Source organism: Acipenser ruthenus, chromosome 3, assembly GCF_902713425.1.
Source record: "Acipenser ruthenus chromosome 3, fAciRut3.2 maternal haplotype, whole genome shotgun sequence".
Classification (NCBI taxonomy): domain Eukaryota; kingdom Metazoa; phylum Chordata; class Actinopteri; order Acipenseriformes; family Acipenseridae; genus Acipenser; species Acipenser ruthenus.
This window is the reverse complement of record NC_081191.1, coordinates 68,885,092-69,029,270: the sequence shown is the minus strand read 5'-3', so window position 1 is coordinate 69,029,270 and position 144,179 is coordinate 68,885,092. Positions and strand designations below refer to the sequence as shown.

At 38.1% G+C, this 144,179-nt stretch overlaps 4 protein-coding genes across 10 annotated transcripts in view; all 4 read right to left on the bottom strand.

Moving 5' to 3' along the window:
• The window catches only part of LOC117435563 (ralA-binding protein 1-like), a 25,498-nt gene extending 390 nt beyond the window's left edge, over positions 1-25,108 (bottom strand). The window contains exons 1-10 of one of the 4 annotated variants that reach the window (XM_034058854.3): positions 24,977-25,108; positions 13,477-13,809; positions 11,873-12,346; positions 11,152-11,501; positions 6,235-6,396; positions 5,479-5,610; positions 5,016-5,126; positions 4,477-4,598; positions 4,180-4,306; positions 1-987 (exon numbers count right to left, since the gene is read on the bottom strand). The exon at positions 1-987 is cut by the window's left edge and continues 390 nt beyond it. In XM_034058854.3, the coding sequence (XP_033914745.1) occupies positions 721-987; positions 4,180-4,306; positions 4,477-4,598; positions 5,016-5,126; positions 5,479-5,610; positions 6,235-6,396; positions 11,152-11,501; positions 11,873-12,346; positions 13,477-13,720 (1,989 nt within the window). In that variant the 5' untranslated portion in view covers positions 13,721-13,809; positions 24,977-25,108 and the 3' untranslated portion in view covers positions 1-720. Of the gene's footprint in view, positions 988-4,179; positions 4,307-4,476; positions 4,599-5,015; positions 5,127-5,478; positions 5,611-6,234; positions 6,397-11,151; positions 11,502-11,872; positions 12,347-13,476; positions 13,810-14,551; positions 14,573-23,958; positions 23,983-24,976 lie in introns of those variants that run through there. The other 3 variants (XM_034058853.3, XM_059015644.1, XM_059015645.1) reach the window with 3 other exon arrangements.
• A 6,624-nt stretch (positions 25,109-31,732) lies between these two features.
• LOC117435693 (twisted gastrulation protein homolog 1) lies at positions 31,733-54,690 on the bottom strand. The gene is made up of 5 exons (XM_034059050.3): positions 53,830-54,690; positions 51,167-51,333; positions 40,220-40,319; positions 36,881-37,147; positions 31,733-32,276 (listed from the first exon to the last, which is right to left on the bottom strand). The coding sequence occupies exons 2-5, from the start codon at positions 51,290-51,292 to the stop codon at positions 32,095-32,097; spliced, it is 675 nt and encodes a 224-aa protein (XP_033914941.1). The 5' UTR covers positions 51,293-51,333; positions 53,830-54,690; the 3' UTR covers positions 31,733-32,094.
• Positions 54,691-62,119: 7,429 nt separating this feature from the next.
• LOC117394183 (ankyrin repeat domain-containing protein 12-like) lies at positions 62,120-125,812 on the bottom strand. 4 transcript variants are annotated; one of them, XM_059015638.1, is made up of 14 exons: positions 125,562-125,812; positions 94,375-94,464; positions 90,085-90,198; positions 87,190-87,340; positions 81,577-81,645; positions 81,049-81,195; positions 78,208-78,408; positions 76,889-77,031; positions 75,870-76,017; positions 69,011-73,737; positions 68,429-68,527; positions 64,938-65,081; positions 64,719-64,814; positions 62,120-63,526 (listed from the first exon to the last, which is right to left on the bottom strand). In XM_059015638.1, exons 3-14 carry the CDS (start codon positions 90,154-90,156, stop codon positions 63,341-63,343), a joined length of 6,183 nt encoding a protein of 2,060 aa, XP_058871621.1. In that variant the 5' UTR covers positions 90,157-90,198; positions 94,375-94,464; positions 125,562-125,812; the 3' UTR covers positions 62,120-63,340. The 4 variants fall into 4 exon arrangements, with proteins under 4 accessions (XP_058871621.1, XP_033848133.3, XP_033848134.3 ...); XM_033992242.3 differs by lacking the exon at positions 94,375-94,464; XM_033992243.3 differs by lacking the exons at positions 94,375-94,464; positions 125,562-125,812 and adding an exon at positions 97,936-97,957.
• A 4,055-nt stretch (positions 125,813-129,867) lies between these two features.
• Positions 129,868-144,179, bottom strand: part of LOC117435575 (NADH dehydrogenase [ubiquinone] flavoprotein 2, mitochondrial-like) — a 16,931-nt gene continuing 2,619 nt past the window's right edge. The window contains exons 3-8 of the mRNA XM_034058879.3: positions 140,340-140,402; positions 138,280-138,399; positions 136,154-136,322; positions 131,803-131,912; positions 131,255-131,331; positions 129,868-130,759 (exon numbers count right to left, since the gene is read on the bottom strand). Coding sequence (XP_033914770.2) covers positions 130,666-130,759; positions 131,255-131,331; positions 131,803-131,912; positions 136,154-136,322; positions 138,280-138,399; positions 140,340-140,402 — 633 coding nt within the window. The 3' untranslated portion in view covers positions 129,868-130,665. The remainder of the gene's footprint in view (positions 130,760-131,254; positions 131,332-131,802; positions 131,913-136,153; positions 136,323-138,279; positions 138,400-140,339; positions 140,403-144,179) is intronic.

Sequence of the window (144,179 nt, the reverse complement as noted above, 5' to 3'; positions counted from 1 at the left end):
TTTGCTGCATAATTGATAAGGACACAAAGGATTCAGTGCTAAAAGACAGACAAATAGGTGTATTGGATAAAAACCAATGTCCCCCAAACAATACATACAATTAGTATTTAAAATGGCGTGGAATTGATCTTGCCAGTAGAAAATTATTCAGTTCTCCACTAAATTGGTGTAAAATTTAACTACAGAAAAATAATCATATATGGAAATTTATGTTCCAGCTGAAAAAACATTTATGGGGACAGAAGGGAAGAATAACAGATCAGATCTTCATAATAATACAAGGCTTAGCCACATTCTAATCATCAACCATTTTTTTTACATTAATTAAACCAGTGACAGACATCAGGCAAAAATCCAGTGTAAAGAAGAAGGAATTATGGACCTATGACCTGTCATTCAGCACACTTGATAAATCAAAACAATTAGATTTGCACACCTCTAATATTAACCTAGACAAGGGAAATGCTGTATGATAAGCACTTAAGTAAATATATTGAATCACATACAGTTCAAAGTTTACATGCATCTCACCATCATACATCACCTTAACTTCTATCATCACAATAGTAGTCTGCAGTGCAGAGTAGAGTCCCATGGCATAACCATGAAGTCTGTTTAAAAGAACACACCCTTAACTTTTGCACGCAGGGCAAGATTGCATGCATCTGACATTCAGTGCACCTGCTCCAAGCCATCCTGCTGTTACTCCCACTTGGCTCGTCAGATGGGAGTCTCTCTGCGGTCCTTGCTGGGAGATGGTTTAAGGGGATCCTTGCCAGCTTTGGTCTCAGTCCCCATGGGGTCCTTCTGTAGCTGGACACTGGTGATGCTGGCAGTGCGCTTCCCTAGCTCCTCCCCCCCGTTCTCCTGGCCTTGCTGCTGCTCCTGCTTCACTTTCTCGGTCTGCAACAGCCGCAACTGTACCCGCAGCTCAATGATCGCCTCTCGCTCCTCATGGATGGCCTGGTTGAGGTGGGTGTTTTTAATCTGCAGGGCGAAAAAAAATATTATAAGAAATAAAATGCATCCCCCCACCACCACCCTGTCTTTTCTTTTTTTCTGGTCTAGTTTAAGGTTTCAAATAACTGCCATTTCATCATTTAAAAGCTTTTAGCAGCGCTGAGGCCCAAGTGACATGGCAAGAGTCCCCCTTGTTTCCACACAGTACCTTCTATTTAAAAAGATATTTTTATGTTTTTACACAAATGGATTGGAAAAATACTGCAAAATAAGAGGATCCGAGTTAGGCTACATTCACACTGGGTCCGTTTCAAACACACACTCTGGTTTGTTTAGTTTGAAACAATCAGTACACGTTTACATGACAAAGTGTTTTCCGAAAACAAATTCCGAAAACTGAATCAGAAAATGGATTTTCTTAAAACACCACTTTCCTGTGTTTACATGATTAATGATAGAGAATCTAATTAAAATTCAACTGTATACATGGATTGAAGTTTTCGGAAAATGCAGGATATTTTCACATGCAAAGTACTGTAGTAGCCCAAGTACGATTTGAACAGACCGGACATTTCTGCGACCGAACGGAGACCAATCCAATAACTCAAAGTGCTTTATCGAAGTGTCAGGTCTTAAATTCAAAGATTACTATCCTATACCTCTATTCAGATTCCCCAAAATTTGCAATCAACCTTTCCAACAGCTCATCCTGTTCTATATACCAGTTTGTTTTGCAGACATTATTTTAAATTATCATGTCATTTTAAAACTGGAAAACATTTGCTGCTTCAGTATGGGCTATTAAAAAATACATACGGACTTTAACAAATGTATTACTTTATCCCTAACTAGACAAATGGATGCATGCAGACTGACTACAGATTATTATTATTTTCTTTGTTTTCTAAAACCACGTGCAGGAGAAGAGGGTCAAAGTGTGCACATGCGCAGTATGCTATTTCAATACGTTTTCCGAAAGGTGTGTTTACATGATATATATTTTGTTCGTTTTCGGAATTTAAATCGGAAATTTCTAGGTGCTGTTTTCCAAAAACTGACTTTCGGAATATTCCGATACATTTTCCGAAAAAACTGTGTTTACATGACTTGATATCGGAATTAGTTTTCTGAAAACTTAGTTTTCCGAAAAATATCGAAATTCTTATGCTCATGTAAACGCACTGAATGTACCAATGTGCTTGCTGTTCACACTTATCTGCGAGTAAAGGGACCGAGTTTGTTTGGATGCAAGCTAAAGTTCCATTTTTTGTTTTCACAATGCAGTTTGCAAGTGCACTTGGTTCTTTATATGGTGTGTGAACCAGATGTCGAGAATATCTTGCAAGGCATATTGAAGAATGGCAGTTATTGATGTTTTGCTCCGGTTTTTAATACCATGCAGCATGTTTTAGATTCTTACATATTGCTGTGGACTGTTCTACTGTAGGCATTCATTTGAGAAAAGACTGGGTATTTTACTATTTTTGTGAGTTTTGTCCAGTTGTTCGGCTTGGATTTTGGTGCCTGACCAGACTTATTTTCAGCTTTAGTTTCCAGCTTTAGTTTCTCTCACTCCATGTTATTAGGGTTACCAGATTTGCAGAGTGAAAAACTGGGATTTTTTTTTTCTTCAATTCACTGATGCCGTACCAACTGAACTTAAAATAACAGTATATAATAACACGATAATAGTTTAGAAATTAAACATCTGGTGTATTTATTGCAGATCACAACAACTCATTATTTTCTTTATATTGTCAACTAGTCAACACGTCAAAACGTACAAAAATACAGATTTAAAAAGTATTAAAAGTACTGCTTGCATCAATTAAAAAAGCAAAAAAATTATAAACTAAACAGTGCACCATCAGTAAACAAAACATCTTATTGTTGCATACAGTGCAGTACAATTGTATTAAATTTCCAGCTGTACAAATACATTCATTTTGTTAAATCAGATTAAGTATAACCATACACATACTTTACAAGTGTACCACTGCATTGCACTGACATGTAGAACAAGTTACAGTATGTATTAAAGTCATTCAAAGTACTCCATTCAAACTAAATGTTTTCTACATCGGGCCATAAACACTTTCCTCCTTTATCAGCTCGTTTTTCTTTCGCCATTTTAAGTTTGTCTTTGTTTTGTCTCGTCATGTACTGTTTTTTCACCATTGCGATTGCCATGCATTTTGGTAAATTCAACAACGGGCAATTTAGTTTTTTGTCTGACTGTCCTACTTTATCCAGTCTCAAAGTCACCTGCATTATTATAGCATTGCAGTTACAATGAACGGAAGACTTGATAAGTTTACTCAGCTTTCTAACCAATAGCTGTTTGCTACGGATTCCAGTGGCGGGTTCAGTCTGAATGTTGACAAGTCAATGGCTCAGGAGGGTGGGAATAAGGAAATTCATAGAGACTGACAGCTATTGTGTTAACAGTGAAGCAGTATAGCCACGTACACACGTGTCTGGGTCAAGAGGAGGTCATTCAAGAGTCTGAAAGCTTGCGTTCTGAAAAAAGAATCGGGTTGTTGACAGTTAAGTTTGTGTGAGCCATAACTGTGGTTGTAGTAATCCCATTGTGGCACTGGTACAGTAGTTTAATATTAAGACACACCGGCGCATATGTTGCTCCCTCCTTTTAAGGGCCCTGCAAAATGCCTACAAAATCGACTTATACAACGTTTTTTATGGTACCATTTAAGCGTGAGAAATACAGAAGATTGTTTATTTTATTTTTTAATGCTGCTAACACAACCTAATAAATGACTGTGCTATTATCTTGCTGAGTACATCGACGCAGTTTTGTATTTAAAAAAAAAAAAAAAAAAAGTGATACAAATCGCAAAACAGGACCAATTTAACATACTGTTTCCAACCGGGACAAAAACTGAAGGCTGTTTTTGCTCTACTTGTTTCCTTAGAATATGAACTAAACTATGCATGAAATGTTTACTTCCAAGTGGCGTTACCTTGTATAGTTTGTTTCCTGTGTGCAAAAGGACCGAGTCCAGCAGCTGTTCACATTGAGGTTTAGTAAGCGAACCAGACTTGTTTGCAAAGTGGACTTTGTACACGTCACACCAAACGTACCGAACCGTACCGAGTGTGGAGACAAGGCACCACACTCGGGGACACTGAGACAGGGGACAAGGCTTGAATTTCTCACTGAAAGATCACCAGAAGGCTTCCCCACTCAGACATGCTCACCTCCAGCTCCTGGTTCTGTTTCTGCAGGTCCTCCAGAATGAGCTGCAGCTCCTCCTCGTCCTCGCTCTCACTCTCGCTGTCTGAGGAGTACTCCTCTGTCTCGCTGCGCCCATGCTGCTGCTGACGGCTGTACAATAAAAAATAAAAACGTCTGAAAAAGTGCTGGAAATTAAAGGTGCATACCTTGTGTGTTTAGTGTTGGTTTAAAGTTGGTAACAGGTTGGTAACTTGATTTTTCTTTTTAAATAAGTGAACAGAAGTATACTGTAAATACATCAATATAGATTAACACCCCACCTTTGAATTTCAGCGATTTCAGCTCGGAGACGCTCAATTTCTTCATTCTCAGAAGCGATCTGTCTCCTCAAGAACTGCTCCATAGACACCAGCTCTTCTTGCTCTGTGAGGATCTCATTCTCCTGGATAATTGAACACATATTCAGGTTAATAAACTCTTAAGGACCTATAACGGAAGCAAGATGTTGCATCTTGTGTAATTACACAATAATTACCATGTTTTATTCTTTTACTTAAGAGAAATGTCCTAATGTCCTGGTAATGAGTGAAGTCACCAGGTATAAAAGTAAGTACGTGCGCCTGAATGACCTTGAGAACTTGGATTTGGTACCTCCAGCATATCATAAATATTAACTCCTTTGAAAGAACTGTGAATAAAAGAATTATACATTCAAGCTGAATATTTAATGAAGGATGTTCCAAATAGGTCTTTAATTGAACTCAGGGAGCAATTGTTATCCAGGATGTTTCCAATTGCACTTGTAAATGGCCACACTGAAGCACGTTGTAATAATTGTATGTAAGGCATATATATATACTTGGGACAACAGGATATTGAGGACCTCCTCTTCATTTTCATTCATTTCTTCCTTGGAAACATCTTCCTTGGAAAGGCTTGCAATCTCTTGGGCAATCTTAGTTTCACACTCCTAAATTTAAGATATATGTATTCAAAAATTTAAATAAAACAAATTAAATTAAAAAAAAACAAACACAGAATATTTCTCAGAACAGAAAACCATAACATTGTACGGAAACCATTACTGTAGTGTATATCACGTAACAAATAAATTAATAAGCCATTCTTAAAAATGAATATCCAATATTCTCTTTGGGGCATCTTTGGCTGTGAAAGGCGTTACATAAGTCCAAGATGATTGTTGTTATTCTGAAAATCACATACTTTGAACAATATTCATTTGAATAAAGAAAGCAGTATGGTGCAAAAGGGAAGAGATTTGAATATGAGGGGTTCCATACTTGCTGTCTGTTGGTACTTGCCTGTCTTTTAGCCTCTCTCAGCTTCCGTTTTAGTGCTGTCAGTATGCGCTGGACCTCCCACAACCTCTCCTCCTTCGATAGGTCTTTAATTCCTGCCTGCAAGTCTCGATGTAGGCAGTTCAGAAGAAACTCCTTGAGGAGGACAAGTATAGAATGAAAAGCCAGCAACCAAAGCTTATGAAGAGGTTAATTCCAGGTAACAACAGCACAATAGTGGTAGTGTTGCAACAATATACAACTTTTGACTCCAAGTTCTTATAACTTAAATCACCCTCCAGGTCTGGCTAAGTCTAAGTCACAAAATCTGCCAGATATAAACTAGCCTGCCTCGAACTTAAGACTTATAGGAATGCATTATTTAAGCATTAATGTCCGACGCAGCTGTCATTACCTGCTAGATAACTTACCACAAAGTCAACTATCTACAAGTAACAACCGCTGCAGAAGATATTAATGCTATTCTTAACCATTTTTAAATGGTTATATTTTGTAAATTTTTTGGTTATATTTTGGTCTGGATTGCTTAGGCAGCTTGAAGTTTAAGCCGCTGTTTAAATCAATCTTAAAATTGCATTACCCTTCAGAGGGCATCTACCTGTGGGATAATGACCTCTATTCAGAACCGGGTCGCCTGAGACAAACCGTGAGGTTATTATATAATAACTGTTCACTGTACAAACTTGGACTATCAAAACCAAACTACACTACAGCAGCATGCTGTTGAGTTAGCCCTGCCCTTTCTTGCCTTTGACCTACCTGCCTGCGTATCTCCTCCTTGACACTCTCCTGTGTCTCTGGCAGGGCAGGCATGGTGGCCATGTTCGACCAACGAAGGGGTTTCACTGCCGGCTTCAGCTTCACATCCCCAAAGAGCTCCTTGATGTGGGTAAAGAACACATATAGCACCCGGTTGCTGATCTGCAGGGGGAGACACAGAACAGCTCACTTAACAGAAACACAAGACAAGTAATCTCTGTGCAGCCTAGACCAGTGGCACTCACATGTGACTCTTTCGGTCCATTCCAATCCAGGACCTGGTCTTTAATTACTTAATTGAACACCTGGGATCAATTAAATACCTAACTGGAACAAGACTCTGGGCTGCTTCATTCAATAATTTAACAAGGTCCTGGACTGAAATGGATTAAAAGAGCCACAAGTCAGTACTGCTGTTCCAAGACACTTCAGACAGAAGTAGCAGAAAACAATTATGAAACTTTTAATAAACACAGTAGCATTTAATGCAAAGCAAAACAGATCACTTAATATAAATCAGGTGGTATTTAAAGAGTAAGTAATAGGGTTCTGAAAAATATAGCATTATATTTTCTTTGTCCCTTTTCTTTTCATTGTTAACATCCTGACAACTTTCTACACTTATAACTTTAAAGTCTGTTTCAAATCTCTTTTCAAAATGGCCACTCTTGTGCACTGGGGTTTGAGATCTGTCCTCTAAATTAGTAGTGCGCAAAGTGTGGGGCATGCCCTCCTGGGGGGAGTGGAGAGTCAGTAAGGGGGGTGCGACTATGACTAAAGGGGCAGTTCTGTAAAACAATAAAACTATTTTTTTTATATATATTTTTTAAAGGATAGAAAATTTTAAATAAATACATAACAGCTAATTAGTCCAAATTCTTACCCTTTTAAATAGGCTGGTGACGATCACTCTAGGACTTGTAGAATGAGAGAAATTATGTTTGAAGTGGCGAGTTTCACTGAAACGGCATTGAATGGAGCCAAAATCGGGCACCAAGTCTAAGCAAACGCTTCAATGGACGGGGGCTCATTTGCATGTTCGCTTAAGATTTATATTTATTTATAATATTTATTTTGTGAAAACACAGATTTAGTTTTTCAGATTTAATTGTTAGGTAAATGTTGAATCGCCAAGTGTAAAAAAAAAAAAAAGATTTAAATTCACATATTTATTTGTTAGAAACCCAGATTTAACGTGTCAGCTAAATGTTGACTCGCCAAGTGTAAAAACAACAACAAAAAAAAAGATTTATAGACTGATTTTATATGTTGAATTTGTGATACGTGTTTTCAATATTTATAAATTATATCTGAAAGTACAAATTCAAAACTTTTATGAATGTGTTTGTTAACGGGTGGGTACAAAATGTATGCTAAGAAAAGGGGGTGGCATAGAAAAAGTTTGAGCACCACTGCTCTAAATCACTGCAGGAAAAATGATAATAAAATAAAAAAATAAAAACATAACAAGCGCCGTGGCTTTTCTGTTCCGTACCACATCGTGGATCGTTATTTCAGTGTTACCTGTTTGACAATGTGGGCCATAATCCTTATTATTATTATTATTATTATTATTTATTTATTTAGCAGACGCCTTTATCCAAGGCGACTTACAGAGACTAGGGTGTGTGAACTATGCATCAGCTGCAGAGTCACTTACAACTACGTCTCACCCGAAAGACGGAGCACAAGGAGGAATACAGGTGCAGTCCACTTATAACGGACTCCAAGGGATAATGGAAATCAGTACTATATAAACGAAATACATTGTAAACACAATTCAAAATGCTGTATGTAACTGCGAACATAAGAACCTTAAATATTTACTCTCTGTAGATATGTCATAAATGTTAAAAAAAAAATAATTCTATCCCTGTCAAATAAATACATAAATACCAGTCAATATAAACACTACAAATTGTCAAATAACGGGAGTTTATTATTTTCCGAAGTAGTACCATTTTCCGAATTTATATTTTCGCTAAATGCAAATAAAATTGTATACGTTATACGTTTTAACTGCACAACGACTGTGCCAACAAAAACATAGAAGAATAAAAATAAACAGCAACTGTTTTCCTGCCTGACTACACAAACGCCACCATGACTGTCATTTACTGTCCTGGATGCACCTTATTTGAGCAAAATATCTACTGTGGAACAGGAAAACTGTACGTATTAAATGGTACTGTATGTATTAACACTAGAACTGCCGGATTTTCGAACCGCCACGTGAGTCACTGTGACCCGTACATTTTTAAACTGCTTCGTTATAAAAACTAAAGACATACTATCGGGTACAACTGAAAAGTTTTATTCATGAACATCATATCTAACATTCGCATCACAGAAACACCGTATTTAAATGGAAAATTAAACATAAAGGCTTTATTTTTAAAATGAGCGCATATACAGCATAACTGCAAAGAGTGAAAAAATATAATAAAATATACATTTCAAAAGAAACGGGTATGTACATATACCTGTGTACAGGTGTAAACGGGTACATGTACACACAAAACTATAAAACCAAAATCATTGTTTCTAATACTACATAAAAAGAAAATATAACACTACTTCCGGTATGACGGCTGCATTGCTCTATGGAGGAGAGTCTGCGTCTGCCAGCTGACTGTGCCTGCATCCAGAAGCTGTGTTGTAAACACAGACGCAGTTCCATCGAACACTATTGTGTAAACTGGTACATACAAACCTGTAAAACCAAAATGTTTTTTTTTTTCTCATAGTAATATATAGAAAAAAATATATATAACATACGTTTCATATTAGGCACATAAGCTGTTATCCTACCTGTCATTTCAGTTTGCTGTATGCATCTGAGTGCAGCTTGCTGTATTCCAATCAAAATGACTACTTTCAAGATTTAAATATTTCCTTCTGATATATTCCCAGTTACATTTGTGGAACAAAACAAAGGATTGTTTTCTCCAGGTACATTGAAAAATAAGCAACTAGGCTTTCACTGAGTTTGCATCTTTACAAATCCACAATCATAGCAATCTCTGTCTAGTAGTCAATCTACAAACAAAGAAAGGCTTGAAATAAAAAAAAAAAAACGTGCACTAGGAGGAGGGGGCATCTTGTTTGCTGCATTTACGAAAAAAAAACCTGTTTATAACTTTATAATTTTTGTAATTCTGGCTATCAAACGCCGTCTGGATATTTAATTAATATATTCAGGAAAAGTCAAAAATGGACACACACATACGATTTACAACAGAAGAGTAATTCACATTTTAAATCCAAAATGGGTCAAATTGACCCGCATTGCGGTTCTAGTGTTAAACTGTACGTATTAACACAAAAGACCTGTCTGTGGAACTGAAAAAAACCGTACCTATTAAACGATATATACGTTATAAGCGAGTCAGTTTTAACCAGAGTAATTCCCCATTAAAGCCCATGTTGTTTGGCAGGGACATGCCTCTTCAATGCGTTATAACACAGCCTATTAGAACAGAGTTCTGTTTACAAGTGCACCTATATCACCAAAAAAGAACAATACAATATTACTTGGTGATGTCTAGACATGAGTTATTTTATAGGCAAAATGTTATGGAATAGTATTTAACAGATTTTATGCTTTGCTAAACCTGTTTAAACTGTAAAAGAAAAAGCACAGTGGCATCTCCAGAAGATGCAGGGAGCTGCTAGTTTCAAAAGAATTATGTGCTGGACTTTTGTCTAGATGGTAAAATCGCTAATAATTTCATTAAAACCTAGGCACACTGTTATAACAAAGAAATAAAGTTAAATCTGAACATTAAAAACCCTAGACTGGAACACAATTATAAATGAGATGCATGTATTGTATAGAACAGGAGTGTCAAAGCAGCAGTTTCAACCTCCTGCTCTGTACAATACAATGAGTCTTATTTAATTAATTGGTCTAACTAGTTTATAAATTGGACAAATGTAACAGGCCTGAAAATGTTTCATAGGTAGTGTACCTTGAATCGGATGCATTTTTTAATTCATCAACTGTAAATATTAAATATGTCAATTTGAACAAACAATTAGATAAATTATGTTAATTGAGAGCTTAAGTTGGAATGAAAACCATAAGACCCTGCAGCCCTCGAGGACACACCTGGTTGTACTTTCAAACCCTGCCATTCAGTATAGAGATTTCCAGTTTTACATCTATGAGCAACAGGAAATGTGTCAAGGGTTTTGAAATTAGGTTTATACCACTTGTATTAGAAAACATTATTCAGTTTTCAGGAATTATTCACATGATGCCAGGTCTGCAGGACAACATCCACAGGAGTGCAGTTTACAAAAATATTTCACTGGCTCTTCACAAGGAGACTCAATATTTTCTGCAGTAAATGTTCCTCCTCTCAAACCAGGGTGTACTTAATACAGCACATAAATCAATCTGTTACAAAGTAGACAGTCACATTATGGGATGCTAGACGTGGGTTGTGCTCAACTCCCTTAGAAGCACAACTTGTGACTTTTAAGCTTCCAAACTGGTCACAAACTGTTACCCATTTTGTGTTTGCAATTACTCTGTAAACCCACAAACTATTCATTATTTTCTTCAATGATGTATTTCAACAACAGGTATCTCATTTCTGGTAAGGTCTACCTGAACATAAATCTTAAATGGAATGGAACACAAAATGTGAGTCAGTGTGCAAAGCTGATGACGCAGGTCATCCTTCTAGCACCTCCTAGGATCGGAAGACACCCATTGCACAGCAGTTTGATCCATTCCAGATTTTACAATAGGCTGGATTAACAATTGTGCATTGGTAATATGATCAGGTGTCTAAATAAACCCATTAAAAAAATGGAATGTCTTGCACTGTTCTGCTATGGGGGTCTTATACACAGCCCTAAGGGATACACATGATTATAATCCTTGTCGTAGCTAAATGTCTTGTTCACCTGGATCGTGGGGCTCAGGACAATGGAGATGTTTTGGATGTTCATCTTGGTGTCGGCCTCCTTGGCAATGACATGGTCCATGTGGACCAAGAGCCAGGCCAGCATCAGGTGGTTGCAGGGAGGCATGTCGGCCAGGCACCGCTGGAACTCCTGCACCTTTTCAGCGTCAGAGGGGCAACTGCAGGCCTCCTCAAAGTGGACTGTCAAGTCCCGGCCCAGCAGGTTCTCTGGCAGCTCTCGCAGGTACTGCTTCAGCAGGCTGGCCACCGCGTGGGGGTCGTAATCATCAAGACAAGGGGACTCCTCCCGGTCATAGGCAGCTTTCAGCTCGTCCACCTTCGACTTCATCCCTACAGCATAGGAAAGGGGGGCAAATCAAGAGTTAATTATCTGGCAAATTCAATTATCATAAATCATAAAATAACATAATGAAATAAAAGCAAATATACATCAGACCGGGTTAAAAAATATATATATATAGCAACTTAAAAGTAATGAGTAAATTTGAGCACACACAATCACAGTAATGTTGAATAATTTGTGCTAAGGAATGCCCATACCAAGTTGATCTCAAAATACAGCTAACAATGTGACTGTGACATATATACAAACCTATATGCCCCTTTGCTGTACTCCGAGGCTCAGGTAGATGGGACATTAAATTTTAATAAATAAAACAAATAATAAAAAGGGAGGGTAGAGAAAATCCAAGTACAAATACCTGATACTCGATAGATGCCTTCGCACTTCATGCCACAGTTCTCAATATAGTCAATGCACTCTCGGAAGATGGCAGGCAGGCGGACCCCATCGTACATTATTGTCCGTTCGACAGCCTCTGCCAGGGGGATTCCAAAGACTGGCCGCAGACAGGGGGCTTCTTGTGGGACCACCTCTGGTTCAGCACTGGGCTGCTTCTTCTTCTTCTTCTCTTTCCACTGCTTGACCACGTCAGCGGGAGTTAGGTCTTTAGATTTCTTCTCCTTGTGTTTTTCCTCTTTGTGCTTCTCTTCCTTGTGCTTCTCCTCTTTGTGCTTCTCCTCTTTAGGCTTCTCCTTTACCTTGAAGTCCTTCTCCTTCTTCTTGGAGAAGCTGGGCTTCTTGAACACATGGATCCCCTTGGAACGCTTCATCTTGGAGGGGCTTTCCGCTTCATCCCCCGAGCTGTCTTCCTGGAAAGCTGCGTAGCCCTCGGCTGTTAGGAAAACATATGGCGTGAAAAACACACTGAATTCTCTGTCTCTAACTCACAACAGATAAAAGGAGGTCACACTTCAATTAAATTATTATACCCACTGAAACCTGCTTCTATTTTTTTAAACTGCCTTTCAATATAGAGATGAATGTCTGTTTTAAACAGAACTTTAGTTAACTACTTTTATACCCAGCACAGAAATTTATAAAAGTACACATCATGGAATGTAAAGAATATACAGTTTAACAGTAAATGAAATAACATTACAACTGTATTTTGGTTTTGTTGCACCAATATCACATCAGAATTATAACATCACAAAGGAATCTTAGTGATGTCATACAGCCACCAGAGAAAAACAAAACACTTTTCTGAGGAAAATGCAAACAGTTGGGGAAGAACCAAATCAGATTAAGGTGAGACTATGATAAGAAATTATTACAACAATATCAATAATTGAATAATCCAGTTTAAACAAGTTTGTTTAACAATTGTTACTAAATGTGATTAGCCATTAAGTAACGGCAAAAATAAAAAGGTTTTTAGAATGGCTTTTGATACACTCTCCAGTTCCTTCTTCTCTGGGGAAATGTTAGTGGTTCCTGTGGAATGATTACGAAGTTAATGAGATAAAGTTCATGGGATAAAAGAACATTGTGGAAATAAGTTTTCTCCAATATGGTGAATAACAACTGCAACCTTTTGACACCAGTATCTAGAAGCCCCCCTCAATTTAAGATTATCCTCTAGTGGAACCTGAGGACAAATCTAATTTAAATCTTGCTTTAATTGTTTTAATATTTTAATTCCTGGGCTGAGGCAAGACATGGATCATCTGGTATTGTAACAACATGCTGAGCCAAGGATACAGGCATGCACTGTAGTTGTTAATATCCAAATTTGATTCTTACATATATTATATTTGGATATTTTGTATATCAAAATTAGCTTATTTCCATTATTGCTGTCTATTTGTCATTGCTTTAAATAATTTAGACATTTTTTTCAGAGATTGAAAGCATACAGAACCACCCATCTGACAACATTGCATTACACACAAACTTTCACATACACCAGACCTCCAAAATGGACCCCATTATAATTCATTTTCCTTGCTGCCTGCTACTTACTCCTCTTCTCCTTCTTCTTGAACTTGCCCTTCTTCTTGCCGTGGTCCTTCTCCTCGTCAGAGGCCACATCCGCAGGTTCGTGCAGCCCATCGTGAGGTGGGGAGGGCTCGCCAGTTCGGTACAGCCCCGGGAACTTGATGGGGCTAATCTCCTCGGAGCTGGGGGTGCGGGCCATTCCCCCAGGGTGCTCCACCCGGCGGTGCTCGCTGGGGCTGCTGGTGGGGGGCAGGAAGCACTCGGTCATGGTGACAGCGGTAGTGGCACCGGCACCCTGCTCTCCTCTGTGTCCGTGCCTCAATCTGCGTTACCTCTCCATTTCACCTGCAACACAAACTAGAAGGTTTCACTCTATTTTAAATCATGCGTCAACTACATTTGTGAAAAATAATAAACGTTTATTCTCAGGATCTTTTTTTTTTCTTCTTTTTTAGAATCTCCAATTATTATTATTTTTCTCCTTCACCGCGGCGATTCCCCACACAGCTCAGGGACCGGAGGCTCAGTGGGCATCCTCTGATCCCACAAGCCAATCGACATCTTTTTATACCCAGGAACTTGAGAGTGGATGTCCACAGGCTAGCGGCCTCTGGAGGACAAAGACCAGCCCATCAAATATCCACCCCCAAGCTCACTTGGCCTGTAGGGGTCACCGCAGAGTGGTGAGGAGAAACAGTCTAAGGGAGTGTTTTTTATAGTGTTTACCCGGTCAAGGGCCCAGAAAGATACTTGAGTATGATCGTGTTTACACGATCACGGTCCTTAAAGGGTTAAAATAAAGCTTTGTTCTGCCTAAGACAGCTGTAGTTATTTTAATTGGCAGCAATAAGGTGCTGCTGCAATGCAAGCTTACTGTATACAGTCAGCACCGCTTTATCAGGTGTCCTCGGGAGAAGGAAAAATATCCTGAATAAGCGGCTGTCCCAATTAAACGAGAGGCAGTTGAGATGACCTTAGTCACACTTTTGATTTTTAAGGAAAAGAAAAATAAATCACATCACATTATGATTAAATGTTAAATAATAATTTAAAATACAAGTGTTTTTTTTATTTTATTCCTAAACAAAATTAATCGCACCTGCGATGTTGACACGCCAACCTTCTTTGCAACAGTAGCCTCAGAAACCACAGGACACTCATCCTTCTTCAAGAGTTTGGTTCACGCAATTTACAGCGTAATCACGTACTCACTGCACTGTGCTACGCAACCTGTCTTGCTCTGAAAAGCGATCTCCGTTTATCATTTGAAAATACTGTATCCCAATTAAACAAAGTGATGTCCCAGTTAAACCATAGCATTGGGAAGAACCGTCTCCCAGAGTTGTGTCCCATTTAAGCAGAAATCCCGATTATCTTTCAGTTGCTTTCAGTTTCACTGCCGATCAACAAATTCATAACAACAAAAAAAAAAAATACAGTAGCCGACGTTTATTAATACTGCATCCAAGAGAGGGAGAGGAGTATTAAACAAATCAAAGCAGGAATCATCGTGTTAAGTAAAGACGGTATTGACCTTTTGCAAACACGTCACCAAATCACGTGACCCAATGTGTGGTCGGCCATTATGGACGGCAATATATAGATCATCTAAGTGTTAATAAAAAAGCAATCATGTTGCCTATAAACGTGTTGTCTTTTTTTTCTTTATTAATACAGTATGACCCCAATGCACGCTCAGGATCGACTCATGTGACATGTGCATGTCACTGTTTATGCCAGTGGTTCTCAACTCCAGTCCTGGAGGACCCCTGTGTCTGTTGGTTTTTGTTCTAGCTGTGCTCTCAATTTCAAATAAAGCCCTTAAATAAACTAATAATTGGCTTTTTTAGACCTTTTCAATTATTTTAAGCTCTTAAACAGGTGGAGACAGTTCGGAAAAGTGTTCAATTGAAGTTTGTTATTCAGTGTTCTAAAAATAAACAACAGTTCAGCGCCATTTACAGAAAAGTTTCGAAATCTGTATAACTCAATGCAAATACACCCAGGAACAAAGGAAAACAATTTAAACTGATTGTATTGTTTTATTACTTTTTTTAACTTTGGTACAAGGGACCCGTTCTTAACTCTGTGTGATGGAGTACAGTAACCCCAGCCAGTGCTGCAGCTCTAGCTGCTATATGCAGGTTTCCGCTCACACATTCATTAACATGGAACCCAGACCAGGTTTTACGAGGAGCAGCAGCACATTCATTTATTTATTTTCCCTTATACTGCAAGTATACTTTGGTCAAAATAGTACAACATATTGTACTAACAGCATACTAAACCATACTATTTTGACCCAAGTATACTTTCCGTATACTTCTTTTTATAAGAGTTCAAGAGCTAAACCACTTATATACTCACTTTTTGACCTAAATACCACAGATCGCTTGATTGCAAAGTGTATAGTATTTGTATAAATAAAATTAACGCTAGAAAATATTTTGACTCAAACACAAACACGAATTCGCGCCTGTGTTGTGTAAATTTGTGAAATCTTCCTACCACATTCCAAATTAACCCGCAGCTAGCTGGCAGTTGCTAATTCCGAACCCTTAACAAAACATTCAAATTACCAGATTTTCCAGTGACAAAAACATATTTTGATCATGAATATGACAAATATAATGCTGAATTGGAATAATAACATAATAAACTCTTATATGATATCGGAAAAATCTTACCTACCACAAAGTGTTCGATACATAAACGGCTGTAAGTTGTTTGCTCCCAACCTTTCCTATTTACCGCAGAAATCCACTTTTTTCATCTTTCAAGATCCTTCGGGAAATGATAAAAAGAAAGACTTGGCTTTTGGCCTTGTCTGTTGGTGCATCCAACAGCACAACACAAAATAACCACCTTCAAAACTTACACCGGCAAGCACTGTGTGAATATGCTGTCAAAGGCTTCTTGCCGTCCAAAATGGCCGACAAGCGCGGTCAGTTGATCTGTGACGTCACATGCAAAAGCGCAATACAGCCCATTAAATTCCTAAAAGCTCTCTGGCGCACCCTGCTGGAAAAGAGTAAGTACTGGTTTTACACTTCAAGCTGTACCACATGATTCAACTGCTGCATACTGTGCCGTGGCTCAAGGTACTGCAGATTTACTGTAGTGCGGGTGAAGTTTTCCATGGAAATCACAGGGTCACAATATTGCTAAAGTGTTTTCCTTTGCTGTAGTAGACCTACTACTTGAATGTGTTTGAAAAAAAGTAAAGAGCAGTGAACACAACCAAGGGTAATACCACACACTATTAAAAAAATAAATAAATAAAAACTACTTAGGGTTTCTCTGCTTACATCGCCTAAATATAATTTTACATCACATTCAACACAGCCTCCTGAAGTACATACAGTACCAAAAAAATATTTCCCTAAGTTATGGACATACATGCTAAAACTTGATATAAAAAGTTACTTTTGCATCAGATAGGCAGAGCAGACGCCACATACAGTAAAGGACAAGATAAAGTTAATTTCTCACATTCAAATTTGCCCTCAGGAAAAGTACACCCCTCTCTTCCCCTTCTTCATAAATGTAATTAAATACACACCCACAATTGAGCTGACCCGAGAGAATTACCTTTCGAAGCTATACACAGACTGGATTGGCAGATTCTGCAGGTACCTTAACTTGCCTGGAATGGAACTGCCTCCAAACATTTTGTTACTAAATTTGAAATGCTCAACCTAACTGGAATGGTGTGCCTTACCACTGTAATCTACTTGCTGAACATCTGAAAACAATGAAAAGGTCTTCTAGTCAAATCATTTTGTCTTTATTCAGTTTCTTTGAGTATTTATAAATTCTGCACTATTGAGTGGTTAATAGTTGTGGATGAAATGTAGGGTTGTAAATTTGTAGTGACACCGACAATACGCTCCATTAAGGGTATGTTTAAGACAAACAGAACAATTGTGTGAAGAAACTTAAAATGACAAATCTGAATTGAAAGTGAAGTCTGCAGAAACAGAATCATGGAATGACCCCATTAAAAAAAAAATAATAATAGTAATAATTAGAATAACAACTTCTTAAACAGTGAAAGCTTGCTAATGCAGTTTTTTTTTTTGGTTACAAAACAAGCTAGTTAATGGTATCATTTATACCATATGTGGAAATGTTTTCAGTACACTTATTCATCTACAAAGTATTTGTGTTGTTTTAAAGAACCACATGAAACAGAGATGCTCTCTACAGTATGCCAAAGCTGGCATGGTTAATACAGGTTTTAAGTATACCACAGCAAATTAGAAAACTATCTTTCTGTGGTCATTTTAAACTAACTTGCTATCTACTAACAGAAAAATAAGACAAATCTGCTTTGATAGTTTCCCTACAGTTTAGGCAAACAGGTCAGCAACAAAAGCATTTTCAAGAATGGCGTGTCACTTGACTGCATAAACACAATAATGTTATCCCTCAGTATTTCAGTTTCATAAAGATTGCTCACATGCCCGAGTCTTGTAAGCAAGTATAACACATTTACTAGTATAGTATGTGGACAAAGTTGGTAGGGATGGGAAGTTTAAACGTTTAAACTCTAAAGAAGTGGTTAAACGTTTAATATGCTAGACCTATAACCGGTCATGTGACAAATGTCACCAAACGCACATTTTTTTATGCATTCATTTTAGTAATTTATCATCAGTAGTCCGTCACATATTAGACTGCTCTAGTGCCACAGTAAGGGCGGATATTATAAAAAGGAAAGGGTTTGTTAATTGCCTCCAAGTAGCTTTTCTAATTGGTGCAACAGAAAGATTGACACTGGGGCGGGTTTTATTCTTGGTCGATCTGGCGCTTCATTGGTGCACTGTGTGTGTTCATGCCTGTAGTATGCGTGGTATGGTATCAATTCCATGACAAGGCAATAACGTTAATGACAAGTGTTTTTTCTGAGTTTGTCATACATCTAAAATGGCATCTCTAAACAAAGGAAGCCACATTTGGAAGTATTTTGAGGAACCAGACGAGAAAACCGTGGTATGTAAATAATTATGCCAAACAAATTGCCGTACCACAAAAACACAAATTCAATGCTTCACAATTTGAAATGAAAACATTCAGAATTATCGTGGATGGAGCTACTGATGGCAATAAAAAGCAAACATCCATAACAACATTTGCTATAGATTTGGCCGAACAGGGCGTGATCACGTTATCCCCTATGAGGGCAATGAGTGTGAATTGTGAATGCTGCAGTTTTGAAATAGATGTAAGATTATCCCACTAGTGTACCGACCCATAAAACAATAACAGTGAGGCTGGAAAAACTTAAATAAAATCGTGCTGCAGCTGTTCATACAAAACCTTCAAGGGGAGAAAAAGTTGCAATTACCACAAACTCGTGGACCCCATTCCCAAATCTTCCCATAGGTGGAAGGCTTTTTTCACTTGAAATTGTTCTGTAAGCTTTTGAACTGAACGGCCATTTATGTTTAGTACAATTTTTATTTGTATGTTACTGCACTAAAGTAAGGGACCTCTGAGACACACTTCAAACAGGTAGGCCAGGCATCTCTTTTTACAATTTAATGTAAAAGGTGTGTGGATACGTGAATTTGAATACTTTACGTTATTTAGTAATACTTGACCATATACAATTAACTGCACAAGAAGGCAAACATTATATGAATTACTTAATATATTACTTAACTGTGTGTTAGTTTGGCATTTAAAATAGGACTTGGCAATGTTTGGGAGGTTTATCTACACTAGTACAGCATGTAGAGGAGAGTTGCGTTCGAGTACTCAGAAATTGTAATGCTCAAGTACTTGTCTCGAGCAAAAATAGATCTAAAAAATTCCACCCCTACTATCAAAGACCGCAAACTTTTAAGTCTCTGAGGCAGACTTTTTAATATCAGTCACAGTGCTCTTTACAATTCCAAAATATTGTGCTATTCTATCGCTGGTAAATTACCTTTTCCAGAAGTGAAAGTATTTCCAACCTTTTTTTCAATTGTAAGCACAACTCGCTTTCCTGTAGCCATTTTGCACTAGCGCTGTACAGTAGGTGACGTTCTTCTTTTTTTTTTATTTATTTATTTTTTAAGCCATATAATTTTGGGCAAAGTTACTTGTATATATAACAAAAAACAAAGGAACAGGTTCCTGTTTTGTTGTTGTTAAATGAACCTTTAAGAAACACACTATTCTAAAAACATTATACTAACCGGAAATGTGTTTAATAATAATATGTATGTATATATATCTCCACTAGCAACTTCAATTACAACCATAAATATAAACATTTCAGTATACTTTGATGTGTGTGTGTGTTTTTTTTTTTGTACTTTGTAGTTAAGTCTTTGCGATGTTAAAACATAATTTGCTTATTTAGGGTTTATTTGCTTATAAAATACTAACCAGGGCTGTCAGTATCAGAATGTAATATAAAGAGAGTGTGTGTTTATGTAGATATGGTTTAAACGCTGACATTGCAAAGCATTTAAATGTTCATAAAAAATTACCAAAAGCACATCCCTAAAAGCTGGACCTTTCATTCAGTGGCTGCTGCGCAAACAAAGTTTCCAAATTATAGCCAATCAGTGACATACCTAAATACACCTAAATACAGAGTCTCAATCAGTGACATACCTAAATACAGAGTCTCAATCAGTGACATACCTAAATACACCTAAATACAGAGTCTCAATCAGTGACATACCTAAATACAGAGTCTCAATCAGTGACATACCTAAATACACCTAAATACAGAGTCTCAATCAGTGACATACCTAAATACACCTAAATACAGAGTCTCAATCAGTGACATACCTAAATACACCTAAATACAGAGTCTCAATCAGTGACATACCTAAATACACCTAAATACAGAGTCTCAATCAGTGACATACCTAAATACAGAGTCTCAATCAGTGACATACCTAAATACACCTAAATACAGAGTCTCAATCAGTGACATACCTAAATACACCTAAATACAGAGTCTCAATCAGTGACATACCTAAATACAGCTTTGTTTTAATCATAAAGTAAAACCGTTCCCTTACATATTTGTACACTATACTGCAAGTATAGTATACACGGGGCCTCCAGGTGTCCTCCACTGTTTAGGTTACTTGGATTGACCCTTTTGGTCTGCTCTCCGTTTGCTGCTATAGTGCCATCCTCAGCCAGCAGATGGCTCTGACTCACTACACTACCAAGCAGGGTTGCCAGAGTTCTGCAGGGTTTATAGCCCAAAGTCACTTCAAAAATAGCCCAAAAGCAGCCCAATTACTTGTTTTAACTGAAAGCAAGCTTATTATTAACACGTAGGCCTATGCATAAAATAAACAATCAAAAGCTTTCGTAAGAAAAGATACCTAGTATAAATTTGATAAAAACTACAAGCCCCAGTACAGCTCATCCACACGTCACTATCAACAAATTCATACGGAAGCTCTGAAGGGACAAATCAACATTCATACCAGGCCAGCAACCGAATTACAGCGTGATCCCTTTATTGAAATACTAATGCTGGTACTGTATCCCAAACAATATTGCAAACATGAAAACAGTTCAATCTTTTAAAGTTATACCACCAATCTAATTACATTATCAACCCACAACTCCTTAATATTTCTCGCGGCTGTGTTTATGAAGTAGCCCAATTCCGCGGGAAAACTGCAGACCTGGCAACACTGCTACTAACCAAACACTTTATTGAAGCCAAACACTTGTAGCTTGAACAAAATCCTAGATCTGCTTCTTTGGTTAACATACCTGTTTTTCGGGTTTTATTAATTGTATTTTTCAGCGCTTATTTTTAGCTATTTTAGAGTTTTATGTAAATTGTTTTTTTCAGTGCTTTCGTTTTTGATATACTGTATGAAATTAGTGTTTTCGGTTACTTTCCAAAATGCTTGAGCATTTATTTTTTTTTCTGTCAAAATATGTATAGTAGTAACTCGACAGTACTTGCACACTTAAGTTGTAACTTCTACGTCTTTCACAACAAAATCCCTATGGTCACGGGCGCATTCTTCTGGGGTTTTTGTGTGTAGGCATTTTTGTACATTCCGTCGCAGTTCTGTATTAAATCCTCCGTATCAACTGTAATACAGCTTGAAATCCCGCTAACAAGCCGCCATCCTGATTGTAATCTCGTTTTAAATATCGCAAGCTGAGTCTCCAATAGAAATGTAGGAATGTGCTGTCATTCAGTAGTTGGGGCGGGTTTAAAGCCTGGAGAACGAATCAGATAGATGCAAGTCAGGAAGGCGGGACATTGCCCAGCAGCACTGGGAAATGTATTTATTATTACTTTTGTAGTTGGTTTTATTTTTTTAATGGGAAAAGGGTAAAGTCAATGTGAATAGATCAACCATTTCCACAGTTTTTCCTGTGTTTATTGGCTATCCACCAATTTCATTTTTTTTGTATCGGGGGTGTTTTATCAGAATTTATCGGTTAAAACCGAAAATCAGAAGCCCTAAACATACAGTATCTCAAGCTGGTAGCTCGGCTGAAATATAACAAATTACAATTAGAAGATGCAACATGCATTACTTGTAAGTTTTAATAAATCGTACTGTATTGACAACTGTTTAAGATGTTAAAATGCATATTTCGTGGTACCTCATCATGATTAAATACTTAACCAATAAAGCACAACAGGGCATGTGTCGTAGTGGGATATCATTGCGCCTCAGGTGCCAACCGAAGAAGTGGCGATATCCCACAACACCACACATCCTGGAGTGCCATACTGAGATTATATAATGGCTATGAGGTCATTGGAAACAGGTTTAAAAGAGAACTGTGGCAATGTCCTGAGATAATGCCACGGCTATGACATCACAGAACCCACTGAAATGAATAGGAAGAAATTGTATAATTTGGAAGGGAAGAAGGATCAATATCACTGGCTAATGTGTTCCAACCTGTATAAGTATGTCACCATACTGGCACAATTTGGAACATTTAGAACTATTCTGATTGACTCACTCAACAGCTGATTCACTTTGAGAGGACTGGTGATGGGGGGTGCAGTATCATTTTCCAGCCCAGGGTGTTCAAATGTGGTCTGCATGCCTAAACTGTTTAACATAACTCATCTTTGTCTTGTGCCAGATAACACCCCTAGCCTTGCAAATACTGAACCATGTTATTTTGAACACCCTGCTGTGTGTTATTGCATAAACACCACCATTTCATGCTCTCTGCTCCATACCCAATATCAAATGCACTGCAGTCCAAGTTTTAGCTAAATGTTGTAAAAACATTATAGGATTGTAACAGGGTTGTATTGAGTTAAATCGAATCGCTTTAAATCCCTTGATTGTTTTTTTTTTTTTTTTTTTCTTAAGTCATTGATTAAATCATTTTTTCTTTTACTATCTATTTTATATAGTTTTGCAAGGAAAAGACATGAAAAGAATTTTTTAAAAACCTTTTTATTAACACACAAACATTTTAAACTCTTACTGTCTCTTAACTAAAATGTGCACTGAAGATTATATTAAGGCCTAATTTAATTGAAATTATTAAGCACCTGTAGTTCTCTTATCGAGTAATTGAAGTGAATACAAATTGTCTAGTTTTGTAGGTTACCCGTCTGCTAGGGATCTTTCTGGAACCTATTTACTTATAAACAGAAAATAAACTCTTTGATGTTTAGTTGTTTTAGAAATTATTTTGTAAACAAACATGATGCCTCAGGCCGATATGACCCGAGATATTTATCCATGTAGCTTTGCATACATTAAGAAAATGCTTTCAATTGGTCTTTTGTCATTATATTTGTGTTACTACTACTATTATTATTGTCTGAAATTGGTTATACCTGTCTGAAGAGATGTTTGTAAAACGGGCTTATAAAAATCTGTACTAGGCTTAGATTAGTAGAGACTCAGTTTCTCTGCAAGTAACAACCACTCTCTTATTTTGTTATAAAGTTACCTATAACTTTATGATCTAATTAAATACTGTATACCTCAGAGTTTATTACTTTCTAATACTGTATTTCACATATAAACATGCACCACATTACATAATAATGGATATTAAATTAATCACACAGCTTATTTCATCTACAGCAAACTAACTGCAGCCCTGGCCAGCAATTAGCTTAAAACGCAAGGAGTAGTTAAATATTTCAGATTTTTCAGATGATCAATGATTGGTACAGAAAACAACACATAGATTGAAGATGCATGCAAAAGCAGGGAAATCTCCTCTTGTAATTACAAGTTTTTAATCAGTACCTAAGTGATATCTGACGGTCTAAAATGTGTTTAAATCACCAACCCTGGATTGTAACCAAAAAACACTAAAAGAAGGAACAACTGAGAAAGAGGAAGACAAACAGCAAAGTGGAGAGACACAGTGCTGAAGGACTGTGATGGACTGGACTTTTAACTGATAAGGGCGCAGGGAGTTAAAGCTTTTTCTTTTTATAACCCAAATAAATGTGATTAATATTAGGAAGTACAAAAGAGCAATGAAAAGGGAAACAATAACTGTTCCCGCTGTCAAGTCAGTTACCTCTTTTCATATTCTGAACTTAAGCCGCTGAATCCTGGAGGTAGGGGCGCACCCTGAGAAACTTCCTCTTGATTTTCCACCCCAACCTGCGTACCTGTAAAGGCCAATGTAGGGCTCCCAGCCAAGATCTGCAACTCAGCACTACCATGATTCCAACGGATGATCTCCTGATCACTTGACTCACTCTGCACTCCAAATGCTTGTTGTGGCAATACCGTATAGGCTGTTCTCTCCTTTACTATACTATAAAAGGGATGTACCATTCATGGTAGTGCTACACAATAATGACAACCAAGACTCACTCAAGTAACAAGTAAACCAATATAACAAATAGGCCAATCTTAATTATAGATAAACACACTGCCTGTCTTAGTACAATAAATCCTTAAAATGTAGATTTATCAATAATAATAATACTACTACGACGACTACTAACAACAACAACAACAACAATATATGGACACAAAAAAAAAAAACTTTTACAAGAACATATATAGTATACACCATGAACGATAAAGTATGTTATTCCATGAATGAGGATAGCCGAATGTACAAATTATTCGATGCTAGATCTCTCAATGCTTGTAATAAATACCAAACACAGAAACTTCGGAAAATATTTCAGTCAGAATGACACTGACAGATGCAGTAATGTGGGGTTTGAAACCTTGTCCCAAGATGGACAGAGACAGACAGGGTCTAACTAGCAATGTCACTCTCTTAATATTCCTGACAAATTAGAACCCAGTTAAACGTACAACCACTTTTATCACTTTTTACATTTACATGTATATATCATTTACAAGCGGGCTTAACATTCAGAGGCCCAAATAAGCCTAGAGCTGGATTTATCAGCTAGTCCTGTCTTGACTGTCACGAGAGCGATGTTTTTAAAGTGCCCCCTTTCCTTTCAAACATTAACGTTGCTTGAGCAATTAAACACAACGTAAAAGCCATGCAAACTTTATCAACTTATATGCAACGCATAATAAACAATTTAACAATTTACACAACTAACCTGTTTCAGAGAATATCAATATGCAACTTCCTGCTGTGCTCCTTACGTACGGAGTAAACCAACTGAGCAGCCGTGATGCGGCCCCCAGGTATCTTGGAAATTGTAGTCCTGTTAACCAGGAAATGGCTATACGGGCAATAGTATTATTGTTCATTAATACTACAATGTCTAGTAAATTGTCCGTGTTGCCCGTATGTATGGTTGGTTTAGAGGGAAAAGGTGACTTTAGTCAGGTGCCCATATGTAGCTGGTATATATATATATATATATATATATATATATATATATATATATATATATATATATATATATATATATATATATATATATATATATATATATAACGTCTTGCTGTAAAACAGAGGCACACACGCACGGGCCACACCCCCCTGCCACTGCTGCTATGTGCTTTCTGCCTGCGCTGTGAGCAATATAATATATCTTTATTACTTTTTGAAAACTAACGAATATTTAAATTGAGCGAATATCCTAACATTAAAATCCTGTGTTCATCTGTATATAATCCTGTATATATACACACTACTGGTCAAAAGTTTTAGAACACCCCCATTTTTCCAGTTTTTACTGAAATTTAAGCAGTTCAAGTCCAGTGAATAACCTGAAATGGTACAAAGGTAAGCGGTAAACTGCCAGAGGTTAAAAAAAAAAGTTTAGGTTACCAAAAACTGAAAAATAATGTACATTTCAGAGTTATACAAAAAGGCCTTTTTCAGGGAACAAGTAATGGGTTAACAACTTACAGCTGTTCTGCAGCAATGGAAGTAAATTAAGCCTTGAAAGTTGATGCTAACAATTCCTACAGGTGTCCCAACTTTTGTTGATTACTTACAAACCCTGTCTGTATAAAAGCAGTGTTGGAACAGACTGTGTTACTACACCATCTTAAGCATTATTTGGACAGTATTGTACTGCAGGAAGTAGTATATTGCTCTCATAATGGCGAGAAAAAGGCAATTAACAAAGGAAGACAGACAGACCATTATAACCCTTAAAAGTTTAACACTGGTCGAAGTAAGCAAGTCTCAGTTTCAACTGTGAAGAGAAGACTTCGAGCTGCAGGTTTGACAGGTCGAGTGGCAGTAAGAAAGCCATTGCTAAGATGGCAAAATAAGAAAAAGAGGCTTGCCTGGGCCATGAAGCACCGCCAGTGGACTACTGAAGACTGGAAGAAGGTCTTATGGACCGATGAATCAAAATTTGAAATTTTCGGTTCATCACGCAGGGTTTTTGTACGCCGTCGAGTAGGCGAAAGGATGGTTCCTCGGTGTGTGACACCAACTGTCAAACATGGAGGAGGAAGCGTGATGGTCTGGGGCTCTTTTGCTGGATCCAGAGTCGGCGACTTGCACAGAGTGAGTGGCACCCTGAACCAAAACTGCTACCACAGCATTTTGCAGTGCCATGCAATACCCTCTGGTATACGCCTAGTTGGTCAGGGGTTCATCCTACAGCAAGATAATGACCCAAAACATACCTCCAGGCTATGTCAGAACTACCTTAGAAGAAAAGAACAAGACGGTAGGCTTAAAATCATGGAATGGCCAGCACAGTCTCCAGACTTAAACCCCATCGAACTGGTTTGGGATGAACTGGACAGAAGGGTGAAAGCAAAGCAACCTACAAGTGCAACACATTTGTGGGAACTTCTGCAACAGTGTTGGGAAGAACTTTCCGAATAATATTTGATTTCCATTGTAGAAAGAATGCCACGAGTGTGTTCGGCTGTTATATCTGCAAAAGGTGGCTACTTTGAGTAAAAAATTTACATTAAATTTTGTTAAACAAAACGATTCCATGATTTATTTTTTATCTCCAATTGTTTATTTTTTCTATGCTTTAATTTCAGAGTACATTGAGACATTAAACTGCGTAAATTTCAATAAAAACTGGAAAAATGGAGGTGTTCTAAAACTTTTGACCGGTAGTGTATATACCAGCTACATATGTGCACCTGACTAAAGTTACCTTTTCCCTCCTTAACCAGCATGCCCTGTTGAAAACCAATGTTCCAATCTGACACTAGTGTATAAATGTTTGATATTGTTTTTACATTAAGCCATTTATCCAAGTCACCACATACACTGTTTGAATAATTGTGATATCATACAAAAGACCGTACAAATTATAAATACACTCACAAATCTGAAGTTAGTGTACAGAGACAACTTTTTTTATTTATTAGACTATTCTATTACACATGGAGCCATATTTTTCTTTTAAATAACTAAAAACTAAGATTGTTTTATCAATTTAATCAACTCCATAACATTTTTTCTTCCGATAGAGAATTATTAGAAGTTTATTCTCAAGAAAATTATTTAAAATCTATTAAAAAAAACAATCCTTAAAAAAACATCCCTGTATTTAAATTTCTACGAATAGGGTCCTTAATCTCTAAATGGATTTGCAGACCACCCAAGTGACATGCATTTTGCGGGTCAGACCCTGAAATTGATATTAAAACCTGCAGACCCGCGACAGTCATTGTACAACCTGCAAAATAAAATGTAATATCCCTGTTTGAGTAATGTCAAAAATGGAAGTTTGCCATTATCAACATATGATTGTATGTACATATCCATTCATTGATGGATTCTTAATTCAAGTTGCAAATTATATAGATTTCAATTAACCAATGTTGTTGTTTTCTTTGTCTTTTATTGCTTTGAAAGTCATTTTATTAATTTAGGTCAGATTAATAATTTTCCAAAATGTTCTTGGGGGCTACCCGAAACCCCAGCTGATCCGCAGCAGATAGTCTGGACCAGCATTCCAGTTGAAGAAACTTGGGACCTATGGATTTGTTTTCAAAAAACAGCAACAGATAAATTCTACCTATTGTTAGCCATATGATGCATGTTAATACCATTTTAGTAATACTGAGATCATTACAATGTGAACATGTTATTCAGGTGATAGTATGATTTACGTAAGCTATATTGCCACTAGTGATGGATTCAAGGTAAGGCTGAGGTCGGGTGACTAGAGGCCAAACTGAGGCTGAGACTAGAAGCGTTTTTAGGCCAGTGCTAGCATCACTAATTCATGGATTGTTTAATAATTGATAGTATATTACAAACTACACAAGGTCAGATAAAAACACCCTGCTTTTGTCCTTGAAGTAATTTGAAGACATCTGAGGCCAGGGAAGCCAAGGAGAAAATTACTTTGAGATCAGTGCAGAGTATTGTTATTGAAAACTACCACTGGCCATACGTGTTGTCAAAATATACTCTTGGCTAACAAACACACATGGTCTACTTACAGCCAGACCATTGCAGTGAGTTTAAACTACAGAAATAAAGGGAATTAATTAGGTAAAAAGAAGCTGCAGAAATGTTTTATTTATATAATTCTATATCTGAAATATCTGCATATCACAAATTAATGTATAAAAAACTAGGAAAGAAGCGCTTGTCCAGACCCAATGAGAAACTATCACCATCTATGGATGCTAAGGAATAATAAAAAAAAAAAAACAACTCTACTGGTGCCAGAATTTAATGTTGCTGGTGTTATATAAGGTAGCCTGGTGCTATAATCTAGCGCCATAGCGTTAAATTTGCACCCCTGATGTAGATTACTTGAATAAGTCTTAGACAAATTATTCATGAATCCTTTGTATACATCATTCTCTATAGTAAAAATGAAAATGTTTCAAGTCCCACCAGGCACAAAATAGGATGTGCTATTATTGTATTCTGTCAGGCCACCTGTAGACTCAAGCCCACAGATTTACATATAAATATAAAGCTGTGCTCCAGCCACACTTGGATTAGAAACCAACACAATGTAACATTAGTGGGGTCCTTCAGTCACATGGCACAGGGGAATTTGGTGGTATACAGTGCAGTCTTCTTTTTTGGACCTCAGGTTCTAGTTCCTTTGTACCTGTGTTACAGTCATACATTGTCAGTATTATAGCTTCCATTACTGGGAAGCAGTAGTATTTCCAAATCCTACATAAACATTGACCATCACCTAAAAATGAAATGGAGGCTAATGGGATCATAAACACAGACAACCCTTTATTCCTATGAACACCTAGCACGCTAACTTGAACACTTTCTACATTAATGTAGCCTTGGCTACTTACCAATGCCAAGACACTGGAATCACATGACATCCTCTGCACCTCACTTCTTGGAGAAAAGGCCTTTTGTTCAGGGTTCATGGCTACCAAAGACAGGCCACACAGCAATACTTTTGTTTTCATTCAACCGAACACAGGCACACTGCAAAATATTATCAATAGACTTTTTGTGCAGAAGCACATTCACTTTCCAGCTGAAGAGTTTAATCATATAGCTTTACAGACATTTTAGATCATTCTGTGCTTTCTTTTTTTTTTTTCTTTTGTAACTGAGACACACTGATCTGTCTGTGGGAGGACACCTGCGAAAATTGTAAAAACAAGCAGAGCCTTGATATGTTAGGAAGCAATCTTGTCAGTATCTAATTTTTAGCACATTTTCAGCACTAGACTCAGGAAGGACACAGGAAACAGGGCTTTGCTTATGCCTTCCTTTTTCAGAGGGGTAAGACAAATTGGAACAAGTACATTGACGCTACAAAAATAAATGCTTCTTTTTGTAAGGCCATTGTGAGTTGTCCCTTGGTAGTCACTTTAAGCTAGCATTGGAGTAATGTTATTGATTTTATTTGGTGGAGATGTGCTATTAGCTTTTTGTTTGTTTATGCTTCACTTGAATGATTTATTTAAGATATCTACCACCACTGACCACATTTGCTGATGAAATACGAATCCCTAACTGCAAGTCAATAATTCCTTATACCAACTTTTGTGCTGGATAATGCCTTTCCATACACTGCTTAAGAAACACAGAATTTTCTCAATTTTCACCTCAAGCTATCAAACCAAATTACCCAGCTCTGGCTGTTCTGGTTTCCAGGATGGAACCACAGGCTGATAGAGTGCACTTCTGTAAAAAGGTTCCTGTTTTCCTGGTTTTAAGTTCCAATAAGAAATGTGGTACTTGGTTAATTTTTAACTGTCATTTTTCAACTGAGATTTGTTTTGCTTATTTTGTAAGTAATGTCAGTGCAAGTCTGAGACAAATTCAGGTCCTACTGAGCTTCTGACAGATGAAAGCAATACAAAGTCCTCTTTCACCAGAAGATTGCAAATGGTACAGATAAAATAGTCCCAAATCCATCTCATTCAAATTCAGAAGACACAAACCAGACACGACACTTACCTGCAGTCTCAGAAGATATCAGCATGCAGCTAAATAGAATAGAAATCAAATCAAATGGACTTTCTATATCATGTATTTATCTCTAAACAGTGTCCGATTGTGTTGCATATGGCTTTTCAGCTTGTGTTTACCTCACCCAAATGTAACTATGACAACCTACAGCAAAACAGAATAAAAAGCTTAACAAACAAACAAAAAAAAAACAGTTTTTTTCTTGTGGCTTTTACTAAAAACAAAACCCAATGTTCCAAGCATTTAACAGGAATGCATAAAGTATGGCACACAAATTACTTTGGCAAAGACTCAGACAAAGATTTTGACATGGAAAGCGAAAACATCTCTGATCGCCACTAAATTGTGTGCATAGTTTTTGAGGAGGCAAGTGAATAAAATGTATATACATGTAGCTGTTTATTCCCAAAAAGATTAAACACTGGTAATTCTGAACATGAGAATAAAACCCAAACCATATTTAAAGACAACCACCACAGGTTGCATGTATATGAAACCTATTTTAATTGATAAAAAAAACAATGCATATATTTATCAGTCATTAAATTAAATGCAAGTTAAAATTATTGTGAATAACTTCTAATGGAACTTCTCCTAGAGGCTAATGTGTTTAGAATGCTGACATCAGCATAAGACACGTACTAGCCTCTTGACTGGAATGGCAAGACATTCCTGTGAACTATATGGTTTGTGGTTTGCGTACAGCCCTTGGATTTCCCTTCAGTTCTCTGGGAGATGCCCATCCATTACAAACTGCCTCATTTCACTGCTGCTATAGAACAGATACTTAGCAATGGAAATGAGCTGAATGACTTCATACAGTAAACCAATAAGAAAGGCAGCGGATTACTAGCATTTTTGCCCATTATAAGCAAAAAGTCACATGCAAGACATGGAATTGATGAGGGTATGTTTTTGTCCAGTGGAAGATCATCTGTCTATAGCAAGGTTTCCCAAAGTTGGCCCTTCAGTCTTGGCCTTTGTTCCTGTTCTAAATAGTTAAATTCAACCAATTAAACCTCCCTCCAGACCCCAAAGTAGTTGTAATTAATTATCTCATTGTACCTGTAAAACCAGGACTGTGATGTGAACTTCAAACATGTTCAATGGAGTTCACAAAAGGGCTCTCCAGAGGACAGGGCAGTCTGTACTATTACATTCTTCCAGAAATAAGCAACTATACCCAGAGCTGTCTCAGTAATTTCTGTGGAATGTCAATAAGGCAGATCCTAACCCGAAAGTAAATTTAAAATGTACTGTATTTGTAAAACTGAATTTAGAATTACTTGAGGTATTATATGTTGAAAGTAAAGTAAACAAGAAATACATATGTCTTTAAAAAGGAAAATGATTTGATATGTGTCCTATGCTCTTTCATTGTGTTTACTTTTGATACCACTGCCCCACTCAATCATCAGTAATAAATGTTGTATTTATACAACACCTTAGAAATAAATAAACGCAATTACATTATTTTATAGTAAAATAAGCACAAACACCAAGCTGGATTTATTTATTTAATTTTTTTGGCATAGCATTTATTTGCAAGCATAGTGAAGATGGATCAGCTATGCAGGTGTAGATTCCTGAAAAAAAAAAAATTCAAATCTACTGTACTATAGATATACATCTCAGGTAGAAACCTATAAAACTTCTAAAAATATACAGTAAAAATGTAAAACATACAAAAGGATTTGGCGAAGGCAAATATTTTACATCATCTTAATATGAAACTACAATACAAATGACAACTTATTTTTTGTTTTGCACAGTTCTGGATGGCAGAGTCATCATTACTCCTTTTCTGCTGTTCTTTGTATTTGTTGTCCATTGTAGAAGTACTGTGTTCTTGAGAAAGAGTCTTTTTCAAAACATGCAGTTCATACACTTGACAGACTTGCTGCCGTAGTCAATGCACTCAGGGCCTATGCATTCACAGCAGGCGTTGTGGAACCATCTGTATTTGGAGGCTCCCATGGATTCACACGAGACTTTACACTGGTGGATAGACATGCAGTCATCAAAGTAGACCACTGTGCACATGTGATCTGAAAAAGGAAAAAAGATTATCAGATTTAATAGCGTGTTTAATGTAATGTTTCCATCAGACAGTTGGGATCGGAAAGAGATTTTAAAATCAGTCCCATTAATGTGAACTTTTTTTTCATGACCTACTGCTCTTTTGCAGTAATTTGTTGAATGATTTCTAAAACCTACTGTTTAGTTAGCGTAAAGACAGACTTTATACTGGTGTTTTGGGCCACATTTTTTTTTTTTTTTACTGAACAATAACAGTAATGTGACTTTGAATTTCCTTTACACAATTGCACTCTGTAGTATGGAAATTACAAAGTGTACCGTCTCCCGAACCAAGAAACAAAGTGGTTTAGTTTATATAACCCTGCAAGTGTTTTGAACTCATTATCTTAAATGGTGTCTGAGATATGAGTCTTTGACACTGGCAATCGCAGCTTTGTAAAATTAATAACACAAAAGGTACCCCCCCCTTGCATGGTACCCGAAGATTACTTATATAAGTCACAGAATATAGTTGTGTATAAAGCCAATATCTCAAAAGGTGCAAGGTCTTTTTCCAGAAACAAAAAAAGTCATACACCCCAATATGGTAGCCATCTTAAGTCAAACGTACCTTTACTGTTTCCCCTTAAACTGAAATATGAAGTCTGTATCTTACATGTGTCAGATATTAGTTTAAGTTGCCATGTCAATAGGTTTACTAAAACCTTTAAGCTCCCCTAACAGGGATGAGTAAAAAGCTTAATGACAATGCAAAGCAATTGTCTGAGAGATAGATCTTTTTGAAGAGCGGACAAAAATGTAAATTTCAGACCAAAAAAATTACATTTCATTACAGCTTATTAAAAAAAAAAAGTTTCCTTTAAAACCCAACCAGCCTGCTTTTCATCTGATTTGCTGTAGTACCAAGAAAGTCTTCTTTTGTCTTCTTTTCTGCCATGGTACATATGGTACAAATAACAGGCCATCTGTTTTTGGAATGAACAGTTGCTAATTAGTAGAGCAGGACCCAAATGGTTTATTGCTCTGACGATTAGAGCAAAACAGGCATGCATTTATATCGTTTTTATATAGTTTTATATAGTTTAGCATTTATATAGTTTTAGTTTCTAAAAGCTACAATAATCATATGCCTACTTACTACTAAGAGCTGGTGAAGTTTCATTTTACACATGCTTGTCCGAGAATCTTTGCCCACCCAGGTAAATACAACCTGAGCTGAAAGTCTGCATCTGAATTAACGAATAGAAGCGCCTCAGCTGGAGTGCACTTTAATGAATGTCCCATTCAACAGCAAAATATAACTGGGTCAAGGGTTCATAACAAAGCAGGGGAAAAAGAAGAACAAAGGAGAACGCAGATCAAGATTAATTAGGATCACTTTCACAGCACTGGAGCGAAACCTAGTCTAACCTCTGCGAGTAAACTAGCAAGCTACTTTGTTTGAAAGCCCGGGAGCTTTTTAAGGCAGCTCAAGAGATGGATTTCTTACAGCCAAGATGGGAGTGCTTTGTGACTAAAGTAGGTAACCTTCTACAGTTTACAGGGCTGTTTTATACTTACTTTTCTTTCAAAAACTTTCAGGATATCACCAAGTCCAAATTGCAAGCATTTTTCAAAACATATCTCAGTGGGTTAGCTAGGCCTCTGGCTTGACTGTGAGAATTCTCAATTCTCAATAGTACATAAGCTTTATTGATTATAATACCATAAATATACTTAACACAGAAACAAATATGAAAGCGACGTAAATTACAAGAATAAATACATCACATGGTTTTACAGAATTTTATTTAGATTATGCAGTTTTGTAAGTATGATTTTATTTGTTTAGAAATGTGCAAAATGTTCAAACTAGCATTTTACTGAATGTGAACACTATGACAAGAGAATAGTTTACAGTATCAGGTCTTGTGAGGTTAGCCAACTGTTTCACCTGGTATTCCCCGCCTTCCAGCAAGAGATATTGGGTGTTTAAGAAACAACCCAATTGCTCCACCGAAAGAAAGCATAAATTAATAAGGAGGAATTCTGATTTAAATGGTTTACATGTTACCTTCAAATTGATTTGATCACACAAACTTTGCCTACATACAAAACATAATATACATTTTGAAATGAATTTGTGAGGATCGGTGATGTGAAACCCACACTAATTTATTAATCAGGCCCTAAAACTGAAAAGAAACTATTGTACTATAGGAAGGCTGTTATCTCAACTTGACAAGTCAATCACAAAACAGCTAAGCCAATATTCTGTTATAATTAGAATTGTTAGATTTTGTTGAGACCTTAGGCACACTTCCCCCACAGTATAGTATACATTGAATGGCATTAATAGGCTAGATAAGTGTGGGGCTATTACACTGCATTTAACCACACACACACACACACACACACATATATATATACACATATCTCTGTATATACAGTGCCTTGCATAAGTATTCACCCCCCCTTGGACTTCCACATTTTGTAGTGTTACAACCTGGAATTAAAATGGATTTAATTAGGATTTTTTTGTCACTGATCTACACAAAATAGTCCATAATGTCGAAGTGGGGAAAAAATCTACATATTTTTCAAAATTATTTACAAATAAAAAACTGAAAAGTCTTGATTGCATAAGTATTCACCCCCTTTGCTGTGACACCCCTAAATAAGCTCTGGTGCAACCAATTGCCTTCAGAAGTCACATAATTAGTTGAATGGAGTCCACCTGTGTGCAATTAAAGTTTCACATGATCTCAGATTAAATACACCTGTTTCTGGAAGGCCCCAGAGTTTGTTAGAGAGCATATCTAAACAAACAGCATCATGAAGACCAAGGAGCTATCAAAACAAGTCCGGGATAAAGTTCTGGAGAAGCACCAATCAGGGTTGGGTTATAAAAAAATATCCCAAACTTTGAACATCCCCCGGAGCACCGTTAAATCCATTATTAAAAAATGGAAAGAATATGGCACAACCGCGACTCTGCCTAGAGAAGACCGTCCACCAAAACTCTGACCAGGTAAGGAGGGCATTAGTAAGAGAAGCAACCAAGAGGCCAATGGTAACTCTGAAGGAGCTGGAGAGATCCACAGCTGAGATGAGAGAAACCGTCCATGGGACAACTATAACCCGGACGCTCCACAAAGCTGGGTTTTATGGAAGAGTGGCGAGAAGAAAGCCATTGCAGAAAAAAAACCATATCAAATCCCGTTTGGATTTTGCCAAAAGGCATGTGGGAGACACAGCAAACATGTGGAAAAAGGTTCTCTGGTCTGATGAGACCAAAATTGAACTTTTTGGCCTTAGTGCAAAACGCTATGTGTGGCGCAAAGCCAACACTGCTCATCACCCTGAGAACACCATCCCCACGGTGAAGCATGGTGGTGGCAGCATCATGTTATGGGGATGCTTTTCATCGGCAGGGACTGGGAAACTGGTCAGGATTGAGGGCAAGATGGATGGAGCCAAATACAGGGAAATTCTAGAGGAAAACCTGTTTCAGTCTGCAAGAGACCTGGGACTGGGGCGGAGGTTCACCTTCCAGCAGGACAATGACCCTAAACACACAGCCAAAGCTACACTGGAGTGGTTTAAAAACAAGAACCTGAATGTCTTAGAATGGCCCAGTCATAGCCCAGACCTCAATCTGATTGAGAATCTGTGGCAAGACTTGAAAATTGCTGTTCACCAACGGTCCCCATCCAACTTGACAGAGCTTGAGCAATTTTGCCAAGAAGAATGGGCAAAAATTGCAGGATCCAGATGTGTAAAGCTGGTAGAGACTTACCCAAAAAGACTCAAAACTGTAATTGCTGCCAAAGGAAGGTGCTTCTACCAAGTATTGACTCAGGGGGGTGAATACTTATGCAACCAACAAATGTCTTTTTTTTTGTTTAATTAACTTTTGTGTCACAATAAAAAAAAATTTCACCTTCAAAGTGTTAAGTATGTTGTGTAAATCAAATGGTAAAAATCCAAGGGGGGTGAATACTTATGCAAGACACTTTATATATATATATATATATATATATATATATATATATATATATATATATATACACACACATACACACACATTGTCTATATATATATATATATATATATATATATATATATATATATATATAGACACACACACTCCAACAATTAGGCCTTATGAAAAGTTTTATATAGACTCCAAAGTGTTTTATTATCGATACATATCACAGATTATGTGGCATATGTAACATAAAACTGGTCAAATGCAAGTGCTATGTGTAGTGTAAATGAAATACAACATTGCGCATGAATTATATGCTGATAGCTATAATTAGGGATAACCCAAGCCCAATCAGCAACATGTTCTATATACAGAGCTCCTTCGATATTTCACCATTCGATAAAGCACTCATTTGGTTAAATTCACCGTTTGGCCATGTTGACAGTAAATAGTAAAAATATACTTTCCTGTACAAAGACCTAATTCACTGTTTTCAATATTTCACGTTTGTTTGATGTGTATGTCAGATAGCTAAAACAAAGAGGGAGCAATGTATTAGACTGTACAGCTTAAATAAGCCAATAAATATTTCATGTGACACTTAAATATTAGTGCTTGGATGAATATACGAACAAAGCTCACCTTTGTCGCTGTCGTAGCGTGCGTGGATGCTGTTGCCAGGGACAGAAACATTCTGGGACTGTGCTTCGTCGAGAGTCTCGAGGAAGGAGACGAGGTTCTCGTGATGGGAAAGCTCCTCGGCGACAGGGAAGGACACAATGTTCCAGTTGAGCTGTGTCTCCCCCTCTGTCAGTGCCCGGAACAGAGACGGGATTGGCTCGTGCAGCTCCTCCACCGTGCTCTTAGACGTCGGCGGTGTATCGCTGTAGTTTTTGGGATTGCACATTCCTGCAAAGACAAAGGCAAATGGAAACTGGGGTAAATAAAAGAAACATAACACATTACCAAAATCGCACCATATTGTTAAAAGTCAACCCCACCCCATCTTAGTTGGAACACAGTACACAAGACAAAAGTAAAAGGAACCAAATCGTTTTGCCCACTTCATAAGGTTTTTTTATTTAGGCATGTATTTTCAGAAATACTTACGTAAGAGCCGTTATGTTACGTGATTGTGTACGTGTTTAAAATACAAATCAATTATGTTGTGTCGGTAACATACATTTACATTCATGTACCTTAAGTTGCTTTATAGTCATTGTTTCCCCAATTGGGCACATCTGAAAAAAACACACCTGAAACAGAACTAACTACATTCGGATGCTGAGAAATAACACAAATATTATACCCATTTATAATGCCTGAAGATTTTACCATTTATTCTGTCATCTATGGCTATTAGAAGGACTACAATACTAGAAATAAAACAAACAGAAAACTACTGTAGCCCAGACTATATGCTCTAGCTGCTACACAGGAGCCCCTACCACGTTTTGAAAACAATTATGTAACCATCTTGTTAGTAAATCTACAAGATTGGAAAAACTAAATGCAGACTATCCACTTAAGTCAAAAAGATGTAATAGTATTTTCAGGTAAAAATGTGTTAAACCCAACTTTCTTTAACATAAACCTGCACTTATCAAGTTTTGAAAATACATGCCTAAGCGTGTACATATGCACCACTTTATGTGGACTATTTGCTTAACAGACACACTGGGAGACATTCCTTTGTGCGTCGTGTGGTGCTGGATAATGCTCCTGCTGTGATACATAAGATCTCGAGACGTGGATAAAGTAACCTAGGTTCAGTTTAGATTGCCCTTATGATACAGTACTGTATAGGTATAATTAAAAACTCAAATTCAGTAACAATAACAAATGCTATTAACATGTGCAGTTTTTGTATTGTGTGTCTGTGGTGAATTGTTTTTATTTGATTTGTTTGAAAGTCTTAAAAACTGATCTGAACACTACAATTGTAAGTGTTCTAAACCCTGTATTTAGGGGAGTCCTCCTATTTTGTGAATGAGTAGTCCTGATCCAGACACTACTTTTATCCATGGCAGATGTTCTTTATTACCGCCTCTTGGTGCCTGTCAGGGCTGTGATTGTGAACATCTGGAAAGTTGAAATACTTTTCTTAAAAAAGGGAGTAACTCAGTGAACCAAGCACTCAGACACACGCAAACACAATAGAACTAAAGGCTTTCTATTAGCTTTTCACAATGGAAACTTCCTTAATCCCAATTGTGAATCCACTGAAAATGTAAATCCTAAAAAATAACAGGCGACATTCCAAGACAGCAGGAGTATTACAGGAGGTTACTATGTTGACTGACTTTATAAGAGCCCTCCCCCCAATTCCTATAACAAACAGTTTGACAATGTACTAAATCTAAAAGTTAAAACAGCAAGGGTGTCGAGGTACTCCACTCTAAATGGTAAAACCCATATTCATTTAATATATATCTTGAATGGTGCCGTGTGTGCGGCACCTGTCAAATCTGCCTTTTAGTGTTACTAGAAACGAGTTCACATAATACGTTCTTGTAATGTCATCCCTACATATTACAAACAACCCAGTCAGTCATGGTCTCCTGGGAGTTTAAGAAAATAAACTCAGCTGTCCTAGCGCTTCCTGTGATCCACTGCACAACACTAATCCAGACCAACTGAACTGTAGGAAAAAGAAACATTTCAAACAAGTAAAGCTCTTATTTTGGTCTGAAGGTTTTAGGTTCCCCAGCAACTACTGTGTGTTTCTTATGAGAAAGTCTGTTGCATTCAGCCCTTGAAAACCCAACAGAAACGCTTGCACCAAGGTCTTGACTTCTGCTCATCTAAACAGCCATGCCCTGTCAGATCCAGGATTTGAGCAGGCATATAGGGAGTGCTGTATTTTTTTTTTCAATTAAAAAAATCGCTTATTTTACGGCAATTCAGAGTTATTATACAACAAATGTTTCGAAATGTTTAACTTTTTACCTCAAAAACAGTAACTGCTAAATTGTAGAATATGTATGTCCACCATTTAAATACATTCTATTTTCACCATTAATTAATTATAAAATAAAAATAAATAAATGTAAAAATAACATGTGAAACGCCCCCTTCTTGTACTGGACAGAGCGATCTTTAGCAGAAATATTTTCAATCTTTGATGCAGCTGGTGTCTTTTTTGTTGAAGACAGAAATCGTGCCACTCTATGCAGTGTGCTCAATAATTTACCAGACGCAAACTAAACCGGCTGCCAGGTTCCTAAATACAGTGTAACAGGTAGTGTGTCAATAAGGTACATTTTTGCTGTATTTGTTTAAGTGATAATAAAATATGTATATTTATAGAAATAGGAATTTTCACAGGGAACTACATATTACACTGCAATGGGTAAATTTCACGGAATTGTGAAATCCATGATAGCAGCCTTATTTATGGGGCCCAATGAGTAATGTCACCTTTAAAAAAAAATAAAAAATACCCACTATTAAAGATCTATAGCAACAAGCCATTTGTTTACATGATACAGTTCCACAAGTTAAACATTGGTATTAATCCAATTAATAGTACTTTCTCAACCATCTAAAACCCCAAAACACAGCTGTTTTTCTATTTGCTTATCTTTGGAATATCCGACATGCGGAAATGGTAGCAGAAGTTCTGTTCAGTGAGACAATTGCTGGGTGGGGCAGAACTATATTTTAAGGCCTTTATATGATTCAGTTTCAAATGACGATCCAGAAAAGAAAAATATGAACTTGGACTCCCCCAAGAGGGTCTGTGCACCACAGCAAAAATGTAAGGGTTCACACTATAATGGAGAAATACCACAAAAACAAATATTTATATTGCACACATAAGACAAACTGTCTCTAAGGACAGTCCATAAGCAGGTTTAGTGCAACAGAATTTCTTTTTCCTGTTGGTTGAAAAGCAGCATGTTTTAGCAGCATATGTAATGTGGGTAACTGGGGTACTCCATTGCAGCACAGACCCCCTGATCAGTGTGCCGCACTCACCTACGCAGTCACAGCACTCATCCCAGAGAGTGCCAAGGCACAGCATGCACTCCTTACAGCACGAGCAGTTCCCATCTGTCGGTCGGCATTGACACAGCTCCTGTGCAAGAAAGGGAGAAAGGTTCGGTCAGAAAACACACCTTCCAGCACTATGGGGAAGGGTTCTTTTTTTTGTCTATAAATGAGAATTGTTTTTTCCATTTGCAGCTTTCTACTTTCATCTGCACTACTGAATTTTAATAACAGTTTCATTCCACTGGTAACAAGCGTGTGGGTCAAAATTATTGAGCTTTTGTTACAAATATTGCAATGAATTTAGAGACAGAGGTGATACTGAAAAAAGTTCAAAAATAAAAAAACTAAAAGTTATATTAGATCATACATCACTTGGAAAAAAAAAAAAAAAACAACCATTACAAAATCGAAATGAACTAGGTCACAGCAAATATAGGGCCCATTATTGGTACTGGATCAACAGGCTATTGACTGAAACCATGTAATGGGGGATAACTGACAAGATTCGTCAGTGAATGTTACAAATGCAAGGTTACTTCACAAACTGCTCTGCCTTTGCTCATATTTCTTGGGAGTGTCAAAGTGTTGTGCATTAGAGGGAAAGTACACACCTGCTCCTCCAGAAACTTCTCCACACAATGCCTGAAGCTGAAAATGTACACATTCTTCAATCTCTTTGAAGTGTTTGTCTTTTAATCAATTCTCCACATCAATATAAAAACAGTCTACTAAAACACCTTAGCTTTTTTTTTTATTTAAAGCATATACAATTCCAAACAAACAGTACAAATCCAAAAAGCACTGAATTGGACCAAACATCTTTATAAATACAGTTCTTACTTACATTTAAGTATGAAATAGAGCACACTCTTTGAAAGGCACTTCTAACAATACAAGAAAGTAATTGAAGAGCTAACGGAATGCAATATGACAATGGCAATACACCTATATGGAAACAATGTACATATCTTATAATGTTAGGCTACAAAGACACAGATACTCTCCACAACTTGTGCGAAGTAATGTTAATACCAAGTTCCACGACAAATGGATAAGCGATTCTCCACATATATGCAAATATGTAAGTGTAACATACAACTGTGGCCAAAGGGGTTGAATCACCCTATAGAATGAACTCACTTTGCTTCATAAAGTCGAAAGAAACCTGCTGAATAATGTTACGTTAACATATTGAATTACATACCGCTTTGTAGTTTTCCATATACTTAACGAAAAACTGACAACAATTGAAAAATGTGACATTTCGGAATCTATCATTAAATACTGTACTACTATTACAGCTTCTGGTAGAATTTTGCAATATCATTTTGTAGTTTATTTGACTAGATGATGTTAAATAAAAGATCTAAATTAATTACATATCGACTTTTGGCCATAGCGCTACAGATGGATAGACAGATATTCCCTTATATCCCTAGAATCTGATATTATCAATAACTTGTTAGACTAGTTAACACAATCCTTGATATTCACTGTTTAGGGAAGAGGTGGTTTAAAGGGAATTAGAAGCTGGCAAAATCCTAAATGGTACAGAAAAGGTCAAACCCAAGTTACTACTAAAAATCAGCCCAGAAGAAATGACCAGTGGGGGAAATGGATGTTTACAGTAAAGAAAAACTAATTCAGCACTTTTTGTGTGAGGTCACTAAGGCTTGAACACTGGAATCATTCAAGCAGCAATTAGATTATGTTCCCTCAGAAAACAGTACTAAACAGGTACAGCCATATAGGCCTTGTGAGTAGACTTCATGAAACAATATAAACAATTTTTCATTAGCTTCTCACTATTATTAATTAAAATGTTAACATTATGACCAAATAAAATAATAGAACCATTTTCTAAGGCTTATATATCAAACATAAAACTGCAATTTCCTGACATGACACATCTCCAAAATTGTAAAATGTAGTTATTTTGATTTGTAATATCCAGCTGTCCGTATATTGGATGGATACGGACAGTTGGAGCCTTGTCACGTATTCTAAATCACTGCGCTGCCTCACAGAATTTAAAGTATCGGACGGTAGCCATCTTGCTTTTACAGTTACAGATCTAAGGCTGTAACTATGAAACTGAGTGACCAATTACCTGCAAAAAATCCCAAAGTAGTAAGTAGATTTGGATGAAGAACAATAAATAAACTGAAGAACACCCCACCCCCCCAAAAAAAGAAATCGCTGTCTTTATACTCAGTCAGTCACCCCTAAACATGATGATTTATGCTATTTTTTCTTCAAATCTACTGTTTAACCTGGATTATAAAGGCCCACACACACACACACATATATACACACACACACCCTTCAAAAAAAGAAACACAAAGCAGATATTTTTCTGAGTGTCACATTGTCAGGATCGAAAACGCATGACGTACACCAAAATGACAAAACACGTGAACATTCCTAAAATTAACACCATTTGCTTCAGACTTGCAATATTCACGTGCATTCACTGCACGTGCAACATGCCGAGATGTCGCTATAAAAGTGAAGGGTTTTCAGCTTACATGTCTTATTGCTGTTTGCTGTAGACACATTTAAAAGTTGGCACCGATACCAGCAACGTGGAATACTTGACCACCCAAGATCCGGTAGACCATGTGTGACGACGGCAGCCCAGGCCAGATTTATACACCTACATCATTTATGCGACAGGTTCACCACTGTAACCTCTACAACATCTGCAGTACCAGAAATGTGTAGAATTTCCAACCAGACTGTCAGAAACCACCTACAGGAGGCAGGTATCCAAGCAAGAAGGCCAGTTTGTGATTATGACACCACTGAAGACGTAGTCGAAGAATCACTGGGTATGGCCCATACAAAGATGGAGAAACGTGGTGTTCAGTGATGAATCCAGGTTTCTACTTCGACTTGCAGATGGAAGAGTATACAGGCAACATCATGAACGTTTTGCGGCCAACTGTGTGTGACAGGTTGACAGATTTGGTGTTGGGAGTGTCATGGTGTGGGCGGCAATCTCAGACAGTGGCAGAACCAATCTTGTTATGAGATCATATGGCCTCATGTGATCCCATTCATGAACCACCGTAATGTCATTTTTCAGCATGACCGCACACAGCCCAGGCCACCACAGCTTTTCTCACTCAGAACAATGTTCAAGTGCTTCCCTGGCCGTCTCGATCACCAGATCTGAATCCCTTGAGCATTTGTGGGACAAGCTTGATCGATGTGTGTGACGATGTCATCCTGAGCCACAGACATTACAAGGACTTTTCCCAAGCACTTGAGCATGAGTGGGTTCCCATTCCCCGGCATGTTACCCAGGCTCTGATTCGATCCACGTGCAGGAGATGTCAGGCCATCATCGATGCCAATGGTGGGCATACCTATTACTGATTTCTGTTGAACTTTAACTTTGTTTTACCTTTGAAAGTGACTTTGTTGAATGTCTGTGGCAAAGCGCCCGCCCCCTTTGTATATATGTATATGGGTGCTGTTATTATTTATTATTATTATGAGTTTATGTATATATGGCGGACGAAAAGCCGCTGCCATTATTTGTTATTGTTTTAGTTTTTACTACCTTGTGAGAATGTGTGACTGATCAGCTACATAATATAATTAGCTGACAGTCACGCATCCATAGTAAACCCGTGCAGAATGTGACCAAGGGGTTAACAAGATAATTAATAGCTAGTTAATCCCTCTATCACCACTATAAGAACCTGCATCTTTGGCTGCAACGGGGAGAGAGAGGAGAGACCATCGACCACAGAAAAAAGGTACTTGTTACAGAAAACCATATTAGTTAGTGTCTGTTTTTTTGTTTGGCCAACGCGTCCTTTCTTTTTTGTGTTTTGTTCAACTGTTTTGATTGTTTTAATTAAATAAAACACTGAGCGCCAATGCGCTCAGTTTCAGCACCCGTTTTTGTTATTGCACTTCCTGGTCCATGAAGTCACCACACACACAATGCCTTGCCTTGTATTCACCCCCCTTGGACTTTTCCACATTTTGTAGTGTTACAACCTGGAATTAAAATGGATTTAATTGGGATTTTTACCATTTGATTTACACAACATACTTAACACTTTGAAGGTGCAAAATATTTTTTATTGTGACACAAAAGGTAATTAAACAAAAAAAAAGACATTTGTTGGTTGCATAAGTATTCACCCCCCTGAGTCAATACTTGGTAGAAGCACCTTTGGCAGCAATTACAGCTGTGAGTCTTTTTGGGTAAGTCTCTACCAGCTTTGCACATCTGGATCCTGCAATTTTTGCCCATTCTTCTTGGCAAAATTGCTCAAGCTCTGTCAAGTTGGATGGGGACCGTTGGTGAACAGCAATTTTCAAGTCTTGCCACAGATTCTCAATCGGATTGAGGTCTGGGCTTTGACTGGGCCATTCTAAGACATTCAGGTTCTTGTTTTTAAACCACTCCAGTGTAGCTTTGGCTGTGTGTTTAGGGTCATTGTCCTGCTGGAAGGTGAACCTCCGCCCCAGTCCCAGGTCTCTTGCAGACTGAAACAGGTTTTCCTCTAGAATTTCCCTGTATTTGGCTCCATCCATCTTGCCCTCAATCCTGATCAGTTTACCAGTCCCTGCCGATGAAAAACATCCCCATAACATGATGCTGCCACCACCATGCTTCACCGTGGGGATGGTGTTCTCAGGGTGATGAGCAGTGTTGGCTTTGCGCCACACATAGCATTTTGCGCTCAGGACAAAAAGTTCAATTTTGGTCTCATCAGACCAGAGAACCTTTTTCCACATGTTTGCTGTGTCTCCCACATGCCTTTTGGCAAAATCCAAACAGGATTTGACATGGGTTTTTTTTCTGCAATGGCTTTCTTCTCGCCACTCTTCCATAAAGCCCAGCTTTGTGGAGCGTCTGGGTTATAGTTGTCCCATGGACGGTTTCTCTCATCTCAGCTGTGGATCTCTCCAGCTCCTTCAGAGTTACCATTGGCCTCTTGGTTGCTCTTCTGACTAATGCCCTCCTTACCTGGTCACTGAGTTTTGGTGGACGGCCTTCTGTAGGCAGAGTCGCGGTTGTGCATATTCTTTCCATTTTTTAATAATGGATTTAACGGTGGTCCGGGGGATGTTCAAAGTTTGGGATATTTTTTTATAACCCAACCCTGATTGGTGCTTCTCCAGAACTTTATCCTGGACTTGTTTTGATAGCTCCTTGGTCTTCATGATGCTGTTTGTTTAGATATGCTCTCTAACAAACTCTGGGGCCTTCCAGAAACAGGTGTATTTAATCTGAGATCATGTGACACTTTAATTGCACACAGGTGGACTCTATTCAACTAATTATGTGACTGCTGAAGGCAATTGGTTGCACCAGAGCTTATTTAGGGGTGTCACAGCAAAGGGGGTGAATACTTATGCAATCAAGACTTTTCAGTTTTTTATTTGTAAATAATTTTGAAAAATATGTAGATTTTTTCCCCACTTCGACATTATGGACTATTTTGTGTAGATCAGTGACAAAAAAATCCTAATTAAATCAATTTTAATTCCAGGTTGTAACACTACAAAATGTGGAAAAGTCCAAGGGGGGTAAAAGTTTACATACCCCAATGAAAATTTATAATTTCTCAAATTTTGCTTTTGTGGATGTGGAAAGAAAAGTTACAAAAAATTATTTATTTCAGCAATTTATTTTGCAAAACTCCAAAAATGCTAAATCAAAAGTAATTCATACCCTTACAAGGAAAATGAAATTAATAGTGAGTTGAGGCACCTTTAGCAATAATAACCTCAAAATAAACAATTAGGATATGTGTCATGATTCTTTAGTGATTTTTGACCATTCTTCCACGCAAAATTGTTCCAGTTCATTGAAACTCATACCAAAGATTCTCATTCGGATTTAGATCAGGACTTTGTCTAGGCCATTCCAGAACCTTGATTTTATTCTTCTTTAACCAATCTGAAGTATATTTTGATGTGTGCTTTGGATTGTTGTTCGTTGTAAAATAAGTTTTGTAGCGGAGAGTTTCAGATGATTGGCCAATATCTTTTGGTATGCTATGGAATCCATTTTACCATGTATTGGAACTAAATTTCCTGTGCCATTAGAGGAAAAACAGCCCCATAGCAGGATATTACCACCTCCATGCTTGACAGTAGGTATGGTGTTCTTTTCTTTGTACACCTCACCAGACTTTCTCCAAATGTAATGACTATCAGACCAAATAGCTTGATTTTTGTTTCATCACACCACAAAACCTTTAACCAGAACTCATATCCGTTATTCAAATGCCATTTTGCAAACTTTAAACTTTTTCCTTGGCCTGCGACCTTTGAGACCTTCACCATGCAATACTTGACCTATGGTTGAATTGGAAACCCCAGTCCCACTTGCAGCCAATTCACTTTGAATATCTTTGGCAGTCATCCTCGCATTGTTATTAACATTCCTCACAATTCTTCTACTTGTCCCTTGGTGAAAGAACCTTCTTTCTTCCAGACCAAGGGAGCATTGTGGCAGTACCAGTACAAGAAGTCTTGTACTTCTTGATAATAGAAACAACAGTTGAAAATAGGATACTCAAATGCTTGGAAATCTTCTTGTATCCTTCTCCAGCTTTATGACAATACATCATTTTCTGCCTACGGTCTTCAGAAAGCTCTTTACTTTTTCCTCTATTGACTTATTGGTAATGACAGCAGTCATCCTATGCCTAACCCTTTTATACTCTCTGAGAATGTTCACCTGCAATCCAGCATTTTCTAGACATTTCTAGAATTAGGCTCTGCATTATCATATTGAAATTTCTAGCACCTTGTTGACAATACTATCATAGCATCAAAGGGTATGAATACTTCTGAATTAGCATTTTTGGAGGTTTGTAACAAAATTGCTGAAATAAATAATTATATATCTATTTCTTGTAACTTTTTTCCTCATCCACAAAAGCACAACTTTGCACAAAAGATTTTTCCTAAAATGCTTTGTTTTCGAGAAGTTTCTAGAAATTATAAATTTCCATTGGGGTATGTAAACTTTTGACGACTATATATATAGCTTATGCTAAAATCTTCTTCTATTCTTGGTAGGCCTGTGGCTGTTGACATCTGTGGCATGTAAAAACGTGTTTTACTTGAGTCATTTGTTAATAAGGTAATAAGCAACATCCAAAAACAGGGACTAGAACATTTTGTTAACAAGCAACATAATCATGGGATTAGGATAAGAAAGTAGACATACAGCGACCCTTATACAAATGTGTGCAGACATGCCCTGCCGAGCAATCATGTGTAACATTTAAATTGCTACCACACCCTAATGGCTGCTGCTTGGCAAAACCTACAACTATTAAAAAAGCAAAAGTTATTTTAAGTTAAACCCAGTTATAAGAAGTATGAAATTCTTCTGTGCAGCAAAGTCATCTTATGTCTTAGGACAACTATTGTATGTATTGTTTATAATAAGAATTATAAGTCATATCCCCATTGGAACTTACTAGTAGCAACTACACTTAGAATGTTAGTTCTAAATGTTTACACCACAACAGGTTCTGTATAAACAGATTAAGTAAGTTAATATTGGGTTTCATCTGGCTTTTATTTAGTTAATTTGACTTATAATATGTTTCTAAGTGTTTGGTGACTACCGCTAACCGAGTTGAGAGAGTACTTTCTTTTGCACTCTTTGTATGACTGAACCGACTCACTTTGCTTGTGGGCCTGACACAGCAAAGAGTGCGTAAGAAATACACTCTCAACTTGATTAGAGGCAGCTAACGAACACCTAAACATACAAGAGAAGATGTACAGTGCTCCCTCGCTATAAGGCTCTCGATTATAACGCGCCTCGGATATAACGCTCCTACAGCATATTAGGCCTATTCTGTGGTTATCTTTCCTAATTTACTTTTTTGCTGCCGAACCTGGGGCGAGCCCATTCTCTCTTCCCCTCGCCCGACCCCCTCTCCTTCTCACACTTAGTTTGCTTGTCTGTTGCTTCGAACTGAACTCCCGACCGCCGTTTAGCCAGGCTATTTATGGTTTAAAAACTGCTAATTAAAATGATCCACGAGTAGGAATGTTACCTTTTTTCGTTTTTGAAAAAAATAGTGTTGATTACATGGTGCTTTATGCATGATTAATTCACGGAAAGTTACATTTTTGCTCCACTATATGTGCATTATAGAGAGTTATTTTATTTAGTATTTGTCAGATGTGTGTTGTTAGGTGTCCTGCGGCGCCCCCAACCCCCTCTTATACGCTCTTCGGTTATAGCGCTCATATTGTGTCCCCCCTGAGACCTGCGTTATAGCGAGGGAGCACTGTATTTACAAACTGTACTGTAAAACGTTAGGTAAAATGGATATATGAAAATGATCAGTATCATTAATAAAATGAAACAATGTGAAATGATTCATTTCTGCTGGTTGCCACCTGCAATGAAACGTCATAGAGGGAAGCCTAAAATGCAGCTGTGCACCATGTATGTGAATTATGGAATACAGCTTTGTATCAAAAGTCAAATGACCTCAATATGCCAGCCATATTAAGTCAGGTGTCAATGCCATGGTCATCAAATTGAGCATGGAGGGGGGTTACATAACCCTGCAAATGAGAAGTAACTATCTCAAATGGTTTCTGAGCTATGAGGCTTCGACAGTGGCTGTGGCAGCTCGAGAGAAATAATCATAGAACATACAGAGAAAGAAGCCAAAGTCATGAGGAAGGTAGAAAACCATATGACGACTTCAATACTGCAGCCTTCTTAGGTGACAGGTCAAACTGAAGGGTGTTAGATTTTCCATAAGTTTCCATAACACTGAAAATATAAATGTGAACTTGCAAACTGAAAGGGTTATTGATAAATTAGAAGTGTTGCAGCAAATCTACAAATTCACCCCACAGAACCGGGTTATGTATTTCACATCTGTCCATCGCAAAATGAGAATGCAAACTAAAATTATGTGTTAAAGGCAAGACATGAGGTCTTAAACATGAATGAATAAATATACATCATGGTCTTGACGTGTTTTGTATGCTATTATCACATCACTTTAACTACAGGCATATAAACTGGCATAGGCAATTCACAAAGCCAAAGGGCCTGGACATCTTCTCCGAATAATATGGCTTGACAGCTTTGGTCTATGCACAGCCAGTTTGGTGGTAAGAGGAGTAACAAATAAAGCCTGAATCATAAAACCCAAATACTGAACTTTATTATGACTCACACACCAGAAAGATTAAAATCAACCAGCAGAAGTTGAAAAATAACCCTCAGATCTGGTGAGGTAATGTATTATGGAAAATATGAACACGCAGCAAAGTGGGGGAAAAAAAACCACTAAGCAGTGGATTCTTGCCACGTAGCAAAAGAGATTTCATTTTCATAATGTTCAACTTTATTCCATAAAAATGGTAAGCAACTTGAAATCAACAGATTAGGATAAATAATCCATCTTCAATAATGTTTTAGACAGAAAACAGTGAAACCTGTTGGGCATGTAAAAGAAGACATAACAAAGGCCAACTGGGGAGTGGAGACTGACACAGAACTGGTTTAATGACATTCAGCTCTTATAAAACCACAAATAATCATCTAGAAAGTTTTTCACCTGAAGACAAGGGATGGGGTACTTTCAACGTTATCTGTCGACAGTACTGAAATATAAGCATCAAATATGTTCCACTGAGAATGGAAATTTAAATCTGATAAAGGAGGATAAAAGAAGTCAAAATGCTGCAGCAAAGCCCTTGAGACTCATCAACACAAGCCTTCTAAGGCACACAAGATGTTATATCTGCACAACCAGAAGAGACTGTTCTCATGTTTCACTGGATGAATGAAAAGTGACAAGGTATGAAATAAGTCCACTAACTGGGTCACACTCCGATGCTCTACGCAGAGTTAAAAGTCAGAAATGTGTCCAGATAACTCACTGCCCCCAAACATTGCCATCAGAACCTGGCATATCCAATACTGTAAGATGCAATATCCTCTATTAACCGATGGACCTCATGCTGCTAATAACTGAACAGTACAGATGGTAAATTCAGCTCTTAGCGAAATGAATTAATGCAGTTGCAGATAACAAAATAAAGTTAAAAAAAAAAACATTAAAAAGCTGAAACAAGATTTTTTTTTTGCCGACCTGCAAACCCAGTTTGTGTTTGTGTTTTATTATTCTTTCTGTCTCAGGTTAACACGTAGGGTGTAAAAAAAATGTTTTTGATTACTTTGAGAGACAGAGAAAGCACAGTATGAACTGTTTCTGGAATGTTGTTCTGTAAATTACCAAATACTGTATTACTGTAACAGGGGTTCATGTTAGTGTAGGATTGACTTTTAAAATAACAATAATAAAGAAAAAGTTAAATAACACCTAGCACTAATGAATAACATGTCCTAACCCATATTATAACCTGTTCCTTGTAGATGGAGTAGCTTGGGTATAGTGTCAGAATGAGAGGTTTGTAATGCTACTTTTTTCTGCTAATTTCTGTATGAGAACTGCTTTTTTTGTATAGCCATTTATTCAGCTACAAAACAGGTAACAAGCTGATTTCTACCTCAGTATGAAAAGTACTTTGCCTAACCTCATCATCTGTGTATCACCCCTTTCACTTTTTACAGAAGGTAAACAAAAAATATTTCGAGTAGTTTAGTGTGTTTGCTTTAGAAGATATTTTAAAAAGAATATATCTGATTAAATAGATATTCTTGAATCAGTGGATAAGGGGATTAGGGAACTGACTGTGGAAATAAAAATAATTTTCTTAATGCCACAAAATGTTTGACATGTACTGAAAGATAGCCAGAACAACAGGGTAAAGTCCATGTTATTTTTTTTAATTCTAAAATTGACATTAGCTCTGTTTGGCATCTGAAACATATCACGACAGACCTCAAAATATAACATTTTTCACATCTGCAAACAATCCTGGTGGATGATGATTCCTTACCTGGATAAGGCACTTGCTGACATCACTGGCACAAAGTGCCTTGTTGCAGGCACCAGTCAGTGACAGTCCCAACAGAAGTAACAAGAACACAGCTGCAGCTGGGATCACAGCATTCCCTGACCTCATCCCTGCTCTTCTGAGGACTGCCACAAAATCTGTGATGCAACCTGAATCAAGAGCGTAAAATGGCTTTCAGCATGGTGAACCACAGTACAGTAGATGGCTGATTAACATGGCTACATACAGTATGTGTTTGTGAAATGGACTAAAGAAGGATTTAAAAAAACTAAATGATCCTACCCTTAAATTGACTGGAAAAGTCATACCCCCACCAAAAACACACGCACACCACACGCACACATTAATATATATTGTAGCGATCCTGGTTCCCGTAGGCAGGCTCATCACACAGGGCGTGGCAATCCACACACAGGAGGAGAGCGGGCGCGAACCCGGGACCTCTCGCACTAAAGCATAGCGCCGATACCGCTGTACAAAAGAGCTGGCTCCCTTGCTAGGAGCGTATATCAGGCTTATGTCTTTGTGTGTGATTACGTCACCTACCAGCCCTACTGCTGCCTTCCCCCGTGCACGCTACACTCTCCCCTGACAGCCTCAAGTCCGCCCCGGACTTGCTAACCAGGCTACAGTCCGACGAGTGCGTACCAGGGTACCTGCATCCCACTTCTAACACCAACGTAGCGCTCTTGGTTACCTCAGGCAGGCGCATCACACAGGGTGAGGCAATCCACACACAGGCGGAGGGCGGACAAAGATATTTCAGTTTTTTATTTTTCTTAAAAATATTTCCCAACATAAAACCAATGTCACCTTACAATAACTGATTTTGAGTTTCAATGTTTTAAAATAAAATATCAAACAGAACGAAATTTCAATGTACCATTTGTAATTCAGTAATATGAGAGAATTGGTCAGGGGTCTGAATACTTTTGCAAGGCACTATATATATATGTGTGTGTGTGTGTGGGTGTGTATATATATATATATATATATATATATATATATATATATATATATATATATATATATATATATATATATATATATATATATATATATATATATATATATATAAGGAGACTGTGTGGTCCAGTGGTTAAAGACAAGGGCTTGTAACCAGGAGGTCCCCAGTTCAAATTCCACCTCAGCCACTGACTCATTGTGTGACCCTGACCAAGTCACTTAACCTCCTTGTGCTCCGCCTTTCGGGTGAGACGTAGTTGTAAGTGACTCTGCAGCTGATGCACTGTTCACACACCCTAGTCTCTGTAAGTCGCCTTGGATAAAGGCGTCTGCTAAACAAATAAATAATAATAATAGTGATTGTTCACTTTATTTTATCAACACTAACAGTGTTTTACATCCTCACGTTTAAATGTTTTATTTAGAATGCAGTTTTAAAATACGGTATTATACCCGATCAAACGAAAATTATAATTTTACCACAAGTTATGTAAACACGTTTCTGAGTTCACAATGCATATGTGTGTGTGTGTGTGTATATATATATATATATATATATATATATATATATATATATATATATATATATATATATATATATATATATATATATATATATATATATATATGTGTGTGTGTATATATGTGTGTGTGTGTGTGTGTGTGTGTAATTGTAAACTACGTTCCACAAAAGTGTGTTACCCACCCCCAGCCCGCGAATAGGGGTTGCGCATGCACAGTTAAGACTGGAAAGTAAACATACATTTAAGCGGACACTTGGTAGTTTATCGGTATGATTTGATTTAAAACACTTTCGACGGAGAGATATTTTGACCTTTCAACTGTGGACAACGACATCTATATCTTACTGTTCTCTAAACCATAAAATATTTTAATTGATTAATCACCATCCCTTCGTAACAGTAAAATAACGTACCAATACCAGTATACAGATATTGTCCAATTACACGTTTCCATTACATTGAAAATATAACACGTAATACTTAACGCGTACAATTATATACTTCTGTCAAAATAAGAGAATGGATCATTTGTTTCTAGAAAAGGACTGTGCTTTTCCATTGCTTTTTTTTTATCCAATTGCCTCTAAAAAACACACACACAACTAAAGTAGAACCTATAAAATTGTATTTTATATATCACACACTAACACAAGTATACAGTGTAATGTTTATTTTTAAAATGCGTATGTTAATGATTCAGCCCTTCCACGAGTTTCAGTAAGTTGCCATGTTTAACTTTGCTTTTTAACAAATGTACAGTATGCATCAAAAATGTCTTTCGCTTCCTATCGATCTCTATCTTTTATGATCTAGGAAGTGAATTCTTGGGAGGAATGCGATTGCTAAATTAATTCGCGACTTTGGTAACAATTAGTTATAAAACATTTCTCTGAATGCTATCACATTTCTTGTTTTGCAGGTCTCTCCATTTTCTCTTTGCATATTCCACTGCCACCCATTCGATTGCACTGACTCGAGCATTACAATTGTATCACCTAAATTGAAAGGATTCCGTTGTGCATTGATTAAAATTAGTTGTCTTACAGGATTTAATAATAATACTAATACTAATACTAATAATAATAATAATAATAATAATAATAATAATAATAATAATAATAATAATAATAATAATAATAATAAAGTATAACTCACCTTCACACGTGTTGGCAATCTTATTTGTGTATAGTTCTATTAAGGTATTTGTTATTGTGTTCCTTTTGAAGTCTTCCCAAATCTTATTCAGAACAAAATCATGCTGATGTTCTCTTCTGATGGCGTGAGCTATGCTGCACTTCACCAAAACACAAAGCAAGTGGCGCAGCTCTTGGGCGCCTTAAAGACATACAGACCATTTTCACTGCAGCAGCGCCTCATGCAGAGCTGCCAACAATTCCAGGTGAGAAACATTGCTATCTGCTACAGTGGGGGTGGGGCCGGAGACAAGCTGTGCAGCTTTTTTTTCTTTCTTTTTTCTTGGAACATCAGCTCCTCACGTAGTTCAGAATGGCTGGTACCGGTGTATGCGTCAGTGCTCAGTTTGAAACAGATAAGAAGAAACCTTGCAATAAACTGTTTAATTTGTTATGCTTTTGGTTTTGGCAAGGAGCAATTTAGTACTACTAGGCATTATATAATTACACGCTGCATTTATTGTTAATAAACCATTATATACACACACACACACACATACCCGACATTACACAGATATGTCGTAGCCCCTCCAACCAAGATTTGTCAATTTTTTTTTTTTTTTTTTTTTTATCGTCTAGTCTGGTGTCAGTTTTCTCTAATTGATTATTTTCGCAGTCACTTCACACCCGGCCGTGGCGTTTACCCTAGGAAATGTTGGTAGATTTACTTTGATCTAACTAGTGCAACAAAGCCATCAAACACGTTAAGATAACTTAAAACATAGATAACAAAATCAAACACACTGCCTACATTGTATTGCGTTGTTACTGTTCTCGATACTTTTTGCATGTCCCTAGAGAAGATCTTTGTTTAGTTCTCTGTAATCTGAATTAAAATCTGTTGTGTTGACAACACGAATAGGCCTACTCGTATATATAAAAAAAAAAACTAAAAAAACAAACAGTTCTAGCTCTACAAATATTACCACAGTCAATACCCTCATCTACACCTAATTTCCACGTTTGTCATTTTTTTCTGGTGAAGTGATAACACAAGAAAGACGATTTCTTTGAAATGTAAATGTAATGATTTGCTGATCATTTCAGCAAATTAGGCATGGTCATTTTGTATATATTTTAGCAAATTTCGAAATTTTAGATATTTCTTAGTTAGAAGCATACACGATACACACATATACATAGAAAGTGATACATTACCGTTTACTTTGTACTTTCGTTAATACGTGCCTTCATCTTTATAACAGATTATGGGATTTGAAAATGTGATTTTGGTTTTGGATGCTGCTGAGGTCATGCATCTGTAGCTTTGTAGACATTGTACAGCTAGCAATTATTATCATTTTTATATAATTGTATTATAATGCTGCCGGGGGGGGGAGCATTTAAAATAAATAGCATGATGCTAGTCAAAAACATTATTTTCATACTACATCAGTCAATTAAGAACATATGTTCAGAACATTCCATCTGAAACAGCTGGAATGGATAACGTATTTAGCTCCGCCTTGGAAGGTTTTTTTTTTGGTTTTTTTTTTGCTTAAAGAAACAGATGCCTAATTATTTCACCTAGAAACAGAGGAATGGAATACCCTGAACAAGAAGGTGCCAAATGCAATGAAAGGAACGGCGCAGAGCACCCCACCAATACCGAAGCCATGTTAAAAATAACTACGTATTAGATTACTGGAAACGGATTCGGGAGTTACAACGAAAAGCCAGAGAGAGATTTAAGAGGAGCGGTATAGTATTAACAAAGGGTTTCAAAGCAGTTAGAAGCATGGAATTCGGTAAACATGAAGTTATGCATATTGTCTCTGTAACTGGAGAAGTGCTCCGTGATGTGTACTTTCCGTTAGGGGTGCCTAAAAATGTGTTAAATTTCAACGCTTCAGACCGTTTTTTTTTTCTTTGGCCACTCAAAGCTCAAAGACTGCGAGGCTATGCATGTGCTAGTCATATTTGAAACTCTTATATGAATCCTATATGAAATTGTCTTATTGGAACTGTCTTGTATGTTATATCTATATGTATGAAACGTTGTCATATATGAATTGTATATAAAACTGTCCTATGAATGAGTTATATGTTAAACACTTTTTATATAGTGATATGATATATGAATTGTATGAGAGAGAGTTAGCCTATTCTGGGTATGGACGTCTGAGATGGAGATCTATAGGAAAACATGCTCTGCAATATACATTTCTGTACACACCTGTTGGTGTTCTCGCGGTAGCACAGACACATATGTAAAACATATAATATTGTATACGGTAATGGTAACTTACTTCAGCAGCTAAATGTACAATAATAAATACCGGTATGTTTGTCATTTAGCGGCAGGCCTTTTCTGTAGTGTACGACCCATACTAGGTGAGGTGTATGCACTACTAGCGAAAACTTTATGAAAACGTTTTGTAAGGTAATTTCAGGCATGTCCTCCATCGACTTGAGACGTATTCATTTTAAACTTGTTTTTGTTGTTGTTCAACTTTAAAACGTATATAAGATCAATAAAGCTTGTTTCAATATATTTTATTGCAAAAATGTAAGTATTTTGATATAATGCATTTTACAGAAATATTACTGTATTTCAGTTTACAAAGCCTGCGCTAAATAAAATATGTATATGATTTCTGTATTAGAATGATTTAAGTGTTATGAATGTATGCAACTAATGTAGTTTAAATACATACACAATGGAAACTGGAAGTAAATGTTGTTTTTTTTGGTTTACCCCGACTTTTCAACTCTCCTTTAAAAATTCAATGGATAACTGTTAAGCCATTCTCCAGTAGGGGTTGTAACACTCAGCGATCTGACGTCACAGTGGTCCAGACCACTGCGACATAATAGACGAATGCTATATGCACGTTTTTTTTGCTTCTTACTAAAAAATATGTTTTTTGGACCAGTACTTTGGATATACATTGTATGCTTGCAGATTTGGTACAGCAAGATGGCAGTGTTTTGAGATCTCTGTATCAGACCACCTGAATGTAATGAAGTACACTTTGTAAAATAAAAGTATTTGTAAAGCACCTGGCAAGAAATATTGAAGTGCTTGAATTCCAAAGATGTATATTCACAGTACTGTGCTAACATCATATGGAGGCAGACCAACTCTTACCCACATGTGTAACTGCAGAGACTCCACACTTTCCCATGCTGCAATGAGTAGGTATAACGTGTCTCAGTTAAGGATGCTGTAGTGTAAAAACATAAACCCAGTTTGCCTAGTTTTGTGAGTTTGTGTTGCAAACTTAACGTTATCTTAACATAGTTTTTTGCAATGAATATAATAAAGATTTAGGAAGTGGTTGTTTTGTCACTTTTTTTCTGGCGATTCAGGTAGTTTTGTTAGAAGCATAACAGTATGACATTTTGTAGCGAAATAGGACCATAACACCAAGGAAGCGAAAGATTAAGAATATGTAGCTTTTACGACTGTGTTGCACAAATTAGCTTCACGTACATGCTGATCTTTAAATTGACTAAATCCTGGAGCAGCTGTTTTAATTCTGGGTCTCCAATACATGATTCCTACTGAAATGGAGTAGTTATAAATTTATATTTAAATTTCACATAAAAGATTCAGCTTAATTCAGTTTTTTTTCAAAACGAGGTATGACACAGGCCCGGTTTTTGGGATGGAACCGCATAACAGTCTCGCGTTTTGATTGGTCCATGTCTGTCACATGAATACGTCGTCACACGAGTGGAAAAGCGTGAGGGATTTTTAACATTGTGATCAGATAGAGAGAGTGATGTGCTTTCCACAACCTTACCATTAAAATATAATGTGGTATTACACTGTACTGATATAACAAACTATGAGGAATTACTTTATATAAATTATCATGTTATGCACGAATGTAAGAATTGGCTTTCTGTGGTGGTGTACTTTTTTCTTTCAAGTAGCATATATCTATAATCGTTTTTGCGATATATTTTAATATAAAACATATACGCTATTGCAGTTTTGTTACAGGATACATTAGTTTATCTCTAATGTAATCACAGTTTTACATATAGACTGCCCCTGTTTTCATTTACGTCCCAAATTCTGGGCCGCTTTGCTTTTCAGATAATGTCCCAAATTCTGGGCCGCTTTGGTTTTTAGATAACGTCCCAAATTCTGGGCCGCTTTGGTTTTTAGATAACGTCCCAAATTCTGGGCAGCCTTGGTTTTTAGATAACATCCCAAATTCTGGGCCGCTTTGCATTTCCGAATTCAGCCCAGTTTTGGGGAATCAGTGACAGCCGAGTTTCTAAGTCATGCATGCACAGTTTACCATAAACTGGATCGTGAATTCATTTGAGAGTAACCCTTAGTACATTAATCAAAGTTCATGTATTTTTTACTCTCCCCAGAAATCTTTTTTTTTTTTTTTTTTTTTTTTTTTTTAATGAAAAAAACAGAAATGTAAATGTTAAAAAACGTATTTCTTATTACATGAAGAAACTACATTGCACTGAAATATATACATGAAAATTAATTTAAGCAGTCGTTTACCTTTATTAAATGCTAATATTAAAACACATTTTTGGGAAGGAACATGGTATTCCGAAAAAAGGACATCTCGTTTTCTTATGTAACGTCCATCAATATATTGTAGTGTTTCAGGTTCTTTTTGGACAGAAATGAGACTGCAACTGTGAGTAGATGAAGGCCGTTTATTTTGACAATAATTAAATAATCACAAAATAAAATCATAAAGTGAGGGAAAGGAGACTGGGAGTCGAAAGTGAAAATAAATGATTGTAGTAATTTTTCTTTTACCCTACCCTTCCCAGTCTTTTCCCCGCCCCGCTTGTGCGCAAAACCTGAACTCCAATTCCCCTCCACACACGTGTACCACCATGCAACCGTGGCACGCACACACCACCATGCAACCCCTGCACGCATACACCCACCATGCAACCCCTGCACGCATACACCCACCATGCAACCCCTGCACGCATACACCCACCATGCAACCCCTGCACGCACACACCACCATGCAACCCCTGCACGCACACACCCACCATAGCAATTCTTTGCAAAATATATTTTCGGGTATTCAGCCCCATTCATGTCTATGGCAGTGTTATAAAACACATTTTCAGGCATATCTCTCGAACCCGAGCACGTAGAACCACCATTCAAAGTGATATAGACTCAGGGGAGCACCCCAAACCACCCCCTAAAAAGGTGTGGTGGTTCACCCAAAAACTCATGTCATGACGAAAAAATTCACTTTGCCAAGCCGTCTTGGCATTTGAACCATGAAAATGGTGACTCCTTGTGCGGGGCCCCATGGGGCCCCAACGCAAAAAAAAAATCAAGTTCCTAACCCCCACAGAACCCGAGATACGCCCTGTCAAAAATGTCCAAAAACTACCCTTTTCGGGGTCATATCTCCATGACCCCGGGGCCTAGAAACCGGGTTGAACTTCCTAGGGTCATGTCTGGGGGCCCTCTTTCACAGGGAGCCACCCGTTTTCAAATGCTACATTTTCAACAAATTTTCACATTTTCAGCATGATGGCATGTCAAGGTTGCATTTCCAATAGCTTTTGAGCTCTAGGTTGGCAAAAAAAGTCTAAACTGGTGTCCTTTCTAGCTGGGGACACGTCACTTGGAGGGATCGACAGGGGCCCCGAGGTGGACCTCCATACCGATTTTCAAGTCTTGGGGACCCCCGGAACCCGAGATACAGCACCCTGAAAAATGTCTATGGGAAATCCCATTATAAAACCCCTTTGGGGCAACGCCCACCATCTGGCGGTGGGGTGGCGTTTGAACCCGTGGCTGATGTCTTTCTTTAGCTAAGACTCTTGTGCACGCAAAGAATGTCCTTCTGAGTTTGTTGGCCCAGGGGTCGTGGAGATACGGGTACGATAAGAGACCACCCCCTTCCCTATGGCAAATCCCATTATAAAAACACCATCGGGGTAAGGCTCAGCTAATGGTGGTCGTGGGTCTTACGAACTCGAAGGAACCCATTTTCTTTAGCTAAGATTGTTGTGCATCTAAAAAGAGTACAGAAGCACCAATTTAAGTCCATTCCAAGTGTTTTGTGATCACAGTATCAGCCTGAGTGTATCAGAGCACAGTTTTGCACCAAAAGAGAGGGGAGGCGAGAAAAAGCATTATATACTCTATTCTTTAAGATATCACTTTGCAGTGCAAATTTGAGGAACGCAACCACTTAGCAACTTGCAAATTGGTACTGCAATTTAAAGGCCTGTAGTATCAGACTGGTAGTGCCTAACTGATTCAAGTGTTTTTGGAATGATTCTTGCAAAGACTGATTTATAAGAATAAAGAGAGATTGACAAACAGCATTTTGCTTTATATGCAGAAACGGGCTACAAGAGGGTGTCAAACAAGCTGTGAATGTCCCAGGAGGCTACAGAGTACCTCTGAGTATGAATCCAGATGCTCGCAGTACCTGTTCTTAGATGTCCGTATCGCTGTATAACTGTATACCCTATAAATATCACTTTTTATTGTGTATTTGAAGAACACAACCAATTACAAACTTCATTTGAATTGCTGTGCTATCAGAATATCAGTGTATAACTTTGCTGGGTATTGCAGTGTATGCTGGGTATCAAAAGGCCTTCAAACTTTTACAAAAGGCCGTCAAATTATTCTCCATTTTATTGTAACTGAGGTACCGTTCAGTTGAGCGAAAATTGTAAAGGGGTACTCGAGCTGAAACCTCCAGATAGAAGGGGTACAGTTTCAAAAAAAGGTTGAAAACCCCTGACCTACAGTATAAATGATCAGGAATAGATAAGGGAAATGCTGACTAATACAATACAATAGGATTTATTTGAAGTTGTTGAAGGGCACTGGTCTCTTAAACCCAGAAGTTCTGATAAACCCCTATGCCTCACTATATATTGATGGACATTACATAAGCAAATGAGATGACCTTTTTTTTTTGTATACCATGTTCCTAAATGTTTTCTGAGGAGAGTAAAAAATACATTAACTTTGATTCATGTACTCTTAAATGAATTAACGGTCCAGTTTATGGTAAACTGTGCATGCATGACTTAGTAACTCGGCTGTCAGCTAAGCAGAATATCTCAAAAACTGGCCTGAATTCGAAAATGCAGAATTCGGAACGTTATCTGAAAACCAGAGCAGCCCAGAAATTGGGATGTTATCAAAGCGGCCCAGAATTTGGGACGTTATCTAAAAACCAAAGCGGCCCAGAATTTGGGACGTTATCTAAAAACCAAAGCGGCCCAGAATTTGGGATGTTATCTGCAAATCAAATCGGCCCAGAATTTGGGACATTATCTGAAAAGTAAAGCGGCCCAGAATTTGGGACGTAAATGAAAACAGGGGCAGTCTATATGTAAAACTGTGATTACATTAGAGATAAACTAATGTATCCTGTAACAAAACTGCAATAGCGTATATGTTTTATATTAAAATATATTGCAAAAACGATTATAGATATATGCTACTTGAAAGAAAAAAGTACACCACCACAGAAAGCCAATTCTTACATTCGTGCATAACATGATAATTTATATAAAGTAATTCCTCATAGTTTGTAATATCAGTACAGTGTAATACCACATTATATTTTAATGGTAAGGTTGTGGAAAGCAAATCGCTCTCTCTATCTGATCACAATGTTAAAAATGCCTGCACGCTTTTCCACTCGTGTGACGACGTATTCATGTGACAGACATGGACCAATCAAAACGCGAGACTGTTATGCGGTTCCATCCCAAAAACCGGGCCTGTGTCATACCTCTTCAAAACATATTAAAAAGAGACCAGGTGATTCTTTCACATTATCTACTGGGTTGCACCTTGAGCACAACATGACATTAGCCATGTTAGAATTGCTGGCCACTCGGGACATTAGCAGCGATTCACAAATTCTGTTTTATTCCTTCCAACTAAGCTTCAGCGTTTGCATTTTGGTCTGTATTGCCTTCAACTGGCTGATCAATTATTGCTAAATAGAATTTAAATATATTTATGATTTTGTTTTTCTGCAGCATAACTGCTGCAAACCACTTATATTTCTCCACTGCAAGTTAGTTGATGTTTTTTTTTTTTTTAAACAAACAACAAATTACTAGTGAATATATAATAATTCTATATAGTCAGTGAAGTAACAAATTGAATTACACGTTTTTAATTATCTGACAATATGTACTAGTGTACTTACTATGATTCATGAAAAGGCAACCCCAATGAAATTAGGTACTGTAAAAATTGAATACACCAACATTTTAAAAAAACAAATAAACAAAAAACTTGATACTGAATGTACAGGACCAGTAAAATGTATTCAACAATATATTACAAATATGTACATGCCATTTAACAAGTAAATATTAAAATAGACCATATATCATTTGAGAACCATTGTTCAAAGGCAATATGTTGAAAAAATAGATTTTGTTGCGATTCCATGTCAGTAACATAAGTAACATTTTTCAAATGAGGAAGCAACATTTTACTTTTTTTTTAAAATGTGTGTTAGTCAACATACATACATTGAAAATGAAACTGCAGTTTGTGATGCACATGACAGAACAAATGGCAAATGTGAATTTAACTACAGTTTTCTAAACGTCACTACAGTCCACAGTACAGCTTTGTAGACAGAATCAAAACCAGCAATGCATGCACAGCATAAACATCACACATCTAAAACAGCTGCAGTAATGGAACAAGTAAAAATCCAACACATGCTTTAGAACAAGCCAAGAACAAGACACTCAATATAAAACTTCAACTTTGGCCCATCAAAACACTTTTACAATCAAAATATCTATTTCATCTCATTTTCCTTTTTTACAAGTTAAAAACAATTAATTACATGGTTATTTACAAATGCACAATTATATATAAAATAAATTATTAACACAATAAATATAAGACCTTTCTGTACATTTATGAAAACCTTCACTAAATGTGAAATCTAACTTATTTTTTATAGTTCTTCATTGTAATAACTTCTGTGGCAGAACAGAACCACATTTTATAGAGGAAAGGTATCCCACAAAGCAGGCTTTGTATCAAGTTATCTGCTTATAGATATGTATGCATTCTTCCATGTTGCAGAACACCTCCATTCTTCTTTTCTGTCATTCAGCAGCTTCCAGCGCTGCAAGCACCATCTTCCAGTTCCTTGTAGTAAGTGCCTATTCCTGAGAACAGCAAGCTAGAACTCTATTCTCGTATTATTATACTATTTTAATTGGACATTGTCTAGACACCCACAATATATGCCCACCATCAAGAATGAAAAGTGTGATGGGAAAACTGGATTTCTGTTTTTAAGTTTAGGACATGAACCCCATATTCAGCATCCACATAAACTCTTACCCTCCGCAAGAATCAACAGTCTAGGATGTGTTAAGTGCTCTTGAATTGGGAGCTGTATTCCTTTGTACAACTCTTGGTGTTAAGGGCAGCATTTTTCTTACACCCTTGCTCACGGATGCTTTGTTTGAGTCAAACCCCATGGAACAAAAGACACAGGTCATATGGGTGTCAACTCAAAGTCATCATTGACGTCAACCAGTGGGACATAAAACTCAGGGATTTCGAAGATGCTGATAGATTTGTATGTTGCAGGATCAAGTTCTTGTAGTTTGAGCTGCCATTCTAGCCTCTGCACTGCATTCAGTGCTGCTGCTTCATGCTGCTGTCTCATCAGAAGACATGTCTTTTTAAACAAAATAGAAGAATGCTTGTTAATATTGCTGACTGAAGTCTTATCAACACAATTAGAAATACTGAAAAATGACGAAGCACTTGTATTATTGCTTCAGTTCAGTAAAGCCCCAGTGTTTGCTCCAGGCTGCACCATTGTGCCATAACCCCCTAAAACAAAAAACAATGACTGGCACAATTTTCCAACAAGCTGTAAAAGAAAGGTGTATTGTGTAATAAAAAAAGAGTTGTATGGGATGCTTGTTGTTTACATCTAAATCCACATCAACTGGGAAACTGTCATCATCAGTTATTACTACCCATGATGGTGCTGAAAATGTGCCTACAGTGTAAAATGCTACACTGCTGCAGTCAAACTACCAGTGGGGTCTGGAAGTTAGTTATACATCCCCACACTCAATATATAAAAACAACACTTAGTTAACCAGACATGACAATGTAACCTGAGCATTGTTCCAATGGATAGATTACAGATAAATGAAATACATTTTATGGTAACATTGCGTAGATCAGGGTTTCCCAATCCTGGTCCTGCAGACCAGTTTTCATTCCAACTGAACTCTCAATTATTTAACTAGACCCTTAATTGAACTGAGAATTTGCTTAATTAGACCTTTTTAATTGTTTTCAGCTCTTAAACAATTGCATATTTTGTTAGCTATAACATTTTATAAGTAACTTGAACTGTTTAAGAGCTGAAAACAAGTAAAAAGTTCTAATTACACAAATTATCCATTCAATTAAAGGTTTAATTAAGTAATTAAGAGCTCAGCTGGAATGAAAACCAACAAACACAATGGGTCCCAGGACCAGGATTGGGAAACCCTGGTGTAGATCACTGACTATATCACAAAGCTTGTACAGCTAATATACCACGCCTATAACAATGCTGTCCCCTCCCACTCAAGCAAACAAAAGGTTAATTTGAGATACTGGTTGGACTGAAAGCAGTAACTATATACATTATACATTTATCTCGCATTATATAAAATAAATAAAGGCCTGTGGCAGGACACAATTATTGAACAGGAAACATTTAAAATGTAAATATAGTTATGCTATCAGAAATGTATTAATGCACTTATTTTGTTATAAAATTATGTACTGTATACATTTTATAAAGATTAAAATAAATGTACTGTATACATTTTATAAAGATTAAAATAATTGCAAGGATTGCTTACCTTAAGCTTATCAAACTTGTCATCAACATCATGTAACCAAGACATGAATTGACGAGCATTGAACCGATCCCTTACTGATGTTTTGCTGTCATCAGTCTAACAAAAGAAAAAAAGTAATGTAATACTTTTTAGATAAACTCCCGCAACAGGTCAAGCTGCCTCCCAGAGTTCACAAATAAATGAAATCAAAGTATTTGTATATTTGAAAATGTTTCATACCTGAGGGTCCTGAGGCATGTTGTAAACTTCTGCATCCAGAAGAACGGTGCAGGCACTAAATGGTAGAGTCTGGTTGGCCAGGGTTCTAGCTGCACGATAATGGACACGCAAAACCTCCTGCTCATTTGACACTATGAGTTTTTCCTAAAATTAACAGGAAAAAAAAGTCAATTTTTTATATAAATCTCTCTTGCAACTAGTCTATTATTGATATGGCCAGAGGTTAATACTAGGGATGCACCGAATCCAGCATTCGGTTTCGGATTCGGCCTGAATACCTACTTTTTGAGCAGCGTTTGGATTTGGCCGAATACTTAGGATTTGGTGAACCGAATCCAAATCCTATATCCGCACATCCATTTTAATATATCCCTCCAATGTGTGCGGTTCTTCTTTAAATAAAAGACACGAATCCGGTATTGAACGTAATTTTTGTATTTAATAACAAGAACACGTTTGATGAACTCTGTCGTGCTCTCAACTCCCTACTGGAGGTGCACGTACTAAACACGTCATGCAGCTGCTGAATGCAAACATACCCCCGAATGCAACAGCACAGTCACATCACACTTTTCATGGAGTAAAGTTATGCAGTAAACCTGTAATATATAGTAATGTCAAACTGTTGTAGGCTTTTGTGCTTTGTTGCTTTGTCTGAGACGTGTTCTAGAGATCATACTGAGAGAAAAAAAAAATCGGTGCATAGAAATATATATTTTTTGTAACTTTACAACTGTCAGATGTGTAAGACGTTGTTGAACAATATGCTTTAGTAAATACAATTTTACGTTATTGTGCCAATACAAGTTGAACCATTTGGGAACTGCTGTGTTTTATTAAAATCATTTTTAAACTATTTGATATGTGTTACACACACGGTGCATTTAAATCAACGTGGGTTTTATTTCGCAGGGAGATCCAGGTCACTCATCACAGTAGTTTTTTCCTCATAGCTCTCAGACAAGTTGACAACAGTCTCCAGAATCTCGGGACACTTTAAGGCAGATCAGGTTTTTTAAACTCACCTCTCTAAACTGCAATGTATTCAATATGTAAAGTGAGTGTGAATTGCTTGAGCAGTTTAGTAAATGTATTTAATTGTTTAACCACTTCAACACCATGACGTACGCACGTATGTCAAATGAAAACCCACTTACAGTACCATGCCGTACCTGCGTACGTCACATTTCCCATTCTATTCTATGATCGGTTTCTCAGTCTAGTGTTTCAGGTTTCATTCTCTAAAGCAGTGCTAGTACTGTGGAATGTGCACTGAATGTCGGGGGAGGGCCAGGTGTTTTTATCTCTATATTGAACATGGGTATGTAGTACACAGGAGCATAAGGGGTTAATGAAAAACACAGTTTAGGTCATTTATTTGTGTTTTATTCATCATATGTTAACATTTTATAGCAATTACAGGTTTGAAAACATTATTACTATTATTTTCAAAAGCTGGTACCTGGGAAAGGGTTTCATTTTTACATATGGAGTTGAAGTGGTTAATTGTGGTGGCGATTCTATCCGGAGAGCCTCGTAACAACGATTATTGTCGTATTGCTTGTATTCTTTTTATACAGTAAACAATATCTATCAAAATAGGGCAACGCCATTATTACAGATAACTTTGCATTCAACTGCACTCTTTCATTTAACACTAGAACCGCCATGCGGGTCAATTTGGCCCATTTTGGATTTAAAATGTTAATTACTCTTCAGTTGAAAATCGTATGTGTGTCCGTTTTTGACTTTTCCTAAATATATTAATTAAATATCCAGACGGCGTTTGATAGCCAGAATCGCAAAAATTATAAAGTTATAAACAAGTTACAATATATGTCTTTTTTTAATATAACGCAAGATATTCAATTTTTTTTGGTAAATGCAGCAAACAAGACATGCCCCCTCCTCCTAGCACACGTGATTTTTTATTTTTTATTTCAAGCCTTTCTTTGTTTGTAGACTGACTACGAGACAGATTGCTATGATTGTGGATTTGTCAAGATGCAAACTCAGTGAAAACCTAGTTGCTTACTTTTCAATGTACCGGGAGACAACAATCCTTTTTGTTCCACAAATGCAACTGGGAATATATCAGAAGGAAATATTTAAATCTTGAAAGTAGTCATTTTGATTGGAATACGGCAAGCTGCACTCAGATGCATACAGCAAACTGAAATGACAGGTAGGATAACAGCTTATGTGCCTAATATGAAACGTATGTTATATATTTTTTTTCTATATATTACTATGAGAAAAAAACAAAACATTTTGGTTTTACAGGTTTGTATGTACCAGTTTACACAATAGTGTTCGATGGAACTGCGTCTGTGTTTACAACACAGCTCCTGGATGCAGGCACAGTCAGCTGGCAGACGTGTACGCTCCTCCATAGAGCAATGCAGCCGTCATACCGGAAGTAGTGTTATATTTTCTTTTTATGTAGTATTAGAAACAATGATTTTGGTTTTATAGTTTTGTGCGTACATATACCCGTTCACACCTGTACACGGGTATATGTACATACCCGTTTCTTTTGAAATGTGTATTTTATTATATTTTTTCACTGTTTGTAGTCATGCTGTATATGCGCTCATTTTAAAAATAAAGCCTTTATGTTTAATTTTCCATTTAAATACGGTGTTTCTGCAATGCAAATGTTAGATAAGATGTTCATGAATAAAACTTTTCAGTTGTATCCGATACTTTGTCTTTAATTTTCATAACAAAGCAGTTTAAAAATGTATGGGTCACAGTGACCCACGTGGTGGTTCTAGGTAGTTGAAAATCCGGCGGTTCTAGTGTTAACCTTGTGACAGCAGGTAAAGTTTCAATTTGTTTAATATTTCTTGCTTCACATAGTCCCGCCCAGTCAGAGACTCAGAAAGCCAATCAGCTACTGTATAGGTCTGATTGATGGAAACGATCCTTGCAGGCATGTGTGTGCTTTTGGTAACAACTAAGTAAAACAATTCAATTAATTTAGTGACAGTTCGCACAATTCACACTCACTTTACTGAATACATTGCAGTTTAGAGAGGTGAGTTACAAAACCTGACCTGCCTTAAAGTGACCCTATTCTCAGATCAGATGACACAGGTTGAAACGTCATTAAAGAAAATAGAGGGTTAGGCAAAGATGCAGCTCTCCTTTCTTGTAAAGGTAAACAGATCTGTATTTTGACATTTCTATTGTGGGGGGAGGGGGCTAGCGATAAATTGTGTAAGTTTCAAACTGAAATCTTAATCAGGGATGTATCGTTGCAGCCCTAGCTATCCTCATAATGCCGATTTGCTGCCTTTAAATGTGCAATGAAGGTTTAATCACTCATGGAGAAGAGCATCAATTGAGCATTTCAGCAAAAAGATTTTCCTTACTTCCTAGATACGTTTACTTCCAGATATACACTAAAACCTATGTATAGCTATTTAATATACTATAATCAGATCATCAGCCATTATAACCACAGCATCAAAAGTGACTGTTCTTACCCGTTCAATACTGTGTTGCAAACGCAGCTTCATTCGGACAACCTCCTGTTGTTTGAACATTTCTTTTAGGGGTTCAGGCAATGAAGGAGGAGGTGTTATCTGTAAAAAAGAATACAAAAATCAATGGTAAACACATAAAAATAAACATTCAGGTGGCATCTGAGGTCAACATCAAAGTGATTTAATTTGGTATTACTAGATTTTGATAGAAGTAGTATGGGTTATTTTTGAATTACAAGGAAGCATATGTAACATTAAAAGTGAATATTGCCATGCCACCTTAAATTTAATTTGTCATGACAGCTGATGTCACTGTGTGTTTACCACACAATTGAGATAATAATACAACCCAACCTTTTTTTTAAATTGTATTTTTTACAGCATTCAATAATTGCAAGTCATTTTACACAATTCCAGTTCAAGAGTTATAGTACTATAATAATAATAATAATAATAATAATAATAATAATAATAATAATAATAATAATAGAATCAAATGACATATGTCATTTGTGACTATTTTATACAGTTTATATATGTTTAAAATATATATACGTTTAAAATGAAATACAAAAAACTTACTGTTGGTATACAAAGTTTACTCAAAGGATTTCCATCTAGAAGGTATGATCCATTGAAAGTAACATATTCATCATAATACTGTGGTGGTTGTGGGATAATGCTGCTTAACACTTTCCGCTTCTCTTCAATCTTCTTTCGGATGTGCAAGAACTCATAGTAAGGGTTGGCCCTCTCTGACTGGTATGGCTGAATCTCATCCAGCTTTAATGAGTCTACAACATCTGCAAGAGATTGCTGGGTCTTCTCTTTAGCCTGCAGCACTGTAGGGTTTGCTTGGACAGGCTGTGGCACTCTCGACATCTTCCTCTTTCGTGGGTGATGCACCTGAATGTCTTCGTCCTCTGTTAACCTTATTTGTGCTTTGACGGAAGCTGATGAATCACCATCTGTATCGGCTATTTGTGGGCAACCAACTGAGGCTGCTTTTATCATGCCAGCTTGTGAATTTGTTTCAGTTCTGGTGACTCTTTGAGAAGCATCCTGCAGTTCTAGTTTGTCATCAGCAGTTTCTAGGTCTACCGCCATCTGCTCAATTAATTCTGTATTCACGTCAGGTACAAGATGTGGTTGGGTAGCACTATCTGGAGACGGTTTTAGAAGGTCTTGCATTTCTTGTGAAAGTTTGTTTTCCATGCTTTCTGCATCAAGATGTTCCCCTACTTTATCCTCCAGGCTTGAGTAAGTAGCCTCAACAACAGCTGGGGACTTAGGCAGAGCATATTCAGAATTTTCTGACTTAGGAGTACTTGAGCTTTCAAGCACAGCTTGTTCTGCAATACCTGATTTAGATTCCACCCTGCCAGCGTCATTATCTGTCTCCAAGTCAGTTTCTTCAGTATTTTTTAACTCATCACAGCATTTACTTATTTTCTGTACAGAACATTCTGTGTTGGTATTGCTTACTTGTTGCTCAATGGTACATGAAGGATCGGTAGTTTGTTCAGGGCTATTCGGACAACATGGTCTTACACTTTCAGTCAAATCGCTTGATAATGCTTCTACATTTTGCTCCTCAATTTTGCTATTTGTACTTAACTGGGCACCATCATCAGGATGAACACAAGTTTTGTGTTTTTCTTCAGAAAATGAAGCTTGGACCTGGTCTGTTTTTTGGGGCACCTCATGTCTCTGGTTGCTGGAAGTTAGCTCATATGCTTCACATGTGTTACTACTGCTTTCAGATGATGCCTTTGGAAGCAATGGTAAGGACAACTGAGAAGATAACATTTCCAATGCATTCACTGAAGGGATTGAGCTTTCCTGTTTTGCACATTCTGATGATAATTTCTCACATGGCTTTTCAGCTTCCTTATATGGGGTTACTAGAGTTTTATTGTTTTTTTCTAATGCTTTATCAGTTGAGTGATAACTCTCCGATTGTGTTTCTGGATGGTTTACATGCAGCGGACTACTCTGCAGTGCAACACAATCGTTGTGCTCGTTCCTGATTGGCACGGGAGACACTGAAAGGGAAGGCTGACAGCTTGAAACAGTCACGTATGAGCTTTTTTCACTAGCAACTGTTGGTGCATCTGTTGTAGAAGTGGTGGTGCTAAGACTTGGAGGCACTGGAGAGAAACTGTTTTGGTTTTCTTGTGTTGGGGCCAGGCTGCTTTCTACTACGGAAAGTCTTAAATGTTCTTCATTAGCAGGTGTTGGTACACTATACCTGCGTTCCTCACCAAGCTTTCTGCAGTCAGGAGCAGTGGGCTTAGCATCCTCATTAGAAATCGATCTTAAGTAAGAAGGAGGCTGTTTGCTGGACAGTGGGGGTTTGAGACGATGGGATACATCAAATAAACTTTCAGCGTCTCTTTCATGAATAATAGGCGATTTGGCAGTAGGCACAAACTGAGACTGTGAGAAGGACATTTGTGAGTCTGAACCTTCAAGTGTAAAATCAGAATCATACTCAGTTACTGGCCTAGGTGTTGTCACTGCAGTCTGGAAGGAATCCTCTGAACTGGCCACTGAAACCATAGACACTGATCTAGAGATAACCCCTGATTTTTCACTTTCTGGCCTGGGAGATCGAGTCAAGCTATTATCAAGACCATGAGCGATTTTTCCAACACTTGGCAAATGTTTTGCATCCAAGGAAAAAGACCTTGTGCTTGTAGGATCTTTTAACAGCTTCTCTCGGCTGTGAGCTTCGGACACTTCTGAGCTTTTGGACCGTAGAAGCTCTTTATTACTGTATGATTCCGCTGGCAAGCTCTTTAGTCCCTCTTTGTTTTTCAGTTTGCTGAGCTCTAACCCTGGCCTGTGCTTCAACCTTTCCCTTTCCTTTTGCTTAATCTTTTCTTTGTGTTTCCGATGCCACTGTTCGATCTCGCGATCTTTGAGACTCAGCATTCTCTCGAAACTTGTCTGCATAAGATCATCGTTGACCAGCCTTTTCTCCTTTGGTCGAGTGTCCTTGGCAGCAGGTGACGGTTTAGATTTAATCTTATCAGCCTCTACTTCGTTGGTCTTTGTTTTGTTGGCTTTATTAGATTGAGTCTTGTCCTTGTGTTTGTCCCTGTAGTGGTCAATCTCTCTATCCTTTTCCCTTCTGCCTTTTTCAGGGGTTTTCAACGCATCTTCTTTCTGTTTATCCTTTGAGGAAAATGCCTTATCATGTGATACCTTACTGCTCTCTGTCACAATGCCTTTTTTCTCTTCTAAAAATACTTTCATGTTTGAAGAAGATGTTACATCTTTGATTTTTTCCTTCTTTTTTTTCTCTCTCTCATGATCTTTCTCCTTTTCTTTCACTCTGTCTAGTTTGCTTAAATCACACCCCTTTTCCATGGGCTTCCCTTTCTTCTCTATATTTTTTTCTTTGTCCTTGTTTTCATCCATATACCGTTCTCTTTCTGTCTTTTCCTTTTCATGCTTTTTTTCATGCTTGTCTTTGTTTTTTTTGTTGTCTTCTGGCTTTTTTAAAGACAAAACAGCTTTCTGCTTTTCATTGTCCTTGTGGGTTTTTGGTTCATGTGAGAAGCTTGTTTTTTCTCTCTCTTTCCATCTCTCTGTGCAATCATATGATTCAGCTTTATCAAAAAGGTTGTGCTCATTTTTTATTTTTTTCTCTTTGTCAGAATGTTTATCCATCTTTTCTGTATCTTTTTCCTTTACTGGGGACCTTTTCTCAGTTTTTTCTTTTTCCTGTGGGTCATGCTGTTCTTGATTGGTTTCCTTCTCTGTAAATGGCTGCTCTGCCAGTTCCTCCTTAACAGCAGCACCCCCATGTGGCCGGTCCTCAGACTCCCTGTCTACAGCAGGGTCATCTGTTCTTTCCTCCTGCTCATTCTTGTTCACATCATTCCCCTTTTCTTCTTTAGAAATGTTTTCTTTCTTGTCCTTTTTAGATTTATCTCGTTCCTCTTTAGACCTCTTCTCTTTGCCAAAATGCTTTTCTTTCACAGATCTCTCTTCTTTGACAGACTTCTCGGACAGCTTTTCTGAAGAAACTGTTCGCCTGGTTTCGGTTTTCCCTGGCAACAGTTCATCGTTTTCATCACTCTTGAAAAAGTTCTCTTTCCAGAACTCCCGATCAAATTCCAGGTTCCGTGGTGCTTCTTTGTTACTGTCTCTCTGCCTGTGCTTGTCCTTTTCCCCCTCGTGTTCTTTTCTGTGCTTGTCTTTTCCTTTGTCCTTGTGTTTTAATTTATGCTTTTTGATCACTTTTCCGTCTTTATCAGTCTTTCGTAAGGATCCCTCCGAACTGGCAAAGCAAGTCCCCAAGTCCTCCTCTTTCCTTGGACTGGAGATTTCAACCTCTTCATCTTCTCCATCTTCATCTACTTTCTGGTGGTGCTTGCTTTTCTCTTTGTGCTTAAACCCTTTGCTGGTTGAACTTTCAATGGTGTTGTCTGTGTCTGTATAGGGGTTGTATGGGACAGTTCCTGTCTGTGAAGACATTTCTGAACCTCTGGGGGGCAAGCATACATTTTCCTGTTTTAGGGGAGAAGATTGTTTGTCAGATAAATTGGGATTAAGCTTGGGAGATTTTACAGATGGGAGATGGTAAAGATGAACTGAAGAGTCATCCTTTGGGCTAAAAGACATTTTAAAAGAATCCTCCTCTTTTGTCCGCTCTAAAGTTTCCAGTCCGGCTGCAGAAGAAAAAAATGTCATCTTAGTATTTTCTTTGCCATCTTCTTTGAGCTCTTGGTTCTCTTTGTTTTTACTCAGATTACTAAACTTTGTCTTCACCTTCCCCTTCTCTTTATGCTCAGCTGTTAGGCTGATCTCTTTCTTAGTCTTTATTTCAGTTTTGTGACCCTCTGTTGCAGCTGCAAGGGAACAAGTTGGAGACAAGACTTTCCTCTCCTGTGGTGGTGCATCATCATCATCATCATCATCATCATCATCATCATCAACATCATCATCATCATCATCATCTGAGCTCTCAGAGCTGCAGATAAGCACTCTGCAGGGTTTTTGTTTTTTTGACTTGCAGGCATTTTGCTGATCTGTCCTTTCCTGCTTAGCAATAAAATGACTCCTTTCTTTTTCTCCCTTCTCCTGTTGTCTGAGCTCTCTCCTAAGAATATGCCGGTTGTTCAGTGCTTTGCTTAAGTCCTCCTCTTCCTCATCGTCTTTGAACTCATACTCATCCAGGCCGGATGCGGAGGCTTTGGTTGGGGTCAGCTGTTTGTTTTCAGAGTCCTTTTCACCTTCAGATTCCTCCATATTATCATCCACACTGGAAGGGTTTACTGAAAGTGGGTCTTCAGATTCTACAAGGACAGAAATCAAAGAAAAATTAGGCTTTAACCCAAGCTTCAGTTTTAGGACTTAAGCAGTGTGTTAATGACAGTAACATCTCCTTAAAGAGTAAGTAGCAGGGTTCCGAAAAATATAGCGTTACACGTCCCCACAACTGTTTAAATAACGTACCCGTAATTTTTATTTTCATTGTTAACATCCTGACAACTTTTTACACTTTACACTCTGTTTCAAAGCTCTTTTCAAAATGTCCACTCTAGTGCACTGACAGTGTAAGGATTATTGTCCACATTGTCAAACAGGTAACAGCAATAATCCATGATGTGGTACAGAACAGAAAAGCCAGAGCTCTTATGTTTTTTTTTTTTTTTTTTTTTAAATAATCGTTCCTCCGGCAGTGATTTAGAGGACAGATCTCAAACCCCAGTGCACTAGAGCGGACATTTTGAAAATAACTTGAAACAGACTTTAAAGTTATAAGTGTAAAAGGATGTTAACAATGTAAAGAAAAAAAGCAGTTGTAGCAACACGTGGGGGACATGGAATGCTATATTTTTCAGAACCCTGCTACTTACTTTAACTTTCAAACTACAAATACAAATTCATAAGTAAGGCCCTGTGTAAATCACGATTTCACAGGCTGCGCGGAAATCGTGAAATTAGCCCAATACTGCGATTTTTACAATATTCTTAACTCTCCCACTGTCCGCAGCGACTAAAGTCGCCCACCTGCTGAGCATTCTATACTGCCTGCGGTGACTATAGTCGCCAGAAACGCGTTGATCGTTTTTTTATTTTCACTTTCTGCCCAATCAAATTTTGTTACCTAGTTGCTAGGTAAAAAGATTGCACATTCATAAAAATACACGTCAAAGTAATGAAGTCTCGTTTGTATTTTGTTTGGAGAGCATATATCGCAATGTCATGATCTGAAAGACGAGAGTTTTTTGAAAAGCGATTGAAAAATTGAAAGAGACTGAGATATAAGAGAGAGCGGAGAGAGAGCGCTGGGTGGGTCAACCCTACTGAAAAACAGCAGGGAAAAAATAATTGAGTTCAGTCCGTCACAACCTGGGCCAACAAGAGCATGGAGTAGTGCTGACCCGTATGATTATTTTATTAGTATGTTCACCCCTGCTTTGATTGAGTTGATGGTGACAGAAACAAACCAGTATGCTGAGGCGATACGTACTAGCGATACTCTAGTCCCCCATTCCTGCTTTCAAGACTGAAAACCTACCAATCGACATGAAATTGAAATATTTATAGGACTCAAAATTGCAATGGCTCTAGTCGTAAAGCCACATATTTCCGATTACTGGAGTACTTATGTTCAGTTAGTTACCTGGACACCTAATTTTTCAAAAGTGTTGTCCAGAAAACGCTATGAGATTTTAAGTTCTGTTCTGCATTTCGCTGACAACAGCCTGAGATAAATTAATTGAGTAATTTATTATCCCTTCTGAGATTTGGCTGTGGATGAGTCAATGATATCTTTCCTGGACGACTTTTTTCAGCAGTTCAATCCAAACAAACGTCACCGTTATGGAATAAAAAATGTTGTCCTCGCTGACTCGCACACAAACTACACTCATGCATGGGATGTGTACACCAGAGGAGAATATTCCATGATAAAGATGTGGGAACTGGTTACAGTGTAGTCATGCAGCTGCTGAACACCGCAAAACTGCTAGGAAAGGGCCATGTAGCGTACACCGACAACTTTTACAATTCCCCTGCTCTCTTTGAGACGCTGCACGCAACAAACACCGGCGCTTGTGGCACTGTCAAAGTAAATCGAAAAGGCATGCCACAGGAATTCAAAAATAATAAAATGAAGCCGGGAGATCCCCCGTTGTTTTTGGAGAAAGGGCCTCTTTTAGCTGCACATTTCAAAGATGCAGGAACAGTTACTTTGCTTTCTACCGTGCACGACACATCTGTGATTTCAAAGAGAATCCGCAGCAAGGGGCCAGAAGGGTTTTGAGTAATCCGAAAACCAGAGAGCGTCGAGGATTATAAATCGATACATAGGAGGTGTAGACAGAGCTGACCAACTCTGCTCTTATTACAGCTTTCAGCACTGCTCTGTCAAATGGTATCACCGCATATTTCACCATGCAAAGGAGGTAGCGTTATCTACCTGAAGAGCTGTCTTCATCATCAGAGAGAGGCATCTCCCCTTTCAGTAGCTGCTCTAGCTCTTCTGTGTCTGCAACATCCACTGGCCTCTCTCCGCGGTTATTGGCCTGGAAGGCATTACCTCCATGGCGGAGAAGCAGCTTGACAATCTAAGAAGGACCAAACAAACAAACACACAAACAAACACACAAACAAACAAACAAAAAACAGGTATTAGGTTTCTTATTGTAGGTATAGTCTTTCAATGTACTGAAAAAATAAAAATATAAAAAAAACTTTAAAGATTTGTTTTTATTGCAAATATGAAGTTTGTTTCTAGTTCAACAAAACTGCGACAGATATATTGGTTGCCAACATAATAAATACAAGGAACAGCCTTACTTTAAAACAAAGTGTTCCCTTGTTTGTCTACACACTCATATTTGATTTCACTTCACGATTTTCCATAAAAATGTGTCATCTCTACAATGAATTGTGGGATTGTAGGCCAGGGGAAGACTTAATCTCTGATTAATCTTGACAAACAAAAACCAGTATATACAGCGGTAGATCATTCATTCAGAGTGATTAGCTAGTTTCACAAGAATGTTTTTTGTCTGTTTACTGCACCACCTGGCAGTACAATAATAAAAATGTCAGTGCCCCGGGTGAAAGAAAAATTTGCTCCAAAAATGTTGAAGTTCATTACTATTGAATGGTACTCAATTGTATAGATGAGGGCTTTTCTTGTTGTGAAATTAACAGATTTTTAAAAGGCTGGGTCTGATTTCGTTTAATACCTGCTGAGAAAAAAAAATGTTATTGGATTATTTTTTTATTGGATTAACCTAGCATGCCAATATGTTTAGTGAGCTGGTTCTGACTTTTTAAATATCAGTCCACAATAACAGTTGTTTGCCAAGTTTTTTTTTTGTTTGTTTAAACAAGTGAATCTCATTTTAAGATTTCACATAACATCTAGAATGATTAAACTCTCAGTATCACTGGTGATCTGCAATATGAATGGTTGGCAGTACATACATCTCTGTGTCCACTGCTCGAAGCATCATGCAAAGGTGTATCATCGTCCAGACCTTGTGTGTTCACTTCAGCTCCTGCTGCTATCAAGACTTTGGCAACATCATAATAGCCCAGGTTACACGCTTCATGAAGTGGAGTCCAGCCTGAGGATATTTAAAAAAAAAAAAAAAATCATAAAACTTAAATAAAATAAATAAATACATAAATAAATAAATAATAATAATAATAAAATGCATTTTGAACCACATACACCACAGCAACTGCAAAGAAACATTTTTTAACTAGCATTTTCTGTGTAAGAGGTTTCCAAGTAGGGAGACCTATCAGCAGAGAAAAACTGGGGACTTCTGTAAGGCAATGCATCAAATGCTAATGATCATATATACTGTATATATATATATATATATATATATATATATATATATATATATTTTTTTGCTATGTTCAACAATGTAATACTCAATCAGTTATGTTTGTGCCTCCAGATGGAACACTGATTTATGCAAGGGTATGGTTAGGGTACTTTCAAAAGAGTAAAGTTTAAATCCAGTAATGCAACAATGGGTAGTGGTTGATTTTAGTCATTCTTTTGTTCATTGTTTTGTTTAAGTAGAGATTACAGGTTCTTAGTGTACGAAACATGCAAACAAGTGAAAAAGTAATATTGATTGCTCCAAAATAAATCAATATTACTAATCTGACAGTGAAGTATAAGATGTGTAAAGTCAATATTACTAATTAATAGTAATATTACAATATTACTAACATAATTCCCTTGTAAGAAATAACCCAATTGCATCCTGACAAGAATAGCTTCATTTAAACTGAAATTTAAAACGACTTGCAGGATGCAATAAGGCCATTATAGGAATGATCACTACATTTGCTGCTGTGCCATGTTATATTGGCCAACTTTCTAAAAACCACCCTCTGATTAAGATCACAAGTATACATTTTCTATTTCAAATTCACTACTGAAAAGCACACAGAAATTTTACCAGCAGTACGTCTTACCAGTACGTTTAACCCTGCTCGTCTTCCATTCATGGAACAAAGTAAAATACATTAAATGTGTTTTGGTGTATTACAAAGAAGAAAACAGCTACATTATGAAATTAAACAAGCAAATATATTTCAGACCAGAACATTTTTTGGCTATGTCGTAGACTGTGTGTCTATAATTCAAATGGAGGAATAATAACTGATTGAATCTTCAACTGATTGAATCTTCAGGCAAACACATTATTTACCTGTAATCATTATTTAGAGGGCCCAATGACTTTTACCTACATAATTATATGCATAATTTGTTTTCCTACCTGCAAAATCTTTAACATTTACATCTGCACCAAGGCTGATGAGTTCTTTAACTTGCTTTGTATCTCCTCGGATGGCTGCCATATGCAACGGAGTCTCTCCTCTCTCATTTCTTTTGTTCACTTTGTCCTTCTGTCGGGATGAGGTACTTGGGATTTTCTTTTGCACTGGTGTTGTCTGGGATGGGTGGTTTGGAGTAGAGTCTATGTACAAAAAAAAAAAAGAAATGAGAAGTGACAGTAATGTATAATCTTTTACAGACCACATTATTTTTTTACTTATCTCTATGATTTTAAATAACCCTGAATGCTCTAGTCTGATTTACATGGATAATATGTTAAATAACAAAAGTCTGCTTTAAAGTCAAAATCAAATTCAGGCACATGCTTTTCAAGGTATAGGCTTCTTTAGTGGAACCAGGCACAAACCAGGAACCATGCAAGAGAATTACAGACAAGCCATGACTAACATACATGCTTTCCTGAATTGCTTAAATTGTATAATTGCTTTTATACTTCAAGGGAAAGGTTCCCTGCACTCTGATTGGCTGAGCTAGAGGGATACAATCCCTAGTATATGCCTTTAGAATGTTTGTAACAGCTTCACAAAAACAAATCAAACAATATCACTCCACCAGTTTTATTTGTAACAAAATGTTGTTTAAAGCAAATTTCAACCTTTTTTAATAACATGTTAATTGAAGAATGGGTAAGTCAAAACTTCCCTGGAAAAATGGGGCTCCTGAGTGGTGCATCCGGTAAAGGCACTCCGCGTGGAGTGCAGGATGCGTCTCATTTTCCACTGTTGACCGTGGATGGGAGTACCCAGAGGGTGGCGCACAATTGGCCAAACACCGCCCAGGTGGGGGGGGCTTAGGTCGGCCAGGGTGTCCCGGCTCACCGCGCACCAGTGACCCCTGCATACTGGCCGTGCGCCTGCAGGCCTGCCTGTAAGTTGCCCAGAGCTGTAGGTCTGAGGTGGCTGCATGGCAGGCCTGCAGAGTGAAAAAAAGAAGCAGGCGGCTGACAGCACATGTTTCAGAGGATGCGTTTAATTTGAGAGGATGCAGTGCCTCAAGAAAAATTTAACATGTTTTTTTATTACATTTTTACTACTCTGCATCTATCAAAACACAAAATGCTGTGTAGTATCCAATAATGAATTAATTATTTAAAGCGAGTTAAACCTCAAAACCCATTTGCACAAACATACAGTAATGGGGAGTGTCAGATTTTGCTGATTGCTGGTGTTTCTTCATGCCTATGTGAGTGATACAGTCATGATGCTCACCATGTTTCACAGAGCAGTCTGTCCGACAGTATTCACAGTAGACGTGAGATTGAGACACTCAATTTCTTTTAATGAAGACCATTCTGTGGTAAATTCCTCTCAATCTTTTAGATGGAGGGGAGTGACATTTTTTGTTTGATTTGTGATTCCTATTTTACAACTGATAAGTAAGGCTGGGATTTTGTTACGGAAATTTGTACTAAAAATCACGGACCAGTCACGGTAAAGTTGTTCAAAATCATGGAGGTACAGGGAAATGGTGTGTTAAGTCACAAGGATGAAAATTCAACTATGTTTTTTTTTTTAAAAATACAATATACAGTACCTACGTAAACATAAAATTAGTCTGTCTGCACATTTGATGCCTTTCTGGCGCGCCGGTCATCCCGAAGAACATTTTTGTATGAAGAAAATGATTACAGCAAGCGTTGGGAATCTCGTTTCCATGTTTTTCCAGAACTGGTAAACGTTGCATTTCATTTCACCGACAATTTCCTAGTAAGCACGGTATTCACGCTGTGCTACACAGTTGTCTTCAAACTGTAGAATGGCCTCAAACACTTCTTTCTCAGCTATGCTGAGATACTTCGCTTGATTTGAGACCCGACAGGCATTGAAAGGCGACATTTGTGCAGCTGTTTATGAAGGACCCCTAAACTGGTTACTAAGCAACCTGGCTCAGAGCTTTTAATGTGTCCGTTAAAATGACACAATAAAAACTGTCAGTGAAATACAGTACTATTTAAGAACCATTAATTAATTAAAAAAATTAACAGGAAAACACACACATGGTATTGAAATAATATTTCATAAACGTTCAGGGAGTATCCATCATTTATTTATTTAATAAAAATCGTAGTATTATACACTTTTGACATAGTGCCATACAGAACCTCCTAAATAATAGCTGCTACAGCCAAATCGTAAAAGTTGGCATCTCTGCATAATAGACTCTCTGTATTTCTTTTTTGTGGTTTTATGAATGAGCATGAAATTGCCTTGGTGCCCTTGGGTTGGATTTACATTTTGCCTTTTTGCCACCTAGAACTGCCTTGGAGCCCCTGAATCTTCACACCCAATGTTTTTGCCCCTCATGACCTTAACTTCATGCCCTGACCCTGCATTTCTTCATTCACCTGTTGAACTACAATGTGCTAGGTTGTGCTTTTGGTCTCATTACGATATGAACGATTCATACAATTCTTATATATATATATATATATATATATATATATATATATATATATATATGAATGAAAATGTTAAGATTCATGGATACATTATTCGTTACACCCCTATAAATCGTCTCAACCTTTTGCTTGTTTTTCAGATTTGCTCTTAAATGTTGATGAAAATCAATTAATGTTGGGAAAAATAAAACACAAATATCGACACATATTACACTACCATATACAGCCCTGGGAAGATGATCAAACTGCAATGATCTCAATTTTCATGAAACCTATTAGGTATTAGGAAAAACTCGAAATGTAGTAGAGTTTTACCTTTAAAGTATTAAGGGATTTTAGCAAAAACATTATAGTTGGTATAACCTGGACTGTTGTCTCTTGCTGTCATTTGCATGAGAAGCGCCATCTGCTTGCGTTCTGAAAGTGGATACCCAAACAGAATGCTGACTGGAGCCGACTTCTTGCTCCCTGTCTCCTTCTTAACTTTCTTCTTGTCTGGGCCATCTTTCTCTGCAAAGAAAAACAACACACAAATATTAACCTTTTAGTAAAATTAGGCTTTAGCCGTTCAAAAAACAGCAGGACAGCAGACTGCACTTACCTGAAACATATCAACGGTTCTTTTGCAGTCAGTGTTCAGTAAAAATATTAAGGTAGAGTGTGTTTTGCCAGATTACCAGATTAGAAGTTAAAATAAACAATGAATAAATTTAAAAAAGTAGAGTCCCACCTATTTAAACACAAGTTTAAACTAAATTCAGCCAACAATCTCAATATGCTAATTGTAAATACACCTGAAACTGTGGAAAAGCACTTTATATAAAACAGCAATCTTCTAGCAGGCAAGGGCACTATTGGGTAGGAACAGTCGAAACTGGTAAACCATTTTACCTGAGTAAGTCCTGTAAGGAGGGATTACTCTTTCTCCCCAGGTTTCACTTGTGTGTCCTGGATCTGAATCTACAGTGCAAGCAGAAAGATTGGAAAAGGACGATAGCAGGGAAGAAAATGCACCACATACATAAAGCAGGCTGGGAACACTTACTGAAAATGGTTTATGGACAAACTTGCCATTTTCCCAGCCTGCATAAAGGGAGAAGAACATCAGAAACAGAAATACATCAGATGGCATGACTTTTAGAATGTGTAAAACAGGTTTCAGTGTGGCTATATAGGGATGAGTGGTGGGCCAGCATAGGATGTCCACGATACGATAACCGTCAATAAATAAATAAATACCATGGTAATCTTAATATCAAGATATAAATTGTGCAAGTTATAAAAGGAAAACTTACTAAAAATGAAGAAATACTGTAAACTAATTTGAAAGTCCCAAATATAGCAGAAAAAAGCACCCTAAAAAGTTGTACAATATATAATTTATACTGCCACAGTATGCAGTATCCTAAATATTATTTAGATCTATCCTGTGCTGCAGTGTACAGAAAGATAAATAAAAGCTGTTTAGTTGATAGCAAACAGAATTAGGAAATGTTCATGTTGCTTATAAAACACAAACCTTTACTAATACAGGTTATCATTTAAGAGAAGAGAACCATTATCAAAATACAGTAATCATTTTCACACTATCACTGTAGCTTTATTGATGTGTTAGGAGAGTTGTGTTACATTTATGTTTTGCTGCAATAATCCAGCTGTGTACAAATCTATTTTTATTCTTACCACTGAAGCTGGGTGAGAAAGCTGATTAGTGTCATTTTGTACAGGATGTTGAATAACCCTGGTTCCCTGAAATAGAACTGTAACCATTACCAAATGGGTATTTACCTCCTAAAGACCCGAAACCTGAATAAATATATCAAAGTTGCTCGCCCCTGAGGGCATAAAAGGACTGCACTCACAGAACTCAGCGTGAGTTTTCCTTCAAGCCTGCTGCAATCATGGATGCAGTGACCTTGAAGGTTAATGGTTACATTTCCATTTCAGGGAACCAGAGTTATGATAATAACCTAACATTCCCTTTCAAGTACAAAATGTAACCATTACCGAATGGGTCTGTATACCAAAGCGTTGCCATTGCAAGATTGCTGCCCGACCAGAATGCTACAAGGTTAAACCGAGGGACTCCAGTAACAAGTAGCTAGGGCTAAAAAACTGAGTGAGAAACTGTATTTGTATGTGGGCGGACGAAGCCGTCCATCCTAATCATTATTATTGTGTTTATGTGTGGGCGGTCGAGCACCGTCCGTCTTTTATTATTTACTGTTTTAGACCGGCGAAAAAGCCGGTCTTGTAATATGCAGTCGTGGGGATGGGATTAAAACCCCTTCCCTAGAACTCTCGTGGGAATGTGACTGGAGCCTTGATAAGATCATTTATTAATAGGTAATTAAGGCTCCACCCACGAATATAAAAGGACCCACTCTTGGCTCAGAAGGGGGAGAGTGTCAGAAGTGAGACAAGAGAGAGACGTGAGTTTAAAGTAAGAGAAAATCAACTGCTATATACCGATATACTTGTTTGCGTTACTGTTTATTTGTTTGGCCAACGTGCCCTTTTGTTTTGTAGAAGTGTTTTTTGTTTGTTTAAACTGTTTCTTTATTATTTTAATAAAACACTGAGTGCAGCTGTTGCGCTCCATACTTTGTTTTTGACTACTGCTTCCTGAACCTGATGTCACCACCCACATGCCACACAAAGCCATCTGTGACAGCTACCCATTTGGACAGCCTCTGCTTAGACAGGGCTTGACCATGGGACTTCGCCCCATAGCAGACAAAAAATTGTTTGGACTGCCTCCAACTTTTTGCCTTGTCAACATAATACACTAGTGCCCACACAGGACACAGAGCATGGAGCTGCCGCTCTCTGTCAGACATGAAATGCAGAGTAGTTTTCGGCAAAAAAGTAACATTGGTACGGAGTGTAACCTTTGTCCTGGCTTCTGCAAAAATCAAACAGTCTTTCGCAATTGAGAATGCCTGCATCTCACTCACCCACTTTGCAGAGGTGATTGCAAGCAAGAAAGTCGCTTTAAGCATTAAGCATTCAGCTGAATGCAAGGGCTGAAATGGAGGCTTCACGCACCACACTAAGCCTCCAGCGAGGAAGAATATCCTTCAAAAGGTGGCCGAAGCCACCAAGCTCCTTTTAAAAATTGCCTCGCCAGGAAGTGAGCCCTGGGAATATTGTCAATTTTGCCATGTCAAACTGAAATAGCTGCCTTTAAATGTAAAGGGGGATTTCCCTTCATCAAACAGGTTGTGCACAAATTGCAGTATCTGCCGTGGGACCAGTGGGGTCGAACCCTCGAGGCAGGCTACACGTATGAAAGACGCTCCACTTGTACCCGTACTGGAAATGCGTGGATGGTGCTCTGGCATTTTGCAGGGTGTCAATAACCCTATTGCACAGACACAGATGGCTCAAATGCAGATGCTCAAGGGCCAGTCCCAGATGGGTCGGGATGTCATAAGGTACCACACGCCTGACTGAGCAGGTCGCGGTGCTTGGGCAGTCTCCACAGCTGGCCGCTAGGAGCTGCATCAGGGCTGAAAACCTCCTCCCGGAGTCTCCTGTGCCAAGAAGTGGCTACTAAGAGCACCTTGGCCTGGTCCTGCCTGATTTTCTCCAGACACAGCAGGAGCATGGTGAGTGGTCGGAAGGTACATAACAGTTGCTTCGACCACTAGTGTGCCAAGGCATCTATCGCCAGCAGGTCCCTGCCTCCTGTTATGGAGAACCAAAGGGGACAGTGGGTTGATTCCTGGGAGGCAAAGAGATCCATCTCTGTTCTCCCGAATCCCTCCCAAATGCGGCTTACCACCTCGGGGTGAAGCCTCCACTGTGAGGCGCTGGGAACTCTCCTTGAGAGGAGGTTGACTGCCCAGTTTATCACTCTGGGCAGGTGTGCAGTGACAGGAGGTTCTTGTGCGCCCAGAGCAAAACCTGTTGGACAAGCACGTTTCCCTCGAACACACAGAAAAGCACATGTCTCCCTCGAACCTCCTGCAAAAAATTGTGTAAGGCCAGGTAAACTGCCTGCAGCTCCAAAATACTGAAGTGGAGACCCTGCCAAGAGGGGTTCCACACCCCATGTGCCCCCCTGCCGAGGTGTAGATGGGCAGGCTGTTTCTACCAAGAGAGTGCCTTTAGACAGTGACGAGACACTGTCAATAGGCGGTCGCTGTTCAATGAGGGCTGAAAAATCCTGCTGTTGAACCAGGCTTGCAGAGGGCACATGTGCAGGAGACCCAAAGGTAGGGTCTGAGAAGCTGCTGCCATCAAGCCCAGAATTTTCTGGAACGTCACTACTGTGAGAGCTCTGTTGAGCTGAAATAGCTCTAAACAGGCCGCTATTCACTGCACTCTGCCGTCCAACAGAGTGGACAGCATAGACCCGGAGTCCAAGCACACTCCTGAGCTGGGTCTTTGCATGATTCACCGTAAGACCCAACTGTTGAAGGTGGCTGGTGACCAGTTCTGTGTGTCTGCCTGAGCTGCAGACAAACGAGCCAGTCGTCCAAATAATTGAGTACTCGGATACCTTTGAGTCTCAATGGGGCCAGTATAGCTTCCATGTACTTCGAAAAGGCACGGGGAGCTGCCTTTGGCCGGCGGTGCTGGTCCCTGAGACTGCTGGGGCCAGGGGCGCCAGTTTGCCGCTGGTTTGGGCACTGGGGGTGGTCGTTTTTTAGGACACAAGCACACCAGCTCCTTCGTGGACAGCGCTGCAGCATCTCGTCCACCGCGGGACTAAAGGTATGCCCTAGTGTAATAGGGGCATCCAACAGCGGCGCTTTGTCCCCATCAGGAACGCGTTCTTGGGAAAGCCAAAGCTGCCTGCATGCGGCTACCAGTGCAGCCATGTTTCTACCCACCGCCTGCCTGTTCAGTTTAGACAGACGGAGCAGGTTTTCATTAACCAGGCGCAGCTCATCCAGCTGTAGTGGTGATGGCCTGTGGTTGTCAGAGAGGGACCGCAGCAAATATGACTGGTAGGCTACCAGAATGCTCTTAAAAGTTGCCCAGCTGTGCGGCAAACGCACTGGCTGAATAGGTACGCTTAATGATCACTTCAGAAAACTGACACTGCTTGTTGGGGCAGAGAACATCTTTGGACAGGAACGCTAATTTAGGTGCTTGTACCAACACAGCAATAAAAGCCTTCACTGGCGGAAACTGGGCCAGGCCCAGTTTCTCTGCATCATGCACCCTATATAGAGTGTACATAGACCGGGAAATAGCTGGAGTTGTAGCCGGATGACCCCAATGTACAGGGATCGCAAGCTACACACGACTGAGTAAACTAACAGCCCTCGTAATGGTGATGCAAAAGCTGTCACCAAAACAGCATCAAGGTGCTGTGGGAGGAGATTCCCGAAGCAACCTCTTGGTCCTGCACAGCGCTGCTGAGCCCAGCAGCTGCTCTCACTACAAGTGCCACAGCACGCAATGCAGACAAGCCTGCGCGTAGTCTCTCTGAAAACAGAAAAATATAATGAGAAAGACAAATTTGTCTCTCATACAATAATACAGTAATACAATTACTTGAATTATACAGACCGTCTTGTAATATTGGCCGAAGCCAAAGCGAGAATAAAATAACCTAGCCGGAGTTATTGTAGCCTGGGGGGGGAGAGGGAGAGCACGCGGAGCACAAGGCCACAGCGGGATGTAACAAACAACAGGCTGTAGTGCACAAATATGTGTAATTAATAAAACCAATACAGTGATTATTTGTAATATCACATATAATTTGTGTAAAACACAACAAATATATTTGTAAATATATATATAATGTAAAAAAAAAAAAAAGTAACAAGTTCTTATTTGAATAGGCTCTCCTGTCAGGTCAGTTCTTGAAAAGAAAAATGGCGTTGAGTTCTGTGCATGCAGTCCGGGGCGGACATGACTATGTCACAGAGGCTCTGTGAGCAGCTTTAATGTATTTGTTCAGGTTTTGGGTCTTAAAGAGGTTAATACCCATTCGGTAATGGTTACATTTCGTACTCAAAAGGGAACAAGAAGTTGTTCAAATGAAAATTACCGTTTCCTTCACTATGTTCATAGGAACGAAACAAGAACCATTGTGTACCGTAATTACGGTATTTGCAGTGCAGCAAAACAGAAACGTTATCAATACCGTAATGTACTTAACCCTTGGTAACCCGTAAACCTGCATACTGACTCACACCTACCTGGGACTCTCAGTCATTTGCATCTTTAACCTTTGAACTATCAAGTGTACATTCTGAAAGCATACATTCTGCTAAACAGGGCCATTGCTCTGCCTTGGAAAAAGTTTCTTTACTTAATAGAAATGTATTTAATCAAAAACAGAACACCACCAATAAAGGTTTTTGTAAACTTATTTACATTTCTCATTTCAGATCTTCTTTGAAAATAAATCACACATTTTAAGTGATGCAACATACAGTAGTATCTGTATTGCTGAAAATGACAATGGCCGACACACGAGGGCGCTCAATGCAAATTCATCAGGAGCTGTTTTTTCTAGAGAGAGCTGAGAAAGGTAAGCACCTGTATCTGAGTCTCTTTCCTCATTTCTGGTTGGACTGACAGTAAAAGGAAGCTTGCGTTTCATGGAAGACTTCTGCTTCACCTCCTTCCCCAACAGTTCACTTCGGTCCAGCTTTGGAGTATTAGTGAATGCTGAAATCTTTTCCTTATTCTGAAAAAAAAAACAATAATAAAAAAAAAAAATTAAACATTTCATTGTAAGACAGGTGATACATGTTTTGATTGTTTTCTTAGATGTTGTCTAAAATGTTTGTCAAATATAGGATTGGCCTTGATGTTGAGACAGAAGTAAGTAGCCAACATTTATTTCCTAATAAATATTTATTTAAAATCTTTCCCTTTACATAAAACATGTTGCACACATGTGTTTTTCATGCTTATTAATGTTTTAACTGTGGGTTTTCTGATCGGTTACAAACAGTTTATATGTTTGAAAAGTATAACTAAGGGTTAAATGTTTAGGAAAAAAATCTCCCAGCTTTGGTCCGTGATGCTCCCACCATCGCTCCCTTTAAATCAACTCTCAAGACCCACCTGTTCTCTTTCTTTCCATGCTCTTTAAGCCTGCTATCTGCTATTAGCTGCTGTGTTGCTGCTACTATTTCATGTATTATGCACTGTGTTTTCTGGGTTTTTTTTGTTGTTTTTACTGTATATCATGTATTCTGCATTTCTCTGTATTTAAAAGTATTATGGATTTTCTTGTTGTTACTGCATCTTGTAAAGCGCTTTGTGACGGTGGTCCACTATGAAAGGTGCTATATAAAATAAAAATTGATCGACTGATTGATAAGTACTTCCCTGTCATGGAAAGATTTGCTAATCTGAGAAAAACGGCTTCCTTGCTACCTACAGGGCAGATGGCAGTCAGAACATTCAACACGAGTCTTTCTTTGTTTCACTGCCTGAGAAAGAGTACTAGAAACCTCTTGTAAATGCAGGATTTTTTTTACAGTAATTAAAGTGAAATACATCATTTGATTTTAATAGATTCCTATTAATGCACTACACTTAAACATATACACTTTTTGTTCAGAATACAGGGAATGTATTAATCCTTTAGGTGAGTGATTATCCCATATGTATCACCCTCCTACCCCCCAATTTTGTCTTAATGCTTTTATGCAACGTTTAATGTGTAAATGAAAGTCATAAATTCCCCCAAAGCTGTACACAAATTACATTGTGTTTTGAAAAGTGTTATTCAGAATTGTTTTGGGTTGGTTTCTGTTTAAGAAGCATTTTAATACAGGTGTGTTAGGAGTGTTTTTAATTTCCTAAACATTTAAACCTTACACGTTATAAACATTTATAACTGATCAGAAAACCCACTGTTGAAACATTAATAAGCATAAAAACACATGTGCAAAACATGTTTTATGTATAGGGAAAGATTTTAAATAAATATTTATTAGGAAATAAATGTTGCTTACTTCTGTCTAAACATCAAGTTATTTTTTTAAAATTTTTATCATGAGTGCTGTGAAAAATGCAGGCTGCTTGAGAGAATTACAGTTTAACATTTACTTTTAATCCTTCTTGTGCATCATACATGACCAATGGTTTAGAATTTGTTATATAATAAAACTTGGAGCAGTCTAATGTGACTTGATGTAGCCTGTACTGCTACTTTCCATTTCAACAAATAAAGTAGATCTAAATGTTACTTTCTGTCCCACTATAGAAGGTGTAGATTGATCGACTCGTAGTAATAGCACTACAAAGCAATTCAGTCTGCGTGTTAAGGATTGATAATTTTGAACAAAGTCCCATTCCCTTTCATATCTTGTCTGCCAAATGCAGGAATGTTTATATTATTACAGAATAATCAGTGCTCCAGATAAGCTGTCTACTTATGCATTGCAAAAATATGAATTACACAGGATATTTAATGCGTAACCAATATGCATAGCAATTTTGCTGCACAGCTTGAGATCGCATGTTATCAAGCTTCTTGTACTTCGTTGGTTCCCGGTGTCTCAATGGTCAATTGTGAATATACTGCATGGGGTAGTACAGTTGAATGCAGTCACTTACAATGCATGTTTGCTGTGAAAGAACGGGCTTGAAATGTCCCCCCCGCTCCGCTCCCCCGCTCCATATACAATTGGCTCGCTCCGCTCACACTCTCTGTCCTCAACGCAGGGCTGGATTAACCAATATGCCAACAACACCATTCGCCATAATATGCATAGGGCCCCCAAAATATGGGTTAGCATAGGGTCCCCACATCCTTTAATCCGGCCCTGACTACAGTCGTTTTCGGTTTTAGCACTAGCATAGTAGTTTTGATGTCCATAAAATAAATGGGCATCATATCTGTGTTATTTCTCAGCATCCGAATGCAAATGCTCATTAGTTAGTTCCAAATCAGCTCTCTCCACACAGAAATGGCGTGTTTTATTCACATGTGACTACTTGGGAAACAAGCAACGTGTGTAAGTGAATGTAAATGGATGGAAAGGTTTGACAGAAATGGATTGTCAAAAATGGTCCTATTTAGTAGCTGCATGTATATCAAGCTATTGAAAAAACTTAATTCTGAAAACTGGGTCTTTTAATTCTCCTGCCTTCACTTCCTCCAAACAAGTTGTGTCTAGTGGATGGGAGATAACTCCCACAATGAAAGTCGTGCCTGTTGTATGCTACCTTACTGGCACGCGTCCTTTAGATATGTGAACACCCAGTGTGGGTTACATGTTTTAATATTGAAATCGGCAATGATAACCAAAAACACTTTCATGGACATTGATTAAAGGAAAATACTCATACTAAGCAGCAATTTCGGCTGACACAAGAACCATTAAATTGAAAAAAAAAAGAAAATAAACCACACAATCTCCTTTACATTTGAACCTCCCCTTTTAACCTCATAATAAATTCAAATCATATTACCTTCCTTCCAGATTGTTTCTCTACCATGGTGCTGTCCCTGTCAGTCCCAGGTTTGGCCATCTTGCAGCTCATAACTAGCTGCAGCACTTAGGCACCAGCCTTCTCATAATGCACCTGGATAAGTAAAGCATGAGGATTGTGTTTAGTCAGAGACGTACAGCATCATCACAATGTGTATCATGTTAAAAAAGAGAGCAGCTTGGGAAATGAATTCATCTTTGTATCAAAACAGTTAAAAATAAAGATTTGTAGGCTATGTTAATATTTAGATGTGCTTGTACTTGACATTTGCTTGTGTTTTTAATTCAAAACAAGTATTCATTGCTTGCATGCCAACAATACATTTCTGCTACCATCATCATGATCATAATAATAATATTATACAGACATGGAAATCATTAGAAATAACATTAAACATATTATATATTAAACACTTGAGCATTTGATGTCATTTAATATTGAGAGCAGTGGGGGACGTCTGGTTGAGAAGAATGGTTTGTTGTCCTTTGATCTTTATGAAATTTTGCTTTTGTGGATTCTATTTTGCTTTTTGGTCTTTGTTCTTCTGTTTGTGGCTTTTAGTGTTTCTTATTGTTAAAAATGGTCAAAACTTTAATAAATGAAGACAAAAAAACATTTGTGTACCATAACATTAAGACCGAAAGTAATATAACCACATGCAGTGCATTTCTAGTCTCCACAGATGCTAAGGACAGGTATTCAGTAACCTCATTACACATACTGTACTTCACCCACGCACTGTCAACATCCCCTAGGATTTTTCATTTGAAGCACAATGAAAATAATTCAAGTGATACTGTAACAAACCCAGTGAGAATATTGTTTAAATTCAAGATTTCTTCACCAAGGAATCCCATACTCGCATCATTTGATGAGAATGTGGAAATAATTATCTTTTATAGATGTACCATGAAAAGGAGGACAAAAGGAAACTTTCCAGATTCAGATTAAATCAACTATCCTCTTTGAACTAGAAATACAATTATACAGTAGCTGCAATCACCTACTGTATCTATGCTGCAAGGTTGGCGAACTACAGTAGCAGTGACAATTTCACACCAGACAGCATGCAACTGTGTTTTAAAAGAAAATTTTGACCTGAAATGCTCTTATATAGTGCTGGCCAAGGTTGCCCCAATTGTTTCTTCTAACTTAGCTTGTGTTTTTGATACACGTTAGAAGAAACAACTGGGGTAACCTTGTCCCCCTTCGGTTTTACAGTTGAGCCTATTTGCTTTGTGCTGGGCAAGGTTGCCCCAATGGTTTCTTGAAACCTGGCTTGTGTTTTTGATATCTCCACTTTAAAGCTGGGCACTTCTGATAACTTAGCATTTTTGTTTCAGATATCACTACTTTTTTCACTTAATGGATAATAACACACACACACACATTACGGGAATAGCAAAATTGTTCAACCTATATTGAGACAATGTATTGCCGTTTGGAAAGGGTAAATGTAAATAGTAGCTTACTCTGTTGAAAGGGTTAAGATGTGAATCTGTGTAGCGTAGAGGTTATGTAATTGGAGTGAAAGTATGACTAGTTAGGGTTCAAATCCTGACTTATATATATGCAAAAGTATGTCTGTTCAATGAAAGTGTCATTCATATCAACTACATTTTTTTCACATTAAAAATGTGTTTGTTACACATAAATAAAATACATTTAATTTTTTAAGTTTGTAATATAAACACTGTGTGGGAATCGAACCCAAGACATGCTTCCAATGCAGCTTACAATGCAGATGCCCTAGCTTTCACACCACAAAGTTTGTCCTTCCATTGTACAACATTTTTTAACAAGTAACGAGACAAACAAGTGTTTGTAAATAATGATTATGTATTATCCTGATTGTATTGAAAGCTTTCATCTGATTTTGCAAACTATCATAATAAGATTGATCCGACTGATAGGCTCTGTGAAGGTGTGAGCTGGCTCTTTGCACGATTCACCGACAAGCACAACCGATGAAGGTGGCCAGTGAAGAGTTCCATGTGGGCCTCTGCCTGCGCTGGAGACTGGGCACAAATGTGACAGTCGTCCAGGTAATTGAGCACTCTGATGCCTCCAATTCTCAATGGGGCCAGAATAGCTTCCATGCACTTCGAAAAGGCACGGGGCGCTAGAGAGGCCAAATGGCAGTACACAGAACTTGTACGCTGTTCCTTGGAACGCGAACCTCAGGCACCTCCTGTGCATTGGTCTTATGGGGATGTGAAAATATTTTGAGGCCCACCGTGGCCTACCTCCTGAGGCACCATCGTGGCGTCTTGCAGTTCCGTGAATGATGTTGGTCATGCCCCGAAATGGAGGGGGACCGTGCTTGAACTGCAGAGTAGCCGGTTTGAACGGTCTTAAGCACCCAGATGTCCGTGGTGCACTGATGCCAATACTCCAGATGGCTCCCTGAGAAGGGGCCCTGGGCCTGTGCAGCTGGCTGTGCAAGTCTTTGAGGCTGCTGGGGCCTTGGGTGCCAGTTTGCCACTGGTTTGCGCACTGGAGGTGATCGCTTGGGAAGCAGGTGAACCAGCTCCTACGCAGATTCTCGCGCTCAGTGAGAGCGCTGCAGCATCTCGTCCATCGCGGGACCACACGTACGCCTAATTAGGCATGTGTGCCTGGGAAAGCCAAAAACTGCCTACGTGCAGCTATCAACGCAGCCAGGTTCCTGCCCATTAAGTTTTGATACACAGAGCAGGTTCTTGTTAACCAGGTGAGGGCCTGTGACTGTCAGAGAGGGACCTCAGCAAATAGGACTGATAGGCTACCAGAATACTATTATAGTTGCCCAGCCGTGCAACGAAAGCACTGGCTGAATAGGCACGCTTGAGGATCACCTCCGAGACCCGGCACTGCTTGTTGGGCCAGATAGCATCCTTGGACAGGAGCACTAAATTAGGTGCCTGTACCAAAGCGGCAATTGAAGCCTTCACCGGTGAAAACTGGGCCAGGCCCAGCTTCTCCGCATTATGCACCTTATATTGGGTGTGGGTGTCCATCGACTGGGAAACAGCAGAGGCTGAGCTGGATGATCCCAGGATGACTGGATCTCAAAAAGAAAATCCGGGTGCACTGGCAGGGACAAGGGAGAGGTGGTAGCCTGATCAAAGATGGACTGCCTTGTCTCACCTTCTGTCGGCCAGGGACTTGCAAGACTGCAGTGACCCTCTTCATCAGCGGTAGAACCTCTGCCGACAGGGAGAGCTTAATCGCAGGGGGTGTGCTGTCGGACTCCACGTCCTCATACAGGAACGCTAGCTCCTGTTCGCCCCCCTCATCAGAGGCAGCGATGGACAGCATGTCCTCCTGTTGTCAATCTGCGCTCGCAGCCCCCTGGGGTCCCCAAGAGGACAGGCTAGGCAGTCGGCACCAAACATTCACGCAGTAACTCTGCGAGCACCGTTCCTTGGTGTGAAACAGCTGCCCAGAGCTTTTCCATCTGCTCTGAGTCCACCTATCGTTTGGAACAGTGACTTATCTTTCTTATTCGTGGGAGAAGGAGAGGCAGAGGAAGATGAAGACTGTGAAGACCTGTGTGGGTTACTTTCCTGGGTGCGTTGTCCGATCTCCCTTGGCACAGAGCTATGGGGTGAGGACACAGCCATCTCTCTAAGAGGGTGATGGGGAAGAGCGCTGTAAAGGAGTAAGGGACGCAGAGTGCTCTGTAGAGCTGAGGCAGAGATACTTCTCCAGTGCGCTTAGAGAAATGTGCACAAAACTCGCAGAAACTGCAGTTCACCAGTGCTCTGGCCCCAGGCAGGAAGAGCATCTGCCGTGCTTGTCCTCAACAGGCAGACTGGCCTTGCATGTCTCGCAGGGATAAAACCCAGACATGATGCAAGCAAGCAAGCAATGCATTGTGCAGTATACAGATGCTGCCTCAACCTGCGTATAGATAGAAACCAGTCAGGTCACGACCTGAACCAGACCGGTTTTGTATCGGACCGGGGGCGTGAGCACCAGTCGAGCCATGTAGGACCGGGGGCGTGAGCACCGGTCGAGCCATGTAGGACCGGGTGGAAACCAGGTCGGTACTGGTGCGGTACCGGGTCCACCGGTTTGCAGTTACCGCGGGTAGCACTGTACAGGGATGCCCACCTGTACAAGCCACTGACAAAACCACTCAGTCAGTACTGAACCGAGACGGAGGGAAGCCTGCTTGTTAGAATTAACTAACAAGCCCTTGTAATGGTCATGCAAAAGCCATCACTAAAACGGCATCAAGATACTCTGGGAGAGACTGCAAGCAACCGCAACTGAAGCAAGTACCTTGGTCCTGCGCAGCACTGCTGAACCCAGCAGCTGCTCCCACTACATGTGTGCCGCAGCACACGCTGCAGACAGGCCTGCCCTTAGTCTCTGTGAAAACAGAAAAACAGAATGACAAAAAATAACAATACTTAGAAATATACAAACCAACTTGTAATTTTAGCCGAAGCCAAAACAAAGTCAAAATGAGAGCTGGAGCTATTGCAGCCTGGAGGAAGAGCACAAAATCATCCGACTTATGTTGCTTGATCCCTGGGAAGGAGCGACTGAAGCAACTGGTTTCATGCGGGCCACAAGGCCATAGTGGGATGTAACAAACAGGTTGTAGTACACAAATACGAGTGATTAGTAAAACGAATACAGCGATTATTCTCGATATCACATATAATTTGTGTAAAACACAATACAATGCAAATATAAAAGCAGAAAAAGTAACAAGCACTTATCTGAACTAGGCTCTCCTGTTTCAGGTCAGTCTTGAAAGGAAAAATGGCGCCGAGATCTGTGCTAGCAGTCCCCTTATGCCCTTGGGGGCGGGCCAAGAAGCTTTGATATTTCTTATTCAGGTTTCCTGGTCTTGAGAAGGTAAATACCGATTTCATACTTGAAAGGGAACCAACCAAACCAAGCACCTAATTGCAATCTTTCCCTATACACGTGGAAACACAGATCAACAACAATTTTTTTTTTTTCGTTGTGATATTTTATTTGTTTTTTAGTTAACTGGTGAAGGTTGATAAAATAGAATATGATATATTTATAAATGCACACGTGTACTGCTGCATGTACCCAGCATACAATTAATGGTCTACATTTACGGTTTTCAACATTTGATTCATTCAAGCTTTCAGTTAAACTGACAACAATTTCAAAATTCCAAAACAATAGTAGTAGTACAGTACAGTCGCCACTACTCTGTAGAACCAAATACAACTTGCAAAATCACATTCAGTTGGCTTGCAACATCCCCCCCCACCCCCACCCAAAAACAAACAAACAAAAGAAAATCGTGGAGCGCAGCTGCACCATTTAACCAAAAGAAAACTTATGAAAATAAATCCACCTGCAGCAAAATTCAATTCAAAATTTGAATTATTTTTATTATTATTTTCCAACAAAACATATTCTAGCCTTATTTTAAGATGACTGTGAACAAGCCAGTAATCAATAAAATAGCAGTATAGCCAAACATTTTAATAAATCAATTACCTCTATGTAACAAGATTTATCAGTTTGAGTAATAACTTGATTTAGTTAATATTGAAAAATACATCAAAGTACTCGGTATTTTAAATGTTAATAGCTAGTCACAAAAACGTATTCATTATAGGCAACAATTGAATTTTTAAATGAATGTTATCAAGTACAAAAGTTAGTATGAAAACATTTCTCCAAAAGAAAAAAAAAACATTCCAGCACCTCAAAACTGAGCATTCAAACTCCTGCCTTTTTTGTTCTTTATGCTTTGCAAAATGTATTCTTTGGTAGCGGATTCGACATATTATAATTTTATTAATACTGAACACACGTTTTACATCTGCCAGCAAAGTGATCACATGACCGTAACACTGCCCTATTGTCAGAGCTCTCGCTCTACATCCCGCCTTCAGGTAGGCAATCTGTTAGCTCTGATTTGTGAATTTCTGATTTTAATTGACAGCACGCCAATACTGCCTTGCTACACTTTATTTTTCTACTGCTTTTCGCTATTAATAGAAAAAAAATACTTAGAATGTGATTCCTCCCGCGGCCCGCCCGGGACTGTGTCGTGACCCACAGTTTGGGAACCCCTGGATTACTGAATTACGAAACAGTTCCCGTTGTAATGACCATATCCCTTTACCTAAAAATACTATAAAATCGGAAGCAATTTTAGAATCAGACGCATTCTTGAAGACAAACAAATGCAGAGCTAGATTTTAAATACTGTAGCTTGATACCTTACTGCTGCCTGCAAGTATAAACATGAGCAGGAAAATTACACATACCTACTCCTTTAAATATAAAGCTCACCAGCGGGTTTCATCTTTCATTCTCAAAAGGTTTAATAGACCCATGATGAGAATGATTATTATGATTGATATTATGATCAAATCCGACAGGCAATTATAGAATTGTGCAGCTAGAATTAAAAAATAAAATAAATAGTTTAACCAAGCATTTATCAATGGTTCCATTAATCAGTTGTTTAAGATTAAAGTGATGGATAATGCAATAAAATAAAATATTGCAAAATTACTTTTAAAACAATAAGAATTGCTGCCATTTACGTTAAACTCCTAGTGATGAGACATCTCAGTTGCAGGCTCTCCATGATTTTCACAATAAAACTTAAGAATGGATCTGGCCTGGGGCATTTTGTTCTTACAATTATATATTGTATATACACTGTAGGGCACAGTGAATCCTATTGAAAATATCCCACCCTCAAACTTTCAACATTACTTTATGTATAGGTTAATGACACTGGGAACTTACTTTAATAATTTTAAAATGAATGTACCCTACATTAATGTAGTCAGTACGACACGAGCAGTACGTGGGGTTGGGGTGAATGGCACTGTACATTACATTTAGGGAAGTTTTTCATCCCATTTAATTGTTTGTTTTCAATCTTTAGTGTATTGCATATATAGGGGTGTAGTGGGCCTTTTTTTTCGCTGCTACGCCATTTACAGTACATATTTCTACTTGTTAAAATGAAAGGCAGACAATCCAACACAGTAAAGTAGCCTACAGGTGTCACATCAATTTATGCTACCTATCAAATGTTCCTACTTTGTGTACTGTGCATGCCCAGACTACTTTCCCTTTGCACTGGGCATGTCCAGTGTGCCAGTGTGAAGGAGTCAAATGGCTTCCTCACGGAATGCATCCCGTAAATGGACTGTCTAAAATAAACAGTGCAAAAACCGTCCCTGGACTGCTTAAAATAAACAATGCAAAGATTTTTGACCAATACTTTTCTTTGTGCCGGTTGAGCATGTCGGTCTTATAAATGTACCTCATCACTGTACAAATAAAGGACTAAGCAAATAATTGTTTCAGTTTAAATTTAAATGTGTGTGCTTACCTTAGTATAGATAAAACCTTTTTCATTTCTACCAACTGAAAATTATTTAAAGTACAGAGAAATAACCATGTTCGTCGTATGTTTGTATTTTATTTACTGTCAAGTGAGTTGTTTAAAACAGAGAGGAATCCAAACAAGTCAAACTGCACTTTCAGATCTGCCTTTTGAATGTTTAGCATCATAGTTGGCTTTCCTGTCAAGGCGTCACTAAAGGTTTGTGTGTGACACACTTGCTGCTTCATGGACATCAAGATTTTGTGCGTTACCAGTGAACTTAGCATGTCTGTGTTCAGGCTGGCTCTGTGTTGGGTTTTGTTTTTGGTCACCAAGCTGAACACTCTTTCACAGTCAGCATTACTGTGGAAGATGACCGAAAATGCCTAGCATTACTGCAGAAAGACTTGCTTGTCAGCAACCTTGATCAAGATAATCTCTCTCCAGGCTTCGTCAATGCGCTTGGGCAGGATCTAGTCTTCAAAATCATTTACCTGATACAGGCGGAACTCATCCTCCAGTTGGTCTACTGTGACCCCCTCAGGCAGCAGGCAAAGTGATTGATGAAGAACGTGAGAGAGTGGGAGCTGACTGACTGCCTTTTGTGGATGTCTGCCACAGCTGCATGCACCAACACCTCATCTTCAAAAGGAAATTTCCGGATCATGTAGTCAGCAGCTTATGAGAAGAACTGCCTTGTATCCTTGTAAAACGGCCTCAGGTGTAGGCTCGTCTGGCTTTCGATGAAGCATTTCGTTTAATGACCCACTCCAAGTTCCTCATCGGAAAGCTGGTTTTCCATTTTGTTGTTGTCTGTGGGTTTCAAACCTCTTCCCACATTTTTCATTATGACAACATCTTGTTCTGGCTTGCAGAAGCACAGCAATATTTGTTGCAGTTGTTTCTCCAAAGTTGACAGCAGGGTGTGGATGCAGGGTTCTTCCTTCTGCAAAGCTTGGTTTCCTGTGGTAAAGCCCTCTTCAAAAATAATGCATATACCTTGGACAGAGGGTCTGACAGAAACTTGTGCACCTTCTCAGGCTTGGATAGTGAACTCCCAGAAGGTTTCTTCTCCTGACACTCTTTGACCTTTTTTTTCCTTGGCTGTTTTCTGTTGCTTGGCCACGTAACTTGGGTGACTTCAAGCCTGTAAAGTGAACTTGGCTGAAGCTGGCTTGGAAGCGGTCTGTAGCCTTTGCTGGTTTTGAAGAATTGACCTCTCCAGCAAAGAATGAAGTCAGAGCATCCCACTGCTCCAGGAGGCGGTTCACACATTGACCTAGAGAGAGCCACCTGGTGGAGCACAGCTTCAGAATCTTCAGGACATCAGCATCACACATCTTCTGCAGCTCACACAGTGTTGCCTTCCTCTTGCTGCTTTTCTCCAAGTAGTAGAATATGGTGATTAGATGGTCTTCGATGCTGACTGACAGCTCCCTTGAGGCTCTCTCTGCAGCAATGTGAATAAGGTGGCAAGCACAGCCAACCAAGTAAATGTGTGGGTGTTGACCTTTTATGAAGGCTGCCACCCCCTTTTCCAGGCCTTGCATCACAGCAGCAATGCCAGCTGCAAAGCTGACACAGTTAGCCCAAGGTATCCCCCTCCTCCTCAGGTAATCATCCACCACACTGAAGATCGCTCGGCCAGTGAACTCTCTACTATCTTCAGTAGTAAAACAACAATTCTGTTGACATTGGCATCAAAGAATCTCACTACAATGGGAAACATCTTGATGTCATCAAAATCAGTACTGCCATCTGTAGCAATACTAAAGGGGGATGTCTTCATTGTACCACAATGCACTGTTCATCATGAGAAGGCAATATCTTCACAATATTGGAGGTTTTACTGTGTGCACAACCACACTTCTTGTTGTTGTTGTTGTCGGGGGACATCTTTTTGAACAAGGGTCCAGCGCGGCCTGCTACAGCTAGTGGCAGGTTGTGCTCCACTAGGAAAGATGTGAACAGTGTCTCTGTCCGGATGGTCCTAAGGTCATGTGCTGGCAGGAACATTTTATTAATCTTAGGGACAGACATTACAGCACTTGCAAACTTCTTGTATTTGGCCCCTTCTACGTGGCGTCTGCAATCTGAAAAAAATGACAAGAGTTTAACACAGATTATTTTTTTAAAGTAAAGAAACATTTTATACAATGTGTGTATGTAAACATTTACACATATGCGATATATATCTGCTGATATCAACATACAGGAATAGGACATTAAACATACTTAGGGCTTCTGATTTTCGGTTTTAACAGATAAAACCCAATTGCTCCACTTGCGAGATTTAAAACGAGATTACCATGATCAGGATGGAGGCTTGTTAGCGGGATTTAAAGCTGTATTACAGTTAAGGCACGGAGGATTTAAAACAGAATTGTGGCAAAATGTACAAAAATGCCTACACACAAAAACCCCAGAAGAATGTGCCCGTGACCATAGGGATTTCGTTGTGGAAGACAGCAAAGAAGGTATAACTTGAGTGTGCAAGTACTGTCGAGTTACTATACATATTTTGACACACATACACACACAAAAAACGCTCAAGCATTTTGGAAAGTAACCGAAAACACTAATTTCATACAGTATATCAATAATCTCGTTTTAAATCTCGCAAGTGGAGTCTCCAATAGAAATGTAGGAATGTGCTGTCACTCAGTATTTGGGGCGGGTTTAAAGTATTCAGAACTAATCAATGATAGATACTAGTCAGGAAGGCGGGACATTGCCCAGCAGCACAGGGAAATGTATTTATTATTATTTTTGTAGTAGGTTTTATTCTTTTACTGTGAAAAGGGTAAAGTCAACGTGAATAAATTAACCATTTCCACAGTTTTTCAGGTGTTTTCCGGTGTTTATTGGCTATCCACCGATTTTAACTTTTTTTGTATCGGGGGGTGTTTTATCGGTTAAAACTGAAAATCAGAAGCCCTAAAGATATTACATTGTTGTGGTCTTATGCTACTAAATGGACACTAAGGGGTCACTATTACTCGTAATAGGCTGAAAAGGAACTACAGTGTTGAGGTAATGGAGCAGTTACTGGTGATTACCGTTGACTACTAAGTTCAATAAAGCAATTAAATACTGTATACACCATTTCCTGTTTTTCACTTATGACTACACAACAATTGTTCATGAAAAAATACTTGTTTCATGTAAAGGTTTGCATATTTTTGGACACTTCAGTGCTCACATCCAAAGCTAAATTATCATAATTGGCATAATAGTATTACAATAATTATTTAAATATTTAATATTAGTACAATCACTATAATAACATCTAAAATGGGAAATAAATTGTATGTCTTACCTGAAGCTCCTTGATGACTAATGTCAAAATCTACTTTACACACCGTGCAAAAAGCATGGTGCTCTAGTTTGGACTGACGCAGGCAGGGCCACTTCTCGGTGTAGCTTTGAAGAAAATTCTGTAGACTGATTACACACTTTTTCTTCAGCGGTGGAGCACCACCACTTCTTTCTTCATCCGCCATTCTCTCTTCAAGGAAAATGCAGCAGATGTGTTCAAGTTTATGTTTAAAAATCAAATGAAATGCTGGAGTGAGTAAATCGAGAAACGTTCAACTGGAGTTATTTTTCTTTTTTTAAATTAAACGTGTGACGTGTACACTTCCTGCCTATGCGCATATGTTTAGAAAGCTAAACAAATTATGATCAACATGCACATACAATATTATAATTTACCACTATATACACATATAGATAGCCATGTGAAGGCTTCGAAAGTAAGAGAAAGGAGGCTGAATTAAGTGTCTCCGCGAACGTAAAATTAAGGTTAAACGGAAAGGAACTGATTTTCAATTTTTCTTCTACTGTATGTGTGTAATTGAACCCAGATTTACGTAAAAATATTTGATTACTCGCTTTGTTTTTTTGCCGTGCGCTCACTTTGCCGTGTGCATTACTTCATACGAATCAATTGATATTTAATTACTTATTCATTCACAAATGAAAATAACAAACTAATAATCTGCACCGTATTGAGTAGCTATCTTATGAGACAGGGCACACAATCAGACCTTCATTTGCTCGCTCACTCATTCGTGTCAGGTATGCGTTTTACTCAGCACAATGTAAGATCTGGTTCTGCACTCTGCCTTTCAAGAGATGAAAAATGTCACTGGGCATCTATCTAGGATTAAGCGGGACTATCTGGGCAACACTATTCTATCACATGTGTGTGGTTTTGTATTTTGGCCAGGAAATCATGGTTACCACAGTAATATGACCACTGACCTTTATATAGAGATCAGTGAATGAGACTGGTGATGATGACGAGGGAAAGCCAAGGAGTGGCTGCAAAGTGACTGGAGGTGGTCATAAGCAAATTTCAGAGATAGGATTGGTCGAAATAGGGAGTCCCTAACGAAATGAACCAATCATGTTAGATGCAACACTTTCTCTAGTAACTACAGGCAACATCATAGACGACGAGCAAAATATATATTACACATGATTGCGTATCATCTCTGATGAAACCATACCCGCGTATTACCAACTCAAAACAGATTAAATTTTGGTACAGGTATCAGATTCTGACAAGGAAGCACAATGTGACGCTTCTACATGTCATAGCAAAAATTGATGTTACAGCGGTACCTTTCTCCAGACACGTCTCTGTGTGAAAGGATCAAGTGCTCATTGTCTGTTTTATATTTAAAGCGTTGATATTTTACTGTACACATCCACTTGATACAAAAATAAAAAGCAAAACAAACACGATATTATTTGTCGGTTCCATACATCGATATGCCAAAAATGAAAAACAACCCACACCTTTTTCGTGTTTCGTTTGTCTGTCTGTCTGTTTACTGTCTAGTCCGTTTTGTTTGTCTTTTTATTTTGGCGTGTAGTGCCGTGTCCTGTGTTTTTGTTGTTGCAAACCTTTTATTTGTTAATAAACGCTGAGTGCAGCCATTGCACTCAGCTCATCACAACCACTGTCTGTGTCTGTGAATTCCTGCTTCTGGTCTGACGCCACCCACTCCGGCCGTCTTTGTGACAATGAGGTACTGATTTTAGTATATGTTTTTGCTATACATTGTGTTTTAGTTTGGTTAAAAATATTTTGCTCTTTGCAATAATTAGTAATAAAAATGAAAATGGCGAAGATCAGACCACAACAAAGTATCTTCCATCACGGAAAAGAGATCTACTAAATAATTAATTTAAAACAAGTGAACAACCTTTTTAATCTGTGAAAATAACAAAGATGAATTGTATTGTTGTGCTAAACTCTTAGCCTTTCAAGATATGTTTCTTTCTGTAATACTAAGTAAAAATCAAGATCAAGTTACTTTATTTTGAAGTGGAGCATTAGGCGTGCGAGTCTGAAAACGCAGAAATCCATTGTGAATCTCGTTACATTCACGCAGCATGTACTGCATTCTCTATAGGAGGAAAAATGTTTTACAAGGCAACAAAAGCTGAATACGGTACCACTTGAGAACATAATGTTTGCAGTCTTCAGTACCAAGCCTCACTTTACCTTTTACAAGTGGCTACAAGTTGCAGGATCAAGATCTCAAAAACTCAGAGGCTCTGGTTCCATGGGAAGCATGACTGACTAGTGCAATTTTACATGTTGGGTAATTTATCACAGAAGGACCTGTAGCATTTAATCCTTATTTTTGAAGTTTTTTTTTTTTTTTTCCCCCTGTCTTCGGTTAGGGTTAGAGAAATATTTAGGAATTACACTATTAGTGTACACCACCATTGAGATATATAGTGACATTGTAGGCTAGATGTATAATTTCTGAAAGGACAGTGTGGAACTGTAGGCCTGTACCGAGTAGCCTATATTTCCAAAACAGATTCCAGACCATTCCAGATCAGTACAGTTCAACTGAGGTTAGTCACATTCCACTGGGTTGCCTAGCAATGAACCAAAGCTCCTTGCTTTCAAAGATGAAATCACGTGTTAACCTTTGGGAATTCTGATTTAGGGAGGCCAAGACTACAGATTATTATAGTATTCATGCTGTGATAAAGACCTGTTATATTAGGCATTATTTGTTGAAGTAATTGCTAGTGAATTTTGTTTCAGGCAGATATAAGTTTTAGCGTCCGATTTCACACACACTCTAATACATTAGTGGTCTATACCACCAGAGCGAAGACAATTGACTTATGTCTGCACAGTTCCTGCTTTCCATTTCATAAGGAAACTATGCAACCAACCTGCTGACCCGCTATGTCCCTGCACGCAAGCTGAAGTCCTCTAACTCTGGCTTGCTTGTTATACCCAAACAAAAGTGCACCACTCTCTGAGAGCACTCTTTTAGCTTCATGGCCCCTACTCTCTGGAACACTCTCTTCCAGCTTTAGTTCGTGCAGCTCCAACAGTCATTTGCTTCAAATCAACTCTCAAGACCCACTTGTTCTCTCTTGCTTTCAATGCTCTTTGATCATCTGTTATTAGCTGTTGTCTAAATTGCTATTTCAGGTTTTTCACTCCATCTTATTCGTATGATTCTGTATGACACATGCATCCACAATGTTTAGAATTCACATCCTGTGCCTGGATTTAATGTATTTGCATTGTATGTTTTTTTTTTTTCTGTTTGTTTGTATCTAATGTATTATGCATTGTTCTTCACAATCTTGTAAAGAGCTTTGTGATGGTGGTCCACTATGAAAGGAACTATATAAAATAAAGATTGATTGATTGATTGATTGATTGATTGATGTATGATTGAAGCAGGAGGAGAGGCTATGTGGTGTGTAAATATACAAAAAAACAACAATGGAGGAGTCTAAATTCAAATCCGATTTAAAAAACTTGGTGTTGACTTGAATGTTTACTCGGGTAATGCTGGTTTGTATTTGACTGCGAGCAGCTTCCCTGTCAAGCACCGAGACGTCAGCAGCAAATGCCTGCTGTGGAAGGCAAAAGGAGAGTCTAGCCAATTCTGAACCCTGCCCCAGAACTGTCAGGCACAATTAAGATTATAAAAAAAGCAATTCAATAAAATGCAGTCAATAAATTGCACTTAGAAATCCACAAACATTAATTAAGAGTGTTATGCATGTGTGGATAATAATAACCGTAATTGACTGAGAAAATGACAAAATCAAGACTATTTGTCTGCAACAGTCAAGTACTAGATAGAGACAAAAAAAAGTGACGCTGTACAGGCCGCTAGCTATACATATCACTAAAAACAGCAACCTCTATGCTAAATTTATTTAAAATATTTACCCTAAACATATCCTTTATAAGGTTACCCAGAAGAGAATTGACTGTTTCTAGATCTACCACAAATCACTACATCCAGTCAAAACTTGATTGCATTTCAAAGTGTTTTTAAGCAAGTACTGTAGGTGTATTCCCATATCATACAGAAAAGCACAATGCAATTCAGTTTTGCTGACCTGTGGAAATTATCAGTCAACACTTAAGCTAAATAAAACATGTCAGTTTTGGCTGGCAACTGTAAATGTAGGTCTACAGTGTGTGGGAAAGTGCTCCAAGCATCTTCCTGTTACTCTGGTTAAGTGAATGATGGGTTTCCAGTTGCAACATGCACTAATGCTAATTATGATTCATAAAATGATAAAAAAAAATATATATAATAATAATAATAATAATAATAATAATAATAATAATAATAATAATAAACAAACTAAAAAGACACAAGAAACAGCTCGCCAATTTTGGTTTGTACATAGTTTTAAAAAATCGACCTCTATGCAATATCAGTAATTCATATTGACAATGTTGTACTGTTCTGCTCTGCTTTTAAAACATATTGTAAAGATTCTGAATAACAATAAGAAGAGATTTCACACATGCGAAAATGGCCAAGATTGTAACAAGCCCTACTCTGCCTCCCAGCACTGTGGAATCTGGATTCGAAAGCTTAAGCCTACAGCTGGCTCTAAAAGTAGGTTAATGATCAGGGATACCCAAGCAGTTAAGGAGAACAATGAACCATTTACTGATTATGAATAGTAGTGTAAAAACTAGATTAGGGCAAAGGCACAGATACAAAAATAAGAATGACAAAGGTTCCGAATATCTCTGCCATGATCAGTGCTACACACACACACGTTATAAACATACTGTCGCTTGAGTGGGGTATTTTTGGGGGGTTTCATACAAATGGTGTTCTGTGTTTATTGACTGGTTTTAATTGATTTTCAATGGTATAAACTAAAATTGAAAACACACAGTATTATTGCAACTTCTTACAAAACAGTAGAACTACAGCAATAGTATGCAGCAGAAAATAAAAAGTCTAGTAGGTACTTCAGACTGACCAGCTTACTTAAAACAAAAACAAAAAAAAGAATTAAGGAGCTGCAACTGTCAAAATGCAAATCCATGCCACAGTACTGAGCAAATGTTTTCATCGTTTAGATCAAAACCGTCTGCTTTTAGGCTTGAAGGATTTGCTGCAGAAAGTGCAGCTGTGCTTCAGCCTGGCAGAAACTAGGAGCATCAACAAGGCCGTTTCAACTGCAGCCATCTTTAAATTATTAGGCATCACAGGCACTCAGATGAGAATTACAGCACTGTGCACATCCTCTTCCTGCTACAATGAATGATAAAAGCAATTTCTTTACAGCAGCTGAATATCTTTCTATCGTAGTTTTAGTTCAGCTGAAAATCCAAGTGAAAACATAAATAAAATTTTATTTATTTCTTTATTTCTTTATTTACTTCTATTTAAAATAATCTTCAAAGCAGTCTTACTGCTTTGGTCTCAGTTACCAGGCCAACTATGCAGATATTGGCAGCAATTAAAATGAATATTCCTGCTTATACTGTACTTCACTTTGTATTCCCCATGCCATCTGACAGGACTAGTGCTTCATAAAATAAGGAACTCATATGTTTACACAAGCTTGGTCCCTTGAGGAATCTTCTACACCCTTTCTTTCTAAGTGTCATGGCAACACATGTTTGTCGGTTTCAAAGTGAGAAATTAGTTTGTACTTTTTCTTAATTTAAATGAGCCAAAGAGCACTTTCATCTGATCAAGCTTCATAAGGTTACAGTAGGCTGTATCTAGAAATACTGTACTGTAGGATTAGCAGTAGTAGCAGTAGCACCAATGATTTTTGTGAACACAACAAAGCTGTTCCCCTTTCAATTATAAGAGCACTGGAACAGTAACTAACAAGTGTTAAGTATCCACAAAGAAATAGGCTCAGAAATTTGAAGAATACGACTGAACCTGTTGAATGAGACGTGAGGGTGAAGACAATGGCTGGGTTTACATGCACTTGAAAATCGACTCTACAGTCATGACTGTGTGACGTTGTCACGCGAATACATCACGAAACAGCAAAAGGACGTCCTTTTGGCAGTGCGACTTTAAGGGCAGGTCAATCGTTTTCTCACAATAAAAATAGCTGTAAAAACCCATGTAAACCGGAGCAGGAATCGTGCTTGTGGCTCACGAGATTTCAGCAGTCAAGATCCCGTTCTTCTGACTTAATATCATGTAATCTCCAGCAGAAAGGCCGTATAAAACATAGACCCCCCAACACACACACACACACACACACACACACACACGCATTTATGGAGTACTTCAATACTAGAACCGCTGCGGTTACACTCATACCTGCCGACGGCAGTCATTATCACGGTACATTTTAAACATCATCAATACTAAACTGAAAAGCAAACTATCGGATACAACTCAAAAGTTTTATTCAAGCACATCATGTCAAACATCTGCACAGCCAAAACACCATATTTAAATGAACAATTAAACATAAAAGTGTTTATTTTCTAACTTACCACTTCTTAAAAAATTAAAAACTATAATAAAAGAAACATTTCAAAAGCAACTTGTGTGTAAACAGCACATACAAAACTTTAAAAACAAAAGTATTTTTTAATCTAAAATGAAAGTAACATATGATTTATCCTGCGTGTGTGTCACTCGCAGCACAGAATCCAGGTTGAGCTGCTGTAGTCTGCAGCTTTGCAGTTTTCTGATCGAAATGTTTCTGCTGAAGCGCTGTGGCTAGCTTCAAGATGAAATCTCTCCTACCTTGTACAAAACAAATGAATTGATGGCTGCCAGGTCCAACAGAGATAACAACAGGCTTGTATATATATAATGTAGCGTGCACGGGGTAAGGCAGCAGGGCTGGTAGGTGACGTAATCACACACAAAGATATAAACCCGATATACGCTCCTTGCAAGGGAGACGGCTCTTTTGTACAGCGGTATCGGCGCTATGCTTTAGTGCGAGAGGTCCCGGGTTCGCACCCGCCTTCCGCCTGTATGTGGATTGCCTTGCCCTGTGTGATGTGCCTGCCTGCGGGAACCGAGATCGCTACTGAGTATTGTAGGTTATATTCAAAATAAAAACATGTACTGTAAAAGGTGGTTCTAGTGTTAGATGTTCCACAAACACACACACACAGAAATATAAATTCTATGTAGTAAAACTTGTAGAAATGAAGGGGCTACCGAGTGGCGCATCCAGTAAAGGCGCTCCGCGTGCAGTGCAGGATGCGCCCTATAGTCTGGACGTCGCCGGTTCGAGTCTAGGCTATTCCTTTGCCGACCAAGGACGGGAGCTCTAGGCTAGGTCGGCCAGGGTGTCCTCGGCTCATACCTGCCACCGCGCACCAGCGACCCCTGTGGTCTGGCCGGGTGCCTACGGGCTTGCCTGTAGCTGTCCAGGGCTGCATTGTCCTCCGACGCTGTAGCTCTGGGTGGCTGCATGGTGAGACTGGAGTGTGTAAAGAAGCGGGCGGCAGACGGCACACACTTCGGAGGACAGCGTGTGTTCTTCTTCGCCCCTCCCAAGTCAGTGCAGGGGTGGTAGCGGTGAGCTGAGCCTAAAAATACATTACTAAATTGGGGAGAAAACAATAACAAATAATTGCCGACCAGTAAATAAAAAAATAAAAAAAACAACTTGTAGAAATTTTATTTTATATAATTTTATAGTGCTTGCTGTGTCAAAGAAGTCTCCACAAGGAAGGAAAGTCTGACCAAACCTACCTTATGAGGACACAGGCCAAGTCCTTGTACTGCTTAAACAGATATTAAACAGTCATTGTTGTTTTTTTAAAACAAACTAAAAGTGACCAAATATTTAGTTTGTTGCTGACTTTCACCATGTGTGGAGTTTTGTTTGACTGGAGTTAGGAATAGTAAATAAAAATGGTGAGAGTCATGCAAAGTCCTCATAAACACTATAAACAAAGGTGTGTGTGTGTGTGTGTGTGTGTGTGTGTGTGTGTGTGTGTGTGTGTGTGTGTGTTGGAAAGGTAACCAGACACACAAGTAGCTAATGCGCGGCGTAATTGAGAATGTGCGTGACAACACGTGAATTCATTTCTCTTGTTAAATTTTTTTATCTTCATGGCAACGCATGAAGCTCTCCTCATGATATTCAGAGTCGTTCTTTTCCTACTTAGAAAGCAGACACAGACACTTACATATTCCCTCCCCTAAATGACTGTGAGTTGAGTAATCTGCGTGGGTACAGCCAGAACTGCACAGCAACGCATTTCCTGAAAAGTACGGCAAACAGGTTGTGAGGAAAACTGTTGTGACTTGTGCATGTAAACGCCACTATTGAGACGGATATCAGGTAACAGGCTTCAGCAAAGACACTTCCATTTTACTTTGAGGGAATGTTATTTTGGACTCAAACATGCTCAACTGGCTCATCATTATAGCAGATGTACTGTACTGCACACAGAAAGGTCTTGGTATGCAAACAAAAACACACTTTCTGTTACAAGCAGATGTACTGTGCAATCTTTAGCTCCAACACTGCTCTTTATGGGATTCAGCACTCCATACATAAAGGCTGCTTCCAGACTAACAATGGCATTTTATTTAAAAAAAATCTTCTTAAAACCTTCTCTTTCAAAACCATAAAAATACAGCTTTTCAAAAAGGCTAAATGAAACATTGAAACATACTGAAACAAAAGCATGACTGGTTTTCTAACATAACACAAATATTGTTGTTTGTAAATAAAATAAAAAAAACGCTAGCTCGCTGTAAAATTACAAATGTAACTTTTCACTATTAAACATTTTGACAAAGGAATTTTTTTTTTTTTTTACATAAATTGAATGTAATTGCAAGAAAACAACAAAACAAACAACTATATGGCACACGTGTAGCCTATACAACTGTGTTGCTTCTGTTGCGTCTTTATTTTAAACTACAGTAAAGACATGAGAACTGTCTTTACTGCAGCCTATGCACTGCATGGGGTAAAATAAGTGGGTGCTCAGAACCCTCCTATATCTGTTCCCATGGTGTTGCTATTGTAAAAATGGGTAGTTGCATAAATAGAAGAGAGTTAACTTTTAGTGGAAGGATAGGCAAACTGTCTGCATACAAGCAGCCATGTGCAACTCAGTATTTTCCAAAATTGTATTTTTTTTAAACCTAGTTTGATTCTCTTAATGGCAGATTCGCCACACAAGAAAACAAATGAAAACAAAATGCTTCCAGGTAATGATAGCAATTTTGTTTCGTTATATTAATACATTTGGTAGTACTTTCTTTTTAAAGTAAACATTCTCGAATTAACATAAATGTTTAAATAAAAAAATATAGAATTTTATAAGGAAACTACATAATTTATTAATATACAAATTACAATAGCCCATTCACTTCTACTCGTGCTGCTATTACCCACGTACACAGACGTTTGCCGTCCTACAGTGTAACCCTATAATATACTAGTCTGAATCTATTGTTTTTTCTGTAAATGAAAACCACAAACATGTTTGAATTAAAACAGCTTACTGACATGTTTCATAAACACTTACATGTCAATTTGATGTTTGCAATCCTTAGTTTACTCCCCCCACGAGAGCTCCAGACTCTCAGAATGCATGCTGGCTGGCTGACTGGCTTGCTTTCTTTCTTGCTGGGAGCCACTTGCAGTTAACACAAACACAGTCATCTAGAATTACTGTGCTGTTGTTTACTTGAATACTTCTTGCACCGACAGTGCCATGCAATCCCTCAGTAGTTAAGGCAAAACGCAACCACTCTCAACCCTGGTTTTAGATGGGCTTCAAAATTACTCTCTCGGTAAACCACATCAACATTTTGCGATTTAAAAAGACATCCAGGGGATTGATTGCCATTTAAATTTGTATTATTCAGTTTACTATTTGACAGTGAATTATTATTAAAGCTAACGTAAATGGTCTGTAAATCTTACAGTAACCACCAGCTGAAACTGCGTCACATTTCACTTTTAAAAGCTTTTGAGTGACCTGATGTGTTTTGATCTTAATGCATGAACATAGTTAATTCAGAGTAATACTCCTACAGAAAATAGTGAGTGGACTCTATAGGGTTACCCAATGTGGAGCAACTGTGCGCGTTTCCCTATGGGCAAGGAGTTTTACACCTAAAAAGATAAAGATATTAATTGGGGAGCCTGGGTCCATGAAAAATCATACTGTTAGTTGGATGGGAAAATATTTATTTGCATGTAAAGAATGATATGTGAAGTTTGCAACTGTTTTAGGCTATCAACAATCAGTATAATAATTAGATTTAATAGTAGAATATGCTGAATTGGAAAATCCTGCCAATCTCACTGCTGGGTAGATTTTCCATGGAAGGTTCCCAGCCAATATTAAAGATATTATTTGGCTACAAGGCCTCGGTGCAATACTGGATTTTCAAAAATGTTATTGCCAGATGTACCCACGTGAAACCATTTGGAAAACAATCTGACTTTTCACATCTCCTAACTGGTCCTCCAAAAAATTGTTTAAAATGTATAAAATAAAAAAACAGATATTATACATACACTAAATGTCTAGTATAATTATCAGTTTATTTTTTTTAGGATTAGACAACGATTATTTAAAACTGGAGAAAGTTATATTGTTCACAAAAACAGAGGCAGAACTAACAAGGCCTTGACGTCACATATTCACTGTAATGAACACCCTTCCTGCTTTCGATCAGTGTATTAATAATAATAATAATAATAATAATAATAATAATAATAATAATAATTTTATATTAGACAGCATCTTTCATTATAAGGATCCTAAAGCTTTTTACAAAGAAAAAGCTGTAAAAATAAATAAACAAACAAACAAACAAACAAACAAACAAACAAACAAACAAACAAACAAACAAACACCATGCAACTGCAGGTCACAAATAAAAATGAAAGCTTATAAATTAAAGCGATATTAGCTTAATATACATACAATATAGTATCCCAAAGCGCTTTTACATTAAAAAGTATAAAGACCATACAAACATCACACAGGGGTGGACAAATTGGTAGTCCAGGCGCCCGGGACTAGCAAAAATTAAATAATTAAATAATTTTTATATAGCAGCTTGATTGCAGTTATGGGTGTCACCATCTTTCTGTTGATCAGCTCAGCAGCTCTGAGAGTCGATGAGTTCGTTGAGTCAGCGTTAAGCCAACGCTGTCAGTAGCTCTCAAATCAGAGCGGGGGAATTTGCTTTATATTTTACTAGAATGGTGCTGGCAGTATATAGTGATTGCAAGTATACAGTAGGCTACTATATTTTACCGGAGTAATGGCTGAGATAATATACAATATATAAAACAAATTAATAAACAGTAGAGAACTCCGTGGCCTCAGTGGCTATCACAGTGTTACCGAGGTGCAGGGACACTGCAGCTCGAGCACAGTAGAAAGTTAATAAAGGTGCATTATTTTATGTTTTTTATTTCCAACTGAACAATTAGCTAACGGTATTGTGAGGGAGCCCCCTCACATGGTAATGCCTTTATAAAGTGTGCAATGCATTTGTACTATTTTAAATGTATACCCTGACATTGTTGTTTTTTATTAAAGTCAGTAGAAAGCCGTGCTCATGTTTATATTCTGTGTACACGTTTAGGCCACCAAATTTATTTGTACGGTACCACTGTATGATTGTATAATAATAATAATACCGTCTTGAAAACAAATGCAACACTTGCAGAGTTTAGTTGCTGATTGGATACTGTGAGTGTGAGTGCACAGGGTAAAGAAAAAAAATGTACTAATCAATTTAATATTTTTGTGATTTACAGATATTTTTTATGAATATTTAAAAATTTAAAAGTAAACGGTATGAAATTGTTTAGCTCATGAAGACTGGTGAAAGGTGGGGCTAGGTTCTATAAATGGCACAGGTGAGGAAAAATAAAAACAACTATACTACTTCAAGTGCATAATAATTCCCACAGGCCATTTAGGACCCAGAACATGATTGTTTTCATTTGTTACGCAGTGAATATTTTAAAACTAATGATGAGATGTTGGTTGGATCAAAAACCCAGACTGTGAGTCCCCAGGACTGATAAAGTCTGGGAAAATAATGCAAATGATGCAGTCAAACATAATTCCCTACACTTTATAAAAGGAAACTATTATTAGCTTGTTATTGTTTGGTAGAAATATTAACAGAAACTAGGTTGTTAGCAAACTGTGGCAGTATCTGGTTATACAAAAAAACAATATTAGTGGCCCTCAGAAGTGATGTCGGATTTCTTTTCTGAACCTTACCACCTTAAAGTTGTATCTGTCTACATTTTTTTAATGGTGCGTAGCGTTAAATGGAAATGTTTATCTACTAAAAAATGTGGCTACCAAAATTTGTGGTGGGCTACCATAGTTTACCTTTTGGTAGCCCATCAGTCTACCACACATAGTAGTGAGTTGTTCACCTGTCACAGATCATAAAAATAAGAAACAAGCAAACAGAATGCATCAAAGAAAAAAGAAAATAGCAGGTCACAAATAAAAAAACAACAACATGTATGCAATAAAATACGGAAGGGTTTAAAGTATAGCCTAGTAAAAACAGGTGTGCAGTGTCTTTGTAAACAGGATTGATGTGGGAGGCAGTGCCTGTTGTGCAGCAAATGCTTCTTTTCATCGAGTCTGTTGGATGGGGTTAGTTTGTCAGTTTTGGAATGGAAAAAAAGGTCAGTTTATTTCAGAAATGTCTAAACTGAATCAACACACCAAAAAGAATGTAATCACCCTCTACAAACCCGCATCCAGTTGACGGTGCCGCTATGTTTTACTATCTTGGAAGGAGAAATTCCCTGGAAAGACGTCATAGCAGAGACATTCCGAAAAATAATACAGTACTTTGGTTAAGAGAACACCCCGCTATTGACACAATAGGTCAAGGTCAAATCACAATATAAATCAATAAATACAAATGTATGTATTACTTACGTCATGACGCACATGCATCAGCATGAAATGAACAGAATAAGTACGAGAAAAGCAATAGGCAAGCAGATGTTAATAAACTAACTGAGAAACTAAATTAACAAAGCTCTAACAGCAATTATAAATATCAGAATGAATTTTAACACAATGGTTATTAACAGAGCACCGCCCTACACACGTTAAATGCAGCAGCAGCTCTAAATTACTCTTGTGAAGTCAGTTTTGAAAAGATTGAATAAACCATTTGAATTTGATGGTGAGGAGTTATCAGATTACAAAACAGTACTGTATACATTTTGAATTGGTTAGCAATTCGGTGCCAAAAAGGTTTTCTTCTAAGCAAAGTTCCTGCTCCTTTATGCGGAGCACTTACAATGGCAAAATTCCGTTTCACCACAGGGTTGTTCCCGAAGCCGAAGTGTTCTCTTAGGAGGTGTTCCTATACGCAGAGACGACTGTAGTAAAAAAATAAAAACAAAACTAAAATGTTTATTTTTCCTAAATATTTATAAATCCTATGTTTAGCGACAGTAGTGCCAATGACTAGAATACAGATTGGAGATATATGGACTACTGTAGTGACATGTTAAACCTTGCGAGCTATCCATTGTTTTTTTTTCTTTGTTTTGTTTTTTTCCTATCAAATTTAACCACTATATACAGTATACTCCTGAAGGGCTTTGCATCTCCAGTGCAGGGTAATAAAAGGTCAAATAAGCTATGAAAAACCCTGTTGCTACAATAGGATAGAGAACTGGAGTGTGCTCAATGAGCACAGCGCCACGGGGCGTGGTTTTACCTACTGAACGATGCACACGCCGCGAGTGTTTCCTAACAGTAGCGAGTCAAGCTCCGAGCTGCCTCGCAGGAGGTTTAAAATGGCCGACCTGCATTATCAGTCTGGTGGCTGCAAATTGATTTTTCCCAAATTATTATTATTATTTGTTTATTAGCAGATGCCTTTATCCAAGGCGACTTACAGAGACTAGGGTGTGTGAACTATGCATCAGCTGCAGAGTCACTTACAATTATGTCTCACCTGAAAGACGGAGCACAAGGAGGTTAAGTGACTTGCTCAGGGTCACACAATGAGTCAGTGGCTGAGGTGGGATTGGAACCGGGGACCTCCTGGTTACAAGCCCTTTTCTTTAACCACTGGACCACACAGCCTCCTAAATATGGACTTGTTTGACCAACACGTGTGGTAAGTAATATTTTTGGTGTCACTTTGGCTTTTTAAAACTGATTATGATATATTTTTTTAAGTGACTATTGTACTGGAAAAGAAACATGGACTATTTATAAACTTGACAAATCCGCCTCACGATGGTAAACCAAAAAAAAAAAGTCAGTAACTCTACATTACAAAAATACAGTAGTAATTAAAAAAAGAAATTACGAAAAATTGAAAAACTTGCTTAAAGCAACTGTAATACACGGCGATATATCTTGCCTGCCATTTTGGAACTGCTAGCTCCTAACAGACCCTTTATAACTGCCAATGTCCGTTACGGGGAGCCACGCGAGAGTGCTCTGCTTATTGAATGCATCTCGTTTACTACCAGACATATAATGTATCACTGAAAAACTAGCAAGCAATTGTTCAGAACAATAACGTACATCCTACTACTGTAGCTGCAATTTCTGTAAACTGCTTATTGCTACTTACAGGGTCCGTAATCCCTCTGTCTGTGATATAATAAGGACAAGTGACCATGGTAACAACAGAATAAGCTTCAGGGCAATACCTCCAGAACAGGGCAGACCCCAGAAGCACTGACAAGAACAGTCAGTAACATTGTACATTTATCCACCACAAAAAATTACAAAATAAAATGTCTTTCAGAAAAAAAAGAAAAAAACTATTGACTTGCAAAATGACAGTTTACTGATGCTCACGTGTTGGTTTTAGACCTACAGTACTCAAGGACTGTACGTCACGCACTGTGGTCATACAATTCATCAAAACAACAGCTGAATTCTCCCCTTTTATGGTTTTTTCAACCACATACAAATGTTTTGGTTTGAACAGTAGTGATTAGCCTGCCTAAAAATGAGCTTTTACATTATAAAAAAAAGAAAAAGAAACACAAAATGTCTTGACTTTTCTTATGTTTTATAATAGCTAACAGTTATTCAAGGAAAACAAGTGTTGACCACTGTTTAACTTTTCATTGCTCTTGTATAATTTTTATACTTTCAATAAAGTTTGTTGAGGGGAGGCAGAGGGGGCTCATCACATTGTATTTTAGATTCTCCCCAAGAGCCCAGAGGTAACAAAAGTGTAGCGAAAATGTAAACAATTTAAAAACAAACTTTGGAAAGTAAGAAGCATTTCAACAGGAATACAAAGATATATAGTTAAAAAAAAATAATAATAATAATACTTGGCAAGTGCAGAATTAGGATATTTTATAATTTGTTTATTTTGACAGGGGAAGAATAACTACCACAATTAAAAACCTGTAATTTTTAGTTGCTTGGTAAATTTTGACAATCAGGGACTGGTAAACAGTTATTTTATTTTATTTTTTTTAAAACTGAAAGTTAAACTTGAAACAATAAACAAACTATGGAAACCCCCTGGGTCCTTCAGTGACCCTGAAGGAAATCCTTCAACAATGCAGTGACCAATGAGCACAAGAGAATATTCAGAGCACTGGTATCCCATTAAGCATCTTCTTTTAGCCTTTAAGGACCAGGATCGTGTTAATACGACCATACTGAAGTGGGCTTCTAGGACTGCGATCGTGTAAACACGATACAAAAAGCACTTCGTTTTGATGACATACAGGTCCACTGTACTTTGCAGTACAGGCTTGAAACACATATCACTGGACAGGGGAGGGACTGACGTTCACTCCCTGATATTTTTTTTTCTTTGTGTGACGTCACAGAGGGGCATTTAGTGTCTAAAGGGTGGAGAAATTTTTGGCAGAGCAAACGTTGTAAATCCGATGTATTTGACAGTTAGATTAGAACATTTATTCTCTCATGTGTTTTAATATTATATATATATATATTACAACATTTATAAATAACAAGAAACGAGTGGATATAAGCAGATACTATTTCATGATCTAAATGTATCAGGTATTTTTTTTGTCCTTATTACTGATAATAATGGAATGAATGATTTATATTTATTTTGAGAAAACAGAATCGATAGTAGTGTCCATTATTGCTTATAAAGACCCTGAGAATAAACGTGTATTATGTCACTGCAATCACTCAGGTGAAACAATGTCTTGTAATTTGCCTAAACATCAATATTTTTCAACAAAACTTTCAGGAAGTATTGTAAGGTCCCTTGAGTCATAGAATAACCTACCCATAAATCATACCCATTTTACACTACCATTTGATACATAGCTCTCAAATGATCAATTTTAAAGAAACACATGTTATAGCTAACACATTTTTATTTTAAAAGAGACATCTGATCTTATACTAGACTTCCTCGTTGATTTCACCCCAGCAGGGTCAAAGCATGTGGTTTGAAGCATGTTGTCAAGATGGGAAACAATTGGTTATTGACAAGAAAGAAGCCAGTGAAAGGGGTGGGGACAACCGAGCAAGGAAGTGCACCAGGGTTTAAAGCATGGCTGGCAATATACATTTCTTTGACCTGGTGTAGTAGCCAATATCATGTTTTATAAAGAAACTACATGTTTGCTAAAACATGTGCTTCTTTCTAAACTGCACATTTGAGACTTATTTAATGAATAGATGTTCATGGTGGAGAAGATTTACGGAACTACTTTGTTAGCTACGCCTACTTTAAAAAGGTTTTGTCTCAACACACTGGAAACACTTGACTAAACAGCAAAAGCACAATCAAAGGGCTGTAAACCACTATGGGTCAGAAAATGAAATTAATTGGGCAGTATAGCCTAATAAGATTCCCTGATCTGAACTAAATCTATATGTATGCACAATGAAGCCCTAAAATCCTTTTGCTGGGCTGGAGGATTTTGCATCCAATATTATCCTTATAAGATAAAGACACAGCCATTACTCGAAATAAGCTGTGACCGAGTGTTTTACCCAGTGAAAAAAATATGAATTATGTATGATATTTAAATGTAATATGTAAAGAATATGCATAGCAATTATGCTGCACAGCTGAAGTTCACGTTATCAAGCTTCCTGTACTTCATTGGTTCCCAACATCTCAATGGTCAATTGTGAATATACTGCATGCAGTAACTAGAGAATGGATCACAGAAATGTCAAGACAGCTGTCTGGGAAACACATTCAGGTTTTCAATAAAAGTGTACTGTCAATTATTTTTACACATTTTCAGATCTTGAAATAATGTACTGTACATAAGGTAACAGTCATCACTTTTTTACATTAATGTATTTGGAAGCAAAACCAATATACAAGCTATTTAAAAAAAAAAATAAGGCTACTTTAGTTTCAGGGCCAATCTTTAATAAACTGTCTATCATGGCATTTAAGGTTAGGTTATTGGATTTACTGATTTTCACAAACAGTTTTTATTGTCTACATACCTTTAATATATCACACTGGATTTTGATGGGTTAATTTAGGAAGAAAAGATCACAAGGGCTATGTGACAGAAATATAATGAGTTCTGGTTGTAAATCTCCCTCCCAACCTGTGAGCGCACCAAGTAGCGAAAGGGAAAGGCTTTGGACAGGTTGGTCCGACAGTTCATTTCCTGGGTCGGGAAGTCGGTCAGTCTGGAAGAAGGCGAGACTCTGTTGCAGGAACGTATTGACCCGGAAGGTAAACGAGGTAGCAGCTGCAGACAATAGAGTCAGCTACAATCATTTACCAAGGGATCATGCATGATAGCATAAAGGGGCTGGAGAATCAAAAATCTTTTCCTTCGCTTGGTTTTTATTGAGAGACTTGAAGGACCGTGTGAGAAGCAGAGAAAGCGTACTGAAAAATATTTGTGAGTGTTTTGTTTGTTTGTTCGTGTGTTTAGTAACTGTCTGTGTTTTTGTTATCGCTAGACTGCTAAACACGAATCCGGAGCTGTCGTCTGGGGCCAGCACAAAACCGGATCACCATTGCACTAAAACTGTCACGAACTATAATACATTGTTATTACCCACTACACGCACTACTGCACGCAACTGGACGGGTGATTATGGCAAATATTATTGTGGGGCAGATAACTTGTCTTTATTATTTATGTTTACATATTGCTGTGTATTACCGGAGCTTATTATTTGGTCACCAGACCCAGATTATAAAACAAAATAAATCTTTCCAAACCGGATTACAATTGTCTGTGATTATTCCTGCACTGCAGCACCTCTGCACCTGTTTATAATCAGCAGCCACTTTGCCATAGGCTGTCTTACAGAGCGATCATGACAATACTGGACTTCTATTGGTCACACTGTTTCAAGCACACAGGCTTCTTAGAGCCTGTTTAAGGTCAATTTCCATAAACATGGTGGCTATATATGTTTTGGTATTAAAGTACTCATGGAAACAGCTATTTTTATGTTCTAAAACAGTGTATGATCAATTCCCCAGTGGTTACTGTACACATTAGGTATGTGGACTTACCAACTATTTTTCTGTTAGTAATTTTAACAACTCCTCTGCAAAATGTGCATACTGATAAAACCTTAACACTTACTTAACATTTAATGGGATGTAGCAGTTGTAAACACACATTCATAATGCTTACAAAACACTCAGAACTGACACCTCCTTTTATCTGCCATTGTCAGGCGAAATTTAGCATTATTTTGAAATATGAGAATGCATCAGTGTTTCATTGAATTTTGTCCATGTGATTACTTATGCTATTAATTTATTCATCGTCGTGGTTTAACTGTGAACTTTCGGTATAAGCAAAATGTACTTTTTAGACATCAAAACAGTATAAAAACGGCCATTTCCTCACATTACATTTTTCTTCAATTATGTATTTCTTTTTTGAAAAAGCCCAATTGCTGAACACAACAACTTATTTGGTAGGTCTATCTTTAATCAGTGTAAAATATTAAAGTATTTTAAACTATATAGATTTATGGGATGATTGCTTAACTATGTGTTATTACTAATGTATTCGTATTACACGATTTAGTGTCAAATACGAGAACAACAATTTCATATGGTCCGTTTCAAAGAAACGTAGTGTGGGGAAATGGCTATTTTGTGTTTTGACGTTTTTATACTGTTTTGATGTCTAAAAAGTAGATTTACTTTACAATACCAAAAGCTGACATTTAAACAACGCCAATGAATACAATTAATAGCGCATTGTATCTCTGAAGTGTGAAACATAGTTTTACAAAAATGTGGATTTTCATACCGGGTTGCAACCCCCCCACCACAAAAAAATAAATAAATAAATAAAAAAGACGATAATTTGCTAACACAAAGAATAGGAGATAAAAGAGGCAGCGCACTTTAAGTAACCAGGGGCCCATTTCACAAAAGTAATGTGCGATGATTCGCAAATTGTTAGCATTTCGCAAATAAAAAAAAAAAGGTTTTCATAAAACTTTCGCAGGTCTGCGACATCAGCGATTTTCACCAGAAACCTGCGATGTCTTCCCTGAAAAACGGACAAGGGTTGGAACAGGCCAAAATGAAATAATCAGATATGCGTCACACGCGTTTAACCGTCACTGAAGTCAAATTTTGATACGGTCTTTATTGTGTGTGTTTCCAACGATTTTTACTCTGCTTTGTATTCTGTCGTGCTCCCGCTGAAATAGCTCTATTACACCATACGTTACGTAACCCGAGAGCGCGTTAATTTCTGCGCATGCTTATGACATGCTGAAGGTAACAGGTTTCTCATTCTCTGGTTTATTTTCGGAGGACCCCTTGAAACCTCCTCAAGGCACCCTAGTGGCCCGCGGACCCCCAGTTGAGAACCCCCATGTATAGGGAACAAAAAGTTTTGCAATGAGACTATTGTGGCTCATTTTTTGTAAACGCAGCCATTAACTGAACTGTATGCAAGTACAACCCCGGTCTCTTTCATCAAGTATCCTATTACATCTTACATTGATACATCAACACCTGTTAAACCATGTTTCTGTTCCAGGCCTTTTCTACGTTTTAAACCCAAATATCTTAATAATAATAATAATAATAATAATAATAATAATAATAATAATAATAATAATAATAATAATATTATTATTATTTTGTTTTTACAATAGGCGTGCTTAAAGTGTGTGTGTGTGTGTGTGTGTGTGTGTGTGGAGTGTTCATTTTTTTTTTTAGGAAAATACAATTTAAGTCTAATATTAAGGGACCCCAACATTGGTTGTTGATTCTGACTCAGAAACTTCACATAAGGACTAGCAAGTTTCAAAATGTACTACAATTGTATTAGTTTCTAACCCTTTAAATGTAATGTATTTTTTTGTAAAACGATAAATGAATGATAAGTTTTAAGAAAAGGCCTGTGTGCCATCAACCAAGCTTACAAGGGGTTGAAAAAGATATGCAATAAGACGTTGTTTAAAAAGGATTAGCCTCTGTGTTTTTATTTGTGCATACAATACATTTTACCAGAGAACGAAACCAAAACCACTAAAAGAAGGGACAGTTTGCAACGGTGCATTTTGCTCCGCTATTTTAAGAACTATTAAACTGACATTGGCTACTAGTGTAGTTACAAAATAATGGTCGAGTGGATGGCAATAATTTATATATATATATATATATATATATATATATATATATATATATATATATATATATATACACATACAAACAGTGCCTTGCGAAAGTATTCAGACCCCTGACCAATTCTCTCATATTACTGAATTACAAATGGTACATTGAAATTTCATTCTGTTTGATATTTTATTTTAAAACACTGAAACTCAAAATCAATTATTGTAAGGTGACATTGGTTTTATGTTGGGAAATATTTAAGAAAAATAAAAAACTGAAATATCTTGCTTGCATAAGTATTCAACCCCTGTGCTGTGGAAGCTCCCAGTTTACACCGATGAAAGAAATTGCCCTAACGAGGACACAATTACCTTGCCATTGGCCTCCACCTGTGAACCATTAAAGTTGCTGTCACATTTTCTGGATAAAAACCCCACTGTTGAAGGATCATTGGTCAGGCTGTGAATCTGAAGGAAAATGAAGACCAAAGAGCATTCTACAGAAGTTAGAGATAAAGTAATACAAATGCATAGATTAGGGAAAGTGTTTGGATATCCCAGTGAGCACAGTTGGATCAATAATCAGGAAGAGGAAGCTGCATCACACCACCCAGGCGCTGCCAAGAAAAGGCAGTCCCTCAAAACTCAGCGCTCAAACAAGAAGGAGACTTGTGAGAGAAGCCACAGAGAGGTCTACAATCACTTTGAAGGAGCTACAGAGTTCAGTGGCTGGGAGTGGAGTAATGATGCATCAGTCAACCATATCAAGAGCTCTGCATAACACTGGCTTGTAAGGGAGAGTGGCAAGAAAGAAGCCGTTGCTCAAAAAGTACCATCTGAAAGCACGTCTGGAGTTTGCCAGAAAGCATGAGAGTGACCCAGCTGCGATGTGGGAAAAGGTTTTGTGGTCAGATGAGACCAAGATAGAGCTTTTTGGCCAAAACTCAAAGCGCTATGTGTGGCGGAAACCTAACACTGCCCATGCCTCAAGACACACCATCCCTACAGTGAAGTATGGTGGTGGCAGCATCATGCTGTGGGGATGCTTCTCATCAGCAGGGACTGAGCATCTTGTTAAAATTGAAGGAAGAATGGATGGAGCAAAATACAGGGAAATACTGCAAGAGAACGTGCTTCAGTCTGCTAAAAAAACTGAAGCTTGGGAGGAAATTCACCTTTCAGCAGGACAATGATCCCAAGCACAAGGCCAAAGCAACATTGGAGTGGCTCAAGAACAAAAAGGTGAATGTCCTACAGTGCCGCAGTCAAAGTCCTGATCTCAATCCCATTGAGAATCTGTGGCACTATTTGAAAATTGCGGTCCACAAGCGTCGTCCAACCAACCTGAACAACCTGGAGCAAATCTGCCAAGAAGAATGGGCCAAAATCACTCCGACACTGTGTGCAAAGCTGGTACATACTTACCCCAAAAGACTTAAAGCTGTTATTGCAGAGAAAGGTAGCTATAACAAATATTAATGTGTGGGGGTTGAATACTTATGCAAGCAAGATATTTTAGTTTTTTATTTTTTTTTAAAATATTTCCCAACATAAAACCAATGTCACCTTACAATAATTGATTTTGAGTTTCAGTGTTTTAAAATAAAATATCAAACAGAAGGAAATTTCAATGTGCCATTTGTAATTCAGTAATATGAGAGAATTGGTCAGGGGTCTGAATACTTTTGCAAGGCACTGTATATATATATATATATATATATATATATATATATATATATATATATATACACACACACACACACACTATATATATATATATATATATATATATATATATATATATTAGTACTGTGCAAAAGTTTTAACAGGTGTGAAAAAATGTTGTAAAGTAAGAATGCTTTCAAAAATAGACATGTTAATAGATTATATTTATCAATTAACTAAATGCAAAGTGAGTGAACAGAAGAAAAAATCTAAATCAAATCCATATTTGGTGTGACCACCCTTTGCCTTCAAAACAGCATCAATTCTTCTAGGTACACTTGCACAAAGTCAGGGATTTTGTAGGCATATAGTCAGGTGGATGATTAAACAATTATACCAAACAGGTGCTAATAATCATCAATTCAATATGTAGGTCGAAACACAATCATTAACTGAAACAGAAACAGCTGTGTAGGAGGAATAAAACTGGGTGAAGAACATCCAAATTCAGCTGACAAGGTGAGGTTGCTGAAGACAGTTTACTGTCAAAAGTCATATACCATGGCAAGACTGAGCACAGCAACAAGACACAAGGTAGTTATACTGCATCAGCAAGGTCTCTCCCAGGCAGAAATTTCAAGGCAGACAGGGGTTTCCAGATGTGCTGTCCAAGCTCTTTTGAAGAAGCACAAAGAAACGGGCAACGTTGAGGACCGTAGACGCAGTGGTCGGCCAAGGAAACTTACTGCAGCAGATGAAAGACACATCATGCTTAGTTCCCTTCGCAATCGGAAGATGTGCAGCAGTGCCATCAGCTCAGAATTTGCAGAAAACAGTGGGACCCTGGTACACCCATCTACTGTCCGGAGAAGTCTGGTCAGAAGTGGCCTTCGTGGAAGACTTGCGGCCAAAAAGCCATACCTCCGACATGGAAACAAGGCCAAGCGACTCAACTATGCACGAAAACACAGGAACTGGGGTGCAGAAAAATGGCAGCAGGTGCTCTGGACTGATGAGTCAAAATGTGAAATATTTGGCTGTAGCAGAAGGCAGTTTGTTCACCGAAGGGCTGGAGAGCGGTACACGAATGAGTGTCTGCAGGCAACAGTGAAGCATGGTGGAGGTTCCTTGCAAGTTTGGGGCTGCATTTCTGCAAATGGAGTTGGGGATTTGGTCAGAATTAATGGTCTCCTCAATGCTGAGAAGTACAGGCAGATACTTATCCATCATGCAATACCAATCAGGGAGGCATCTGATTGGCCCCAAATTTATTCTGCAGCATGACAACAACCCCAAACATACAGCGAAAATCATTAAGAACTATCTTCAGCGTAAAGAAGAACAAGGAGTCCTGGAAGTGATGGTATGACCCCCACAGAGCCCTGATCTCAACATCATCGAGTCTGTCTGGGATTACATGAAGAGAGAGAAGCAACTGAGGCTGCCTAAATCCACAGAAGAACCGTGGTTAGTTCTCCAAGATGTTTGGGCCAACCTACCTGCCGAGTTCCTTCAAAAACTGTGTGCAAGTGTACCTAGAAGAATTGATGCTGTTTTGAAGGCAAAGGGTGGTCACACCAAATATTGATTTGATGTAGATTTTTCTTCTGTTCACTCACTTTGCATTTTGTTAATTGATAAATATAAACTATTAACATGTCTATTTTTGAAAGCATTCTTACTTTACAACATTTTTTCACACCTGCCTAAAACTTTTGCACAGTACTAATATATATATATATATATATATATATATATATATATATATATATATATATATATAATATATCACTTCGACTAGTAGTTTAATAAAGGAGTGAACAATATGCGCCACCGTCTGTTCACTATTATCACTAAACTAGACAACGCTTTCACGGTTTGTGTGCTTTAAATACCCATCAACAAATTATATGTATATATGTATTTATTGTGAGCAATAGATAGAATTTCCTCATCATTTTTATTTCACTGTACTTCCCTAAACGAAAAAAAAACATTGTACGGTGCTACATTTTAAAACGTGCAGTAGTGGTACACACCTCCTTTTTTTTACCTACACTTCGCTCAGTCCAACAATAAAACACCGTGACTGGGTAAACGTGGAACACTACTGGAAACAACCATTTCAGTAGAACAACGTTTTATCTAGATTTTGGATATGCAATTCTCCAGTATATGGGTAGGCCAATACAGTATCAACAGCGTCAAATGAGTAGAAGAAAAATATAAAATAAACGTGTCTTTGTGCTTCAAGCGTACTTATTATGTCTGAGCGGACACTGAGCCGCAGCTTGGCATCCCTAGACCGAACACACATAGCCTGCTGTGTTGTCAGAGACACTGTCACAGTGTCACTGTCAGTGTTGGACTCGCACTGCATCACAATCTTCGGGGTTATTTTGTATACCATGTGAACTACATCGTCCATTTCCTGCACAAACACATTATAACCTAACAAATACATTTTTAGTGCTCCCCACACTACAAAATAAAGGTACCCTTTTTTTTAATGCCACGCTGCAGATTATTCAGTTATTCCCACACAACTAGTACTAGCAAGCTATATTTTGTACATGAAGAGGTATATCAATCCGCTTATTTTTCACTTACCTGTGTGAAGTGATTTGGATCCCGCGTATTAATTTACTGTACATACGATCATACACCTGTGCGCTCTAGTGGCAACAATAAATATCAATATTTAATATTAAAACGAACTCCCAAGCAGTATATCGTTTCCTTCCTGCTCTCAGATGGTTTTGAAAACATTCCCCTTCTGTGTCGTCTCTAACGAAAAAAAACATGCGAATATTCAACCACCTCATCTATTGGCTGACACGTTGTCATGTGTTTCAACTACCACGAAGGTCCTAAACGACAAAAAAAAAAAAAAAAAAAAAAAAACATTGGCTACCTACATAAAATGTGCATACATCTCACCTTTTTAATTCTGTCAATTTTAATAAAATGAATTCAAGTTATTGCGTTTGGAAATTATGGTTTTAGACTCGCACTGGGATTAGGGTTACATTTCAGTTGTCGAATGACGTTAAATAGCAGCAAAGGTTTCGTTATTTAGACGTGCAAGGGAGGATGGGTGACGCTCGCTGCTGAGTCATCCTTTCCGCTTTCCCCTTCTGTAGCGACTGGGATATTCTTGAGTCGCATTGGAGGGGAAAGCAAGTGACATCGTAGAGGGCTATGGGAGAACCGGACCGAAAAGGGGGTATATTGAACGTGATACTTTGAATGATTTGCTCTTAACATTATCTTTCGGTTAGCCAGGAATGTTTTTTTATGTTGAGTATTCGTTTATCTTTTTTATTTTTGTGCTGTTGTATAATTCAGTTTTGCGGGTCTTATGGCGCAGTGAGATTTATGTAAAGCACACAGTGCGCCTGCGTCCAAGTGAGTGTTTTGTGGCGGGGTTGGTGTGAGTCATGCACAAGAGAAGGGCAATGCGGGGGAGGGGAGACTAGACACAGCAGCTGAACTTGGAGGGAATGAATGGAATCGACAGCACTTTTAACGGCGGGGGCTTGTTTACACGGCTGTTCACAAAAGCCGGCCAGTTATAGTAGGTTGGCCCAAAGATGCACCTGGCAATTCTGCCTCTATAGTGGTATTGTAACGAGGAAACCGGTGAGGGTAATAATATAAAATGATACAAGTTGCATTGCTACAGTATGGCATGCATCTATATATATATATATATATATATATATATATATATATATATATATATATATATATATAAATAATATTTGTATTACTTCACAGCATTAAAATATCGCTTAACATATGTGGTTCGTAACATTTGCTAAATTACACCTGTATTTTACATACTTACTTGTGAAAAACATAATTTAATACCTGATCACATATTTACCTTCCATTGGAGGCAAAGGGCACACCTGTCAAACTGTTTCAAGGTCATATATAATAAGATCCCAAAGTGTGCATTATACTGGTTCTACCTCTTGCATATATCAAATCTATGGATACTGTATATTTTTAAACATTAGCATTTCTTGTTTAATGTAATAATGAAACCAAACACAAGTAAAACATTTATATACGTTATTCCTGTAAACATGTCACGGGCAGGTGTTGCTGTCCAGCAAATTGGCTTTCATTGTATAGCAGCTGATTAGGAGATTCAAATACCAAAATCAATTAAAAACACACACACACACACACACACACACACATAGAGCAAGGAATCTATGTATTAAAGAAATGCTATTTGAAACGTGCTAGTGTTTGTCCCAGGCGTGCTAGGTAGACATTTATTTTGTATTTTGGAAAATCATTGCCCTTTCCTAGATTATATATTGTCAAAGCTGCATTTTCCTCCCAAAAATGGTATAACCAATCTAAGCTCTATCATCTCATGACCTGGGGTTGATCATTTTAGATCTCTCAGCTGAGGTAGTAAGCCAATGCTGCTGCAGGTGAGGGTAAAGTAAACCAATACTTGCTTAAGTCTTGGTTCTGACAACTTGCTACAGTTCAGGGGTCCAAAGACAAGCGATAAAAATAGAAAATATAGACAGCTGTATTTCTAAATGTGTATTTGGAAAAATTATAAAGCCTCTACGAAAGATCAGAAACACAGAGCTAACAAAATAACACCATTAAATCTTACGTAACATATATTGCCATCACCATGTGAGTCTTACAAGATTAGACAGATCATTAACTTTTTTTTTTTTTAATTAATCAATCAGTTAATGATTTTCTAAGCTATCAATCGATCAGCTCGTTATTATGCATATACTTAAAACGTGCAGGTACATATTTTGAGTTAAAGACTCTTCCTGAGAAAAGTTAGAGCTGTAACGAAGGGTACATTTTGACCTTCAACGGTTCGGAACACATTACCGAACTAAGGTTCGAACCTTCGACAGTACTATTATTTTTATTATTTGTTTATTTAGCAGACGCCTTTATCCAAGGCGACTTACAGAGACTAGGGTGTGTGAACTATGCATCAGCTGCAGAGTCACTTACAACTATGTCTCACCCGAAAGGCAGAGCACAAGGAGGTTGAGTGTCTTGCTCAGGGTCACACAAGTCAGTGGCTGAGGTGGGATTTGAACCGGGGACCTCCTGGTTACAAGCCCATTTTTTTAACCACTGGACCACACAGCCTCCTGATCCTAATCTGCATAATTTACTGGCAATAGTCACCATAGCTACTAGTTAGTTTATATTTGATTGACAACCCTATTATCTTACTGGTTATCCATATACATGGTATAAAGCATTGAATTTCATTTGTGTGTGCTGGGGGATTTCCCCCCTATGCTGCAACCAATTTGGGGGGGGGGGGGGATTCCAAAATTTTAGGGGGAAATGGCAAAAAAAAGGCACTTTTGCATATAAAAAACTATATATATATTTTACTGTATCATTCACACTGGTGTTGCTTTAAAATAAGATGCTTTCAGGAGACCTAACAGCTGTTCATCACTGTGAGACAGAGCACTCACCTACCATAGATATTTATGTTACAATGTTTTGTACACTAGGTATTCACTGCATCTTTTACAAAAGCAAAACAGTCGCTATAGATACCACTATGGAGTGCTGTCGCCCCAAAATTAATGGGGCTGCGTTTTAACAGTTAAAGCGAAAGTCACCGCTTGCAAAACAACACCTAGATAGACTTAATATTGTCTTTCTTTTTTCCAAAATTGCTTATTTAGTGTACTGAGTTTCTATAATATATTAAAGATAGCGACCGAGAATCACTTACGAGAGAATAAAGTCTTGCGGCACTTAAAATATCCCGCACTACTTTTATGTATTTATTTATTTTAACCAGAACTACTCAGAATGCGGCTCATAGTGCTTTCATCACTGACACCCATTTCCTCAGAGATTGTTGTAGTGTTTCAGGCATTCTAAATTGTATAAAAATTAATACAGTAGCTTGGTGTCTTAAAATATCTCTGCAGGATTTTCCCACACTGAAAGTTGCAGATATGCGGGAGCAGCTTGGAAACTGTGCGATTCCCACGATCCTGCACTGAATTTCAAGCCCTCAAAAATAGTTATATAGAACAGTAATCATGTTTTTATAATTTAAATAAAAATACATGTTTATGTACATGTAATTGATGCTGCTTGTGATACTCATACATATAGTCTTGGGCGTTAATGCAATTTTCTGTTGGTGATTATTGGCTGTAAATGATCACGATAATCATGATTATCGGCTAAATAAAATATAACATTTCTGGTAGAGTGTCTTGTTATTGCTAACTTGTTTGCAAAATAAAAAAAGTGTTTCAAAAACTGCTTTCCACGGTCGGCTGACGGCACACGCTTCGGAGGACAGCGTGTGTTCGTCTTCACCCTTCCGAGTCAGCGCAGGGGTGGTAGCGGTGAGCTGAGCCTAAAAATAATTGGCCATTCCAAATTGGGAGAAAATAAAATTGGCAACGACTAAATTTATAAAAACAAACAAAAAAAAAACTGCTTTCCAGTTCATACAAGTTCTAAATTGTGATTTAAAAAATCTCAGCTGTTTAACAGTTGTACATTCCAAACACAGATCGGCTGTTACTGTAACCCCCAGTTGGGACCTTAATTTACAGATTTAGCCAATTTATTTTTGAACCCAATAAAGCAGGGTTGCAACCTTTATAAAATAATGATTAATTAATTGGTGCGGTTTTCGAAATTAAAATTTAGTGAAGTGTTTATTTTACGTTTCATACTTATTCTACCATAGCATTTCTCTTACAATGTCTTGTACACTTGGTATTCAGTACCCCTACCCCCCCCCCCAGTGCTTTGGTATAATACCCTGCTCCAATGCACGGTAGCGGCAACACGAAGAGGTGCTACATGTAATGATTTGGTAGTGGATTTTAACACAAATAACCATTATACAAATCAAAAGATCTTATTTTGCATTTGATTCACATTTAATGTGCAATTTATTGTATTCATACATTGTCAAACGGTTTCTGTTAACAGAGAAAAAAAATAAAGAAAAAATATCTGACAGTGTGTGAATGCCGCCTGACGAACCTTCAAAGGTTTAGAACTACCTTCAAAATTCCTGGCTAGCGAACAAACCTTCGAACCTTTGAATACAGCCCTAGAAAAGTTTGATTCAAGATGAGTTAATGTCTAAAATGAACTAAACAAACAAACAAACAAACAAACTCAATAGTCCGTCCCCCATTTAAAAGAACTATAACTGCAAGGACATTGCATTTTTTTATTTTTTTTGGTTCCTTGATTACTACAATATACCTTTTAAAAAAATAAATAAGAATAAAATGCACAATGTTAACACATTGTGCATCTTAAAGTGATATCTGGTTTTACATTAGGCTAAATTACTTTTGTTACTTGTTTATTATTATTTGTTTATTTAGCAGACGCCTTTATCCAAGGCAACTTACAGTGAGTAGGATATGTGAACTATGCATCAGCTGCAGAGTCACTTACAACAACGTCTCACCCGTAAGACGGAGCACAAGGAGGTTAAGTGACTTGCTCAGGGTCACACAGTGAGTCAGTGAGTGAGCTGGACCACACAGCCTCCTACAAAATACATAATTATAGGGGAAAAGTATTTAATATATACACAGGCAACATGTTTGCACTGTAATCTTTAGCATGTGATGCACCATCAATGTTCAAGCCCACATCTACAGATGTATTATTCATCTCAAATAGATCTTTAAAACAGTTAAAGGTCTGGTCGCACTGCAAAGCCAGGTCCAGTGGGTGGTTCAGTCAGGGAAGTCAGCCCGCCAGCTGGTTCACAAGAGAAACGACCATTCCTGAAAAATTAAGGGTCAATTTTAGTATGCTTCATGTAGGCTACATCTCTCAAATGAACTTGGATACTATCAATCCCACAGAATGCTTTTACCATTTTGCAATAAATAATGTGACAATGGTCTGAATTTCTGTACCCTACTGTAGTTTGTTACGATTTTACCTTCATCCATCTATTTAAAAAAAAAAAAAAAAAACTGCTTTGTAGGTCAGAGCAATATAGACCTAATCATCCACGCACAGAATCATCAAAAGCAGCTCCCATGATACAGTAGCTTTATTAGGTGTCACTATCAAGAAAAATCTGTAGGATTGAGCATTCCATACTGAATAATAATAAATAAACAAATAATAATAATGAATGGAAACCATTTGTCAAACCATGAGTGACTGGGATTCTCAGTCTGTGGTAACGTTGTGCAATGCGGTAATGCAGGACATTTGCATTGTTGCTACATCATCAGCTAAAAACAGCTTTCATTACTCAGGATCCTTACCTTGGACCAGGTAATGGTACTTTTCCTGCCTTCAGATCATCAAGAATCTGTTCAATGTCCTGAGGTTTAAGATCCTCCTAGGGTGGGGTAAAAAAAAAAAAAAAAAGTTATTGTTTTATTTTCTGGGGCTGTAAAACAAAACACACAGATTGTAGGTTTTGCCACTCATCCATCTCGTCCATACACAAACACTTGCGCTTTGCCTGAACAAATTCAGAGATGACATTTCTGCTTGAAACCTCTTTCAGAAATGAAACCTTAATGTCAATATAATAGTAGTTCTTTAAATACTTCAAATAAAACTATTCAAACAGCTGGCATATCCTTTATCTTCTTTTTTTATGCACCTATGAATATTCTAATAAAACATGCCATTTTAAAGAGTCCACCAGGGAGTCGGGCTCCCATTCATTTTTCAGTATTGTTCATATAGCGCTCTTGCCAGGCCCGGCATAATTCCTAGTGGTGCAGTCCCGTAACCGATTATTAGGATACTCAAAGGCATTTAAAAGCAGTATACAGTTTTGACTTTGAAATTCAGTACTTACATAATAGTTGTCGTTGATTTGTATCATAGGGGCATTTACACAGGCACCTAAGCATTCCACTTCGACCAAGGTGAACAGTTTGTCAGGAGTTGTTTCTCCTACTTTTATACCTATCAGTACAAAAAAAAAAAAAAAAAAGTATTGTACATAGATTTAAAACTAAAACAAAGGACACACCTGTATTTAATATACCTGGAGGCATGTCATTACACATTTACAGAGCTACTTGTTTTATTTTATTATAATACAACTTGGCTACCACATTCTTTACCATAAGCTATTGAGTCACAAAAGCTGGGGAGAAATCTGTGCTGTTGGTCTGTATCTTACACTTATCTTTATACATATATTGTGCATACAGTAGATCTAGTTCATGTTGATTAGTGAGATAAGGGTTTGATTTTAAAGCTTGTCTGTTCGCCTGGGACAGTGAAAAATGTGCTTCCAATGTACTCGTGGTCTGTAGGACAAGTGCTTCATAAATATATTTTAAAATGATCTTATATAATTAAAGTCATACATATTCCATTAGAAAGCTGACATTTCTTGTATTGGTGTGTGGCGGCACTCCTCCTTGTCACCTCCTCATTGTTCTCTACCGCCCTCCTGGACCCCTTACTCACTTTCTTGTTGAGCTTGACTTCCTCCTCTCCTCCCTCCCCTCTCCATCCACCCGTTCTATTAGGTGACTTCAACATCCACCTCTCCAGCCCTCACCACTCTGCTGGATTTCTTCCCCTTCACTCCTTCACCTTCTGTCTATCCCCCCCTTGTCTGTTGCTCCCATCCCTTCCTACTCTTCCGACCCCCTCTGTCAACTTCCGTCAAAACCTCTTCTCTCCCGCTCTATCTTTCCCTCTGCTGCTCACTCGCACCTCTCCTCTATCGACTCCCCCCAACTCTCTGTAGACTCGGCTACCTTCAACCTCTTCTCCTCCCTCACTTCTGCCTCGACTCCCTTTGCCTCTCATCCTACACGCCGGCCCTGCCCCGCACCGCACCAACCCCTCCCCGCCCCAAGCCGTCCACCCCTCAAAGCCCCACCGACCCCTCCTTGCTCCGCTCTGCTGAAACGAAATGGAAGTAACAAAACTTCCTGCTGCCTTGTATCCCTATCACTCCCCCCTCTCTTCCTTCTCTTCTACCAAACACTTCTACTTCTCCCTCCTTAGCCCTCCACCCCTTTCACCGTCTGCACTCTCAGCTGACGACTTTGCCTCCTTCTCCTGCAAAATCACTGACATCCACAAACTCTTCAATACCTCACCTCCTTCCCCACCCACTCCCTGTCCTCTGCCAAGGCTAAGGCGATGCATTGTATCGTTTGACAACTATCGATAGTCAAGCCTGTGCATTGTTTTTGTGTAAAGGGTTTAAGCAAAGAGAAAATTTTATTTTTTACTAAATTTGGAATCGGCAATTATTTTTTGCATTAAGTGCAGAGCTTCTCTGCTCCCCTCAGGTCTGACTCTCTGAATCTGCATGCGATTGAGCTCACCTTCTCCCCCCTGCCCTACCCCCTGTGAGTGTTTACTGATGGGATTAGATCTGTGCAGGAGTCTTCAAAGAAACAGAGCAAGTTAAGAGAGTTGTGCTAGAATTACAAATACTGTACCGACCGAGCTCCAATGCCTTTCAATGTCTGACAATTATTTTCTAAAGTAAGATGGAAAGAAAAGTAAAGGAAGTAATGTTTGGGATACTCCGGTAACACAACTAAATTTGCGTGGCCATTTAACGCGCTAGCCTTTGTGCATTTGTAAAAAGCATACCATCTCAAAATCTGTATTTTCAACCATAACACCTGCGTTTTTACATACTACATCAACATAGTTATATTATTTTCCAGTGTAACTACTTCAGATTAACAAAGTTAACATGCAAAACAATACACAGCACAAATAATGGTAGTAGAAATTGACATAAAGACAAGCTTACCATGAAACATTTTCTTTTGAAAATCCCCCGTTCACGACGTAAAAATCAGTGTTGCAGAACATGTACTAATGTCTCTGCGGGTATGTACAGTTTTGCTGTTCAAATGTTCTTAATTTTCCTTTTAGTACCCAAGTCCAAAATGACTCGTGCTCTCTCCAAATCAAAGTCTTAATTCTCAGGAGCTTCCATTGAAATTGTCATAAGTTTTAGAGGATCTTCACGTAAACAAGATTGTTTGCTCTTCTGCACTGTTCTGACGCCTAAACCTCCATTCTGCAGGTACACAGGATACAGGTATCGTAATTGCAATTGCTGCAAGTTTTGCAAAAGCAGGAAAGACGTCGGAATAGTTCTCAATAAAAACCCTGCAGGCCTCATCCATGGTAAATAAAATTAAAACCATGATTTCTGAGCATGTGTTTTGTGTCCAAATTCTTGGCTGAGAGTCTTGAATCCACCACCCTCTGTCCCTCCTCATCCACCAAGAACCTCGGTGTCACCCTCGATCCCTCCCTCTCCTACTCAGCACATCTCTACTCTGGTACTCTCATGTCGCTTCTTCCTCAGCAACATATGCTAAATGTGCCCCTTCCTCACCGACTACTCCAAACAATTTAGGCCTTGGTACTGTCCCGCCTTGACTACTGCAACTCCCTCCTGGCTGGCCTCACTGCTTCCACTATCCGTCCGCTCCAGCTCATCCAAAACTCTGCTGCCCGCCTTGTCTTTTCCCTCTTTCATTTCTCCCACGGTACACCGCTGCTCACTCCCTCCACTGGCTCCCTATCGCCGGTCACATCCAATTCAAAACTCTTGTACTCACCTATCAGTCTCGTACTTTCTGCTCCCTCCAGACTATTATTTCTCCCTACACCTCCTCTCACTCCTTCCGCCACTGGCAGATTAGCTGTACCCTCCCTCCGCTCCCCCACATCCAGAGCCTGCTCCTTTGCCACCCTTGCCCCTCAGTGGTGGAACGACCTACCCACAGATATCGGGACTGCTCAGCCCATGACCACCCTCCGGCGCCTCCTCAAGACACACCTGTTCCGACAGCATCTGTAAACCTCACAACCCTCGACTATACTGAGCTACATGGCACCCAATTGTATCAGTACTCAATTATAACTATTTTCTGTATCTTGTAAGGTAACCGTATTTACATTTTTTGTAATTGCTCTTATTTGAAATCATTCTTATCCATTTATTGTGCTTACTACTTGCTCTTAATGGAATTTACTCTTATAAACAAATATTTTTTACTATAAGTTTAACTGCTTAGTCGAAATCGCTCTCAAACATAATTACTGTATTTTTCTGACTATTGTAGTTCATAACTGCTCTTATCTGTAATGTGATATTTTGTAATGTGATATTTTGTAACAACTGTAAATCGCCCTGGATAAGGGCATCTGCTAGGAAATCAATTATTATTATTATTATTATTATTATTATTATTATTATTATTATTATTATTATTATTATTGTAGTAGCTAAAGATCATAGAGATGCTGGGAACCAGCGAACACCACTTCTGCAATGTACATAGCAGCACACCTCTTGTGTATTACCAATCAAATTGCAGGTTCAGTCAGCCGTTAGGCTATGTGTCTGACACGAGTGTTTGTTTGCTGGACATTATTTGCTGTTTCTTTGTAGTCTTATTGTACTAAAATATTTCAACATAAAAATGTTTTTCAATGCTTGTCTATTTGTATTACTTCTAGTAGTAGTTTTTCATAGGAACTACACTGTATTTCAAGTTTGAAATGCTAAACAGAAATGCAATATGAATGCAATATAATTTGTAAAAATTTCAAGCTTGAAAACACAGATTTATAAAATACAGGTTTTAGTGTGGTGCAACCTCCAATACCACTATTAGTGATTTGCTAAATTCACTTCTGACAGAATATATAATTGTTCAAAATACTACATTAAGTAAAATCTGTAATATGCAAGTTTTGTGTGAGCAGAGAAATCTGAATCCGCCCCAAAACTCATACTTGGTGCATCCCTAGTTAAGTTAAAACTGCCTGTCACATTGAGCTATGCAAACTATGTGATTTGCAGTACTGTTCTTCAGAAACAAACTAAGCGCTACATATACTGTACTATACTACTGTACATATTATTAATTATTATTACTGTCATGTATATATTTATTTTGCATTGTGGGCAACCAGTTTTATTTATGGACAGTGATCTGCCTTGCACTTGTCCGAGGGACAATCAGAACAAAATCTAACCCTGGATAGACATTTTCTATTTTTTGTTAATAGAATTAATAGTATTAGTCACTCATACAATACGGTGCAGTGAGGTTATATATACAGTATATACAGTATAATATATATATATATATATATATATATATATATAAAATCTTTACGAAGCATTATTCTCTTCTTACCCAGTTTGTTCTTGATGGCTTCCAGGATGCTATCAGAGTTGCAAAGCATGCATGGTGTGGTTGTGCAGACCTGAATGTGGTACTTGCCCACTGGATGGCGATTGAACATTGTGTAAAATGTAGCTACTTCGTATACCCTCATGGCTGGCATATCCAGTACCTCGGCTACCTAAAGAAATTAACAGATAAAGATATTATCAAATATTCATGCAGCAACATTTTTTTTTTTAAATAGCAAGCTGATAATATTTATTATGACAGTTGGCTCTACACAAAAGCCTCAGAACCCACTACTAGAATACAGGATACCATGTAACAAAATCATCACTGCACTGAAAAACACAAGAAGAGTGAAACTATAGAGCTGACTCAGCAGTGTTTAGTTATGCAGCAGCTCAATGCTGTCTATAACCAAAATGCTCATTACAGCCACCAAATGATTTAAAATGTTTAATTGGAACAGCACTGTATTATGAAGACCTTGCATAGCTTTTTCAGTAATAGTCATAATTAGGACTGTTAGTTTTTCACTCCTTGTCTGCTTACCTATAATTTCTACATGACCAACCACTGCAAAAACAGGGATGCATTGTTTGTATCTACACCAACCTGTACTCAAATAGTACAGGAAATAAATTACAGTGCAATGGCAGTGTGACTCATGTCTTTACTGCATGAACAACATTTCTAACATCCAATATACATGCTGCATATAACTTTGTTAAGGAGCACATACTGAAAAGTCCCAAGTTGGAAGAATCAGTTTTATGTAGTTACGATGTCATTATCGGCTAACATCTTACTATGTTTACCTTAATAATTATAACATAAAACAAATTATAATGGGGGGGGGGATTTGGTCACTATTGGTTGTGAGGCAAACCTGCTTTTAAATATTTCCTTGCTGCTTTGATATGCAATGTCACACAACATGTGATAATAAAGTAAAGTGCTATAGCTAAATGCAGAACACTAAACAAATGTCTTCAAATAACTTTTTACTGATATTTTAAAATGTTGAACTAGAAGACCGGCCACTTCTGGTTAAATCGTTTTTAAACTATGTGTGTCTGCTCAAAAAATGTTGCGCCCCAAAAACAGTGCAGTGCAGATAAGACCAGTGATACACCTTGATTTAACAAGTTTTGGTCCTTGGTAAGAATACAAAACAAGAATTCTTCAACATGGAGGAAATTATCCAACAAAAAAATAGATGTTCAGCTATATGATGTGATGGAGTTTACAGCAGAATGTTTTTTTAAAGAAAAATGTGAGTTCACTTTTAATAAGAGTTGAAAATACCTGTCAATTCGCTAGGAAGAAACACACTTATTGCTTTAATTCTTAACGACGCACCAGTTTCTTCTAGTTTTACCAATTAATTTATCATATGTTTATATATACAGTAGACAAAGCTTAAAGATCCAATTTAATAGTTTAATCTTCAGTGTTGTACATGCATTATTTTTCAATTCTAAATGACATGTGCTTGTAAGACTTTTCTATTATTACAGTGACAAAGAAAAAAAAGAATAAATAGCCTATGCAAAATGCTAGAATGAGAGTTTGGAATGACAAGGCTTCTGGTTATTAACAGGGGATGAAATGACATGCAAACATTGGTTCTGACTTCAGCTCACAACCACAGTGGTCTTGGTATTTAAATGTTTACAATTACCATTGCAGTAGGCATTTTACAAATTAAAAAAAAAAAACAGCTCAAACTGATAGGTCATCATCCCAGATGACACTGCTGCACATGACGCCAGTCAGACCGTATCCCAGCCTGAGCAGCTACTATCTGTAAAAGGTAGCTTGGGGGAGCTCTCGAGGGAGAATAACAGCTGCATTAACTGACTTTTATTGTGGTGCACTGTGCATAGCATCAAGCATTGGGATAGATCGGAGTTGCCCAAAGGAGTTCATAATGCTAAAAAAGTTATTTCAAGTGATCCAGGAAGACAGGAAACAGCACAGCAAGGTTCAATCCATCATACAGGTGGATGTAATACTGTCTCTTTAAACAAAGAAAAGGTTAATACTTGACATGCATTGTCAACATTTTTGTATCAATTACACCAGGATTAGAGTAAAGCCAATAATATTTTCTTGTAAATTACAAATACCTTGTTCATTGCAGAGATGGGCAGCCATCCATTATTTTGCCTCTGGGCCAGGTCTAACACTGGAATTGTACCTGCCGCCTTATGTCCCTCTGGGTAATTAGACAGGATGGCTTCTATTCTCTTTGAGGATGAGAAAATAAATGTATTAGATTTTTACACTGCCCAAAATATTAAAACAGTTTTCAAATGACCCCTTTCTTTGAATAGTTAAAGCCCATGTCTTCAGCAGTGTTTTTAATACACTAACAAAATTACTATACCACATACAGCACATTATAAAACAGGTGTATTAAACAGATCAGTAGTGGTGAATTTGTTTTATGGGTACTTAAATGTTTCTTCTGTTATTCATGGACTTAAATATTTGATACTAAATAAGTGCTTACATTTTTCTCCATGAAGAAAAACTGAATTCAATGCAAACACTGTTTATACATAAAGGTTATTTAGTCTGCAGAGGATTTGTCACACAGCAATGTTAATTAGTGCACACAGGTGAATTCTCTCAAAGCTAACATGGCTTGTACTGTGGCAAAGTTAATTGGCCCACACAGGTATCTGGGTACTAATGCTGAATGTAAAAATCAGTCTTAACACAGGTGTTAAATATTTAAAACAGCTTTTAATCTTTTCAAAGGAAGTTCACAAAAATAGTGTAAATTGTTTTTATGAATTGTGTTTTCAACTATACAAAAAGAACAGCAAACACATTGTCACTATTGAATTTAATAACACTTATGTTATTCCCATATGTGTTTGAGAAGTAAAATAATAAAAATGTTTTGCATTTCTATGTTGTAATCAGGCCTGTGCATAAAAGGGATCTGAAAGCAAGCCAGAACCAGTGGCTGTGTCACATCAAACTGCCTGTGGACAACAGCAGTAAAGTGTAAACCCTTTGGAAGACTTTAAATATTAACGACGACTCTGAATTATGAAACATGATTCATTTGCATAAACAATCCCTTTACACTATCTTATTGGTCATACTTGCCTCTAACATTCCGAAAACCACAACAGTGTTCCTACCCATGTTGCCAAAAGCATTTCAGTCATTGGATCACCATTGTGATTTTCAAGTACAATATGTTATGGAGGCAAGAATGACAAATCAGATCATGTACAAGGACAGTTAATATGTTATGTACATTTCATAATTCAGCCTCATAAGTGTTCACTGCATTGAACTGCAGGAGACCGAGATGCATTAGACCAGGGGTGTCAAACTCCAGTCCTCGAGGGCCGCAGGGTCTTCTGGTTTTCATTCCAATTTAAGCTCTCAATTAACATAATTGATCTAATTATTTGTTGAATTTGACATATTTAATATTTTTCAAGGTCTTTTACAGTTGGTTTTAAAAATGCACTTGATTCAGGGTACACTACCCATGAAACATTTTGAGGCCTGAAGAGAAGTGTTAAATGTGTCCAGCTAATCAAATAATTAGACCAATTAAGTAATTGAGAGCTTAGGTGGAACGAAAGCCAGAAGACACTGCAGCCCTCCAGGAAATGAGTTTGAAACCCCTGCCTTAGACGGTTATTTTACGTTCACAATCATACTACTTCATGGCATTGGTAAATTGTGCAGCTATGGGCCCCCTGCTTAAGATCATTCACAAGTCATTACCATTTAAACCTGCCTTTTTCAGCATTTATATATTTGCAGGCGTTCAGTGTAAACCACATAGGAAACTACAATATTCTAGATACTATAATAGACTACTGATTTGGTGTAAAATGATGCTTTGGTCAAATGTACAGTAATTTGTGGCTGATTTATTATTTGTTTATTTAGCAGACGCCTTTATCCAAGGTGACTTACAGAGACTAGGGTGTGTGAACTATGCATCAGCTGCAGAGTCACTTACAACTACGTCTCACCTGAAAGACGGAGCACAAGGAGGTTAAGTGACTTGCTCACGGTCGCACAATGAGTCAGTGGCTGAGGTGGGATTTGAACCGGGGACCTCCTGGTTACAAGCCTGTTTCTTTAACCACTGGACCACACTGCCTCCTTTAAGCCACCGCCCCTTGTCATACAAAGGCTGAACTCTTACCGTCAGGTTTTCAGGTGTAAATTCAAATGGGGTGTCTGGGTTGTTCTCTGAAGTGTCTCTGTGCTGTAAAGAAAGGATATTAAATGAAACGAGACATCCAGTAAATAAACACTCTGAAAAGCAGGTTGCAATGCAGGAGCATTAATCTGAAGGAGCCTTGATAACTAAAAATAAATGGCAGGTGAGCCAGGTTTAAAAATAAAAACATAACATATGTATGACGTTTTAGGTGCTGTTAATTAGAATCTAAGGAATCTACAGTTGTTTGACTGCGAGGTAGACCATTCGACATAAGAGGCTGGGAATTAACAAAACCTTCTCAAAGATTTTCAAAGGGCTTACATAAATTAAACACTTAGCAGCAAGTGGTGCTTTACAGGGGAGCAGGCAAACTTCATTAGTATAAGGATGGAGCTGTGGAACAACAAACCTGCTTGTGACTATTAACAGTAATTAGCATAATGAAGAGCCACTCCACTCATTCAAGTACAAAAAGTATTCTAAGACTGCAGTCCCAAATATAATGTTTTGTTACCATTGATTTGAAGAGCTGATCCTGCTTATTAGATTAACTAACTAAGAAACACTAGCCTTCAATACCTAAACATATGTTATAGTTTACATTTAAATTTCAGAAACTAATAATTTGGTGATTTCTTTACAATGTCCACTCCCTTAGAATAATTTATAAAAAATTAAAAAAAGCACAGCACAGTAAATTATGATTAAAAGATAAAACAGTGCGAGTCTGCAGGTGTCACTTGCATGTACACTGAAAACACAAACAAAATACTTTCTTGACGTAAAGGAACATGAAGCACACTTGTTGCAAGCAATCTTGAATATTTATCAACAATACAATGTTTATGTACATTTCTGAAAAACTGAACATGTGCTCTGTAAACTAAACTCTGTGAATCTGTATTCACGTGTAACCATATAACCACTGTTCTGTCTACTTTCCTAATACATAAGTACAATGAGAAAGATGAGTTAACATCCTGAATTGTCAATGGTGGAGTTTCTGTACAGTTTAGAAACTCCAAATTCTCCCTTCATTGTCTGAGAATGTGACATAGCACGCACATTCCTCACACGGGCAAAACATGGTATGACTGTTTTGCATGGAAACATATCCGAAAGCCGTACCTTGATGCTCGCGCTTTTTGAAAACAGGATATAGCTTCCGGTAAGGGATTGGCCGGGGAGAGGAAACAGGTGAAGAAAACAACAATGCCTATGTTGCAGCCTTAAAAGAAAATGACAGAACACTTTTTTTTTTTCCTCCGTCACAACTTTCTTTTGCCTCAGTTTGAGTTAACATATTGTTTATTTTTTTAAACAAAAACATTTAAACAGAAGATACACAGAAAAAAAAAAATATTCTCCAAGTAATTAATTACATAAAGGTTAACCTCCACACCTCACCCTCTCCTAACTGGAATCCCCCAAGGGTCAGTCTTGGGTCCTCTCCTATTCTCTCTCTACACCCGCTCCCTGGGCCCCCTCATCGCATCCTATGGTTTCTCATACCATTTCTATGCTGATGATGCTCAGATTTTCCTCTCCTTCCCCACCTCTGACTCCACCATCTCCTCCTGTATCTCTACCTGTCTGTCTGCTATTTCCTCCTGGATGCACTCGCATCACCTCAAACTCAACCTCTCTAAATCTGACCTCCTTTTCTTTCCCTCCTCCTCCCCCTCCTCTGATCTCTCTCTCTGTTCCTCTGGAATCTACCACACTCTCTCCCTCTTCCTCCGCTAAGAACCTCGGAGTCACCCTGGACCCCTGCCTCTCTTATTCCCAGCACATCTCCACTCTGGCACGCATTTGCCGATTCTTCCTGAGCAACATCCGAAGAATCCGACCCTTCCTCACCAACTACGCTACCCAGCTCCTGGTCCAGGCCCTGGTACTCTCCCGCCTAGACTACTGCAACTCCCTCCTGGCTGGCCTCCCTGCGTCCGCCACCCGTCCGCTCCAGCTCATCCAGAACTCTGCTGCCCGCCTGGTGTTCTCTCTGCCTCGCTTCGCCCACGCTACTCCACTACTCCGCTCACTCCACTGGCTCCCGATCACCGCTCGCATCCAGTTCAAGACTCTTGTACTAGCCTACAGATGCTTTGACCAGACTGCACCAAGCTACCTCCAGACCCTCATCTCTCCCTACACCCCCACTCGACCTCTCCGCTCCGCCTGCACTAGAAGACTGGCTCTACCTCCGCTACGCTCCCCTGCCTCCAGAGCCCGCTCCTTCTCCACCCTTGCTCCGCAGTGGTGGAATGACCTTCCTACAGATGTCAGGACTGCCCAGTCCCTGACCACATTCCGGTGCCTCCTTAAGACTCACCTCTTCAAACAGCACCTGTAGAACTCCTCTGTTTGTATCCTGGGACACTATCACCCTTCATTTAAATGTGCTTTATTTTGCACTTATCTGCCCCCTATTTTACTGCATTTAATCATGTACTTCAGAATACTGTAATATGCCAAGTGTTTAACCTGTAGTATTTTGTATTTAATCATATCCTGATGTAACTATCACTATTATCTGCTGTATTATTGAATTGTGGTTTATCACACTTGTATTTTGCTTGAACAATAGTTATTGTATTTCTTGCTCTTATTGTATTACTTGTATTGTAAAACTTAATGTATTTGCTTATGATTGTAAGTCGCCCTGGATAAGGGCGTCTGCTAAGAAATAAATAATAATAATAATAATAATAATAATAATAATAATAATAATAATAATAATAATAATAATAATAATAATAATAAAAAAATGACATGATAATTTAAAATAATGTCTGCAAAAGAAACTGGTAATATAGAACAGGATGAGCTGTTTGAAAGGCTGATTGCTCATTGTGGGGAATCTGAATAGAGGTATAGGATAGTAATCTTTGAATTTAAGACCTGACACTTCAATAAAGCACTTATTGGATTGGTCTCCGTTCTGTCGCGGAAATGTCCGGCCTGTTCAAATCGTACCTAGGGTACTACAGTACTTTGCATGTGAAAATATCCTGCGTTTTCCAAACACCTCAATCCATGTATACAGTTGAATTCTAATTGGACTTTCTATCGTTATCATGTAAACACAGAAAAGTGACGTTTTAAGAAAATCATGTAAATGTACTGATTGAACATGTGTTTTAGTTGTACGGCAATTTTGTTTGGCATAATTATTTACATACCACGGTTTTCTCGTCCGGTTCCTCCAAATAATTCCAAACGTGACTTTGCCTCGTTCCTTTGTTTAGAGATGCAATTTTATTAAAAATATATAACACCATGAACGCACAGTATATAAGCACCAGATCGACCGAGAATAAAACCAGCCTCAGTGTCAATCTTTCTGCTGGACCAATTAGAAAAACTACTTGGAGGCAATTGCCAAACCCCTTCGTTTTTATAACATCTGTCCTTACTGTGGCATCACAGAAGTTGGAAACGCGACAGGCTGCTGTATGATAAATTACTAAAATGATAAAAAAAAAAATATGCGTTTGGTGACATTTGTCACGTGACCGGTTATACGTCTAGCATATTATTAAATGTTTAACCACTTCTTTAGAGTTTATATGTTTAAACATTTAACATTCCCACCCCTACTAATTTGTAGCTTCTAAAGGCTATGCATAGGACCTATTTGCACTGGCTGAATGATACATTACATAAAGCTTAATTTAAAGTTGGAATGTTATTGTTTTTTGTTTTCTTTTTATAAAAGAAGAGTAATTTTATATTTTATAAGCACAATAAGCGACTCTGCCTATGACCTTGTGCCTCACAACACTTAGGCGTGCATAAGACTGTCTCCCTGCACACGCT

Excerpts from the sequence above, each read along its gene's own strand:
- LOC117435693 (XM_034059050.3), bottom strand. The coding sequence starts at position 51,292 with ATGAGGTCAGGGAATGCTGTGATCCCAGCTGCAGCTGTGTTCTTGTTA. Across the intron at positions 37,148-40,219 it reads TGAGTGCTGTGACTGCGTAG|GAATGTGCAATCCCAAAAAC; the intron begins GTGAGTGCGGCA and ends TTGTCTTTGCAG. Across the intron at positions 32,277-36,880 it reads ACGCTACGACAGCGACAAAG|ATCACATGTGCACAGTGGTC; the intron begins GTGAGCTTTGTT and ends TTCCTTTTTCAG.
- LOC117394183 (XM_059015638.1), bottom strand. The coding sequence starts at position 90,156 with ATGAGCTGCAAGATGGCCAAACCTGGGACTGACAGGGACAGCACCATG. Across the intron at positions 78,409-81,048 it reads AGCAAGAGACAACAGTCCAG|ACTCTACTCCAAACCACCCA; the intron begins GTTATACCAACT and ends TTTTGTACATAG. Across the intron at positions 73,738-75,869 it reads TGATGAAGACAGCTCTTCAG|AATCTGAAGACCCACTTTCA; the intron begins GTAGATAACGCT and ends CTGTCCTTGTAG.